Genomic DNA, 144,179 nt, shown 5'->3' with positions numbered 1-144,179 from the left:
TACATTTTGGTGGAAAAAGGAAGTACAACTATTTCCAGTGGCTGAAAGATCTATGGTCAGGCGACGCGTGGGGTGAGCAGATTGGGAAAAGAGCCAGAGGTGACATGGGGAAAATCTTTTTCACACAATGAATGGTGAAGATTTGGAATGCACTCTCTGATGGGCTGGTGGTGACGGTTTCAATAGCTTTCTGTCAAAAGCGAATTGGGTGAACAAAAAAAATCTTAAATGAGATAACGCTAGGCTTATGGGGAATGCACAGGCAGTGGGATTAACTGGATGTACCAGTTACCAAGATGTAATGCAGCACAGGAAGTGTTCGCAGATTCATTTTAGGATTGTGAGCGCTCGCATTCTGCAGGTATTGTGATGTTTATAGAATCATAGAATCCCTACTGTGCAGAAGGAGGCCATTCAGCCCATCAGGTCAGCACAGACTCTCTGAAAAAACACACTACCTGGGCCATGCCCCCACCCTATCCCCGTAACCCAGTGACCACCTCACCTTTCTGGACACTAAGGGGCAATTTAGCATGGCCGATCCACCTAACCTGCACATCTTTGGACTGTGGGAGGAACCCGGAGCACCCGGAGGAAACCCACGTGACACGGGGAGAACGTGCAAACTCCACACAGGCAGTCACCCGAGGCCAGAATTGAACTCGGGACCCTGGCGCGGTGAGACAGCAGTGCTAACCACTGTGCCGCCGTGACGCCCATTCTTATTTAACCTCTTCGGATGTTTTGCAGCATCTGCTATCATGAATAAAAGAGGGTGAACATTGAAAGTTTAAGGAGCATTTGTTCAGCTCTCTCCATCTTCGGTTGCCTGGTACAGCAGCACAGAACAAACCCATTGTCCAATTTATGCATAATTCGATAAATTGTTCAGGAAATGTCTCCAAACTACTCCTTAAACTAGGGCATTTATTGTAATTAAGCACCACAGATGCATAAAGTACTCAGACGCTATCAATCGGGCATTATTTGTATGACGCAAGTTGGAAATGTTCCTTTTTATTAATTCATAGCATTGTTAAGACTTCATAAAAGCCAGCTTTTCAATGAAGAATTGGGTCTTTGGTTGTCAGGCCTGTGAATGCAAAAGACCAGTTTAATTATCTCCTGTTTGCTGATAGCAATGTGGTTGTTAGGGAATTCTTTCCGATGTCGCACATCATCTTCTGTTAGATGTGGTTGAACACACCAACTACGTCATTACAGGTGACCATTCCGATGGGAGCATCTTCTTAAACTTGCCAAGGAGAACATGCGCACGCTCAATTATTTTAGGAGAGCTATTATTTTAAATAGCACGTTTGGTAGTGCAGAGCTTGAGTGTTGCTGAAAAGGAGAGACGTGCCTTTGAAGCTTTTTTCCGTTGTTACGGCATCCTGGGCAAGTGCGTGGTCAACTCCAGCCCCACTGGTCCCGGCGTCACAACACAAGTGAATCAATACATGATTCTTGTAAAAATAGCCAAAGTCTTTGGCTACCTAATAATTACAGTCACCAGGTTTGTAAGTTTGAACACAATTCTCGTTTTATTTATACGAAGAACTATCATGAAATGTGCAGTGAATAAGACTGGGTAACAACAAACTAATATCTACTTCCAACTTTAACTGTCCTACCCTCTACCCACACACACCAGACAGACAAACACAGAGGGGGAAAGGGGGAAAAATAATAAAGATGGTAGTTCTTTCGCACACTTCCTTCACAGCAGAGATTAAAGTCTCTGGTTTACATCTGGTGATGCTGTTTTGTGCAGAGTCATTCATTCAGGGTCACCGTAGGTTATTAAATGCAGTACTCACTGGCAGCAGGCATTCTGGAGAGACACCGGGCGGGATTCTCCATCGGTGGTCCCCTCCGCTTCGGCAGCAGCGCACTCACGCCCACGGATTTCCCGGCAGCGTGAGGGTGGCCACAATGAGACACCCCATTGGCTGGCAGCCGGGTCAGAGGATCCCGCTGCCGGCAAGGGTGCACCTCCCATGGTTCTGGCGGGACGGAGAATCCCGACCACTTTACTTGTCGTGAAATGGGGCCTTCAGCTTGAAGTCCGCATTCAGGCCTTTAATCTTCTCTAGATCTTCACTATTTCACACTAAACCTTGCTTTCAGCTCGTGGTTTGACTTCAGACCTCGACAGTCTCAAGGGAATAGCACCCAGACTTGCTGGAGAGAGAGTCAGCCCTCACAGTGGCCTTCTGCAGTGAATTAGTTGGATCTTCTTTGGAGCGAGTTAGTTAGATCCCTCCGTCAGGCTGTCAGAAATGGAACCTTGGGTCTCTGAAAAGTTTCCCAGTGGAATAATATCTAATCACCACCTTTTAAGGGGCAGAGCACAGCCTTTTGGGCAAATTCATTGGTCAGCAGCCAAATCAATCAAACCGTGTCCCAGCCAAACTTTGTCATTGGTGCCAGTCAGTCCACAGCTCCGGTTTGAACCAGCACAGACCAGCACAGTGATTTACATTAGATTTGTTGTCACATGTACCGAGGTATAGTGAAAAGTATTGTTCTGCGTACAGTCCAGGCAGATCGTTCCATACATGACCAACATAGACCATCTGATAAATACATGAGAATTCATAATGAAAATACATTGATTAGACAGCAGGTGAAGTATACGATATATAGTGCTGCAACTGTAGAGAAGATGCGTAGAAAGATCAGTTCAGTCCATAAGATCAGTTCAGACCCTAAGAGTCTGGTAACAACGGGGAAGAAGCTGTTTTTGAATCTGTTTGTGTGTGTTCTCAAACATTTCTATCTTCTGCCCGATGGAAGAGGTGGAAGAGAGACTATCCCGGGTGGGAGGGGTCTTTGATTATGCTGCTCGTTTTCCCAAGGCCGCGGAAGGTGTAGACAGAGTCAATGGATGGGAGGCGGGCTCGCATAATGGGCTCCCTGGAGTTTCTTACGGTCTTGGGCCAAGCAGTTGGCATACCAAGTTGTGATGCAGCCCGATAGTATGCTTCCTATCGTGCATCGATGTAAATTGGTAAGAGTTGTTGTGGACATGCCAAGTTTCCTTAGTTTCCTGAGGCAGCAAAGGCGCTGTTGTGCTTTCTTAGTTGCAGCATCAACATGGGTGGATCAGGACAGATTGTGCAAGCTTTCAAGGGAGAAGGCATTTTAAGAGCATTTTCTGTGCCCTTCTTACCATGACTCTGGTACTCTATGTCCTTCACGGTGGCATAGTATCCCCCAGGCCCCAGATAGGACTACTCATGCTCTGCCCCCTTCTGGGCCACCTTTTATTCTGGAGTCCATTATTCCACTTATGGGCTCCCACCCTCAGCGGGGAACCCCGTATTCCACAATGCTCTTGGGGAAAGAATGTTAACATACGTCATGGAATTTACAGTGCAGAAGGAGGCCATTTGGCCCATTGAGTCTGCACCGGCTCTTGGAAAGAGCGCTCTATTTAATCCCACACCTCCACCTGATCCCCAGAACCCAATCCGGGTTATCCTGGCCAATCCACCTAACCTGCACATCTTTGGACTGTGGGAGGAAATGGGAGCACCCGGAGGAAACCCACGCAGACACGGGGAGAACGTGCAAACTGCGCACAGACAGTGACCCAAGCCGGGAATCGAACCTGGGACCCTGGAGCTGTGAAGCAACCGTGCTAACCACTGTGCTACCGTGCTGCCCATCCCTGTAGGTCACGTGCGGGTTATAGCATTCTCGGTGTTCTTCTATTGAGTCAACATCCGGGAGCTCCCTTCCTCGGAGTACCCTGGGCGTGTCCACACCACTTGGGAGTGCAGCGGCTCAAGAAGCCAACACGGCATCGCCTTCTCAAGACCCGTTAGAGTTTGGCGATGCTCAAATCCATGAACAAAGAAGAACCAATGTAGCCCCATGACAGGAAGGAAGGGAAAAATCTGTCTGGGAACAAAAATAAAGAGCAGCTGGAGAAACATCTGCTCAGGAGTTGGATCGAAAGCTGTGCAGGTATGAAAAGACACGGATGATCAAAGACAATTGATCCATGCGCTGCTGGAACATAGGCTGATCTCTAGAAAGCAATTTGCTGAGTTGTAAGCCTGGGTTATAAGGTTACATTGATATGTACATATTTCGGCTTGTTTACCCTAGTGAGCTGGAGCTTGGCACTTCTTGAAGCCACAACTGTGATTGACGCCCCCCCCCCCCGAATTCAGCAAGTTGAGTGGAATCAGTGTGAGACTAAAGACTGCAACTCATGGAGAAGGTCAGAGGGTGGGATATTCCCAATCCTCCCATTTGGATTTCTTGCTGGTGGCAAAACATCACAGAATATATCGTGTATGATCTGGGAAGTAGTGGATTTCATGGATTGACAGGCATTTTTCAAGTAACAGTCATGAACATATCATGTAGCGTTTTTACATTGGTCTTGTACTCAACTTATTTTACTCCACTGCGACAGCGGATGAACGGACATCGTGTGACAATCGCCAGGCGGGAATGTTCCCTTCCAGTCGGGGAACACTTCAGCAGTCGAGGGCATTCAGCCTCTGATCTTCGGGTAAGCGTTCAAGATGCGCGACAACGCAGAATTGCCGAACAGAAACTGATCGCCAAGATCCACACGCATGAGTACGGCCTCAATCGGGATCTTGGATTCATGTTTCATCACATTCACCCCTCACCATCTGGCCTGGGCTTGCAAAATCCTACCAACTTAGGAAAGCTAGGAGGGGGCATGAGAAGTCCTTGGCGGGGTGGATCAAGGAAAACCCCAAGGCTTTTTACTCTTATGTGAGAAATAAAAGAATGACCAGGGTGAGGGTAAGGCCGGTCAAGGGCAGTAATGGGAACTTGTGCATGGAGTCAGAAGAAATAGGAGAGGCGTTGAATGAATACTTTTCTTCAGTGTTCACAAAGGAGAGGGGCCATGTTTTTGAGGATGAGAGCGTGATTCAGGCGGGTAGGCTGGAGGAAGTAGATGTTCTGAGGAAGGATGTATTAGCAATTTTGAAAAACCTGAGGATCGACAAGTCTCCTGGGCCAGATGGGATTATCATAGAATTTACAGTGCAGAAGGAGGCCATTCGGCCCATCGAGTCTGCACCGGCTCTTGGAAAGAGCACCCTACCCAAGGTCAACACCGCCACCCTATCCCCATAACCCAGTAACCCCACCCAACACTAAGGGCAATTTATCATGGCCAATCCACCTAACCCGCACATCTTTGGACTGTGGGAGGAAACCAGAGCACCCGGAGGAAACCCACGCACACACGGGGAGGATGTGCAGACTCCGCACAGACAGTGACCCAAGCTGGAATCGAACCTGGGACCCTGGAGCTGTGAAGCAATTGTGCTATCCACAAGGCTACCGTGCTGCCCCTGATGTATATGGCAAATGTAAATGTCGCCACGGTTCCAGAGGACCATAGGCTGCTCTCCCCTTTGAAATCTGAGTGGTGGTGATTTAACCTGAGGGTCACCACGCCTCAGGCGAGGGGCAAGGTTGAGAAGGCGAGGCCTTCATGAATAACCTCAGCTGATACGGGAAATGAACCCATGCCGTTGGCGTTGTTCCGCATCACAAACCAGCCGTCCAGCTAACTGAGCTAACCGACCCCTGCATTGGGATATACCCAAGGATTCTTTGGGAGGCAAGGGATGAGATTGCAGAGCCTTTGGCTTTGATCTTTGGGTCCTCGCTGTCCACGGGGATAGTGCCAGAGGACTGGAGAGTGGCGAATGTTGTTCCTCTGTTCAAGAAAGAGAATAGGAATGACCCTGGTAATTATAGGCCAGTTAGTCTTACTTCGGTGGTCGGGAAGATAATGGAAAAGGTCCTGAAGGATAGGATTTATGACCATTTGGAAAGATGCAGCTTAATCCGGGATAGTCAACACGGATTTGTGAAGGGTAGGTCTTGCCTCACAAATTGGATTGAATTATTAGAGGAGGTAACTAAGTGTGTCGATGAAGGTAGAGCAGTTGATGTCGTATACATGGATTGTAGTGAGGCGTTTGATAAGGTTCCCCATGGTCGGCTCATGAAGAAAGTAAGGAGGTGTGGGATCGAGGGAAATTTGGTCAATTGGATAAGTAACTGGCTATCACATAGAAGACAGAGGGTGGTGGTGGATGGAAGATTTTCAGACTGGAGACTAGTTACCAGCGATGTACCACAGGGATCAGTGCTGGGTCCTCTGCTATTTGTGATTTTTATCAATGACTTGGAGGAGGGGTCTGAAGGGTGGGTCAGTAAATTTGCTGATGACACCAAGATTGGTGGAGTAGTGGATGATGTGGAGGGCTGTTGTAGGCTGCAAAGAGTCATTGATAGGATGTAGAGCTGGGCTGAAAAATGGCAGATGGAGTTTAACCCTGATAAGTGCGAGGTGATTCATTTTGGTGGAAAAAATTTGAATGCGAATTACAGGGTCAACGGCAGGGTTCTGAGGAATGTGGAGGAACAGAGAGATCTTGGGGTTCATGTCCACAGATCTCTGAAGGTTGCCACTCAAGTGGACAAAGCCGTGAAGAAGGCCTATAGTGTGTTAGCGTTTATTAACAGGGGGCTTGAGTTTAAGAGTCCCGGGGTTATGCTGCAACTTTACATGACCCTGGTGAGACCACATTTGGAGTATTGTGTGCAGTTCTGGTCACCTCATTATCGGTAGGATGTGGAAGCATTGGAAAGGGTGCAAAGGAGATTTACCAGGATGCTGCCTGGTTTGCAGGATAGGTCTTATGAGGAAAGGTTGAGGGAGCTAGGGCTATTTTCTTTGGAGTGGAGGAGGATGAGAGGCGACTTAATCGAGGTTTATAAGATAATGAGGTGGATAGATAGAGTGGACGTTCAGAGACTATTTCCTCGGGTGGATGTAGCTGTTACAAGGGAGCATAACTATAAGGTTCAGGGTGGGAGATATAGGAGGGATGTCCGAGGTAGGTTCTTTACTCAGAGAGTGGTTAGGGTGTGGAATAGACTGCCTGCTGTGATAGTGGAGTCGGACACTTTAGGAACTTTCAAGCGGTTATTGGATAGGCACATGGAGCACACCAGAATGACAGGGAGTGGGATAGCTTGACCTTGGTTTTGGACAATGCTCGGCACAACATCAAGGGCCGAAGGGCCTGTTCTGCGCTGTACTGTTCTATGTTCTAACTATCCTGGCTTGAGACAATTCACACCTCTTTGACCTGTGATTATCCCTCTCCCCAGTCACACGTCTGGACCTGTAAAGACTTAATTACCTGCAAAGACTCGCATTCAAAGTATTGCCTTGCATCATTGACTTTGTCTCTATATGTGTTTGTGGAACCCACCACTTCACTCACCTGATGAAGGAGCTGCGCTCCAAAAGCTAGTGATTCAAAACAACCTGTTGGACTTTAACCTGGTGTTGTCAGACTTACTATCTTACTATTTTACCTCAAGCAACTTACGATGTCACTGCATCATAAGGGTTTGTTCACTGAAATCTTTTCTTCGGATATGGTCATCAATGGCTGGATGAGCATTTATTGGGGGAGGGGGTGACGCAGCGATATTGACACTGGACGAGTAATCAGTAACCCAGGATCATGCTCTGGAGACCTGGGTTTGAATCCCACCATGGCAGATGGTGAAATTCAATTTCAAAAATGTGGAATCAAAAGTCAATTGCTGTAGAAACCCTTGCCTGGCCATGTGACTCCAGATCCACAGCAATGTGGTTGACACTTCCAATGCCCTTTGAAGTTAGGCCATTTAGTTCAAGGGCAGTTAGGGATGGTCAATGGTAACCCCCAGGATGTTGATAGTGGGGGATTCAGTGATGGTAATCCATTGAATGTCAAGAGGCGATGGGTATATTCCCTCTTGTTGCAGTTGGTCGTTGCCTGTGTGGCAAGGCTGTTACTTGCCACTTCTCTGCCCAAGCCTGGATATCGTCCAGGTCTTACTGCATTTGGACATGGACTGTTTCCATATCTGAGGAGTCAGAAATGACACAACTTTGTGCAATCATCAGTGAACATCCCCATTCTGTCTTTACGATGGAAGGAAGGTCATTGATGACGCATCTGAAGCTAGTTGGGCCAAGGACACTACTCTGTGGAACACTTATTAAGGTACTCATAGTCTTAGGCGGTTCAACAGTAAGTACTTATTAACTACTAGAAGGTACACACATGGGCTCAGTAAAGGTCCAAGCTAGGAGCTGGCTCCATGCTTGCTTCCATACACCGCTCTGTCCAATACTTTACTGGCCCCTAAACACAGGTGCTGTGTTCTTTTACATCACTGTGTGGATGGTACTGAATTCAGTCCCCTGTTAACTCTTTATGTGCCAGCCCCTTGGACTACAAGTACCATAAAACGTTTATTTCTTCCTTCGAAATGAGAACGTGTGTAATGAAATATAAACAGAAAATGCTGGAAACCCTCAGCGGGTCTGGCAAGATGTGCAGAAAGAGAAACCGAGTCAACATTGCCGGTTAATGACCTTTCATCAAGTCGACCTTTCAGGTGAATGACCTTTCACCTGACCAAAGATCACCAACTTGAAACGGTAACTCTCCGTTTCTTCTCTGCACCGGAGCTGCCAGATTTGCGAAGTGCTTCCATTTTTTCCTGTTTTTGTTTTGTTGTTGTTGCAAATTTCTGGTATCTCTGATCGGTAATCAGGAATGGACGAGTCCCTTGAGCATCCCCACAGTCCTTTTCGAGCGAGAGGACCAATTTGTGTTAATTGATGACCAGTTTCAGTCACCCGCAAGATCGCTGCAACGCGTTTCACACAGGACTTTGAAGCGAGCAGAGGAAGGACCTGATCGTACCTTCAGACAGAACTTCAAACTCAAGCCCCTGTTAAGGAGAATGTGCTAATCTGTAGCATTAGACAGAGTTCCAGCTTTTAATGTTACTTCATGCAGTGATTATTTCCAGTGCTAAAGCCTGAGTTAGGCATAAGTCGTATTTTCTAAGACTGTCAGCCATTGAACATAGCCTCACAAAACTCAAAATCGGTTAGGCAGCAACATGTTCAAATTAGATTCCCTCTCGGAGATTCGCGTTTCGAGCCACTCTATCGAACCAAAGGTCACTCTGAACTCATTACTATGAAAACGATCGGATGATTACAGATTCATTACGCATCTATTACGAGGCATTGTGCAAGGCGATAAGAACTGGCCTTTCGTGAATCCACTCTGAAACCCCGAGCTGAGACAGAAGTGAAGGAAGATTTAACATCTATTATCCTACAGCTTATTTTACAACAATAACCAGAAGGAACCATGACAGAATCTTATTAGTGAGAGTAATAAATATCTGGGAGTGGTAATGACAACAATCAATTGTCTCAGTGTAAGTTGTAAAACAGGAAAATGAAGATCAAAGCTTTTATAGCTGTTTTCGAAACTCTACCATTAGATGATTGCCTTAACCTCCCGCAATGATAGTTCATTGTTTCTAATGTCTAGGATTTTAATTGTGTGGAGTGGCTATTACTTATGTGACAGTGCAATGACTTATTGTTATGCCAAAGGGCCTACCTTCAATGGGATAAGCTTCTCTATATAATTCCCCGTGTGTCAGGCTCCAGTTCTATTAAGGAGAGGACAAAAAAAAGGAGGAACATTTGGAAATCTCTTCTCAGGTCTTTGTGGGATGGCTTTTACAGAACTACCCTCGTCCCACATCAGGTTTGAAGGTGGAGGGCACACAATCAATGGCCTCGGTCAGCCCCTGCCAGTATCTTAGCTGTGGCGGGGGGGAGTTCCACACCATGGGGGGAAACCTGGTTGCTTTAGCTGCACGGGGTGGGGGCGGTGATGGGTAAGGGGAGAACTTCTTTGCGGATGTGCTGGGCCCATTTTGAGCTAACTCCCCCCCCCCCCCCCCTACCCACCCCCGCTGACTCTCAAGGTCATGCCTCCCTTCTCCCGGCCTCTTATCCCTGTCACCCACCCCCTGCCCCATCTCCCGCGGTGAGAGCCCCCCAACACCGCGCTGATCTGAGCAATCCCAGCAGTGTCCACTAGAGCTGGTGCTGCTGGTCCTTCAGAGGTGCTTGGCCATCTCTAAAGTGGGGCTTCGACCCAAGTTGGGGTGGGGGGGATGCTGAAGCCTTGCCTTAATGCAATTCATGTTCCCGCCAGTGTTTTTTTTTTTTTAACTTTTTTTTTTATTCTCCTTTTTCACATTTTCTCCCACATTTACACCCATCAACAATAAACAATAATCAACAAAATATGTCAATCCCCATAATAACAACGATCCCATCCGCCCACCAACCCCCAAACCTCAACCCACATGTTTACATAAACAAATGACAAAAAGGAATCAGGGATTACCCGTAGTCACCCTTAACCTACACGGCTCTCCACCCACCCACCCCCCCAACCAACGCCATCCAGCCTCTAAGAGAGTACCGTACATGATACCCCAAAGTTGTACCCCCCCCCCCAAGTCTCCAGCTCCTCCCGTCCACTGCCTCTTGTAAAACTCCTCCTCCCAACCTCGGTTCCCTCCCCCAACCTCGGTTCCCTCCCCCCAACTTTCCACCCCGGCTAGACCACTCGGACCCTGTTCTGTCAGGCTCCGATGGCCGCAGCCCCTCACCCCCCAACTCGCTCCCGTTCACAGGCTGGCTTAAACTGGCCAGCATGAAGGCCCCCGCCCGGGTCCCTTTCCCCCTTGCAAGGCCCTAGGAAAGCCCAAAGATCCCCTTTTAGCACGCAAACCCCGCCTATCCACCTACACCCCGAAGAGCCCTCCTTTCGAGTGAAAGTCCCGTCCCTTCCCTTGTCCAAATATATGCAACATTGACTCCTTTAGCCCATACACCCGCATGCAGTGATACAAAAAAAGGAAGTAAATACAGTCATGAGGTTACATCGGCACATGACCATTCCTCAATTTGTCAGTTCTGCCACAGTCCTTCTGCTTTCGCAAACTCCTCCGCTGCTTCCGCCGTTCCAAAATAAAAGTCCCTGAGCTTGTAAGTCACCCTCAGCTTCGCTGGATATACAATGCCGCACTGCACCTTGCTAATGTACAGTGCCCTCTCCACCCGGTTGAAGGCAGCCCGCCTCCTCGCCAGCTCCAGCGTAAAGTCCTGGTATACACGTATACCAGCTCCAGCCCACTGCACCACCCGCTTCTGTTTGGCCCAGCTCAGGACCTTCTCCTTCACACTGTACCTACGGAAGCACAGAGTCACTGCCCTTGGCGGCTCACTCGCCTTTGGTACAGGCCTCCACGACCGATGAGCCCGTTCCAGTTCATATCGGGAGGGGTCCTCCCCCTCCCCCAGTAGTTTTGCCAGCATCGCGGCAAAATGCTCAGTCGACTTTAGTCCTTCAACTCCTTCGGGCAGCCCCACGACCCTCAAATTCTGTCGCCTGGATCTGTTTTCCAGATCTTCCATTTTTCCTCGCAGATTCTTGTTCGTGTCCATCACCTTCTGCATCTCCTTCCCCATCGAGGCAAGTTGATCACCGTGCTGCAATAACGTCTCCTCCACTTCCTTCAGCGCCTCCCCTTGCTCTCGCACCTCCGCCACTGCGCTCGCCACCGCCGTCTTCACCGGGGAAACCGCCTCCTCCACCAGCACATTCAAAACCTCCCTCATCTCCTTCCTCACCGTCTCCATACATTTCTCAATCTGCGCCAACTGCTTTTGGAATTCCGCAGCCATCACCTTAGTTAGTTCTTCAGCCGTAAGCACTGCGGCCTCCCCGGGTGCTCCAGCCTCCATTTTCTTTGTTGACCCCGCGGTGACCTTTCCCCTCTCCAACGGACTTTCAGCCGCTTTTTTCCCCGGCCGTTTTTTTGGTGTTTTTCAACATCCTTCTACTCCTTGCGCTATCTACCGACTTTTACTGCCATCGCTGGCCCTAGGACCGGGCGTTACTCCCCGAAAATGCCGTTCCCGAACGGGAGCCCTCCAACGTGCGGCTGCCTCCCGCCCGCCGTCACCGGAAGTCCCTGTTCCCGCCAGTGTTAATGTGCTGTGGGGGAAGTCATCGTGATCATGGTGGGTTCTTGCCCAGGAGTTAACTCCATCACTCTTCTTCAGAATGGTGCCACACCTCCTGAGAGGACAGTTTGTAATGCCTCATCTGAAAAATGGTACCACCGACAGTGCAGCACTTACTCAGCACTGCATCTGAGCATTTTCTTTCACACAAATCACTGGAGGGGGCTCGTGAACATACAACCGTCTGGCATCAGAGTGCTACCAGTTGATCCACTGGTGACACGAACAATTCCCCAGAAATAGAAACACGGAACAGCCCCAATGGGTGTGTGACCAACAGAAGGTGCATCACTTGCCTTGAGTTCTGGAAGTTTTCTTCCACTTGCTTCACAGGAAATAAAGCAGAGCCGCATTCAACGAATTTGCCCTCCAGTTAAGAAAAATAAAATGTTCAATAATTCATAACTTGTTTATTGCAATACGTATGATTAGCTTTATTCCCTGGGGGCAAACATATTAGGCATCTCGAGATTTATAATATGTTGCACACATTTATTTTGTATTCCAAAATTTATTAAAGCAAATCGAAAATAGCCTGAGAGCTGCAGATTATATTGGTAAATGAGCAAACTGTTGTCTACAAGGCCACATTTACCAACACTTGTACTACAGTTTGATAAAATAGTTTACCCAAAAGACAGCAATAAATCTAACAATTGGCCTTTAATGCCAATACTTCAATTAGTTGTCTCGCTTCCCATTGCTGGTTCATAGTTGCACGACTGATGGAGGCAAAACACAAGACCCAATCTAGCTCAAACTAAATTAGGGAATCGTCAAGCAACACATCGGCGTGATGGCACAAGCAGCTTATTATTAATGAGCTATTAGAATTGAACAACAGTGAGCCTAGTCCCAACATCATCAGAGTCAGGAATGATACATATATATAATATAAGCACATTACATGCATATATATGCAGTATAAATTATTGTTCCCGTTGAAATTTGGCAATCTTGTATCTGTTCTGATGAGTTCAAGATGAAAAGCTTTGACAGCATGTCTCTTTTTTCTGCAATACTCAAGTTCTGCAGTACCTGGCAACTATTACGTGCTAAATGGTCTACACACAGCAAGGTGTATAAAAAATAGAAATCTTGAATGAGAAGGTGATCAGTTTGGTGTGTTCTGCGACAGGGGTTTAGAGAACACCAAAGTATATCATGGAGATCACCTGACCTACAACTTTTAATAGATTTTGGTTATGAGGAGCACAGGGCCCACTTTCCAGGTGTTATGCAACAAAGCTCTTAAATATTTTTAAATAAAACAATGTTTATTCTATGAATCCAGTTAACATTTTGTAAACACACAGTAAACATCTTATCTACTACCAACACAAATACCCCCCCCCCCCCAAAGATACAGTACTCTATAGATAACCCATAATAACTTTCCGAACAACATCCATACGCCAAACACCCTTTTTCTAAAAACAGCAGGTTTGAATTCCTTACAGAAAACAGGTATTACTTTGAAGTTATCAAGTGGTCTGGAAACATTCTTTTGCATGCAGAGGGAGAGACCAAAAATATACCTTCTTTGTTTGAATGCAGCTCCCCAACTGAAAACGAAACCAACAAACTCAGAGCCACAAAGCAGCTTCCAACTCAAAACTAAAGTAAAAGATAGAATCACAGCCCAGCTCCACCCACACAATGACATCACTGCAGCCATTTGATAAAACACGCTTTTCTTAAAGGGACCCTCAGATGACAGTTGGTACTGGATGAGGGCTGGCCGTTGTCAGCACAGTGGGGACAACATTCTCCGTCTCACCCTTCTTGAATTGATGGTGTAGATTCTTAGGTGTACATCCAAACCACGAGAAGAGTCAGGCAGGATTTCCCTGTCGCTTCAATATGACATGCAAAGGACGCGGTTTTGGACAGTGCAGCACTCCCTCAGCGCTGCAATGTCAGCTCAGTTCATGGGCTCCGATTCGAGAGCAGGACTCACATCCACAATATTTTGATTCCAGGTTGGAGTGCGACCAACTGAGTCAAGGTCACGTATGTCATGGAAAAACCACCACTAACTGCATTTGCTTCCTGGTCATAAAAAAGGGCATCTGCTGCTTTCCAGGCCTCACCAAAATATGATGCCATTAATCATCATTGTACAATGAGCCTGAACTCTACAGTCAATTCCGAAAGAATCAGAACCATATGGCTGGATTTTATGCTACCCCTCCCATACGTTTGAAGGTGGTGGGAAGTTTATCAAATAGAGGGTAGACTTTGTAATGTTCTTGTTGGATGGCCTGATTTATATTACAAGAACACTGGTAGCTAAAGCTACAAATGATTTATTAACATTAACTGTGGGTAACTTTCCTAACAACATCCATAAGCCAAACACCCTTTTTCTACAGAACAGTAGGTTTGAATTCCTTACAGAAAACAGGTATTACTTTGAAGTTATCAAGTGGTCTGGAAACATTCTTTAGCATGCAGAGAGAGAGAAAGAAACTAAAAATATACATTCTTTGTTTGAATGCAGCTCCCCAACTGAAAACGAAACCAACAAACTCAGAGCCACAAAGCAGCTTCCAACTCAATATAAAACAACAGATGGATAACAGTAAGATCAGGCACAAGCAACCTCTCTCCAGCTTCCTCCAGCCAGTCTGAAGGGTCACCGGACTCTAACATTCAGTTATATACTAGTGAGACTCCTAGTGGTCAGTCAGTGAATTACAACACAACCATGATATCACCACAGACTTCCCACTACCTTACCACCATCCCCGATCTGTCTCCAAAAATACAATGGCCATCAGGAGGCCCTCTGTCCAGAAGCATATCGACGCTCAAGTTCCGGCTCCACCACTATTTTAACTGCGATAGGGTAAGGCTGAGACAGGGCGTGCAGCCCGTAGCTTTCACTTTTCCAAGATCATGCCCTCCCTTTGACCGTCCCTTCTTAGCCTCTCAAACCTGCACCTCCCCCCCCCCCCCCACCCCCTCAACCTCTGACCCACTTACCCCACCCCCCACCCCAACTTGCTGTGGTCTGCCAGTCAAAACTTTGGACTTACCTCTCAATCCAGGCTCCATCTCTTCTTTACCCCCAACCCCCTACGATGGCCAGTAGCCCAAGCAGTGACCACGTGCCGAACCTGCTGCATGCTGGGATTACAGGGCAGCCGGCCAATCAGAATCGCTGACAGCGATCCAGAGTGGGGACTTCCTCCCAGGCGAGGACACAAGTCTCACTCTAAACCAACTGAGGCTGGTCTCCCAGCATAATAACACTGCAGGTCACCCAGGTAGGCTTCATTTAAGTGTGACTGTGGGGGGGGGGGGGGTTGGTTAGGCAGAGGGGCGGGAGGTGGCACGGAGGAGAGATCACGGTGCCCGCTAAAATCCAGCTCATGGGCGGATTCTTTGTGGGCTGACGGCGAGATCGCGAAACGCGATTGGGTGGAGAACAGCTCCGAAGCCAAAATTGCGGCGGGTGCCGATTTGAAATCACAATCCTCCATCACCTTGACAGCGGCGACAACGCGGTCTGGAACGCACGTACAGTAGACACCGTTTCCATGCCATTAGCGGGCCCGACCCGGTATTCTCAGAGGCCTCTGCGATTCTCCGCCTCCGATAGGCCGAGTTCCCGACGGCGCGATTCACTTGTACTTTTAAAAATCGTGAAACCAGCGCCGTGGCTACTGAGGTAGAGAGGGGAATAAGGAAAGTGTCCAACATCGCCATAATTCCCTGACAGTTGTGTCGCTGGCCGGGGGGGGGGGGGGGGGGGGGGGGGGGGGGGCTTCTGCCAGGGCTGTGGGGAATAGCGGGGTCAGAAGATGGACGGGCACAGAACACCATTGCCGCAGCTGGCAAGTCAGCCATGCCACTGTGAACTTCGGGCCACGGGCCAAATAGATGTCACCCAGGCCACCTCCCAGGCTGCCGTCTGGCCCCGGTGACCCTTCAGCTTACCGGGCACGCTCCAGCACAACCAGTGCCACCTTGTTGACTGGGATAAGTGTGTGCGGGGAGTGAAGTGTGTGCACGCAGCTGCGGCCTGTCAGCCTCCCGAGTGGAAATCATGACCCCGGCGAATCAGGCACCTTTTTTCATTGGAATCGATTGTGTCCCACGTCCGCTGCTGGCCCGTCACTGAATCGATCCAGGTTCGGCGCCAGTTTTGCTGACGTTGAAAGTCCACGAGTTTTGCCCCGGCGTCAACGCAGGAACGGAGAAACCCGCCCCATGGACCTGATTGTACGATCATCCCACAGGTGTTAGCATTACCTTTGGCAGTTCCTACCACACTGTAAAGAAAAAATATTCATCCTATTCCAGGCTTGGAGTGAATATTGATCCACAGCAAATCTGAATTTACAACTGGGCTGTATACAGGATTACAGAATTAGCTTCCTTCAGGCATGTCATCTGGCATTTCATTTTATTACTGAATCAAGGACATAATCCTTTTTTCTGTACTGGCAGAAGAAGCTCGTTAAACATTGCTACATACTTGAATCCACCTGGTTAAATCCCAGGCGAGTTGACCTGTAGCCATCTGGGATGGCCACTTCCCGATTACAAAGTGGACACTTTGCAAAGATTGCAGGGAAAATGGACAATGCTGAGAAAACAAGCAGGTTCAGAGCTTGTCCGTATATTGGAGACGCAGCTCCCAGACAAGACCAAAACTGTAGGCCCATTAGCATAAGAACATAAGAACTAGGAACAGGAGTAGGCCCTCTGGCCCCTCGAGCCTGCTCCGCCATTTAATGAGATCATGGCTGATCTTTGTGGACTCAGCTCCACTCTCCGGCCCGTACACCATATCCCCGAATCCCTTTATTCTTTAGAAAGGTATCTATCTTTTTCTTAAAAAGGTTTAAAGAAGGAGCCTCAACTGCTTCACTGGGCAAGGAATTCCAGAGATTCACAACCCTTTGGGTGAAGAAGTTCCTCTTACACTCCGTCCTAAATCTACTTCCCCTTATTTTGAGGCTATGCCCCCTAGTTCTGCTTTCCCCGACCAGTGGAAACAACCTGCCCGCATCTATCCTATCGATTCACGTCATAATTTTATATGTTTCAATAAGATCCCCCCACATCCTTCTAAACTCCAATGAGTACAGTCCCAGTCTACTCAACCTCTCGTCATAATCTAATCCCCTCAACTCTGGGATCAACCTAGTGAATCTCCTCTGCACTCCCTCCAGTGCCAACATGTCCTTTCTCAGGTAAGGAGACCAAAACTGAACACAATACTCCAGATGCGGCCTCACCAACACCCTATACAATTGCAGCATAACCTCACTAGTCTTGAACTCCATCCCTCTAGCAACGAAAGACAAAACTCGATTAGCCTTCTTAATCACCTATTGCACCTGCACACCAACTTTTTGCGACTCGTGCACCAGCACACCCAGGTCCCTCTGCACAGCATGTTTTAACATCTTACCGTTTAAATAATCCATTCTGCTGTTATTCCTCCCAAAATGGATAGCCTCACACTTGGCAACATTGAATTCCATCTGCCAGACCCTAGCCCATTCACCTAACCTATCCAAATCCTTCTGCAGACTTCCGGTATCCTCTGCACTTTTTGCTTTACCACTCATCTTAGTGTCGTCTGCAAACTTTGCCACATTGCACTTGGTCCCCAACTCCAAATCGTCTATGTAAATTGTGAACAACTGCGGAACCAACACTGATCCTTGAGGGACCCCACTAGTTACAGGTTGCCAACCAGAGAAACACCCATTTATCCCCACTCTCTGCTTTCTGTTAGTTAACCAATCCTCTACCCATGCTACCACTTTACCCTCAATGCAATGCATCTTTAGTTTATGCAGCAACCTTTTGTGTGGCACCTTGTCAAAAGCTTTCTGGAAATCCAGATATACCACATCCATTGGCTCCCCGTTATCTACTGCACTAGTAACGTCCTCAAAAAATTCTACCAAATTAGTCAGACACGACCTACCCTTTGTGAACCCATGCTACGTCTGCCCAATGGGACAATTTCCCTCCAGGTGCCCCGCTATTTCCTCCTTAATGATAGATTCCAGCATTTTCCCTACAACCGAAGTTAAGCTTACCGGCCTATAGTTACCCGCTTTCTGCCGACCTCCTTTTTTAAACAGTGGTGTCACGTTTGCTACTTTCCAATCCTCTGGGACCACCCCAGAGTCTAGTGAATTTTGATAAATTATCACTAGTGAGTTTACAATTTCCCTAGCCATCTCTTTTAACACATTAGCATACTAATGGCCCATCTCCGGGAACAAAAGAGTAACATTTGAGTAACCGATACTAAGGCAGACACCCTGGCACCAGAGGAGACCGAAACAAAGCAGGCCAACGGCCACCTAGGACACGCCCAGCCATCAGGGCACCCACCCCTTTATTGGATGAAATCAATAGGAATGATCAAGAAATGGCCCAATTGATTGGGGCCAAGTTCAAGGCCCCGCCCAAAAGAGCGCGAAGCCCCTTTGGGTATAAGGAGGAGCCCCCAAGAGAGAATCGCTCTCTTGGACTCAGCTCTCACAGCGGAGAAACCCGTCCACCAGCTATACCAGATGCAAGTAAGTCCAAGGTCAACGCTCGTTACCAGATGGACGACCTTAGCTGTTCCCCTTCACCACTTCGACCCCAACTGCCTCAGAACCGAACAACGGCCATTGTTCCTCTGACTGAGTGGGCGCCCGAAGCTAAGTATAGGCTTTAGTAGTAGTGATAGTTTAGTCTGTAGAGTTTCATGCATGAGTAGATATTAACTGTGTGTGTAAATAAATAAGCATTGACTTTGAACTAGGTGTACCGAGTCTTTGATCAGTATTCGGGTTTGAACCTTGTGGCGGTATCGAAAGATACCTGGCGACTCTAGAGCAAACGTAATTAGAATTAAGGAAGGCGACCATATTGACCGCCATATTCAGAGCCAACCAAAGAGAGCAACAGACCTTACTGGTGGAATTATATTAAAAAGGGTCGAGTTGAGTATTCACACCACTGTGTTAGCCTTTGAATCGAAGGCGGGAAAATACTTTTGGCCTGACCCATGTCTATATCCTCAGCAAACAACAGGCTCTACTTAAGCTGAATCTAACTAAATGGTAAGTTTAATCGCAAAACCGAGCCTGTTTAAAATAAGCCAACAGAACTTGTGGCCAAAACTACAGCAAAGTTCAATCGCCGTCACTGGGTCAAAATCCCCCCTGACAGCACTGTGGGTGTTCCCACAACACAGGGACTGCAGCGGTGCCAGATGGCAGCTTACCACCACCTTCTCAAGGTCAGTTCGGGATGGTCAATAAACGCTGGGCCTCGCTAGGGGAACAGAGGAGGCCTTTGGCCTTCAATCAATGCAGTTAGTAAACAAGAGGAAGGTGTCTGATCGTGCGACAAAACGTGTCTAAAATCCATCAAATTCCCCCAACTTGTCACAATCACACAGTGGTTAAATGTTATGACAGCATTCTGAAATGTTTGCAAGAGATATCACAGCTGCGTGGTGGGATACTCAAGGATATGTGACACTTACCTCAGCTTCTATCTCTCAACTGGCAACCACTGTGTCACCCTGGCTTGTTGCATTATTTTTTTAAATATAAATGTAGAGTACCCAAATAATATTTTCCAATTAAGGGGCAATTTCGCGTGGCCAATCCACCTACTCTGCACATCTTTGGGTTGTGGGGGCGAAACCCACGCAAACACGGGGAGAATGTGCAAACTCCACACGGACAGTGATTCAGAGCTGGGATTGAACCTGGGACCTCGGCGCCATGAGGCAGCAGTGCTAACCACTGTGCCACCGTGCTGCCCTGTTGTTATATCATTAAGGACAACGCTGCGCGGAGTTTTGAGGCAATCGCCTCGACAGGCCTACCATAATCCAGCTTCAGCTGGTCCACAGAAAGGAGCTCTTAATTTTGGAATTGAAACAATGGGCTAGATTCTCCAATTCTGAGGCTATGTCCCCACACCGGCATGAGAACGGTGGCGTTTTATGACAGGAAAACTGGTGCAAAATGGCCACCGATACCCTGCTTTGCTGGGGTCCAGCAGGACGGCAGCGTTGAGTACCCGGCTCTAGCTGCCAATCCGGCCCGGGTCTGTCGCCTGCAGCGGCCGCGCCGTGCTTCATGGCAGAGACTGCTCGTAGACCCGGCTTGCGAAATAGTGCCCCCTTCAGCCATCTCGCGCGCCCCAGATCACCCCCGGCAGAGCCCTCAGGCCCCCCCGCGCCCGCGGATCGGCCCTCCCCCGACTGCGGCGGCGCTGGACTGAGCCCACAGCCGCCACGCCGAGTTCCCGACGGGTGAGACCACACGTGCCCCGCGCCGTCGGGAACTCGGCCGGAGAGGGGGCGGAGCATCGGGGGATGAGGCCGTGGATATGTGGCGCGGCATACATGTGGGGGCGGAGCATCACGAAAGCAGCGCCGCCCCCGATTTCGTCGGGAATTTGGATTCTCCGGGCGTTCGCATAACGCGATTTCGGCGTCGGCGACCGGAGAATCCAGCCCAATGACTTTGCAACGTACGATAAAGCCAGCGAGATGACTGCAATTGTAGCCCAGCTTATATACCTCCAGCAAGTCTCACAGATCCGTGACATGCATCTGAAGAATGAGGCAAATGTTTTCAATTAAGCTCCCACTTGGCATTAGAACGACTAATCCGACACGCAGTGGAATGGTTACTTGAGACGGGTCTTGAGCTTTATGCATTGTGTGCAGCCCTAACGGGCTTTCATCAGCTGCGAGACCTTTTACCCTAAATGGTATAAACTTACAGCACGGGAGGAGGCTAGTAGACCTCTAGTAGCTCTTTGAAAGAACCATCCGATTAGTCCCAGCACCGACTCTTTCTCCGCTGCATTGGTGTTCCTCTTCAAGCATATTTCTTGATCAGGACATCTGTTGAATCTATGATATTGTATCTTGTGAACTCAAGAAAACAGGCAGAATATAAAGTCAATCGACCTATCAAGTCATGACAATTGTAAAGTGGGAGGATGAGTTGGGGGAGGGTATGGAGGAGAGGTTCTGGTGTGAGGTGCTCCGGAGGGTGAACGCCTCCACCTCGTGTGCGAGGTTGGGGCTGATACAGCTGAAGGTGGTGTATAGAGCGCACCTTACAAGGGCGAGGATGAGCCCGGCTCTTTGAGGGGGTAGACGATGTATGTGAACGTTGCCGGGGGGCCCCGCAAACCACGTTCATATGTTTTGGTCCTGTCCAAAGCTGGAGGATTACTGGAAGGAGGTTTTTAGGGTAATCTCTAAAGTGGGGCACGTGAAACTGGGCCCAGGTCCTCGGGAGGCCATATTCGGGGTGTCGGACCAGCCGGGGTTGGAAACGGGTGCAGAAGCAGATGCTGTAGCCTTCGCCTCGTTGATCACCCGAAGGCGGATCCTGTTAGGGCGGAGATCAACCTCTCCACCCTGTGCCCTGGCGTGGCGGGGGGACCTGCTGGAATTGTTGACTCTTGAGAAGGTCGAATTTGAACTGAGGGAAGGATGGAGGGGTTCTACAATTCATGGGCGTTATTCATTATGCACTTTCGAGAATTGGATTTCATCTAGCATTGGGGGGGGCTGCTGGGAGGGTTGGGGGAAGGGGGCTGTATGTGTTAATGGTGACTGTGGGTGATTCCTGATTCCCTTTTGACATTTGTTTCTGTGAACATGCGGGCTAATGTTTAGGGGTTTGGTGGGAGGATGGGATCGTTGTTATGGGAATCAACATTGCATTCGTTACTGATTATTATTTATTGTTGGGTGTAAATTTGGGAGAAAATGTGAAAAAGGAGAATAAAAATATATTTTTCCAAAAAAGTCATGACAATTGTGCACCAGTAATACAAGATTGGCGCCGGATACTGGTCCCTACTGTATTAAATGAAAGATGGTACACAAAAAGCGGGCAGCACAATCAAAGACCCCTCCGACCCGGCTTCTTCACTTTTCCAATATCTTCCATCGGGCAGGGGATACAAAAGTTTGAGAACACGCACGATCAGACTCAAAAACAGCTTCTTCCCCGCTGTTACCAGACTCCTAAACGACCCTCTTATGGACTGAACTGATCTCTCCACACATCTTCTCTTCTGAGTTGTAACGCACTCCTGTATCCTTCACCCGATGCCTGTGTCTATGTATTTACATTGTGTATTCATGTATGCCCTATGTTTTTTTCCATGTATGTAATGATCTGTCTGGACTATACGCAGAACAATACTTTTCACTGCGCCTGGGAACACGTGACAATAAACAAATTCAATTCAATCTAATCCAAATGATTGTAGGCATTAATATTTACCCAGTTCATTCTTTTCTATACAACCAATTGGAATTTAGGAAGTTCTTCCAATATACTTGTCCGTGCATTGTGTCAGAAATGATAGCTATCAGCAAGGCAACTCCTGATCAGGAATAGGAGATGTTTTCAGGCGATCGATCTGTATGGAGAAAGGAAAAGGGATTTGCATTGGGGAGGCTCTGGCTACGATATTGCCGCTGTCTCGGGCGAGATCTTCCGGCTGTTCATGCTGGCGGGTTCTTCCAGTCCTCTGCTGCGGGATTATCCCGGCAGCATGGGCGGGGGGGGGGGGGGGGGATTCAATGAAAATTCCCATCGACAGCAACGGGACCAGAAGATCCCGCCACTGGCCAATGACAGGCCACTTCCCGCCACCGAGAGCACAAGACAGAGTGGCCAGAGAACCTTGCCCGTAATCCAGGGACCCGGAGTAATTATCTGGTGACCCAGGATGGAATCCCACCAGGGCAGACGTTGGAATTTAAATTCAAGAAAAAAAAAACACCATAGATTGAACGACTAACATTTGATGTGTCGATTGTCATAAAAATCCGTCTGGGTCACTATTGTCCTACAGGGAAGGAAATCTGCCAACCTTACCTGGTCTGGCCTATACGTGACTCCAGATCCACAGCAATGTAGTGGCTAAAATGCCTTCTGAAATGGCCTTGCACACCGCCGAGTTGAATCAAACCGCTAAACACTGTACCCACACCTCACTGACTGCAGCGGTTCAAGAAGGCAGCTCACCACCACCTTCTCAAGGGCAACTAGGGATGGGCAATAAATGTTGGCCTACCCAGCGCCCATCCACATCCCATAAATAAATAATTTAAAAAAATTATATTGCACGTTTCAAAACTTCAGAATATCCCAAAGTGACTTACTGCCAAGTAAGTTCTTTTGAAATGTAGTGACTGTGATTTTGCCGGCAAATGTGGCGGGGAATATAAGAAAAGCAAGATCCTGCAACGAAATGGATAAGCAGATCATGTTTTTGTCTTGCGATGTTGCTTGAAGGGTGAATGTTGACCAGGACGCTGCGAATAACTTCCTGCACTTTTATGAAATATTGCCAAGGCAATTCTGCTCAAATGAGAGGGGAGACAAGGCCTCGGTTTAAGGGCTGGTCTGAAAGTCAGCCCCTCTGGCAGTGCAGCCTCCCATTAGTACTACCCTGGAGTATTAGCTTAGATTTTGGAGTTGAATTCCTCGGGCATAATTCTCCAGTTTTGAGACCAAGTGCAGTGGCGGGCCATTACGGCAGTGCCTTTCCCGCTGGCCGGAAATGCAGCTTCCGTGTTTGGAATCTCGCGAATTATGCGCAGGTGAGTTCATAACAGCATAAGAACATAAGAACTAGGAGCAGGAGTAGGCCATCTGGCCCCTCGAGCCTGCTCCGCCATTCAATGAGATCATGGCTGATCTTTTGTGGACTCAGCTCCACTTTCCGCCCCGAACACCATAACCCTTAATCCCTTTATTCTTCAAAAACGATCTATCTTTATCTTAAAAACATTTAATGAAGGAGCCTCTACTGCTTCACTGGGCAAGGAATTCCATAGATTCACAACCCTTTGGGTGAAGAAGTTCCTCCTAAACTCTGTCCTAAATCTACTTCCCCTTATTTTGAGGCTATGCCCCCTAGTTCTGCTTTCACCCGCCAGTGGAAACAACCTGCCTGCATCTATCCTATCTATTCCCTTCATAATTTTATATGTTTCTATAAGAACCCCCCTCATCCTTCTAAATTCCAACGAGTACAGTCCCAGTCTACTCAATCTCTCCTCGTAATCCAACCCTTCAGCCCTGGGATTAACCTAGTGAATCTCCTCTGCACACCCTCCAGTGCCAGTACGTCCTTTCTCAAGTAAGGAGACAAAAACTGAACACAATATTCCAGGTGTGGCCTCACTAACACCTCACTAATTGCAGCAGAACCTCCCTAGTCTTAAACTCCATCCCTCTAGCAATGAAGGACAAAATTCCATTTGCCTTCTTAATCACCTGTTGCACCTGTAAACCAACTTTTTGTGACTCATGCACTAGCACACCCAGTCTCTCTGCACAGCAGCATGTTTTAATATTTTATCATTTAAATAATAATCCCTTTTGCTGTTATTCCTACCAAAATGGATAACCTCACATTCATCAACATTGTATTCCATCTGCCAGACCCTAGCCCATTCACTTAGCCTATCCAAATCCCTCTGCAGACTTCCAGTATCCTCTGCACTTTTTGCTTTACCACTCATCTTAGTGTCGTCTGCAAACGTGGACACATTGCCCTTGGTCCCCAGCTCCAAATCATCTATGTAAATTGTTAACAGTTGTGGGCCCAACACTGATCCCTGAGGGACACCACTAGCTACTGATTGCCAACCAGAGAAACACCCATTAATCCCCACTCTTTGCTTTCTATTAATTAACCAATCCTCGATCCATGCTATTACTTTCCCCTTAATTCCATGCATCTTTATCTTATGCAGCAATCTTTTGTGCGGCACCTTGTCAAAGGATTTCTGGAAATCCAGATATACCACACCCATTGGCTCCCCGTTATCTACCGCACTGGTAATGTCCTCAAAAAATTCCACTAAATTAGTTAGGCACGACCTGCCCTTTATGAACCCATGCTGCGTCTGCCCAATGGGACAATTTCCATCCAGATGCCTCGCTATTTCTTCCTTGATGTTAGATTCCAGCATCTTCCCTACTACCGAAGTTAAGCTCACTGGCCTATAATTACCTGCTTTCTGCCTACCTCCTTTTTTCAAACAGTGGTGTCACATTTGCTAATTTCCAGTCCTCCGGGACCACCCCAGAGTCTAGTGAATTTTGGTAAATTATCACCAGTGCATTTGCAATTTCCCTAACCATCTCTTTTAGCACTCTGGGATGCATTCCATCAGGGCCAGAAGACTTGTCTACCTTTAGCCCCATTAGCTTGTCCATCACTACCCCCTTAGTGATAACAATCCTCTCAAGGTCCTCACCTGTCATAGCCTCATTTCCATCAGTCGCTGGCATGTTACTTGCGTCTTCCACTGTGAAGACCGACCCAAAAAACCTGTTCAGTTCCTCAGCCATTTCCTCATCTCCCATTATTAAATCTCTCTTCTCATCCTCTAAAGGACCAATATTTACCTGAGCCACTCTTTTTTGTTTTATATATTTGTAGAAACTTTTACTCTCTGTTTTTATATTCTGAGCAAGTTTACTCTCATAATCTATCTTACTCTTCTTTATAGCTTTTTTAGTAGCTTTCTGTTGCCCCCTAAAGATTTCCCAGTCCTCTAGTCTCCCACTAATCTTTGCTACTTTGTATGCTTTTTCCTTCAATTTGATACTCTCCCTTATTTCCTTAGATATCCACGGTCGATTTTCCCTCCTTCTCCCGTTCTTCCTTTTTGTTGGTATAAACCTTTGCTGAGCACTGTGGAAAAATCGCTTGGAAGGTTCTCCACTGTTCTTCAACTGTTTCACCATAAAGTCTTTGCTCCCAGTCTACCTTAGCTAGTTCTTCTCTCATCCCATTGTAATCTCCTTTGTTTAAGCACAAAACATGAGTGTTTGATTTTACCTTCTCACCCTCCATCTGTATTTTAAATTCCACCATATTGTGATCGCTCCTTCCGAGAGGATCCCTAACTATGAGATCCTGAATCAATCCTGCCTCATTACACAGGACCAGATCTAGGACCGCTTGTTCCCTCGTAGGTTCCATTACATACTGTTCTAGGAAACTATCACGGATACATTCTATAAACTCCTCCTCAAGGCTGCCTTGACCGACCTGGTTAAACCAATCGACATGTAGATTAAAATCCCCCATAACTGCTGTACCATTTCTACATGCATCAGTTATTTATTTGTTTATTGCCTGCCCTTCCATAATGTTACTATTTGGTGGCCTATAGACTACTCCAATCAGTGACTTTTTCGCCTTACTATTCCTGATTCCCTCCCCTCCGAATCACCTGATTCATCTGGCTGCCGTCAGCCAGCAGATTCAAAGATCCAACCGCCCTATGTAAGCGCCAGTCAAGCACACTCGTATCACTCTCGCCAGCCTATCTGTCCTCATCAGACAATGCAGGATACCCAGAACCCAGGCGCAAAAGGATAGCAGCCTCAAGAAGATGTCTGTGCCTCGATTCAATGAACCTCCCCTCAAGCTCATCACCTGTGAAGCACCCATGCCCCACTTGGACCTCTACCCACCGTATCTGGAGTCTTTGTCCATCCCCTTCCAGTAAATGATATGGTGTCCCTTTGCCCGCCCCCCTTAGTTTGTGAGCTTTTTATGCAGTTTTTGTGGGGTCCAGCTTCCCTCTCCTCGGACTTTCCTCTGCCTTCCATTGTTGGTCATCCTCATCCACCTCCTTGCCATCTTCAGCACACGCCCTTTCATCATCTGCCCTTGCACAACCCTTCTTCCACATTGCCCTCTGGCCTTCATCAGCCCACCTCTCACTGGTCTGCCCCAGCAGCGTGGAGTTTAGCACAGTGGAACCGGCGCAGCGCCGGGCTCTGGATGTTGCACTCACCTCGGACTCTCAAGGGGAACTCTGGTTCGCCTTGTGCATGTCACTCCTTCTCAAACGGGTTTGACGCTGAAGTGGTTTTACGAGACCCACAATTGGCAGGCCTGATGCGATGTCGGCGAACGTCTGTTTTCATGAGCATTCATGAGATGCAAATGGGATCCATGCCAGCAGGCCACAGAACTGACCCGCCATTGGGAGAATTGCCAACTGCTTTTCCGCTGGTGGGTTTCCGACTCCTGTTGGATCCTCCACTTCCGTACAACCCCCCCCCCCCCCCCCACACACACACACACACACACACACACACCCAGACAAGGGCAGGATGAGAAGATCCCTACCCTGGAGTGCGACCTGTCCCCACAACCTTCTGGCTCAGAGTACAAGCTGAGCTGCCAAGCCACATGTTAGGTGATAAGGTGATGGGCCTACCCAACGGCCCCTGTCTTCTCTACATGCCCCCCCCCCCGCCATGCCCCTCCGCCACCCCCCACCCCACCCCACCCCCTACCCCTACCCCTACCCACACAACTCCCGGCATCGGTTATCCACGCTTTTCCATCTCATCCAGCTGAAATCGGCAGCAGAAGGTAAGGGTTACGTACTGACTTGGGCAGAACGTAAGGAAAGTTCCCCTGCTCGGACCGAATCTGATGCATGCTCCTGATTTTCTTTTGAAAAGCGGAATTCGAACAGGATGGAAGTAGGCTTGGGTACGGGGACAACACACGTTAATCGTTCAGCGTATATTGGTTGACCGACATGAGTGGAATTGAACATTGCGCCTGTCCTGTCAAAGTTTTAACTTTGACGGCTCTGCCCATGCAAACATTTCACTCTCCATTCAGTGTTGGAAATGCAATTATGAAATCGTACAGAAACTATACAGAACAGAAAAGCCATCACGGACCATCAACTCCGTGCAAGCTCTTTGGAAAAGTGGCCCAGTTCGTCCAATTGTTTCCACTATTTCTCCCATATCCTAGCAATTGTTTCCTCCTTCGAGCATTTATCCAATGTCCTTCTGAAGGCTAATATTTAGTCTATTTGGTAAAGTCGCCAGAGTCCCAGACAACCATAGCCTTTGAGGTGGGGAGAGCTGACTGGTGGTGATTTAACCTGAGGATCACCACAGCTCAGGCAGGGTTGAGAAGGCAGGGCCTCTATGGAGAACCTCAGCCAGTGCGGGAACTGAACCCACGCTGTTCACCTCGCTCCGCATCACAAACCGGCTGTCCAGCCAACTGAGCTAAAGAGGACTGGAGAATTATGAATGTTCCAGTGTTGAATATATTTAAGGCCGAGATGGACAGATTTCTGTCTCTCAAGGAATCCAAGGGCTGTACGGGGAGTGGCCGGGAAAGTGGATTGAATCCAAACGTCAGTCATTTAAATAAAAACAACATTTAAAGTACCCAATTCATTTTCTTTTTCCAATTAAGGGTCAATTTAGCGTGGCCTACCCTACACATCTTTGGGTAGTGGGGGTGAGACCCACGCAGACACAGGGAGAATGTGCAAACTCCACACAGTGACCCGGGGTCAGGATCGTTCCCGGGCCCTCGGCGCCGTGAGGCAGCAGTGCTAACCACTGCGCCACCAAAGGTCAGCCGTGATCGTACCAAAGGGTGTCGCAGGCACAACAGGTTGTATGATCTACTCCTGCTCATGTTTTATCTGTCCCTCTGCTCTGACCGTGAACGTTAACCACTGGTTGCACGAAAACAACTTTTTTCCCATCATACCTCTGTCTCTTTTGCCAATCGCTTCACGTCCGCGCCCTCCGCCTACCAAGCTTTCAGCCGCCGGGGACATTTTCTCTTTATTTACCCAATCCTTTCACGGTTTTGAATCCATGCTTCGAATCCCTTTTTGTCCTTGGCTGCCCGTGGGAGGACAACCCTGGCTTCTCTAACCTGTCCACTAAACGGGAATCCCTCAGGGGAATGTGGAAGCTCAATCGCGTGCGAGACAGTTTTTTGGAGGCTAATGGCCTCAAGGGTTATGGAGAGAGATTGGGAAAGTGGTGCTGAGAGGTGAAAGGTCAGGCATGATCTAATTGAATGGCAGGCCGAATGGCAGGCCGAATGGCCTGCTCCTATGCGTTCATTCACACATTCCTCATCCTTGGTTGAGGATACGCATTGATTGCAAAGAAAATATTTGATCTCAGACTTTGATCATAAAATTTTACAGTGCAGAAGGACGCCATTCGGCCCATCGAGTCTGCATCGAGCCTTGGAAAGAGCACCCTACTTAAGCCCACACGTCCACCCGATCCCCGTAACCCAGTCACCCCAGCTATCCTTTTTGGACACTATGGCCAATCCACCTAACACGCACGTCTTTGGACTGTGGAAGGAAACCGGAGCACCCGGAGGAAACCCCACGCATACATGTGGAATAGAAACTGGACCGGGACCAGTGAAGCAACAGTGCTAACCACCATGCTGCCCAAAAAGCCTTTTTTAAATTATTCATGGGACATGGTAATCACAGGCTGTGCCAGCATTTATTACCCATCCCTAATTGCCCTGAAGGGGGCAGTTAAGGGTCAACAACATTGCTATGGGTCTGGAGTCACATATCGGCCAGACCAGATAAGGGCATGGTCCTTCCCTAAAGGACGTTAGTCCTTTACAACAATCGACAATGGCTTCATGGTTATCATCAGATTTTTAATTCCAGGTTTAATTCACATTTCACCATCTGCTCTGGAGGGATTTGAACCTGGGTCCCCAGACTCTGGGGACGGGTTTCTCCGACCCCCCGCCGGGCTGGAGAATGGGCGGGGGGGGGGGCGGGGTGAATCCCGCCCCCGCCGACTACCGGATTCTCCGGCGCCGGAGATTTGGCGGAGCGGGAATCGAGCTGCGCCGGTCAGCGGGCCCCCTCCGGCGATTCTCCGGCCCGCGATGGGCCGAAGTCCTGCCCGTTCTATGCAGGTCCCGCCGGCGTAAATTAGAGTTGGTCCCTTACCGGCGGGACCTGGCGGCGTGGGCGGGCTCTGGGGTCCTCGGGGGGGCGCGGGGCGATCTGGCCCCGGGGGATGCCCCCACGGTGGCCTGGCATGCGATGGGGGCCCACTGTTCCGCGGGCGGGCCTGTGCCGTGGGGGCACTCTATTCCTACGCGCATGCGCGGGGATGACGTCAGCAGCCGTTGACACTCCCAGCGCATGCGCGGACCGCGCCAGCCGGCGGAGTCCCTTCGGCCCCGGCTGGCGGGGCGCAAACCACTCCGGCACCGGCCTAGCCCCGGAAGGTGCAGAGGGTTCCGCACCTTTGGGGTGGCCCGACGCCGGAGTTAGTCCCGCCACTCCACTGCGCCGTTTCTGCCCGCACCGCCGATTCCTGGAGAATCTCGCCCTGGGTCTCTGGTTTACTAGTCCAGTGACAACACCACTATGCAACTGCCTCCTTGGATGATGACAGCTTTGCACAAAACAATCCAGTCTTTATTTATACCAGATATCCTATTGCTGTTGAAGGGACTGATCTTGTATTTGGATTTAAAATGGTCTTTGTGTCAACAAGACTGATGGTTACTTGCTTTTAATCTGAAGAAACTATTTGAGTAGAACAGGGCCCAAGTACCAATATGATCGCGAGATGCATCTTGTTGATTGGAGGACTGAGCATGATTCTGGAGTCAGTACACTATCAGTGCAAAAGCGACTGATGTTATCAAGGGCAAGGAGCAGAAGCTGTTAAACGCTCTGTCATGATATTCAAACACACACATCATGATAGACACACCAACAGACAAATCAGAACACACAACACCACAACCAATGACAGAAAGATATAAAAGCACAGACACGACCCCCGGTGGTCAGTATTAGCTGCAGAGGAGGACCAGGACACATCTGCCACCAAACACACTCAGGGAGACAGCACGTGCAGAGTATCCAGAACGAACTGTATTATAAGAGTTAAAATAAAATAGAGTTGTACCACATACAACTGTGTTGGCTCATCTGTGCACCAGAGCACCCAACACCACATGGTACAGGAGTGGATCGATACCTGCCGGCATACCTCAGTGTACACAGACAACCAGCAGTGCCCAGGCAAAATGATAGAGCTCCCGGTTCCGCAGCCGCTCCAGTGCTACGGCGATCTACGCGAAAACTGGCGGCGATTCCGGCAATGGTTCGAATTGTTCCTGGTGGCAGCTGAACTCCAAGACCTGGATGATAGCGAAAAAATTGAATTTCTCCTCACCATCGCCGGTGCAAGGGCAAGAGAAATATTCACAAGGTTCAGGTTCTTCAGGAGGCAGCAAAGGTACGATTACCAGGCAGTCCTGGACAAATTCTCCAAGTACTGTGAAGAAAACGCAATCCAATCGACAAGTAAAGGTAAGAAAAGCTGCAGTACTCACCTCGTGGCTGGGATCCCGGAGCCCGAATTCCCAGAGGCCGAAATCCCGGGCCTGAGAGAGGGCTGGGTCGAGGTCGGCGGCCATCTTGCTAAAGGTATCACGCTAGCACAGTTGCGCGAGCAGTGCGCAGAACCGGAAGTTTCGTTTGCGCATGCGCGAGATGCTGCGCATGCGCAGTCAAGAAAACGGCCATCAGTAAAGGAACAGCGATCTGAGCATGCGCAGTCGCTTCCTACGTGCTGCATACCGAGCGTCAGGATGTCAGAGGCCCCAGACTGCACCAATTTAAAGGGGAAACGTCCCAAATCCAATTTAAAAGGGAAACGTCCCAAATCAAAAAAACAAAAATCTGTTAAAGCTGTAAAACAACCTTCCCTCACCTGGAATGACAGCACAGTGCCGCAAATTGACCCAGGAGATGAATTTGACCTCCGAAGAACCCTCCGACAAGCAGTTACCTACGCACAAGCCGATGATTCCGACCTCGAATACTTCGATGACGATCTTTACAGTGTTTCCGGACCTCGCGAGCCCAATGATAGCTCCGTGGTCCTATACGACTATGACTCGGACGAACCTTTCGTGTTGCACATTGGCAGCCCCCACATTGAATCCGACGCAGATGCGGATTCATTTTTCGGATTTGAGGATCTTCAATCCAGCAGATATGACGTTCCAACTTATCAGTACCGGATGATGCTGCAGCCTGACATTAACAGACAGGGAGCGGTGCAAGCACACGGAGAGCGCCCTGCTGCCACACAGAGCGTGGTCCACGTCCCGCTCAACGTTCCCGACTCTATGAAAGAAGACATGCAAGACTCCAGAGCGCAGTCCTCGCATGAACCAGAAGTGACTCCAGTGTCACAAGCCTCCACAGCAAGCTCGTGGACAGACTCCACAATTGCAGAAATGCAAGACTCCAGAGCGCAGTCCTTGCACGGACAAGAAGTGACTCCAGTGTCACAAGCCTCCACAGAGAGCTCGTGGACAGCCTCCACGATAGAAGCAACACAAGACTCCAGAGCGCAGTCCTTGCACGAACAAGAAGTGACTCCAGTGTCACAAGCCTCCACAGAGAGCTCGTGGACAGCCTCCACGATAGAAGCAACGCAAGACTCCAGAGCGCAGTCCTTGCACGAACAAGAAGTGACTCCAGTGTCACAAGCCTCCACAGAGAGCTCGTGGACAGCCTCCACGATAGAAGCAACGCAAGACTCCAATGTGCAGTCCTTGCAGGAACAAGACCATGAGGGTCTAGCAACCTCTCCTGACCAACCAGCGGCAGATGATGCAAGTCTGCCATGCTCACGTGAACAGCAAGAAGGCTATAACAGCCTACCATGCTCCACTACACAGCAGCATGACCATGAAGGTCTCTCATGCTACAATGAAGGGCACAGCGCTGATGACTGTTCAAGCCCAACTGAAGACAAGCCAAAGGAATCGCCTCGTCCAAGCCCGAAGAAAAAAGGTTTATGCGCTGACCTTCAGGATCATTATAGCCGAACAGAGATTACTAATGCTGCACGGCCACAGAAGGATGCTGAGGATTTGCTAAAGAAATTTATTGAATGTTTAACTTGCAAGGAGCAGACTGAGAATTGCCAGTGTTTTAGTACGGATCGAAAAAATGGACAAGACATTGATCCTCAGGTAATGGAAATAACACAACCTGAATCATATCTACAGCAGGGACAAATGTCTCCCTTCAACACAACGCCGCAAAATCCCAACTTCGGAGACCAGCAGTTAGTCAGTAATGACTCTTCAAACCTTGAGGGGAACATTAATTGCATTAAACCTATACACACTCCACTGATAAATGAGCAGAACATTGGAGCAAGAATCCTGAGGACACCGACATCGAGTAGCCAGATAACAAATTTAAAACCCACAGCAGTTTCAAGTGAACCAAGTGTGCTTTCCACTAATGGTGAAGATGCAGATAAGGTCGACCCGATTATCCATTGTACCACACTAACCCCAGTGATTAAGCAGTTATGTATGGGGAGTATAATGTGGGCAATTGAGAACAGTAAAAGAGAGACTGTGACCATGCCAGTCCCAGCAAAATCAGACCCAGAGACCATGAAGGCATGTACATTAGACAAAGATACATATGAGGCACCTGAGAAGAAAAGTGAAACGGAATGTTCTTTGGAAAATGGTACAATGTCGATAGAAACATTGGATCCTATATTCGAGACCATACATATGGGAGAATTTGGGGGTAATAAACAAGGTTCTGCAATGTCTGGGGGAAGATTTAAAATTCCAAAGAAGAAAAGCCCAAATGAAGGACAACGGCAAGACAATGACAGTCCACCGACATGGTGTGCACCACCAGATGAAAACTCTGACAATTTATCCAACCCTAGTGAACAGCAAGCTGCTAATGAGGATCTATCCACGGGATGTGAGACGAGTGACGACAGCATCCCACTTCCCATGCAAAAGGTGCAAGGTGACAGACCTCGCCTAGTGCGTACCGAGGCACTCGACGATCACGGTGGGACCACTGACGACTGCGGTGGCGGCGCACCGCTTCCACCCTCGATGGCTCGAGCCTCTCCACTGGTTGGTGCATTCCTGCATGTTCCGACTCCAGAAGTGCAGCTTCAGGGAATCTCGGCTGCCTCCAGTGAACCTGTTGGGACTCCGGACGGGGGGCATCGACGGAAGGCAGACCGGACTCCAGATGGGGAGCAGCCAAGCGCCGACTCTGATTTGCGCACGCCAGACCTTGCTCCGGACGGGCGGTGTCGCGGCCTCGGTAATGGCACGCTCAGGGTGACGGCGGATGCCACGGCGACAGGGAATGGATCGCGTGGCAGTCCCACTGGGTCGGCAGTGGCAACCAGCACTGGCGGTCCAAGATGGACACACCAATTCGCGCCATCGCCAGACGTTGATGCGAGCAACAATTCTCTCTCCAAGGCGACATGCTTCGACGTTTCTCTGCGGAGTCGCCCTTCCGGCACAGCAGGTGGCCGGAACCAGCGTGCACGGTCTCGGCCAACTTCCACATCTGGCACAGTCATCGCCTTGCATGATATTAGTGATGGTGCTACTTCGATGGCAACGACCCATCGGCTACAAGATGCCGTCCACCACAAACATAAAAAGAAAAAAGACTCCACCTTGTTCCTGGCATGCAGGGCGGATGGATTGGTGCGTAGGCGCAATCAGCGAGCTTTGCGCCGCCTTCCACGCTCGCAACTGAACCGTACGCACACGCCGGATCCTCCACTGGTTCCCAAGGATGACTTCGTGGAGATGCCACGGATCATGCCCCTTCCATCGCCACCAGAACCAAACCACAGCCAAGGCACCACTAACAAAGATGTTGAATGTTATATTTGCACGAATGAAAAAACCAAGCACTGCACGAAGTACAACAAATGGTAAAGTAGAGACTTCGGCAACAGCATCACCTCCAACAGTCCAAGGTGAACCAGTGTGACCTCAAATCTCCACAGCTGAACCGGCTTGAGGACCAGCCCATTCTTGAGGCGGTCACCCATTAGACTGGACTTATAACGCTGTTCATACGTTCAAAAAGTCAAACACTTCTGTATTATAACCTGTTGTTGTTTATTGTTCCAGATATCGTCTGACCGGACCAATGTTCAAGTTTTTTTTTTCTCTCGCATCCAAGTTTTGTTATGGTACAACCTTGTTAGTGTGACGCACCCGACATCGCCCCATGTAAATAGTTACGTCATATACACACGCTGTACACAACACACACACACACTCTTAGATGCACTCACGACACAATTATATTTATAACCACGTAGGCACATATCTTTGTAAAAAGGGGGGATGTCATGATATTCAAACACACACATCATGATAGACACACCAACAGACAAATCAGAACACACAACACCACAACCAATGACAGAAAGATATAAAAGCACAGACACGACCCCCGGTGGTCAGTATTAGCTGCAGAGGAGGACCAGGACACATCTGCCACCAAACACACTCAGGGAGACAGCACGTGCAGAGTATCCAGAACGAACTGTATTATAAGAGTTAAAATAAAATAGAGTTGTACCACATACAACTGTGTTGGCTCATCTGTGCACCAGAGCACCCAACACCACACGCTCCACAAACACTCCACTCGGATTCATTCAATAAAGCCTCTCGTTGAATGATCAGATTTGGCTCCAAATTGAATTGAGCCATTATCCAACCTTCACCCAAGACTTCAGGTTAGCCCACACCTTTTTTTCCCCCCCCTTTTCGCTCTCAAGACGGAGCTTGCAGTTTATCTGTTGGATTCCGCTCACTGACGTGACACGCTGAAGGTCGCCAGCCGAGGATCGCATTCCCAAAGAAAATGAGTAAATACCGCAAAATGAATGGCTCGCTTTCGTGCGGAATAATAGGCTGATCTGTTGCTTAACCTCTACCCTCTGCAGTGTGCTCAAAATGATTGGTAATAGATGGGTACCAGTTATGCAGCTGCTGTGTGCAGCCAAACTCTCCTCTCCCTGTAGAATATATTGCGGTTTTACAGTGGTGCTACCTTCATTTCATTTCATTCTTAATGTGCTGTTGGTGTACTTTGTTTGGAGTTGATAGGTGTTTTGAACGTCTTGAGCTAAGTGATTGTTGCAACGGATTTTCCCAGGTAATTCCCAGGCATTCTTCCCCATTCGAGGATATGCCAAAGTAGTTTACATGAAATGAAGTGTAGAACGAGGGGAGATAGTTGCGTGGTGGTATTGGCAGGGGGCTAATAATTCGGAGGCCCAGGCTAATGCTCAGGGAACATGGGTTCAAATCCCACCACGGCAACTGGTGGAATATAATATCAAATGATAAACTCTGAAAAATAAAGCTCGTTCCATCACTGACCATGAATATCATCTAGTGAACTGCCGTGGTTCACGGTGGCAGCTCCGCACCACCTTCTCAAGGGCAATTAGGGATGGGCCACAAATACCGGCCTAGCCAGTGAAGCCCACATCCCCTAGAAATGTTCAAAAAAAATTCCCTTCAGGGAAGGAAATCTGCCATTCGTACTTTACCCCGTCTGGCCTTCATGTGCCCATGGCAACCTGGTTGATTCTGACTGCCCTTTGAAATGGCCACCCTGTTCAAGGGCAAGTCGAGATTTTCAACAAATGCTGGCCTTGCCCGTGACGGCCACATCTCATGAAGGAATGCATTTTAAAAGAAGTCACTGTCGTGATTTAGCACAGTGGGCTAAACAGCTGGCTTGTAATGCAGAACAAGGCCAGCAGCGTGGGGTTCAATTCCCGTACCGGCCTCCCCGAACAGACGCCGGAATGTGGCGACTAGGGGGCTTTTCACAGTAGCTTCATTGAAGCCTACTTGCGATAAAAAGCGATCATTATTATTATTATGCGGGAACCAGTTTCTGCACAGTACGATCCCACAAACAGCAAGGTAATAATGACCTCATCTTCTGTTTTAGTGAAGTTGGGCAAAATTCTCCGTTTGGGAGATTAAGCGTTGAGGCCAGGCTTGAGTTGCGTGCAGTTTGCATTTCCGTTGGCCGGGGGCGGGCTCTATTGGGGGGGGGGCTCTGTTTCTGGACCAGGTCAAGACATGCTAATGGGGCAGCGCTCTGCTGGCGCGAATACCGAGCTATTCCCTAACCGCTGGGGCCAGAGTTAGCGCCGGAGCGGATTTTAAGCGCTCCACTTACAACACACTCACTGCAGCCACCAAGATGGCTCACAGGAGACCTGCCCCCCCCCCCGGGGTCGGGATTCCGAGGTGGACCCGCCAGTGAGGTGCGGTGGGGCACCCTCTTTCCGGTGTGGGCCGCAGACTGGGAGGTGGTGGCAGAGGCAGTCAGCACTGCCAGTCTCACCAGGAGGAGACAGCTGGAGATCCGGAGGAGTGGGGGGGGGGGGTCACTGGTGAGTCCTCTGTCTCGCACTAGGGGGCACTGTATTAAAATTCGGGGTCGGACAGCCTACATCAGCCTATTTCTGTTCAAATGTTCATCTCCACCAGCAGTAGTTGCTCCTACCAGTGCTGTCATGGACAGACGTGTCTGTGACAGGTAGACTATTGAGGTTATTTCCTCTTGTTGGTTCCCCCAGCACTTGACATAGACCGATGTCTAGCAATTATGTCCTTTAGGATGTGGTCTGCGCTTGGCCAGTTGTGGTGCGACTGAGCCACTCTTGGTGATGGACAATGAAGTCCCCACCCAGAGTATATTCTGTGTCCTTCCCACCCTCAGTGCTTCCTCCAAGTGGTGTTCAACATGGAGCAGTAACTGATTCAGTAGCTGAGGCAAGATGTGGTGTGTTGAGAGATGATATTATATTTAATATTTGGGGGTCTATTGCATTATTCTGTGAAGTAGGCTTTTGAGTCTGTGTGTGAGCATAATTTAATTAAGCTGGGATGGTAGCACAGTGGCTAGCACTGTTGCTTCAAAGCTCCAGGGTCCCAGGTTCGGTTCCCGGCTTGGGTCACTGTCTGTGTGGAGACTGCACATTCTCCCCGTGTCAGCGTGGGTTTCCTCCGGGTGCTTCCTCCCGCAGCCCAGGTTAGGTGGGGCTACTGGGTTACGAGGATAGGGTGGAGGTGTGGGCTTAAGTAGGGCGCTCTTTTCAAGAGCCGGTGCAGATTTGATGGGCCGATTGGCCTCCTTCTGCACTGTAAATTCTATGACCTATGAATGTAGTTTTTAAAGGCATGCTTTTGAAGGCGGTATGGCAGTGGGTAAAAATTTGCATTAGGAGATAGCTGAGGGTCGAGATTGTCAGCTGTTACATTTCAAAGGGGAGGAAAAGGGTTTACAACTTGGAAAAGGCAATTAATGAATAAGGAAGAGTTATTAAATTATATTTGATCCAAAAGTGGGGACAATAGGGAGAACGTGAAAGAATTGTATTACCTGGGAAAATTAAGTATCAAAGAGAACTAAGGACAATAGAATCAAAGAGGAAAGAGGAAAAAGAGTACATAAGGAGAGATGTTGAGAGCTGTGCTTTGGGCTAACCCTGTGAGAGCTCCTGGGGTGCCACTCTGTGTTCAGAATAGAGCTGAAGCAACCATACTAGTCAAGTCAGAAAGATGTCTGTTTTTCAGAAAGCAGGGCTTTGTTTTGAAGTTTCTTGAACTTCCACAGCAGAGTGGGAGCGGGTGAGAAATCTTGTGATATATCTTTCCTACAGCAACAGCGGGTTTGCCTTGAGGTGATATTCCTGGAATTCTTACGGTGAAACATTTTTGAATGATTGCTGCTTAAAGGGTCTTCGTAGAATTTACAGTGCAGAAGGAGGCCATTCGGCCCATCGAGTCTGCACCGGCCCTTGGAAAGAGCACCCTACCCAAGCCCACACCTCCACCCTATCCCCATAACCCAGTAACCACACCCAACACTAAGGGTAATTTTCGACACTAAGGGCAATTTAGCATGGCCAATCCACCTAACCTGCACACCTTTGGACTGTGGGAGGAAACCGGAGTACCCGGAGGAAACCCACGCACACATGGGGAGAACATGCAGACTCCGCACAGACAGTGACCCATGCCGGGAATGGAATCTGGGACCCCGGAGCTGTGAAGCAATTGTGCTATCCACTATGCTACCGTGCTGCCCTCTTAACTCCAGAACAAATAGGATGTCTTTTGGGGCAATGTTTTGTAAGACTAATTTTCACTGAGTAAATATAATCTTGTTGTCCTTTGCTAATAAATGTTTTAATTTGATGTTTAAAATCCCAAAAGTGGTACTGAAATTTGTGACTTCAAAACTCAGTAAATGCATTTCCTTTTTATGAGACAAAAAAAGGGTTGTGATATGTGGGCAATGTTTCCCTTTGGGGTTTGTTCCTGTGTGGCAATTAACATCTGCCGGATGATAAAAGTGGTAAATGAGCAGAAGGTTCTCTTGTCCATGTTTGACCTGATGCCGTAAGACTTTATGGGAGTCCCGCGTTGATGTTGAGAACTCCCAGGACAACCCCCTCCCAACTGTACACCCCTGTGCCGCTGCCACCTCTTGTGGGTCTGTCCTGTCGGTGGGACTGGGACTTTGCGTGGCCCGTCTGCCTTTGCAGTTGGCGGACGGGCCGGTTGGTCAGCCAGCCTTTATGTTTAAGTTGCCACCTCGATCCAGGGCAAGATGAGCCCGGGCCTCAAATAAAATCGACAAACGTACCTCGGCGCTGAGGTCTGTGTGCGATTGTGCTGCCTGGACACACGTGGCATATTTTTAACATCGATATTCATTTGGCACGGGCCTGCGGGCTCCCTGAGGCAAAAACCCCAACGGCTGTTCCCCCCCCCCCCCCCCCCCCCCCCCGAGGGGGCACATTGTGAATCCCAGTCCATACCCTCCCTTATCCTGGCATCCGCCCTCTTCCTACCAGCGGTCAGCCTTTCACAGAGCACGATTCACACTGGTTGCTCGATTATTGACCAGCCGGCGTGAAATTGCTCTCCGGGCGCTAACCGCGGCCAGGGACACGTTGCGGATCCACTTCCAGGCCTGGCGGGTGAAAAATGCAGGCCTATTTCTATCCCGACGTATACATATGAATACAAAATAGAACTGTCATCATGGAAATGTATTGTAGAGCGCTGGCCAAGAAGGCTGGTGTATATATTTTCCAGCTTGTAAAAGCAAATAGAAGCTATTTTTAAATTAAGATGCGAGGCATGAGACCAGCTTCCAACTAAGTTGCTTTCTGTATCTGACAGATTTGGTCCTGTTGAGTTATGTGCTCCAGAGCTTCCTCACCCACATAGATACTTTTGTTTCCCAGCTGTGTTGCTGCCTCTTGGCCGGATCAGCTGCAGCTCATGGCTCACCCCGGATAATAGGTGGTCATCCAGTTTCTGTCAACTTTGCACTCACTTGCCCTAATGCATGCAGAGCGGGCCCTGCTCACTCACTTATCGATGCTATTCTTAGCCTCTCTCCAGTCGCAGCATTTCAGAGACCAGATCGTTTTTTTTTAAACGAGATCAGCATAGGCGTTGTCAATAGCTTTTCTACTCGAACGGTGGAATTCAATCAATTCAATCATTTAGAGCAGTTCTCTCCAATTTAACACAGCCCAGATGAGAATCAGACCATTTGAAGACTTTTTCACAGCATTTATTATAATTAGCGATTTAGGGCAGCACAGTAGCATAGTGGTTAGCACAATGCTTCACAGCTCCAGGGTCCCAGGTTCGATTCCCGACTTGGGTCGCTGTCTGTGCGGAGTCGGCACGTTCTCCCCGTGTCTGCATGGGTTTCCTCCGGGTGCTCCGGTTTCCTCCCACAGTCCAAAGATGTGCAGGTTAGGTGGATTGGCCATGAGAAATTGCCCTTAGCGTCCAAAATTGTCCTCAGTGTTGGTTGAGTGGGGTTACTGGGTTATGGGGATAGGGTGGTGCGGGCTTGGGTGGGGTGCTCTTTCCAAGAGCCGGTGCGAACCCAATAGCTGAATGGCCTCCTTCTGCACTGTTAATTCTATGATGCATAGAATATATGTGGGCAACACAGTCCAAGGTTCGATTCCCGGCTTGGGTCACTGTCTGTGCGGAGTCTGCACTTTCTCCCCGTGTCTGCGTGGGTTTCCTCCGGGTGCTCCGGTTTCCTCCCACAAGTCCCGAAAGACTATAAGGTAATTTGGACAATCTGAGTTCTCCCTCTGTGAACCCGTACAGGCGCCGGAGTGTGGCGACTGGGGGATTTTCACAGTTACTTCAGCAATGTAAGCCTACTTGTGACGATAAAGATTATAAAGAATGTAATGCACAGAACACCAGAATGTTTTGGGGTCAAGACGGGATGGTTACAGATTATGGCCGAAATTCCCCGGCCGTTCGTTGGCGGTGGGATTCTCTGCTCCTGCTGACATTTCCTGGTGGCATGTGATGGATTCAGTGGGAATTCTCGTCGACGGTGGCAGCAGCAGAGAATCCCGCCGCTGACGAGCGACACACTGCCTCCCACCCCCAGGAAACACTCGGCCGGGAGGCCGGAGAATCCCGCCGTGGATCTCTCGAATTTTACTGCGGCGGTCTTGTGGTGCAGTGAGTTAGCGGCCCTACCCCTCAGCCAGAAGCTTTGGGTTGAAGTCCCACCCCAGGGCTTGATGGCCAAGGAAAGTGCGTTCATAACACGGCCAAACAGTTTGACTGTGCCAACCTTAAAATCCTGCCAAACATGCCAATGGGTGACGGTAAGAGCAGGAGAGACCCCTGGTCAACCACGCTTGATGTGGAGTGGCCCCTCCACAAGCTATAAACTCCTGGGGACAGACTAGCGACCTGTTTTGGGAATTACGAGCGATATAAACAGATGAAAGTCTGCTTTAGTGCACCAATAGGTGCGGGAAGAGAATTGGAATTGGACATTTAACGCGAAAGCCGTCACTTACTATATAGACTTGTAAGACTATAAGACCGTAAGACATAGGAGGAGAATTAGGCCATTCAATCATGGCTGATAGTTTTCTCATCCCCATTGTCCTGCCTTCTCCCCATAACCCCTGACCCCTTATTAATCAAGAGCCCATCCATCTCTGTCTTAAAGACACTCAGTGATTTTGCCTCCTCAGCCTTCAGCAGCAAAGAGTTTCACAGATTCTCCACCCTCTGGCTGAAGAAATTCCTCTTCATCTCTGTTTCAATGGATTGTCCCTTCAGTCTGAGGCTGTGCCCTTGGGTTCTAGCGTTTCCTATTAGTGGAAACATCCTCTCCACGTCCACTCTATCTGGGCGTCTCAGTCCTGCAAGTTTCAATAAGATCCCCCCTCATCCTTCTAAACTCCAATGAGCATAGACCCAGAGTCCTCAACCACTCCTCATATGACAAGCACTACATTCCGGGGATCATTCTTGTGAACCTCCTCTGGACCCAGCACATCCTTCCTGAGATACGGGGTCCAAAACTGCTCATGGAAAGGCTAATGAGTCTGGAGAGAGAAAAATGTACAGCCTCAAGCCAGGGTTCCCTCCAAGATTAATTCCATCACAATTAGGATAAGACACACAGGTTGGTTTCTCAATGGCTTCAATTATCATTTGCACAACAGTACGGGCGAACTCAGTCTCTGACGAGCAAAGCCCATCGCAGGAATGGTGTACTTTCCAATTTCAAAAAGTTTTAATCCGTTTCGACAAGAAAAATGATTCAAAGAGGTTTCCCTTATTGATCCATTTATTTAAAAAAAGACATTATTCCAACTTTACGAAGAAAAAAAATCCCCTGTGACCACATCAAAGGATGAAATGTTGACCCAGTTTATAAAAGTATAATTGAGTTGTGACACTTTACTTGTGTTACTCGGCTAGTAATTCCGAAGCCGAGATGCATGGGGGAATGTGTAGTTCAAATCTCAGCGTGATATTTTGAGAGCTTTAATTCAGTTTTAAAGGGCGGAATCTTATGGCACTGACGTGGTGGGAACTGTGTGTTCTTTGTGTTGCTTATTTCAGGATGTTTGGCGTAGTGTTGACAAAGACCACAACAGAGCCCGAACTTGAATAAAGCTATACATTTATTAACACGACTAACTTGGATTTGACACGTACTCCTAAATAATGCACAATTGATTAATAACATTTAAACTACACTCATCTATAGCTGATCTCACTACTGATATAAACTATGATCTGCTCTCACTTACACTAACTGTACTTCTGACTCTCTCTAGCTAACTCCTGCACACACTCTCTCCCCAAGGCTCAGCATCACTGCCTTATATAGTTGTATCTGTAGCTCTCTCCAGGAGCTACTCTCGACACTTCATTAACCTTTGCAGTTCTTACAGTTATGATAATAACACAGGAACGAGTCTGTAAAATATAGTGAACCACTCGAGAGTCAATTGACCTCAGCGGGACCTTAAAATCCTGCCCTCGTAGAATTTGCTCATTCTCCCCGAGTCTGCGTGGGTTTCCTCCGGGTGCTCCGGTTTCCTCCCACAGTCCAAAGATGTGCAGTTTGATTGGCCATGCTAAAATTGCCCCTTGGTGTCCAAAGGCTGGGTGGGGTTACGGGCATAGGGCCGGGAATTGGGAATTGGGTGGTCGTTTGAAGGGTTTGATGGGCCGAATGGCCTTCTTCTGCGCTTTAGGGATTCTATGACGATATTTACTCTGCACAGACCCCTCCGGTTTGACCTTAAGGCCAAGGAGAAGGCAAAGAAGAGATTAGCCTGGATGAACCCAGTGATCGGAGGCTTCAGTTATGGGGAGAGATTCCAGGAACCGAGGCCTTTTCTCCAGAGTAAGCAGAGAACTGATGGTGACGTTCAAGATTATGAAGAGTTTTCATGAAGGAAGAGAAGCTATTTCCCCTGGCCGGTGCGGCAATAGCTATACGGTAACAATTGAAAATCTTCGTGGATTTCTTGCTCAATTTTTGATACAAAAAAGGTTGCTGACTCATGGGACACTCAACCAGAAACGTGCAGGGCCCAGGATGGCATTTAGGAGCAAAGTGGACCAGTGTTCGGAAAAATAATAATTTAAAGGGATGTAAAGGAAAACCAAGGGAGCGGGTCGATAAAGGTAACATTCGCAAAGAATCAACAAATTACTTCCTGGGTTGAAACAACCTTTAAGTTCAAAATTAGTTGCGCAAAAGTGCAAGCCTAACATTTAAAAAACTGAATTATTTAGAATTTAACCCCTTTTACCATCTTAACTTTGCAACTAAAAAATTAGCAAATTTAGGGGGGAGGTGGTGGGATAGCGCTAACGTCACTGGATTAGTTTCCCCTGTGACTTGAAAGGTCAGAGGATTAAAGGTTAACTGAGTTATCATAGAAATTTACAGCACAGAAAGAGGCCATTTGGTCTATCATGTCTGTGTCGGCCATCAAGCACCTGTTGGGATCCCAGATGAGGACCCCAATTTTGTTCGCACCCCAGATGAGAAGTCAAATATTCGTAATTTGTAAAACTGAGGGAAAGTGATTGTATGCACCAACTAATAGCTATCTTTTGTCCTCTAGTTTCTGGACTAGGATTTAAATTCTCAACTTCCAGAGTCAGAGGTGAGTCACTCCCAAACAACAAAGCAATTGTTTGGCAAATGATCTGAGACTAAGCTGGGGCTCATTGGCAGGTTCACTAACCAGTGTGCTTGACCAGTGCGTGCTTAATGCTGACTCCAAATAGTCAAAATGAGAAACGCTCCTCCCCTCACCCTCGAGAATATATATCTTGCCCACAGCAACTAAAACGGAGCACAAGTAGAATTAGAGAGGCTGTGAAGTTCTTGGGACAGAATCAGTATGGACTGCATTCAGAAACATTTAAAATCAGAACTGTATGGGCTGTTAAACATGGATCCAATATTATCTCTTCTGAGCAGACTCCCTATGCTGGTACATGTGTGTGTGATTGCCTCAAGTGGACAAAATGCACAATGTAATTTTCAATACATTACAGAGGTTGTAATCGTTCTTGGATTCAACAGTCCAAGAACAGCTTGGAAATACAAATCCTTACATAACAATGGGTGAGGTAATTATATTCCGAGAAGGGTGTCTGAATCAAATGCCATGACAACAGTTTGTGAACATATGGATGTGCAAAATTTCCAGGTGTCAAGGACCAGTCGGTCCATGAAACCTGCCCTGTACTCCATGATCGATGGAGCATTGCAACAAGGCACATTTGTAGCCCCTTCCCCCAAGAGCTATATTCCACAGCCTTATAATCACCAGATAGAGGGAAAAGGGGGGAAAAGGGAGAGGGAACAAAAGATCTGGAAAATTCTTCTTCCACCCCCACATGGGCCAAGTATTATTTATAAAAACATTGGCCTTCTGTAGAATGTGGTCTCCTCGCATTTGCAAGACGAATCTAGCTGATTCTGGGTGACATGGAGATCACCGACATTCACACCCGAGCAGTTCGCAATATATTCCGAATGCTCCATACACTCTGGGAAGAGAAGAAAAGTGTAGTATCATTGAGGATACATTGAACTCCCAAGGACTGCCTCAGTAATCTCCAACAGCCATCAACAAATAGGTAAATAGCAGTCTCCCCAGGTGGACTGTCACCGATTCATGGGGAGCCATATTGGCAAATGTTAGGCTGTAGAATTTCTGTTTCTATTGCCTTAGCACTGGATTAATCAGCAATTTAGGCAGTTCCAATATCTGTCATCCACATGTGAATTTTGACTTTTTTTGTCACCCAACTATGTCCCAGCTACTCAGGTTTACTCTCTGCAATATTGGTTGAAGTTGTGCAAATTCCACTCCAGATTATGCAAAAATAAATTCTCTTGCAATATTGCGAACAGGAAGTTGCGTTAACGAATGGATTAAAAATATCAAAGTAAGTAAAATCCTTTGGGCTGGATTCTCCGATTCTGAGGCTATGTCCCCATGCCGGCTTGGCAACGGTGGCATTTTACGACTGAAAATTTGGTGTAAAACAGCCACCATTCCGCCGTGTAGCTGGGGGCCTAGCTGATGAGCAGCATAGCACACCCGGCTATCGCTGCTGATGCGGCCCGGAGAATTGCCGGGTCCGTGGCCACGCGTGTGCACGGCGGCGGCCTACAGCGGTCGTGCCGTGCAACACGCTGCCGGCCAATGGCGGACCCGGCCTGTAAAATACTGTCCTCATCTTTGGCCGGCTCGGGCTGTCCTGACCACCCCCCTGACAAAGTCCCACCTGCCCCGCGGACCGGCCCCCCCCCCCGACTTGTGGCGGTGCTGGACTGAGTCCGCAGTCGCCACGCCGAGTTCCCGACGGATGATACCACACGCGATGGATGCCGTCAGGAAGTCGGCTGGTCTGGAGGGGCGGAGTATTGGGGGGGGGGGCGGGGGGGGGGGCCTCAGGCAACGTCTGCGAGTACGCAGCTTTGGAGGGGGCGGAGCACCGCGAAAGCAGCGATTTGGTCGGAAACGGGTATTCTCCGGCCGACCACCGAATGTGATTTTGGCGTCGGCGACCTGAGAATCCCTCCCCAATGTCAGAACACCCCACGTTAGTGAAGTGAGACGCACTAAGGGAGACAGCTTTATCTTTGACTGAGCTGTCTACAGGATGGAGAGAGGCACCCACCTCCCCAGTGGTTTTGACACTAAGACTCTCAACATATTTTCTGCGGTTATTTGAATGCTTTTCCAATGATCCTGCATTGTGTCTGTAAATCCATGGAAGTAGCTGGCATTCACTGCATGGCCAATAAGGGCTTCCTCGATCCTCCCTCTTCAAACAGCTCTTCAAGTTGAAGTGCCCACATTGATGATACACGCGAGTCCTTGTGATTATGTGGTTTTGCTCAACATAATGCAATGCATTCAGATGCAGTGGGAATCCTTCAAAGTTGCCGCGCTTCCCAATTTCTCCTGAATTATGAGCACAGTGAAAATATTGGTGAAAAAGTGTCAGGCTCGCAACGGACTAATGAAGGCTGGATAGCCAATGCCTGGCATGTTGACTAATGCATAGCGTTGGCAACAGTCTGCGACCAGGTTATTGTTGCATTGAATTACATGGCTGTGTAGCCCATAATTGGGCTATTCAACCTTGACTATTACCTTCAAAAACTGAAATTTATGCTCCATCTGAGCCACATCACATTCTACTTTATCTTCCTTTTTAAAAAATAAATTTAGAGTACCCAATTCATTGTTTCCAATTAAGGGGCAATTTAGCGTGTTCAATCCACCTACCCTGCACATCTTTGGGTTGTGGGAGCGAAACCCACGCAGACACGGGGAGAATGTGCAAACTCCACACGGACAGTGACCCAGAGCCGGGATCAAACCTGGGACCTTGGCGCCGTGAGACTGCAGGGCTAACCACTGCGCCACCGTGCTGCCCTCTTTCTACTTTCTCTCATAGCATTAGTATGACACTCTAACCCTCGTTTTATATGAAGCTCCCCCCCTTAAAAGTATCAATATATTCCCCTCCATGTGGTTTCATGTCCCACCTTCCAATTGGTTCCCATCGAACGTTTATGGCCCAAGATGTGTTCACCTAACGTTTGGCTATCCATACGCAAATACGTCAGACCAGCGGTGCCAAGAAATACGTGCACAGGTGTTCCTCGGACGTGCGACACAATTGGTTTCGGAAAACTGTGTCGTAAGTTGAAACGTCGTAAGTCGGAACTGGTTTTCCCATAGATACAGGGGGTGGATTTTCAGCTCTCGTTTTCATGGGCGGGAGGGCGGAACGGGAAAGCCGGCAAGAGCTGGAAATCCTGCGGGAGCCCCAAAACAGACAGAGCGATTAGTCCTAATCCAACCAGATAATGTGTAAATCCCACCCACTGTGTCATAAATGGGGGAATTGAAGGTGGCACAGTGGTTAGCACTGCTGCCTCACGGCGCCGAGGACCCGGTTTCGATCCTGGCCCCGAGTCACTGTCCGTGTGGAGTTTGCACATTCTCCCCCGTGTCTGCGTGGGTTTCACCCCCACAACCGAAAGATGTGCAGGGTAGGTGGATTGGCCACGCTAAATTGCCCCTGTCATCATAGATTATCAAAGAACAAAGAACAAAGAACAAAGAAATGTACAGCACAGGAACAGGCCCTTCGGCCCTCCAAGCCCGTGCCGACCATACTGCCCGACTAAACTACAATCTTCTACACTTCCTGGGTCCATATCCTTCTATTCCCATCCTATTCATATATTTGTCAAGATGCCCCTTAAATGTCCCTATCGTCCCTGCTTCCACTACCTCCTCCGGTAGCGAGTTCCAGGTACCCACTACCCTCTGCGTAAAAAACTTGCCTCGTACATCTACTCTAAACCTTGCCCCTCTCACCTTAAACCTATGCCCCCTAGTAATTGACCCCTCTACCCTGGGGAAAAGCCTCTGACTATCCACTCTGTCTATGCCCCTCATAATTTTGTATACCTCTATCAGGTCGCCCCTCAACCTCCTTCGTTCCAGTGAGAACAAACCGAGTTTATTCAACCGCTCCTCATAGCTTATGCCCTCCATACCAGGCAACATTCTGGTAAATCTCTTCTGCACCCTCTCTAAAGCCTCCACATCCTTCTGGTAGTGTGGCGACCAGAATTGAACACTATACTCCAAGTGTGGCCTAACTAAGGTTCTATACAGCTGCAACATGACTTGCCAATTCTTATACTCAATGCCCCGGCCAATGAAGGCAAGCATGCCGTATGCCTTCTTGACTACCTTCTCCACCTGTGTTGCTCCTTTCAATGACCTGTGGACCTGTACTCCTAGATCTCTTTGACTTTCAATACTCTTGAGGGTTCTACCATTCACTGTATATTCCCTACCTGCATTAGACCTTCCAAAATGCATTACCTCACATTTGTCCGGATTAAATTCCATCTGCCATCTCTCCGCCCAAGTCTCCAGACAATCTAAATCCTGCTGTATCCTCAGACAGTCCTCATCACTATCCGCAATTCCACCAACCTTTGTGTCGTCTGCAAACTTACTAATCAGACCAGTTACATTTTCCTCCAAATCATTTATATATACTACAAAGAGCAAAGGTCCCAGCACTGATCCCTGTGGAACACCACTGGTCACAGCCCTCCAATTAGAAAAGCATCCCTCCATTGCTACCCTCTGCCTTCTATGGCCTAGCCAGTTCTGTATCCACCTTGCCAGTTCACCCCTGATCCCGTGTGACTTCACCTTTTGTACTAGTCTACCATGAGGGACCTTGTCAAAGGCCTTACTGAAGTCCATATAGACAACATCTACTGCCCTACCTGCATCAATCATCTTAGTGACCTCCTCGAAAAACTCTATCAAGTTAGTGAGACACGACCTCCCCTTCACAAAACCGTGCTGCCTCTCACTAATACGTCCATTTGCTTCCAAATGGGAGTAGATCCTGTCTCTAAGAATTCTCTCCAGTAATTTCCCTACCACTGACGTAAGGCTCACCGGCCTGTAGTTCCCGGGATTATCCTTGCTACCCTTCTTAAACAGAGGAACAACATTGGCTATTCTCCAGTCCTCCGGGACATCCCCTGAAGACAGCGAGGATCCAAAGATTTCTGTCAAGGCCTCAGCAATTTCCTCTCCAGCCTCCTTCAGTATTTTGGGGTAGATCCCATCAGGCCCTGGGGACTTATCTACCTTAATATTTTTTAAGAATTTATCATAGAATTTACTGTGCAGAAGGAGGCCATTCGGCCCATCGAGTCTGCGCCGGCTCTTGGAAAGAGCACCCTACCCAAGGTCACCACCTCCACCCTATCCCCATAACCCAGTAACCCCACCCAACACTAAGGGCAATTTTGGACACTAATGGCAATTTATCATGGCCAATCCACCTAACCTGCACGTCTTTGGACTGTGGGAGGAAACCGGAGCACCCGGAGGAAACCCACGCACACACGGGGAGGATGTGCCGACTCCGCACAGACAGTGACCCAAGCCGGAATCGAACCTGGGACCCTGGAGCTGTGAAGCAATTGTGCTATCCACAAGGCTACCGTGCTGCCCAATGTCTGTCATGATATGCAGACACACACATAATGATATACAAACAAGCAGCTAATGGACACAGAGAACAGGACATGCCCAATAGGCAGGCAGGACACTCAGGGGTGGGATCTGACTATAAAAGACACAAGGTACTCACACTCCGCCTCTTTCCACTGACAAACATCTAGAGAGTCAGTCAAGGGTGTTGTTACAACCTCACACCTCCACCACGTGGCTAAGAGGTAGTCTGGTTCAGTCAGACAGAGTAACCACACTTAAGTTAGCAGAGAGTCAAATTCACAGAGAACTGTGCTAACTGTGCTATTAGTTCAATAAACCTGACTGAACTAACTTCAAGGTCTGGAGTGTCTTCCTGATCTAAGCTGCATCCAGTTGCAGCCAGTGTTAGACCAGTGTACCTAACACGACAGCTTCTTAATTGGAAAAAAAGAATCGGGTACTCTAAATTTTTTTTTTAAATGAGGATTTGGTTTGCGAACACCGTATTCTCATTGAGTAGTGAAAGGTGTGGCAGATCTTGCTTCAGTGGGGCATTTCCTGTGATAAAGTAATGGCCACACTTTCAAAGACACTTCTATATTGCGTCTGAGAAGCAATTTGCCCTCCTGAAGTTCTGTAATGCGGAATATAAATGATCATAACAGTTAGTGTAGACCATTGTCGCTGGTGCGGTATTGCAAAGTCGAAACGGGAGGGGGGTGTGCGGTGGTGGGGGGCAGGGGGTAGCAAATCTTCCAGCCCCACCCACCACGGGAATTGTCGCAGGCGCGGTGGAATATTTGACACGTCATTTAAAGGTACGGTGGCCATGGGCGGGAATTTCTGATCTCGGAGTGAGTGTGACAGGAACATCCTCCCCAGGGTGTCAATTTATATCATAAGTGCCGTTGGTTGCAACCCGAATGTTGTAAAGTCGAGGACTGCCTGTATTGAGAATTAAGCTCTTGACAAATCCTGTTGACTTCCAAAAGAAAAAGCATTTTCAGAAATTGTGTGGAGGTTTGCAACCCGTAATAGTGGGTGACCTGTGAATCATCGTTCTGCGTCAAATTGCCAGACCAATTTTCACCTGATTGCACTGCTTGTGTTCGTGCCTAACTTCTGACTTCAAAACAGAACTTCCAAAACAGAGAAGGCTTCCAGTCTGAGAATTCCAAAGCCAGTCGGCAGGCCATTCGGCCCCTTTTTGCTCGACTGACTGTTTGAAGGAGCTATCCAATTGGTCTCATATCTGTGAGGAATTCAGTCACCGCTGAATTTTGGGAGAGATATGAATCATAGAATCCCTACAGTACAGAAAGAGGCCACTCGGCCCATCGAGTGTGCACCGACCCAACCTCGGCCAACTCGCCAGCTTACCCCGCCCTAACCTGCACATCTTTGGACACTAAGGGACGATTTATCATGGCCAATCCACCTAACCGGCACATTACTGGGTTACAGGGATAGGGTGGAGGTGTGGGCTTAGGTACGATGCTCTTTCCAAGGGCCGCTGCAGACTCGATGGGCTGAATGGCCTCCTTCTGCACTGTAAATTCTATGACTCTATCTTTGGATTGTGGGAGGAAACCGGAGCACCCGGAGGAAACCCACGCAGACACGGGAAGAAAGTGCAAACTCCACACAGACAGTCATCCAAAGCCGGAATCGAACCCAGTTCCCTGGCACTGTGAGGTAGCGGTGCTAACCACTGTGCCGCCATGCCGCCATAGAGAGAACCCCAGTGAGACCCCTGCTACAGAGGTGTGTAGAATGGTCATTTAGGGCCAAAAAGTTAACTGTTTCTCTCACCACAGATGCTGCTCGACCTGCTGAGTTCATCCAGCATTTTCTATTTTTATATCGCATTTCCATGTGCAGTATTTCGCTTTAATGCTGTTGCTGGAAGTATTGTTGGAGACTACTGAAACCTACAAGAAAGTATGAGGTAAACAAGATGCTAAAGAGCAGTGATATATGATGTGCTGGGTGTTCTGGATCACATACAGGTCACCAACACTTGAAGTAGTGCAACACTATTTTATTAAAAAATTAACTATTTAAACATACTTGAACTGTGGGTAAATACGATACTAGCTTTAATTAAAGACCTTTGCCTTGTCCTAACCAGTTGACGCACTCAGCACATGGTGAATGTCTGTGCTGCAGGCTGTGAGCTCTGTGCTCCTAGCTAGCTGCTACTCGAATGAGCGGGAACTCTCCTGTCCCCTGTCTTTATAGTGCCTGTGCTCTCACTGGCGATTGGCTGCGGTGTTGTGTATGTTGATTGGTCCCACTGTGCGTCCATCAGTGTGTGTCTGCACCATGATATACTGGTGTATATTATGACAATACAAGGCCCATTCATTACTTGATGCCATTTGTGATAAGGAAGGCGAGCGGAATTGTTCTCATTGGATTGTATCTTTTTAGAAGCTGGCAGAACAGGTGCAAAAAAGAGCCAGATTTTCACCAGGTGCCTCGAGTTGGGAAATTTCCTGACTTGGGCTGGTCTTGCCCGGCAAGAAAGACGGGGACGGGGATGGAGTTGGAGCCACCGACCTTGGTATGCTGGGCAAGGCGCCCACTGGGGCAGCCTAGTACCAGGGTGGGTAGGTTAGAGTGTGTCCCGTTTCGTATTGAAAGCTGTTATCATAGATTATCATAGATTTTACAGTGCAGAAGGAGGCCATTCGGCCCATCGAGTCTGCACCAGCTCTTGGAAAGAGCACCCCACCCAAGGTCAACACCTCCACCCTATCCCCATAACCCAGTAACCCCACCCAATACTTAGGGCAATTTTGCACACGAAGGGGCAATTTATCACGGCCAATCCACCTAACCTGCACATCTTTGGACTGTGGGAGGAAACCGGAGCACCCGGAGGAAACCCACGCAGACACGGGGAGAACGTGCAGACTCCGCACAGACAGTGACCCAAGCCGGAATCGAACCTGGCACCCTGGAGCTGTGAAGCAATTGTGCTAACCACCATGCTAACGTGCTGCCCTTATGCACCCGAGCCCTCACCCCTCGCACTCCCTTGCCCCTTCACCCATTCTTCAATGCCACCTCCATACCAGCTCATGCCCACATCCCAAACCATGACCCCCTTATAGCCCGCATGCCAACTCGTAGCAGCTTATGCGCACCCGCCAAGGGCGATTAAACTTGGCGAATTTCAGGGCCAAAAAATACAAGTTGGGCTCTCCATTGAAATGAGCTCAATTTGATTTGTATCTTGGCAGAGGTAACTGCCTGACACCCACAACAGTTACTCTGAAGATGTAGTATAGTGATTTATGATGGGCTCTCTTTGCGCCAGGTACAGTAGTAATGTAATTTTCTATATTCAAAAATATGCACTTCGCAATGTGCCACTTTATCAATTCCTCACACATTATTAGCTTGTAGTAGGGCAAGATTTACCCACTGATTTGCAACTAGAATCAAACAACAGCAACTTCAAATTATATGGCACCATTAACATGATAAAATATCCCAAGGCACTCCACGGGAGCATTCTAAAATAAAGCATAACAGGGACAAATCATAGAATTTACAGTGCAGAAGGAGGCCATTCGGCCCATCGAGTCTGCACCGGCTCTTTGAAAGAGCACCCTACCCAAGCCCACACCTCCACCCTATCCCCATAACCCAGTAACCCCACCCAACACTAAGGGCAATTTTGGACACTAAGGGGCAATTTAGCATGGCCAATCCACCTAACCTGCACATCTTTGGACTGTGGGAGGAAACCGGAGCACCCGGAGGAAACCCACGCAGACACGGGGCGAACGTGCAAACTCCGCACAGACAGTGACCCAAGCCGGGAATCGAACCTGGGACCCTGGAGCTGTGAAGCAAATGAAAATGAAAAATGAAATGAAAATCGCTAATTGTCACAAGTAGGCTTCAATGAAGTTACTGTGAAAAGCCCCTAGTCGCCACATGCCGGTGCCTGTTCGGGGAGGCTGTTCCAGGAATTGAACCGTGCTGCTGGCCTGCCTACAAAGTGAGCGATTTAGCCCTGTGCTAAACAGCCCCTGATGTTTGACCTGGGTTGCTGGCTATTGTGCTAATCACTATGCTACCGTGCTGCCCGTACTTACAAATAAGGTTCTAATAAATCGGACGACCGAAGGCTTTGTCGAAGGGGCACAAGGTGTGTGTTAAGGGATGTAAGGGAGGTTCAAGGAGGGTATTTCAGAGCTTGGGACCTAAGGAACTGAAGGCACAGATACCCGGGGTGGAGAGATTAAAATCGGAGATGCACAAGAGGCCAGAATTAAAGCTCAACCGATCCCTCAGAGAGTTGTGGAGCTGGAGGAGATCTCAGAGGTAGGGATGGTTGAGGACATGAAGGGATTTGAAAACAAGGATGAAAATTTTAAAGTTCCTCCGTAGCCCGATGCTGAAATCGTGATCGGCGATCGGGTGGAGAATGGATTCCAACGCCGAAATTGGGGCCCACTCCAGTTTGACGCCAGTCCACCATGCTCCACCCCCTCCAAAATGGCATCATCGTGACGGTCGGCGCTCGCCGTTTCAGTGCCATTGATGCGTCATCGGCCAGCCCACCCACGATGCCCCGCCCCCGATGGGCTGCGTTCCCGTTGGCGCGGGACATGTGTTATCTCAGACAGCGCGCCAGCTGCGGACTGTGTCCAGCGCTGCCACACTCAGCCCGGATCTGTGCCGCTGGCCGTGCGGGGGGCTTCTGCTCGGGCTGGGGGGACTGGTGGGGGTGGGCAGGGGGTGGGCTGGGGCGTCACATTTGGCAGGTGAGGATTCGCGCACGGCAGCGCCATGTTGTACGGCGCGCCCGGTGCAGGTCGTCAGCCATGTGCAAGCGTGACCCGGCCATTCTCCAAGGAACTTTCACTTGGCGCCGGTGCTAGCCCCTCACCGATACCGGAACAGTCAGGGGTCGCCGCCGAATTTCTTGTCGTGAAAGTCCACACATGCTCCGCTGGCATCAACACTTAGTCTCCCGAATGGACAATCCAGCCCAAGGTGTTTCTTGACCGGGAGATAATGTAGGTCAGCGAGCACAGGGGTGATAGGGAAATTGGATTTGGTTAATACACGGGCAACCACGTGTTCGATGACCTCAAGTTTACGGAGGTTAGTATGTGGAAGACCAGACGGGAGTGTGCTGGAATGGTCGGGTTGGTTAGCTCAGTTGACTAACAGCTGGCTTGTGATGCGGAGCGAGACCAGCAACCCAGGCTAAATTCCTGTCGTCCATGAAGGCCCCGGCCTTCTCAACCTTGCCCCTCACCTGAGGTGTGGTGACCTTCAGGTTAAACCACCGCCAGTCTGCTCTCCCCCCTCAGAGGGGAAAGCAGCCCATGGTCATCGGGGACTCTGGCAACTTTCATGAGTCTTGAGGTAACAAAGGCGAGAATGAGATCTACAGCAGCAAGTAAGCTGAGACAACAAGTCTTCAATGTCACAAGTTTCTTCACAATTAACAGTGTTATCAAACAAAATTTAACAACCAGTCACACAGGAGATATTGTTAAAGCTGTTGGGTTTTAACTGTCTTCAAAGATGGTGCGAGAGAGAGAGAGGGAGAAAGAGAGAGAGAGAAAGAGAGAGAGAGAGGTAATCTAACACTGTAGATGTTTTCAAAGTAATTTCCAGAATAATTGATGGCAACAGGTATCTGCGGTGTTAGTTTTCCTTGAGCCTGGGAGTAAATCAATATTTACAGGCAATTACTTTTCAAGATTGGCTGAAAAATGAAATGAAAATCGCTTATTGTCACAAGTAGGCTTCAAATGCAGTTACTGTGAAAAGCCCCTAGTCGCCACATTCTGGCACCTGTTCGGGGAGGCTGGGACGGGAATTGAACCATGCTGCTGGCCTGCCGTGGTCTGCTTTCAAAGCCAGCGGTTTAGCCCAGTGTGCTAAACAATGCCTTGACATGAATTTGTCAGCTTTCCTGGTGGCTCAGTGGCCAGATGTGCTGCCTGATGTGGTAGTTGCCAATAATGCACCCACCTGATGCCCAGAATCAATCAGTGATGCACGGTCAATGACCACTAAAGCGAGGTTGTAGTCCAACTGAAGGCTTTAATAAGCTAGATGTTTCCCCCAGCAGCTCAGGTACAGAAAGAAGGCTGCTGGGGCGGCACGGGCTCTTATACCCTGCCTTGCAGGGCGGAGCTACCATACAGCCTGACCAATAGGAAACATACAATATCTACCAATGGTGTTCCAGCAGTACTGTAATACCTCTACACAGACTACCACAATCAGGATCTCAGGTCAAAGGTAAGAGAGGATGGGATGCATGTCATGGAGATGGGGGGGTGGAAGGGGGACTGTGGAGGAGGGGGGGGGGGATTGGGGAGGGCAGGAGCAAGGGCAACAGGGTGGCTTTCACCAGCTGTTCCACCCCCCACCCCCACCCCCACCCCCACCCTCCTCCATCCCCCAGTCACCAGTTCCTGATGCCGAGTCCCTTGATCAGGCCCTGAGTGCCTATGAATGAGGGATTCCCAGGAGCTGCAAGCAAACACGAGAGATCTTGTTTCTTTGGGAGCCCCCATCTCCATCCTCCCGGCCCCCCACCCAGTGTGCCCCAAAACCACCCCCGCCACCTGACTCCCACACCCACCGTTGAGTGAATACGTGGCGGCAGGATGGGAATTAATTGCCTTAGTTTATGTTAAAATTGTATATGCAGTTGATGTATTTGCCGACTTTGATCACATTTTAAAGCAACTTCGAGAAGTCTTTAAACTGAAAGCCTTTAGAAACTGCTCTTAAACTTGCGGCCCCGCCCCCTCACCCACATTGGCCTACTTCCTCAGCTCTCCCAACTGTTAGATATCCTTCCAAAAGGTGGCTTTTTTTACACCTTTGGAATTAAACGTCAACAGTCAATCGCTCAACACATGGTTGGGTTAAATTAGCATTGGTTCAGCTTTTTGATCCTTTAAAGGCAACATGCCCGCTCTCTGTGCATTACAGCTTTTAGATTTCTGCCTTTGATCTGTGTCGTGAGAAAACCCTGAATTGGCAAAAGACAAGATTGGCACAAGAAAAAGCGAAGAATCATTTTCATCAACAGAGTGGAGTCGGGTCTGTTTCCAATGTTCGGTTCTGCATTTCAGAGGGATGTGGTCATGAGGCATATGAAAAGAAATGTCCAATGATTAGCTTTCAGCAGCTTTGTGAGACTTGGTTACAGTATTCTTTGGCCTGTGCAATCACCAGGGATTAGCGTCCCTGCCTCTGAGCCAGAAGCTATGGGTTCGAATCCCACCCCAGGACTTGACGGCCAAGGGTGTTAAGTAATGGGTTAAGAGACATTGCAATTAGTTGTCTCATTGATGTTAAGTATCCATTAATTGACACTGATATGTAAAGGGGCTTCAGGTGGCCTCTGTCAGGTGATGTATAGTTAGAGTTTTGTGCAAAGGCTGTTGGAATGAAATAAATGTGTGTTTGTGAACAAGGAGCAGAACTTTAGACTCTTCATATCACAGCAACTAAAACGTCCAACAAAGGGAAGTGGGTTCATTACGCGGCCAAACAGGGCGAGTGTGTCAACCTGCAAACTCCTTCCAAACACGCCAATGGCTGGCGGTAAGAGTGGGAGAGACCCCTGGCCAGCTGAATTGATGTGGCGTGGCGCCCCTCAAGCTATTAGCCCCTGGTGACAGACTAGCGACCTGGGGTTGAATCTTCGGATCTCCAGCTGTGTGTTACTCAGCGGCGCGCCATTCACTGGAGACGGGATTCTCTCTTCCCGCCACTCGACAATGGGATTTCCCATTGAAACCACCCCGTGCTGCCGGCGGGAGAAATGAATCGCAACGGTCGGCGAATCCCGGCCCTGTTATTACTAGCTATGGAAATGGACAAAAGTCTGCCTTAGGTGCGGGAAGAGAATTGCAATTGCAATCGAATGACTTAAGGGAGGTCACTAAAGCAGCAAAAGAATAATAATGATCCCAAAAGACTTCAATTTCTTCTGGGTTTAAATCAGAATCATGTGCTCCTATCCAGCACAGAATGAAACCCACCATGTGGTCCTGCTAGATAACCAAAATCATTCAGCTCACGGTTTTCTGTATCACCCACCACCATGAGGTGTCAGTTAAAGATCCTCCTCTGTCATTGCCACCTTCCTCTGTGCAGTTTCTAACAGGATGATGCAGGAGGATGAATGGGCCTTTCGATTCAGTGTCCAACCCTTCAATCCGAAAGAAACAAAGTTATACTCATAACGAGGCTTTATGATGTTGTAAAATTGATGGCAAATGAATGGAACTGAAAATGGAGTAATCTGCTGTCAGATTAACTCAGGCCAATTGCTATGTCACAAACAAGCGCATGTTTGTAGAAAGCTTCAAATCTTTTCACAGGGAGAAGAGAAACCAATTGCGTGCCTGGGGATTGACATTGTTTATTTGAAGCTGGGGTTTTTTTGATTGCGAAATCTCGAACTCCTGCCGATGAGTAACAGTTCAGTCAGCCCTCGATTGTTGGTGTCATGATATGCACTCATGCACATAATGAGATACAGACAGGCAGTGACAGACATCCAGTACAGCCAATCAACACACAGGACAGAACACAACCAATCACCAGGCAGAACACTAGAGGGGGTTTCCCACTATAAAACACACGAGGCATCAACACTCCGCCTCTTTCCACTGGTGACAACTGTAGTGACAGTCAGGGTGCACATATCAGTTCGCACCATCTACACGTGGCTCAGCGCTAGTCTGGTCTAGTTAGTTATAGTAAGCACGCTTAGATTAGTAGAGTGTCAAACCCACAGCGAACTGTGTGCGCTGCTTAACAAGTTCAATAAAGCGTATTGAACTAACATCAAAGTTTGGAGTCTACTTTCAAGTACAACTGCATCCAGTTGCAGTCCGTGTTGCCCCAGGATGAATAACACGACGGTTGGGATGCAAAATCAAACTTTGAGGGAGTTATGCTTTGTCCACATTCAGGAGAACACTTTCAAATGATGACACTTGAACCATCTAACAAAAGTGTAGATCAAACTATCTGTGTGTGGTTGGCCTTGCTTGATGGATTGTACTTGATAAATAATGCTTCACATATTTATCAGGCAGGATTCTCCATGGGCTGACCCCGAAATCGGGAAAGGTGATTGGGCGGAGAATCGGTTGTGAAGCCAGAATTGTCGGGGGGCCGGGTGCACATCAAATGGCAATGCTCCGGCGCCTCGACAGCAGCGTCAATGCGTTCTACTCCGCACCTAGAGTAAACACCATTTGCATATCATTCGTGGGCCTGGCCGGGTATTCTCCGGGGCCTCCGCGATGCTGCGCCTCAGCCAGGGGGGAATTCCGGATGACGAGTGTCACTTGTGGTTTTAAAATTTGGGAAACGGGCGCCGGGGCTGGTGAGGGAAAGAGGGGAGGTAGGACACGCAGAGACTGCCGATCCTGCCGCTGGCAGCGCTGGCGGGGGACGGGGGCATCCGGCCAGCCCCGGGGGAGGAAGCACAGGGGTGACCAGCAGATGGGTTGTGGGGTCGGGGTGGACCCGCACGTGACCTTGTGTCCAGACATGGACCGCCATTGTCAAGGCCCGCAAGGCAGCCACCTTGCTGCGCATCCCACTGACTGCCCACTGCGGCCTCTGGTCGTGCAGAGTGACACTGGCCGTATGGGTTCCCCTAACCCAGCAACCCCCCCACCGTGCCCCACCAACACCGCCCCCACCCCAACCGGCTGCCACCCGCCCACGTGACCCAGCCAAGGGCAACACCCACAGTAGATCATCCAGCAGAGGGCAGTAGAGCGAAGCTTCTGATTGGCTGTTGCAAGGGAAATTTGCATACCTCCGTTGTGGTCACCCTAACTTGAAGGTGTACCTGAGCTAGAGACCCTAGCTGTTCGAGTGAAGACAAGCATCCAGCAGAGGGCAGTAGAGCGGAGCTGCTGATTGGCTGTTGCAAGGGAAATTTGCATACCTCCGTTGTGGTCACCCTAACTTGAAGGTGTACCTGAGCTAGAGACCCTAGCTGTTCGAGTGAAGACAAGCACCCTGCAGAGGGCAGTAGAGCGGAGCTGCTGATTGGCTGTTGCAAGGGAAATTTGCATACCTCCGTTGTGGTCACCCTAACTTGAAGGTGGTTTGTGGAGGAGCTGTTTTCAAGTGACACTTAAACCCGAAACACTTCTTCAGTATTTCCCTCCCTACCCCCTCCTCTAACCAAAAAAAAAAACCCAACAAACGCTGTAAAGATCAAGAGGAAGGCTCGAGGTCAGGTAGAAGTAGAAAGAAGTTGAACCGTGACGCCACAGCCTGCAGGTAAGGGATTGGATGGTGACTGGTAAGTAGTTTTTCTTTTATTTTCCCTCAGGTGTTATCGTGCGGGGCGCAGAGGTTGCTGAGTGAGTGCTTGCTGAGAAGGGGAGTGAATAACAGGTAAACTCTTTCTTTCTTTTTCTTTTTTTATCTAAAGGGGATGGCAGGGAAGGCAGTGCAATGTTCCTCCTGCAGAATGTTTGAGGTGAGGGACGCCGACAGTGTCCCTGCTGATTTCATCTGTGGGAAGTGCACCCATCTCCAGCTCCTCAGAAACCGTGTTAGGGAACTGGAGCTGGATGAACTTCGGATCATTCGGGAGGCAGTGGTGGTCATAGATAGAAGCTTCAGGGATGTAGTTACTCCGAAGGTTAAAGATAGATGGGTGACGGTGAGAGGGGCTGGGAGGAAGCAGTCAGTACAGGGATCCCCTGTGGTCGTTCCCCTTAGTAACAAGTATACCGCTTTGGATACTGTTGGGGGGGGGGGGACTTACCAGGGGTAAGCCATGGGGTGCAGGTCTCTGGCACAGAGTCTGTCCCTGTTGCTCAGAAGGGAAGGGGGGAGAGGAGTAGAGCATTAGTCATTGTAGACTCCATAGTTAGGGGGATAGTAGGAGATTCTGTGGGAACGAGAGAGACTCGCGGTTGGTGTGTTGTCTCCCAGGTGCCAGGGTGCGTGACGTCTCGGATCGTGTTTTCGGGATCCTTAAGGGGGAGGGGGAGCAGCCCCAAGTCGTGGTCCACATAGGTACCAATGACATAGGTAGGAAAAGGGATAGGGATGTAAGGCAGGAATTCAGGGAGCTAAGGTGGAAACTTAGATCTAGGACAAACAGAGTTACTATCTCTGGGTTGATACCCGTGTCACGTGATAGCGAGACGAGGACTAGGGAAAGAGAGGAGTTGAACGTGTGGCTACAGGGATTTTTGCAGGGGGGAGGGTTTCAGATTTCTGGATAATTGGGGCTCATTCTGGGGTCGGTGGGACTTCTACAAACGGGATGGTCTACACCTGGACCAGAGGGGTACCAATATCCTGGGGGGGAAATTTGCTAATGCTCTTCGGAAGGGTTTAAACTAGTTCATCAGGGGCTTGGGAACCTGAATTGTAGCTCCAGTATACAGGAGGTTGAGAGTAGTGAGGTCATGAGTAAGGTTTTAAAGTTGCAGGAGTGTACCGGCAGGCAGGAAGGTGGTTTAAAGTGTGTCTTCTTCAATGCCAGGAGCATCTGGAAGAAGGTGGGTGAACTTGTGGCATGGGTTGGTACCTGGGACTTTGATGTTGTGGCCATTTCGGAGACATGGATAGAGCAGGGACAGGAATGGTTGTTGCAGGTGCCGGGGTTTAGATATTTCAGGAAGCTCAGGGAAGGTGGTAAAAGAGGGGGAGGGGTGGCATTGCTAGTCAAGGACAGTATTACGGTGGCAGAAAGGATGTTTGATGAGGACTCGTCGATTGAGGTAGTATGGGCTGAGGTTAGAAACAGGAAAGGAGAGGTCACCCTGTTAGGGGTTTTCTATAGGCCTCCGAAAAGTTCCAGAGATGTAGAGGAAAGGATTGCAAAGATGATTCTGGATAGGACCGAAAGCAACAGGGTAGTTGTTATGGGGGACTTTAACTTTCCAAATATTGACTGGAAACGCTATAGTTCGAGTACTTTAGATGGGTCCGTTTTTGTCCAATGTGTGCAGGAGGGTTTCCTGACACAGTATGTAGATAGGCCAACGAGAGGCGAGGCCGTATTGGATTTGGTACTGGGTAATGAACCAGGACAGGTGTTAGATTTGGAGGTAGGTGAGCACTTTGGTGATAGTGACCAAATTCGATTACGTTTACTTTAGTGATGGAAAGGGATAGGTATATACCGCAGGGCAAGAGTTATATCTGGGGGAAAGGCAATTATGATGCGATGAGGCAAGACTTAGGATGCATCAGATGGAGAGGAAAACTGCAGGGGATGGGCACAGTGGAAATGTGGAGCTTGTTCAAGGAACAGCTACTGCGTGTCCCTGATAAGTATGTACCTGTCAGGCAGGGAGGAAGTGGTCGAGCAAGGGAACCGTGGTTTACTAAGGCAGTCGAAACACTTGTCAAGAGGAAGAAGGAGGCTTATGTAAAGATGAGACATGAAGGTTCAGTAAGGGCACTCGAGAGTTACAAGTTAGCTAGGAAGGACCTAGAGAGAGAGCTAAGAAGAGCCAGGAGGGGACATGAAAAGTCTTTGGCAGGTAGGATCAAGGATAACCCTAAAGCTTTCTATAGATATGTCAGGAATAAAAGAATGACTAGGGTAAGAGTAGGGCCAGTCAAGGACAGTAGTGGGAAGTTGTGCTTGGAGTCCGAGGAGATAGGAGAGGTGCTAAATGAATATTTTTCATCAGTATTCACACAGGAAAAAGACAATGTTGTCGAGGAGAATACTGAGATTCAGGCTACTAGACTAGAAGGGCTTGAGGTTCATAAGGAGGAGGTGTTAACAATTCTGGAAAGGGTGAAAATAGATAAGTCCCCTGGGCCGGATGGGATTTATCCTATGATTCTCTGGGAAGCTAGGGAGGAGATTGCTGAGCCTTTGGCTTTGATCTTTAAGTCATCTTTGTCAACAGGAATAGTGCCAGAAGACTGGAGGATAGCAAATGTTGTCTCCTTGTTCAAGAAGGGGAGTAGAGACAACCCCGGTAACTATAGACCAGTGAGCCTTACTTCTGTTGTGGGCAAAACCTTGGAAAGGTTTATAAGAGATAGGGTGTATAATCATCTGGAAAGGAATAATTTGATTAGACATAGTCGACACGGTTTCATGAAGGGTAGGTCGTGCCTCACAAACCTTATTGAGTTCTTTGAGAAGGTGACCAAACAGGTGGATGAGGGTAAAGCAGTTGATGTGGTGTATATGGATTTCAGTAAAGCGTTTGATAAGGTTCCCCACGGTAGGCTACTGCAGAAAATACAGAAGCATGGGATTCAGGGAGATTTAGCAGTTTGGATCAGAAATTGGCTAGCTGGAAGAAGACAAAGGGTGGTGGTTGATGGGAAGTGTTCAGACTGGAGTCCAGTTACTAGTCGTGTACCACAACGATCTGTTTTGGGGCCACTGCTGTTTGTCATTTTTATAAATGACCTGGAGGAGGGCGTAGAATAATGGGTGAGTAAATTTGCAGATGACGGTGGAGTTGTGGACAGTGCGGAAGGATGTTACAAGTTACAGAGGGACATAGATAAGCTGCAGCGCTGGGCTGAGAGGTGGCAAATGGAGTTTAATGCAGAAAAGTGGGAGGTGATTCATTTTGGAAGGAATAACAGGAAGACAGAGTACGAAAATGAAATGAAATGAAATGAACTGAAATGAAAATCGCTTATTGTCACAAGTAGGCTTCAATTAAGTTACTGTGAAAAGCCCCTAGTCGCCACATTCCAGCGTCTGTTCGGGGAGGCTGGTACGGGAATTGAACCTGCTTGGTCTGCTTTAAAAGCCAGCGATTTAGCCCAGTGTGCTAAACCAGCCCCAGTACTGGGCTAATGGTAAGATTCTTGGCAGTGTGGATGAGCAGAGAGATCTCGGTGTCCATGTACAAAAAATCCCTGAAAGTTGCCACCAAGGTTGAGAGGGTTGTTAAGAAGGCGTACGGTGTGTTAGCTTTTATTGGTAGAGGGATTGAGTTTCGGAGCCATGAGGTCATGTTGCAGCTGTACAAAACTCTGATGCGGCCGCATTTGGAGTATTGCGTGCAATTCTGGTCACCGCATTATAGGAAGAATATGGAAGCATTGGAAAGGGTGCAGAGGAGATTTACCAGAATGTTGCCTGGTATGGAGGGAAGATCTTATGAGGAAAGGCTGAGGGGCTTGAGGCTGTTTTCATTAGAGAGAAGAAGGTTAAGAGGTGACTTAATTGAGGCATACAAGATGATCAGAGGATTGGATAGGGCGGACAGTGAGATCCTTTTTCCTCGGATGGTGATGTCTAGCACGAGGGGACACAGCTTTAAATTGAGGGGAGATAGATATAAGACAGATGTCAGAGGTAGGTTCTTTACTCAGAGAGTAGTAAGGGTGTGGAATGCCCTGCCTGCAACAGCAGTGGACTCGCCAACACTAAGGGTATTCAAATGGTCATTGGATAGACATATGGACGATAAGGGAATAGTGTAGATGGGCTTTAGATTGGTTTCACAGGTCGGCGCAACATCGAGGGCCGAAGGGCCTGTACTGCACTGTAATGTTCTATGTTCTATGTTCTAGCCCCTGCAGGAGGGCGCTGGAGAGGGGCCTCGGAGTGTACTGCTGGCACGGGTAGTGCCAGCCCCCAGTAACCCTGGTAGCAGGGATGGGTGCCTCGGCTAGAGGCCCTTATGGTGCCAGGCACCAACGAGGCCATGAGTGTGGAGGGCAGAGTGCATGGGGAACAGCCGGGGGTGAGGATGGGGCGGGGGGGGGGGGGGGGGGGGGGGGGGGAGGCGGTACATGTGGGGGAAGAGCAGCAGTGTAGACCGGGGTCAAGGTGGTCAAGCCCAGTGGTCCTGGTTGGGCAACGGGGTATGCACCATCAGAACATGCAGGCAGTGGAATTCAACCAGGAATGGTGGCCTTCATCCTCATCGCCGTAGCCCTGGGGGATGCACTGAGGCTGTACGAGCTGGAACTGCACGAGGAGGGGGAAGCTGCAGCAGCCCCAGAGGAACAGGAGCCAGCCGGTGAGGATGGGGAGCCTGCCACCCAACTGTGTGCGTGTGTGCGTGTGTGCGTGTTTGCATGGGTGTGTGCGTGCGTGTGTGCGTGCGTGTGTGCGTGCGTGTGTGCATGTGTGCATGCATGTGTGTGTGTGCAAGTGTGCGTGCGTGTGTGCGTGCGTGTGTGCGTGCATGTGTGTGCGTGCGTGTGTGTAGAGGGTGGGGAGCAAGTTAAAGTGGGGGACTAGGAATTAAATAACAGTTAATCGGTTATATTTTCTGCATATTTCATTATAGTTCTTGTCACAACTAAACAGTAGATGTGCTTAAATTTACAAATCTGGTGAGTGTAATTGTTGGACAGCCAAGGTGCAAAGACTTCGAGGGCGGGACTCTCTCAGCCCACGCCGGGTCGGAGAATCGCCGGGCGCGAATCGCGCGACGCCGCCCCGACGCCGGTCCGCCGATTCTCCGGTCAGCGTGGCACCAGTGGGGGCCGCTCTGCATGGCCCCCCCCCCCCCCCCCCCCCCGGCGATTCTCCGCCTGGGATGGGCCGAGTGGCCGCAAAAGAATTCCGAGTCCCGCGGCGTCATCCATGTGTGGTCTTACCTGCCGGGACCTCGGTGTGCATCCTTGCAGGGGTGGCCTGGTGGGGGGGGGGAGGGGGGAACCGACCCCGGGAGGTGGGTCGGGGGGGGGGGGGCACCTCCGTTGTGGCCTGGCCCGCAATTGGGGCCGACCGATTGGTGGGCCGGCCTCTCGGGCTGGGGGCCTCTTTTGCTCCGCGCCAGCCCCTGTAGGCCTACGCCATGTTGCGTCGGGGCCGCCGTTGAGAAGAATGTCACCGCGCATGCGCGCATGTGCTCAATCGCACCGGGTGCAGCACGCATGCGCAGACCCGCGGCACCCATTTGAGGCCGCTATCAACACGTGGAGCTCAGAATCGCTGCTCCTGGGGGCCTGGTGACACCGTCGCAAAACGCGACGGCGTTTATGACGGCGTCAACATTTGGGGCTGGATTTTCCGTCCAGCCGTGCCAGGTTCCTGTTTCGGCTCGTCGGCGGGATGCTCCGTTTTGCCAGCTGGTCAATGGGGTTTCCTATTGTGGGGCAGACCCACACCGTCGGCAAACCCCCCCCGGGCTGCCAGCAAAACGGAGCACCCCGACAGTGGAGAATTCAGCCCTTCGCCTCAGGATCAGAGAATCCCCTCCCCGAGTATTTTCTAAGAATTATTGGTTCATTCAATTGTGTTGTGACTCCGGGTCAAGGGTGGAGAGGGTGGGGCTGGAAATGAGCGTGCCCTTGCCCAGGTTGTAACACTCCCCTGATGCCTGGGCGCACTGCGGGTGTACCTACACCTTGCTGACTACAGTGATTGAAGACGGAAGCTCACTACCACCTTCTCACTGGAAACTGGGGCTGTAAATGCTGAGCCTCAAGAGTGCTGATTACCTCCCCTGAATGAATAAAACATAAATATGGCCCAGAGGAGCGGTTGAATAAACTCGGTTTGTTCTCACTGGAACGACGGAGGTTGAGGGGCAACCTGGTAGAGGTCTACAAAATTATGAGGGGCATAGACAGAGTGGATAGTCAGAGGCTTTTCCCCAGGGTAGAGGGGTCAATTACTAGGGGGCATAGGTTTAAGGTGAGAGGGGCAAGGTTTAGAGGAGATGTACGAGGCAAGGTTTTTTACACAGAGGGTAGTGGGTGCCTGGAACACGCTGCCGGAGGAGGTGGTGGAAGCAGGGACGATAGTGACATTTAAGGGGCATCTTGACAAATACATGAATAAGATGGGAATAGAGGGATACGGACCCAGGAAGTGTAGAAGATTGTAGTTTAGACGAGCAGCATGGTCGGTACGGGCTTGGAGGGCCGAAGGGCCTGTTCCTGTGCTGTACTTTTCTTTGTTCTTAGTTTAAAGTTGTGATGTGAAAATAAGCCGGGATAGATTCAGGAAGAATTAATTTTTCCGGACGGTGATTCAGAATTGGAGTGCATTGCCAGAAAGTGTGGGTTTCATCCCACAGTCTAAAGATGCACAGGTTAGGTGGATTGGCCAGGCTAAATTGCCCCTTAGTGTCCAAAGATGTGCAGGTTAGGAGGGGTTACAGGGTTAGAGGGAAAGGGCGGGAGAGTGGGCCTAGGTAGGTGTTGTGTTATGTACTCTGGGATAACACAGGCTGCAACTCGATGCAGCTTTGACCAAAAGATACTCCAGTAAGTTCAATGTGATTTGAAGTAAGTTAAATGTGATTTTTGAACCATTAGCACAGTTCTCTATGAGTTCGACTCTTCTGCTAATCTTGCTATAATAACTCAGTATAGCTAACCAGTCTGCTCTAAGCCACGTGGTGGGTGTGATGCTTCCGATCTGCCTCTGTCCTACTCTCTAAGTGTCACCTGTGGAAAGAGACAGAGCATGTGTGCCCTGTCCTTATATATGGGTTGTGTAATGCCCCCTTGTGGTAGTGTCGCCTCTGGGTGTCTTGAATGCCCAGTGTTTACTTCGTCGTAGTGTATTTGCATTAACCCCTTGTGTATTTACAGTGATGCATATCACCACAGTAGTGTGCTCTTTCAGAGGGTCGGCTCAGGCTGGATGGGCCAAATGGCCTCGTTCTGCACTATAGGACTTCTATGATTCTCTGCGGTCGAAAATTTTGAAACTGAGGTTGACAGACAAAGGCAAAGAAGATTTACCAGGATGTTGCCTGGAATGGAGAGTAGGTCTTACGAGGAAAGGTTGAGGGTGCTGGGCCTTTTCTCATTAGAACGGAGAAGGATGAGGGGCGACTTGATAGAGGTTTATAAGATGATCAGGGGAATAGATAGAGTAGACAGTCAGAGACTTTTTCCCCGGGTGGAACAAACCATTACAAGGGGACATAAATTTAAGGTGAAAGGTGGAAGATATAGGAGGGATATCAGAGGTAGGTTCTTTACCCAGAGAGTAGTGAGGGCATGGAATGCACTGCCTGTGGAAGTAGTTGAGTCGGAAACATTAGGGACCTTCAAGCAGCTATTGGATAGGTACATGGATTACAGTAAAATGATATAGTGTAGATTTATTTGTTCTTAAGGGCAGCATGGTAGCATTGTGGATAGCACAATTGCTTCACAGCTCCAGGGTCCCAGGTTCGATTCCGGCTTGGGTCACTGTCTGCACGTCCTCCCCGTGTCTGCGTGGGTTTCCTCCGGGTGCTCCGGTTTCCTCCCACAGTCCAAAGATGTGCGGGTTAGGTGAATTGGCCAATGATAAATTGCCCTTAATGTCCAAATTGCCCTTGGTGTTGGGTGGAGGTGTTGAGTTTGGGTAGGGTGCTCTTTCCAAGAGCCGGTGCAGACTCAAAGGGCCGAATGGCCTCCTTCTGCACTGTAAATTCAATGATAATCTATGATTAATCTAGGACAAAGGTTCGGCACAACATCATGGGCCGAAGGGCCTGTTCTGTGCTGTATTTTCTATGTTCTATGTTACAGCACCCGAGATGAAGTAAAGATACTGATTACTGGGATTGGAAACCTGTGACTCAGCAGGGAGGCTGTCACCACTAACCAGGAAGAAATAAAAATGGAGGGGGGTGCAAAACAGGCTGCGTGACGTGATCGAACAATTCAATACCTTAACCTCCGCTGTTTGAAAGCCTGCTAATATAGTTCTAGTTAGCTTCAGATGCGGCATTGGAAAGCTCATTCCTCCTATTTCTTTTTGTTCCTGAACTTCTTATTGAAGCTTCCCTTTTGTCGCTCTGCCAAGTTTCTTAATTTGACTTGCATCAGTACCTCATTCTGCTTCCAATGTCCCTTCTCTTCTGTTCCCTCGATTAGCGGGCCATTTAACTTTGTAATGTTTATCCAGCCTTGTCCTTGCTGCTGTGTCTAATTGAACATATTTCTGCTACTTTATATTCAGCTCAGCCAATCGGATCCAGAGATTGTTACATCTTCTGCAGCAGAACAAGCTTTTCCTTCCAAAGGGCTCTATTCTAGTTGGATAAATGATACTCTCTGCGATACGTTCCTTAATTGATTAAGGGCCTCCCGCTATTTTGAAGGTACAGTGACACATGCTGTGCGAACATATATAAAGATTGGTTCATTTCAGCACATGAACGAAAAGAAAGACTTGCATTTCTGTAGCACCTTTCTCGTCCCCAGAGTGCCCTGACGCTCCTTACGGCCCATGAGCTTCCCTTCGAAGGGTTGCAAGAGATGGGCGGCACGGTGGCACAGTGGTTAGCATCGCTGCCTCACAGCCCCAGCGATCCTGGTTCGATGCCAGCCTCGGGTTACTGTCTGTGTGGAGTTTGCACGTTCTCCCCGTGTGTGCATGGGTTTCCTCCGGGTGCTCCGGTTTCCTCCCACAGTCCATAGATGTGTAGGTTAGGGGGATTGGCCATGATAAAGTGCCTTGAGTGTCCAAAATTGTTAGGTGGGGTTACGGGTGGAGGTATGTGTTTAGGTGGAATGCTTTTTCCAAGGGCTGGTGCAGACTCGATGGGCTGAATGGTCGCCTTCCGCACTGTAAATTCTATGATTCTAAGAGATGTGGCAGCCAAGTTAGGTCCAGCAGGATCCCACGCAAAGCAAAATGATAATAGTCAGCTTTAGGCGTTCGGTTGAGGAATAGGTTTTGGCCAGAATTCGTATCCGATCTGCCTCCCAATTTTCCTTCGAATGGCGCCGTGGAGTCACTTCCATCCCGTGAGAACGCAGGCCGGGCCTCATCTGAAAGACGTGCACCTTCGATAACGCAACAGTCCCTCAGCACTGCACTGGAGTCACGGTCCAGATTCGGTGCTTAGGTCTCCGGATGGATGGATGAAAAACCCAACCCATTCACACCACCCTCACAATAAGTTTTGCAGATCTCACCACTAGTGTTGCAGTTAGTTCCCCTGTAGGTTTCTGGGTTCCCTTACGATCAGTTCACTCGTGGGAAAGTTCTATGCTAAGTGAGAACGTGATTGATGCAGACATAATGACCTTCATGGTTGACGGACTGACCCCACCAAGGTTCACATTAGAAGTACGGCCTTTGCTGCCTAAGCAGTTGCTCCTCCGTTCTGAAGTGATTTTCTCTGTGTAGAGTGCTGTGAGATATTCGCAACAATTTCCAAGACGTTAAACAAATCACAGAATCCCTACAGTGCAGAAAGAGGCCATTCGGTCCATCGTGTCTGCACCAGCCCTCTGAAAGAGCACCCTACCTCGTCCACTCCCCCCGTCGTATCCCGGCAACCCTGCACACTATGGAGAGATTTAGCGTGGCCAATCAACCTTACCTGCAGTTCTTTGGACTGTGGGAGGAACCCGGAGCACCCGAAGGAAACCCACGCAGTCAAAGTGCAAACTTCACACAGAGAGTCACCCCAGGCCGGAATTGAACCCTGGCCCCTGGCGCTGTGAAGCAGCAGTGCTAACCACCGTGTCACCCTAATCCAAGCTTACCTTTCCTCTCATGTGAGGTGTGAGGGAGTCCAGATCGGAGCCAGAGTTTGCGCTCATCATGTATGTGCGTTGGCCAGCCCGGAAGCGGCGCCACATGCACCCCTGACACGCAACGGACACGCGATATCACGCCGGCTGGTCAATTAGCTGGCAGCCAGCGAGAAACACATGTTGAGAGTGACTCAGCTCTGTTGGGGGTGGGGGTGTTGGCATGGGATAGAGGGCACTGTGGCACAGTGATTAGCACTGCTGCCTCACAGCGCCAGTGGCCCGGGTTCAGCCTCAGGTGACTGTGCGGAGTCTGTACGGTCTCTCCCCGTGTGTGCATGGGTTTCCTCCGGGTGCTCCGGTTTCCTCCCACAGTCCAAAGAGGTGCGGGTTAGCTGGATTGGCCGTGCTAAATTACCCCGTAGTGTCCAAAAAGGTTAGGTGGGGTTACTGGATTATGGGGATAGTGTGGGGGGCCTGACCCTAGGTAGGATGCTCTTTCTGAGGGTTGGTGCAGACTCGATGGGCCGAATGGCCTCCTTCTGTACTGTAGGGATTCTATGATAGAAATGAGGGTTATGTTATTCTCTAAGTCTGAATAAAGATTGTAGACTTCCAGTTAACACAAATACTTTATTCAATGGGTTCGTTCTGTTTCCAGAGCTTAACTAGATATAATACAGTCAAGAGGTATGACCAGTGAAGCTAAGGTAAACTGCCTATGCTGAGCTGTCTCTGTCTGCTGCTGCTCACTAGCCCTGTGCTTCTGAAAGAGGCGGATCCTCCCTTGGGCTGGACCCTTTATACCCGTCTCTGATGCTGCCCTCTAGTGATGCTGTGGCTGTTACATCTGTCTGTAGGCCCTGGTGTATGTGCAGGTGTATGTACAGATGTACAGATCACTAAATCCCCCCCCCCTTTTTTTGACATGTTTTCTAGACTGACCTCAAGAAAACTGTACATAACAAGTGGTGAGAATATGCAAATCTGCACACTGTGAAAATGATAATTGTAATACAGCAACAATTAACTGTGTTGTGAGTCCATCGTAAGAAATGTCCATATTCGTCTTGTGCGGGTGTTGAAGTGTTGTTACAAATCTAGCTGGTCGGGTGCCTTACGGCTTCTGCTGGAGCGTCTTAACGGTGGCAGTGGGGATGATGGTTTGATGTCATCAAGAGTGCTGTCTGGTGTTGTGTGGCGAGGAACGTCCTGTGGACAAATGGACTCGGTCAAGTCCAGTGTGGGAAATACTGGTGTTGTAGGTCGAATCTCTAACACATCCTGGCGGTTACGGCGAAAAAGTCCTCCCGCAGACGATTTGACAATGTAGGACCGCGGTGCCTCCTGCCTGATCACCGTGGCTGACTCAGACCACCCGCCTTCTGGGTCCCTGATTCTGATGGTGTCACCTATTGTCAGTGGCTTGAGTGGGATCGCATGTTGATCGTAGTATAGCTTTTGTTTGGAGCATAGTGCCCGCATGTCATGGAGAACCGGTGCGTTGCCAGGGTCTCGGAATTGCTTTGCCGGTAGGGTTGTCCGGATGTCCCTGCCGAAGAGCATTTGCGCTAGCGATGGCCCTGAGCTCAATGGGGTTGCTCGGTACGATAACAGAGCTCGGTTGATGTCGGAACGTGAACGAAACTGCCTATGCTGAGCTGTCTCTGTCTGCTGCTGCTCACTAGCTCTGTGCTTCTGAAAGAGGTGGATCCTCTCTTGGATCCTCTCTTTATACCCGTCTCTGATGCTGCCCTCTAGAGATGCTGTGGCTGTTACAGCTGTCTGTAGTCCCTGGTGTATGTGCAGATGTATGTACAGATCATTACAAGGGTAGGGGCAGACGTATCCAGCGACCTCCCTGAAGGCTGACAGCTGCTGCCTCAGGGGGCTGCTGTATTGTTCAAATGATACTTGCGCATAGGAATGCCGCAAACTCCCTCTGTCATGCAACTGGGCCGAATGGCCTCCTTCTGCACTGTAAATTCTATGAAATCTATGAAACTGACAGCGAATTTCACAACATTTCAGCCCTCTAACACATTTATTTTATTTTATTTCATCCTGGAAATTTTATCCCGCCCTCGATCGAGTATGAAGCAAAAACGTGAAGGCCGTCTAGCCACATGGTCTGTTCGCCACTGTAAAAGCGCTCACGCTGTGTAAAATTTCTATTAATTGCCTCCTTAATGGGTTTAATTGTCCACTTAAATGACGGTAGATGGGTTTACGAGTGCCGCGCTCGCTCACTGACTGTAACGTTGCCCGCAGCCCCCTGCACAGGTGCAGGGCCACCCCCCTCAATACCGACTCCAGTTTAGCTGGGGCTCTTTGATGCCACACTGAGTCAAATGCTGCCTTGATGTCCAAGGCAGCCACTCTCCCTCATCTCTTGAATTCAACTCTTGTCCAGAAATCAGATGAACAGTGCTTAAACAGTGCTGATTGATGGATGGATGCTAGCTGTGGGACACTGAGGAATGAAACCCTGCTGTTCTTTAATTGACAACGTAAGTTCACCCCAGCGAGATCTTACCCAAAAGTCGCACCTCCACCAATGTGGGGCTCAGTCAGTACTGCGCCAATGCATCAGCCTAGACCTTAAATCCTGGAATCAGGGACCTCCTGACGGCGGCACAGCGGCTGGCACTGCTGCCTCACACTGCCCGGGACCCGGGTTCGATTCCCGGCTGGGTCACTGCCTGTGCGGAGTCTGCGTGGGTTTCCTCCGGGTGCTCCGGTTTCCTCCCACAGTCCAAAGATGTGCAGGGTAGGTGGATTGGCCATGATAAATTGCCCCTTAGTGACGAAAAAGATTAGGTGGGGTTACAGGCGTAGGGTGGGGACATGGGCCGAGGTAAGGAGCTCTTTCAGAGGGTCGGCACAGATTTATTGGTCCGAATGGCCTCCTTCTGCACTGTAGGCATTCTATGATACTATGGCTCAGAGATGAAACAAGATTGACACTGGACTACCCAACCCCTTTAACCTCCCAAGAAAGTTTTATGTCACAAGACAAATCATAATTAAAATCTGGAATATTCAGCTGACTGATATGTCCGACACCTGATGCTTTTTAAAATATTCTTTGATGGGATGTGGCAAGGCCAGCATTTGTTGCCTATCCTAATTGCCCTTGAACTAAATGGCTTGCTACACCATTTCAGGAAGTAGTTAATTGGCAGCCACATTTCTGTGGGTTGTAGTCACATGTAGGCCAGACCAGGTAAAGGTGGCAGATTTCCTTCTCGAAAACACATCAGTGATGCAGGAGGGTTTTTCAATGACAAAATATGAGTGCTTCATGATCACCATTTCTGGCTTTCCAATGACATTACCCTTGTACCATTGTCTCCTCTCTTAGTCTTGCTTGGAATGATCCCAGCAGATCAGAAGTGATGTGGATCACTGTCCGTGTTTGATTCGCACAAAAGCAAAAGCCATAAAGTGTGGATACTTGGAATCTGAAATGAAAACAGAATATGGCATAAATACTCATAGGGACTGGGATTCTCTGAAATCGTGGCTAAGTGTTGACGCCGGCGTAAACACCAGAGTGCTTCACACCAGTGTCAACGGGCCCCCTGGCCCAGCGATTCCGTGGCCCACAGGGGGCCAGCACCGCGCCGGAGTGCTGCACACAGCGCCAGCACCGATACGCGGCCGTGCACTGCCGGCCGTGGGTCCGTTCATGCGCGCGACGGCTTCTTCTGCGCCAGGCCCACACGACATGGCGGAGCCACACAGCGAGCCAGCGCGGAAGAAGGTAGCCCCCCCCCCCCCCACGGATCGCCCGCGCCCGCTGAACGGTGGCTCCCGATCGCGGGCCTGGCCGTCGTGGAGGCCCCCCCCCCCCCCGGAGCCTGATCCCCCGCCACAACGGCCACTGCGGCCGCGGGTCCGAGCTCCCGCCGGGTGGAACCCTCTGGGAACCACGCCGGCGGGGACTCGGCCAGTCAACCGCGGAGAATCGCCGCGGTGGCCTCTGTCAACGGCCCCCGGGGTTAACGGCGCTGCGTCGATCCCACGCGACTGGCAGCGATTCTCCTGTCGCCGAAGAATCGCGTCCCGGCGACGGACCGGCGGCGCGGGCCGTCCCGACGTCAACCCCGATTCTCCGAGCCGGCGCGGGCCTTCCCGACGTCAACCCCGATTCTCCGAGCCGGCGCGGGCCGTCCCGACATCAACCCCGGAGAATCCCGCCCCTGAAGGGAGAAACAGAATTAACAGCTCCGTGAACTGGAAAATATTAGAAATTATATTATCTCAATCCAATTCTCATTGAAATAATCATCCAACCTTATTTGTGTTGAAGGAAACATGTTAACTAACACAGTATAAATGGTTTTGACTGGGAGTCTATTAAACAAAGCAATTCTCCTCTCTGCCCCATGCTTATGAATTCTCGGCTTCCATTCTGTAATTCTACACTTGCAGTTCCAGCCTGCGTTACTCACTCCCCTCAGCCTTTTAAAATAAAGACCTCCAATTGGACGTCCGCTGTTTCTACATCGGATACATTCTTTACCCAGTGTCAGGGCAGCATTTCAAGACTGGTGCATGCTCCAGAGAGGGAGAATTCTCCTCGAGCGAAGAAGATGTTCGCAAACATGAAGAATCGTACCATTACGGAATGGATTCTACGCCGCAAGAGGCCATTCGGCCCACACGTTCGTGCTGGCTCTCCGCAGTGGCAACTCCCGCTCGTCCCTCTCGCTGGCCGTTTCCCCCACAGCCCTGCAAGTTTATTTCTCTTTAGGTTCTCATGTGCTGCCCTCTTGAAAGCCCCAGTTGAACCTGCCTCGGGCGCCATTCTCAGGCAGTGCAACCACTCTCTGCGCGCAACGCAAAGGGTGATTCTCGGGCTGTTGTCAATTTTTTCTTCCTTCATGTTAGAGCAGTGTCCTCTGTTTCTCCACCCTTCTGCCAGTGGACCATATTCTCTCCATCGATCCTGTGCAGATCCTTTGATCCAAGGCGTGATTTGACAGAGAAAAGTCCCGTTTTGGGTGTGTATGGAGGGGTGTTTCTCGCCACCTGCTGTGCTGAGAACGACCCCACTATCAAACGGGACTCTGTTCCTTCTGTCTGCCCTCGGCCAGGAATGCACTCACCTTCATTTGCTGATGAGTTCAGCTCGTCAGTACAAGAAGAGATTGGGGCGCCATTTTTAAATGCCGCCCCGATCTCTCAACCCCCCACCGTGGCCTCTGGACCCACAAAGCCCCAACTTACTTGAGCCCCCCCCCTCACCCTATCTCATAAGGGTAGGGCCCGATCTCCAGCATCTCCTTCCTTGATAAAGACAGATGGTAAATACCCACTTAGTCTTTCATTCATATCCTTGGCCATTCTTTTCTCGCTCTGATGAGCTCCATTCCTATTCTCCCTGTTTTCTATTTATATACCTTCAGAAACTGTTTTCATTCCCTTTTATGTTAGTTGCCAGTCTCTACTCACACTCCCTTTTTGCCTTTCTCATTCCTCATTTCACTCTGAACATTCTATCTTCACAGAACATGGAACGGTGCAGCACAGTACAGGCCTTCGGACCGCGATGTTCCTAATCCTAAACCACTTATCCAAATCCAAGACCAGCCTAACCTACACCCCTTCAATTTACTGCTGTCCATGTGCCTGTCCAAGAGTCGCTTAAATGTCCCTAATGACTCTGACTCCACCACCTCCGCTGGCAGTGCATTCCACACACCCACCACTCTCTGTGTAAAGAACCTACCTCTGACATCTCCCCTATACCTTCCTCCAATCACCTTGAAATTATGTCCCCTCGTGACAGCCATTTCCACCCTGGGGAAACGTTTCTGGCTATCCACTCTATCCATGCCTCTCATCACCTTGTACACCTCTATCAAGTCACCTCTCTGCCTTCTTAACTCCAGTGAGAAAAGCCCTAGCTCCCTCAACCTTTCTTCATAAGACATGCCCTCCAGTCCAGGCAGCATCCTGATAAATCTCCTCTGCATCCTCTCCAAAGCATCCACACCCTTCGTATAATGAGGCGACCAGAACTGGACACAATATTACAAGTGTGGTCTAACCAGAGTCTTATAAAGCTGCAGCAAAACCTTGTGGCTCTTAAACGCAATCCCCCTGTTAATGAAAGCCAACACACCATACACCTTCCTAACAACCCTATCAACCTGGGTGGCAACTTTTAGGGATCTATGTACGTGGACCCCAAGATCCATCGATTCCTCCACACTTCCAAGAATCCTGCCTTTTACCCTGTATTCAGCATTCAAATTCGACCTTCCAAAATGAACCACTTCACATTTATTTAGGTTGAACTCCATCTGCCACTTCTCAGCCCAGCTCTGCATCCTGTCAATGTCCTGCTGTAACCTGCAACAGCCCTCGGCACTATCTACAACTCTACAACAGTAATCTGGAATGCACTGTTGTGAAAGGTTCATGGACGTGGATTTCAGAAAGTAATTCATAGAATCCTAGCAGAAGGAGGCCATTCGGCCCATCGTCAAGCCTGGAATCGAACCCAGGTCCCTGGCGCTGTGAGGCAGCAGCTGTGTGCCACCGTGACACCCTGAATAAATACTAGAAGGGGAAACATTTGCCGGGCTATGGAGAAAGAGCAGGGGAGTGGGACTAATTGGGTATCTCTTTCTAAGAGCGGGCACAAAAAGATGTGCCAATTGGTCTCCTCCTGTTCAGCATGTTTTTCTGATCATTAGCAAGCTGAAAAGATTGAATTACAGAGAGCAGCTCTCCGTGCTCGTGTTGCATTAAGCTTCATTTCATTTCATGCTCACTTTGTTCAATTTGTTCATCAAATGCTATTAATGTTAAACAGTCCATTAGCCTTCAACCCTTGAGAATCACTTGAAATATGGTTCTGCTGTTTATCCCCTGTCTCCTCTTTCTGTTCCTCCAGTCTGTGCGGTGCCCTTGATTATAATATTCCAGGAACAATCTGTACTCTCTTTCTGAGAAACTTTCTCTGTTATTTCCTTTCTGCTGTTTCCGACCTGGAGTCTGGTCCATTAGAGCAGGGTTTCCCAAACCTTTCCAGTCACGGATAGCTTTTGATCGCCCTTCCAAGGGCCGGTGCGGACCAGATGGGCCGAATGGCTTCCTGCACTGTAAATTCTATGATATCTATGATGCCTCAGAGCAATTACTGGACGTCCTGGAGGTGGAGGGTGAACAGCCAGTGGTCGTGGTACACGGTACAAAAGACATATGTGAGAGGTCCTTAAAGCAGAATATAGGGAGTTAGGAAGAAATTTGAGAAGTTGGACCGCCAAGGTACTGATCTCAGGATTACTGCAGGTGCCACGTGCTGAAGAGATACTGTGAGGGGGGAGGGTTTCAGATTTCTGTGGCATTGAGACCGGCTCTGGGGGAGGTGGGACCTGTATAAATTGGACGGGTTGTACTTGGGCAGGGCTGGGACTGATGTCCTAGGGGGAGTATATGCTCGAGTGGCTGGGGTGGGTTTAAATTAAAATAGCAGGGGGTGGGAACCTATACAAAGAGTCATAAGGGGAAATCGAGGGGTGGGGGGGGGGGGGTGGGGGGGGTGGGGGAGGCAGAAAGGAAATAAGAAAAGTGATGGGTAGAGAAACCAAGGGTCAGATTCAAACAGGGCGACAGTGAAAAATAGAGAGAATGGGACGATGTCTTAGCGAGCAGAGCATTCGCAATAAAGCGGATGAATTAATCGCACAAATAGATGTAATCGAATATGATATAGTCAGGATTACGGAGACATGTCTGCAGGGTGACCAGGGGTGGGAGTTGGACATTCTGGGCTTTTCAGGAAGCACAGACAAAAAGGTAAAAGTGGTGGAGTTGCATTGTTGGTTAAAGAGGAAATTAATGTAATATTGAGGAAGGATAGTGGCTCTGACAATGTGGAATCGGTATGGGTAGAACGGAGATACAACATTATTAGTGTGGTTGCATATAGACCCCCAAACTGTAGTGGTGATGTTGGGAATGGCATTATACAGGAAATTAGAGCCTTAGTATCCAGATATGTGCAGGTTAGTTTCTGGAGTTATGGGGGTAGGACAGAGTGGACATGGGTGGAGTGCTCATTCGAGGGGTTGGTGCAGACTCAATGGGTTGAATGCCCTCTCACACTATAGGCCTTCTATGATTCTATTCAATCAAATTGGTAACAATACCATAGAGGAGGATTTCCTGGAGTGTGCACGGGATGGTTTTCTGGACCAATATGTTGTGGAACCAACTGGAGAACAGGCCATCGTAGACTGCGTACTGTGCGATGAGAAAGGAATCATTGGCAATCTAGTTGGGATAAACGACCATAATAATATGATGGAACTTTTCATCAAGTTGGAGAGTGACGTAGTTGATTTTGAGACTAGGGTGCTGAATCTCAAACTCCGGTGATCTGAGGCTCGAGTTGGCTCCCTGGAAAGTAGAGGCTTGGCGGTGACCTTCTAGGTCTATAAAATAATAAGGTGCGTAGATATGATAGATAGTCGACATCTTTTCCCAAAGGTAGAGGAGTCTCGAACTAGAGGGCATAGGTTTAAAGTGAGAGGGGAGAGAGACAAAAGACCAGACGGGAAATTTCTTCACACAGAGGGTGGTGAGCATCTGGAACGGGCTGTCAGAGGCAGTGGTAGAGGCGGGTAAAATTTTGTCTTTTAAAAAGCAGTTAAGACAGTTACATGGGCAGGGTGGGTATAGAGGGCTATGGGCCAAATGCTGGCAAGTTGGACTAACTTTGTGATAGAAACTGGGCGGCATGGAGAAGCTGGGCCGAAGGGCCTGTTTCCATGCTGTAAACATCTCTGACTCTATGAAGAGTACTGACGGAACCCCTGAGAAACATTCTTACTAGGTTGAAGACCACCAAAATTGATTGTTTTCGCGCAATAGGTCCAAATCTACAAAACATACAAAAACACATTTCTAGAAGTCTGTTATGATGATTCAAAGTTTTCTAATTCAACAAATACTTAGTTCTGACCTCTTTTTCACATTTTTAATACGGGGAGTGAAGCTGATATTTTTGGCCAGAAATATTCGAAGTGTTTAATATTAGAAATGTTTAATATTAGAAGTGTCTTTGGAGTTGGATTCTCATATCAGATGCAGCGCACACACTCACACTTTCACCTCGCTCACACACACATGCACCCTCCTCTCTCTCTCACACACACTCCTGCCTCTCTCTCACACACACTCTCCCATCTCTCTCTCACGTACACACTCACACTTTCACCTTACTCTCCCACATTCTCATCTCTCTCTCCCACCCAGACTCACACTCTCATCTCGGCCTCACACATATGCTCACACCCACACCTCTCTCTCTCTCTCTCTCACATGCTCACACTCACGCTCTCACCTTTCTCTCTCTCACACACACTTACACTCTAACATCTCTCTCCCATACACACACTCACATCTCTCACACATGCTCACACTCTCACCTCTCACTCACACACACTCATACACTGACCTCATGGCTGACATGTTCCTCATCTGCCACCTGCAGTGTTGCAGACCAAGAGCTGGATTGCAAAATCAGCCAGAGTTCTCCACGTTCACTCTATCTGGACCTCTCAATTTCCTGTAAGTTTCAATAAGATCCCTTCCTCATCCGTCTAACCTCCAACGCAACCAGGCCCTGAGTCCTCAACCGCTCCTCCTACGACAAGTCGTTCATTCCAAAGTTCATTCTTGTGAACCTCCTCTGGACTCTCTACAAGGTCAGCACATCCTTCCTTAGACACGAGGCCCAAAACTGCTCGCAACACTCCAAATGGGTTCTGCTCAGAGCATGGAAACAATTGTTTACGATGGCTGTTGCTTGGGGCAGGAATTTACGTTTTAGGCTGGGCATTGATGTTGGTGCGAAATGCAGCATCAGACCCGCACTTAGTTGGAAACAGGCTCAATTTTGTTGTCAGAGGTTGCACTCACCACGCAATCAAGGACAGCAGGCAGGAACAATGCAACACAGAAAGAACTGTAGCCTCTCGTTTGACACACAAATCCATTTCAGATAAAACTCCCATTAAAATGGTGATGCACGGAACAATCATGCACTGATTTCCAATTTATGGGGAGATTTTCTAAGCTCTCGGGACTGTCACAGAACATAGAACATACAGTGCAGAAGTAGGCCATTTGGCCCATCGAGTCTGCACCAGCCCACTGAAAGAGCACCTGGCTTAGGCCCACCCTTCCATCCTCTCCACGTAGCCCCGTAAGCTTTAGGCACTAAGGGGTAATTTTGCATGGCCAACTCACCTAACCTGCCCACCTTTTGGACTGTGGTAGGGAACCGGAGCACCCGGAGGAAACCCGTGCGGATGCGGGGTGACGGTGTAAACTCCACACAGTCACCAAGGCAGGAATTGAACCCGGGTCCCTGGTGCTGTGAGGCCGCAGTGCTAACCACTGTGTGGGAACTGAAGCTGAAAACAGGAACAAACAGGCGTAAAAATGACTACTTGAGGTATGGGTTATTAATTGTGCCGTTGCAAATCAGGATTCCAAGTCCACATGTGTTATGTGCAGGGAAGCAAATGAAAGATTCAGACCCTCAAAACTTTAAAGACATTTGAAGAGCGAGATCGAGGCCAAACCTCTCGATTTTTTTTCAGCGGAGTCATCATCACCCCACCCAACGGGAAAACCGCACAAAAGAACCAGAGACGGCTGGAGGAAACTTAGTTTTTCGCACAGTGAGATGCAATCTGGAATACGTCATCTGAAATTCTGGTGGATGCAGTCCTGTGATAAAGGAATAAATATTCAAGCGGAAACAATTTCCGTGCTCTGGGCAAGGAGCAGGGGAGTGGGATTCATCATAGAATTTACAATGCAGAAGGAGGCCATTCGGCCCATCGAGTCTGCACCAGCTCTTGGAAAGAGCACCCTACTCAAGGTCCACACCTCCACCCTATCCCCATAACCCAGGAACCCCACCCAACACTAAGGGCAGTTTTGGACACGAAGGGCAATTTAGCACGGCCAATCCACCTAACCTGCACATCTTTGGACTGTGGGAGGAAACCGGAGCACCCGGAGGAAACCCACGCAGACACGGGGAGGATGTGCAGGCTCCGCACAGACAGTGACCCAAGCTGGGAATTGAACCTGGGACCCTGGAGCTGTGAAGCAATCGTGCTAGCAACAATGCTACCGTGCTGCCAATTGATTGGATAGCTCTGGCTGCAGAGCTAATGGAACGTTATTGTTTATTGGGAGGAGAATTGAATACAAGATTAGGGGAAGTTATGCTTCAGTTGTACAGGGCATTGGTGAGACCACATCTGGAGTGCAACATTGGCCTTCTTATTTAAGGAAGGGTGCAAATGCTTTGGAAGATGTTCAGAGAAGGTTTACCAGACCAACACCTGGTTGTTTTCTGAGGAAAGGTTGGTCAAGCTCGACCTGTATCTGCTGGAGTTTAGAAGAGTAATAGTGGTTGACGCATCAGAGTCCCTGAGGGGTATTGTCACGGCGGATGTGGACAAGATGTTTCCTCTTGTGGGAGAATCTAGAACGAGCGGTCATTATTTAACCATGAGGGGTCGCCCATTTTGGACAGGGGGGCGGCAAAAGAAAATTCTCTCAGAGGGCTGCCAAACCTTGTAATTCTTTTCCTGAAAAAGGGATTGAGGCAGATTCCTTGAATATCTTTGAGGCAGACGTAGATAAGCAAGGGGGTGAAAGGTGATCGTGGGTTAAGGCAGGAATGTGAAATTGAGGTTAAATCAGATCAGCCATGATCTTATTGAATGCTAGGATAGGTGCGAGGGGCCGAGTGGTCTACTCCTGCTCCTAATTCATATGTTTGTATGTTCGTATAATGCAATATTTGTGCCTGTAACCCATTCCTTCCCTAAGCTTCGGAAACTGCGAGTGTGTTTTGTAACATTTCCCTGAATACAATTCTATCTCTTCTGTTGTGTTATGCTTCTTCATGTAGCATAAGCTGCTTCCTTGATGTATGCTCTGACAAAGGAAGGTTCAGACTTGGAGATAGGTTTAACACATTTATTGAACAGTTAACAATTCTCCTACTTGGATTCGACTCTCCTGCTAATCTTGCTATAGTAACTCAGTCTAACTAACCAGTCTGCTCTAAGCCATGCGGTGGGTGTGATGCTTCCGATCTGCCCCTGTCTCTCGGAGTGTCGCCTGTGGAAAAGAGAAAGAGCATGTGTGCCCTGTCCTTATATATGAGTTGCCCCCTTGTGGTAGTGTCACCTCTGGGTGTCTTGACTGCCCATTGGTCGTGTCCTATTCTATGTGTTCATTAGCTGTATGTCTGCATGTCATGATGTCTCTGATGCTCCCTCTAGTGTTTACTTAGTCTTAGTGTATTTACATTAACCCCTTGTGCATTGACAGGGCTGTTTAGCACAGGGGTAAATTGCTGGCTTTAAAAGCAGACCAAGGCAGGCCAGCAGCACCCTTCAATTCCCGTAACAGGCTCCCCGAACAGGCGCCGGAATGTGGCGACTAGGGGCTTTTCACAGTAACTTCATTGAAGCCTACTTGTGACAATAAGCGATTTTCATTTTATTTCATTTTCATGCAAATCACCACATCTTCCATCATCCCCCATCAGGAGGAGGGGGTCTGCCCCGCTGGGCTCTCGGCCTGCGCACTGCTAAGGGGGCACACATGCACCGAATGGCCATCATTCCGAAAGCCGGTGGCAGCCGGCATTTTAAAAAAGCCGGTTTGGCAATTGGGAGCTACCTTCCGCGATCAGGAACACAGCGACACATGGCCCCGCGATCGGGAACGCCGCAACGCATGGTCCCGCGATCGGGAACGGACCCTCCCGACACCACCCCCCCCCCCCCCCCCCACCCCCACCTGTGGGTCCCAACCCTGGGTTTGAAGGTGACTGAATTACAGAGAGCTGGCACAGACACAACGGCCCAGATAGCCTCCTGCAGGGCCCAGGTCTCCATGCTGCCTTTGTGCCATTTAGCCAACATCGCCTTTCCTCAGTCTCCCTATCCAACGTAGCACATCTCACACAGAGACAAGAACTGTGGGAGAGAACTATAACCAGGGGGCAGAATTTAAAACAAAGGGGGTCGCCCATTTAAGATGGAGTTGAGGAGAAATTATTTTCTCCCAGAGGGCCTGTGGAATTCACTTCCCCGGAGACCTTTGAATATTTTTCGAGGCAGAAGTAGAAAGCTTCCTGACAAACAAGCGAGTCAAAGGGTGTCGGGTTAGGCTAGAAAACTACCACATTCAAGAAGCCATGATCTTAATCACATGGCGGGCCTGGCTCAGGGGGTCGAATGGCCCACTCCGGCTCTTGACTTGTGAGTTCATGGGCTGGATTCTCCATTTTCTGGACTACGTCCCCATGCCATCGTGAAAACTGTGGTCTTTCACGCCAGGAAAACTGGCGTTAAAAGGCTACAGATTCACAGTCCTTCAGGGGGCTAGCAGGCAGCTGTCGTGGAGCTCGCAGCTCCAGCTGCCAATATGGCCCCTGCACTTCCAGGTCAGAGGCCGCGCGTGAGCAAGGCGGCGGCCGCGCCATGCTCCATGGCGGACTCAGGCCGAGGACCTGGACTGCGGAAATAGTGCTCCCGATCGGCCGCTCGCCCGACTCGGACCACAAAAAAACCCGAATGAGGCCCCCCCCCCCCCCCCCCCCCCCCCCTCCCGCCACCCTCCGATTGGCCCGCCCCGGACTGAGACCGTAACCACCTCGCGGGTTCCCCGAACGGTCGGACCACATTAGAAATTTGCTGTTAGAAAACGCGATGTCGTCGTTGGGGTGCGGAGAATCCAGCCCCCTGTGTTCTCTGCATCAAATTCCACCTGCCAAGTATCTGCTCAGTTTGCCGGCGGGTTCAGGTCCTTTCAATGCCTTTCCCAATCCTCTCACTGCGCTTCTGAATTGAGTGTGGCTGTCTCGACTGGTTTGGTGCATTGGCAGCCACCTTTGCAAGTCAATCAAATGGTAACCGTCAGTGCCTGAGAAACACTAATTAGCAGGACACAAAAGAACATTGAAATAAAAATATCGGAAAGCTGAACTAAAATCGGAAAATGCCGGGAACACACAAAGAGCTCAGTCAGATTGGGTAAAGAGAAAAGGCAGTTTATTGATGCATTGTGTATGCACACCCTGACAGAACTGTTGTCAGTGGTGAGGTTTCAATGAAGAATAGAGTCAGAGAAACCTGACTCAATCTATTATTAAAAGACATAATCCAGGGTGTGCTTTGATGAGAAAAAGACTGGTTATGGCGAGATTTCAGATGCATAGATCTTCATAATAATAATAGTAATCTATATTATCATCACAAGTAGGCTTGCATTAACACTGCAATGACGTTACTGTGAAAATCCCCTTGTCGCCACATTCCAGCGCCTGTTCAGATACACTGAGGGAGAATTCAGAATGTCCAATCCACCTAACATGCACGTCTTTCGGGACTTGTGGGAGGAAACCGGAGCACCCGGAGGAAACCCACGCACACACGGGGAGAACGCGCAGACTCCACGCAGACAGTGACCCAAGCCGGGAATCGAACTCGGGACCCTGGCGCTGTGAAGTAACAGTGCTAACCGCTGTGCAGCCGAGCTGCCCCTATAATGCTGTTGTACTATTGAAATAAATTACTTGGCCGGTACTGGCAAGGTGATACAATGACAATGACACAAGTTCACACACTGCTTGAAAAAGCTATGAGAAATGGTGGGTTGAAGTCTCCATCGGCGGGAACCACCGCTTCACTGGCAGCGCACTCGCCCCGGCGGATTACCCAACGGCGTGGGGGGGGGGTACCCGCAATGGGAAACCCCATTGGCCGGCTCCCGGGATGGAGGGTCCGCTGGCAGTGGGGCCAGCCGCACCAGAAATCAGGTGCAGCGGGACAGAGATTCCCGCCCCTTGGTTTGAATATGATCTGAGAAATTGTTTTGCTACCAGACTGTAAATATCATCCAGCATTACTCCATCGTTGTTTGGTACTCGGGTGTGGAGAGAATCATCGAATTATCAACGCCCTCAAAACATGCCTGAAGCGGTCGAATAGCTGAACTGTTTCATGGGGTTTTCTGGCTGATTAAATTGGAGAAGGTTCATTGGGGACGGATTTGAGAAACGGAGGGCGGGGCAGGGGGGGTTGGACGGTGGTGGACCGGTGATGTTACTGGGCTGGCATTTCCAGAGGCGCATTTATCCCTTGAAAAAAATGTGTGGTCAGGCAGGGACCATGGATACAAATCCCACAATAGCAAAGAACAGCACAGGAAAAGGCCCTTTGGTCCTCCAAAACTTGTGCCAAACATGATGTCTGTCTAAACTAAAACTTCTGCCCTACTGGGATCCGTACCCTTCTATTCCCATCCTATTCATGTGTTCGTCAAGATGCCTTTTAAACGCCGCTATCATACCTGCCTCCACCGCCTCCCCCGAGGGACGGGTTCCAAGCACTCACCGCCCTCTGTGCAAAAGAAATTGCCTCGCACATCTCCTCTAAACTTTGCCCCTTGCACCTTAAACCTATGCCTGCTAGTGATTGACTTTTGGCATGAGAATGTCACTTTAAGAAATGTTTGGCTGCTAATGTTACTGCAGTGATGTCAGAGTGTGGGTGGAGCTGAGCTCTGGCTCTGCTTTTTAGTTTTACCTTGAGGAAAGCTTGGGTGTGTCTGTTTTTTAAAAACAATTGTTTCAGTGTTGGAGCTCAAGCCAGACAAAGCAAGTGTACTGTTGTTCTCTCGGCCATGAAAAGACTATCTCTTGATCATTTGGTGAATTCAGAATTATAAATGTTCTCAGTAGTGAATGTAAACCTGATGTGCTTCTGTTAAAAGGTTTTTCTTTTGTCTTCTGGATGATGTTTGGGAATTTATGAAGGATTACTTAGTGTTGTATCCTTTGGGGGTTGTATTTGAATTGATGGTTGCTAAGGTGTTCACTGTATGTTTTAAAAAGGTTAACTTGAGTTCATAGAATAAACATTGTTTTGCTTTAAAAAATACTTTTCCATTTCTGCTGTACCACACCTGCAGAGTGGGCCGTGTGCTCCCCATTCCACAATCTATTAAAAGTTGTGGGTCACGTGAACTCCATGATACACTTTGGGGTTCTCTAAACCCTGGCCCATAACAAGCCTCTGACTATCCACTCTGTCTATGCCCCTCACAATTTTGTAAACCTCAATTAGGTCGCCCCTCAACCTCCGTCGTTCCAGTGAAAACAATTGGAGTGTATCCAACTTCTCTTCTTAGCTAATACCCTGCAATTTAAATTTAAATTAAATTATTTTAAAAAATCTTTAATTAAAAGCTGCTGAGTAATGTTAATGATAAAATGATCATCACAAAATCACAGACTTGTTACGTCGCACAAAGAGGCCCCGGCTCTCCAAACGGGTATCATGACTTAGTGCCATCCCCTGCCTTTTCCCCGTACACCCTGCCCATTGTTTATATTCAAATAATCATCTAACACCCTCTTGAATGCCTCGATTGAACCTGCCTCCGCCGCAGTTCCAGGCCATGCATTCCAGACCTGAACCACTCTTGGTGTGGAAACTCTTTCCCTCACGTCACGTTTGCTTCTTTTGCAAATCACTTTAAATTCATAGAATTTACAGTGCAGATAGAGGCCATTCGGTCCATCGAGTCTGCACCGGCTCTTTGAAAGAGCTCCCCACCCAAGCCCACACCTCCACCCTGTCCCCATAACCCAGTAACCCCATCCAACACTAAGGGCAATTTTGGACATGAAGGGCAATTTATCATGGCCAATCCACCTAACCTGCACATCTTTGGACTGTGGGAGGAAACCGGAGCACCCGAAGGAAACCCACACACACACGGGGAGGATGTGCAGACTCCACACAGACAATGAACCGAGCCGGGAATCGAACCTGGGACCCTGCTGCTGTGAAGCAATTGTGCTATCCACTATGCTACCATGCTACCCGAATCTGCGCCCTTCTATTCTTGATCCTTTTGTGAGCAGGGGCATTTTCTGTCTAATATGTCCTCAGAAAGAATCCATTATCCTGTGGTATTCTGCATTTGAGAAACCACGTGCAGTGAATCGGCTAATGTTGGAGCTGTGATTGTACAAAAATAACTAAAACAAAGGAAAAACAGCGTTGCCATTTGGAAGCTGCTGGCAGCGTACAAGCCGATGATCCAGCCGGAGAACTCAGCTGGCAAGTATGTGAGTCAAGCCTGGCTCTGAGGGTTCACAATGTCGTCTGAACCCTTCAGGTGGATTACTGCCTTGTAATAATAGTATCGTACAGTGCAAAAGGAGGCCATTCGTCCCATCATGTCTGTCCCGGCCCTTGGAAAGAGCACCCCATCTCCACCCTACCCCCATAACCCAGTAACCCCACCTACCCTTTTTTGGACACTAAGGACCAATTTATCACGGCCGATCCACCTAACCTGCACATCTTTGGGCTGTGGGAGGAAACCGGAGCACCCGGAGGAAACCCACGCAGACACGGGGAGAGCGTGCAGACTCCGCACAGACGGTGACCCAGCTAGGTAACCACTGTGCTACCGGGCTACCTGCAGAAGTGCATTCCGTCCCTCAGGTCGGTTTGCCTTGCAGTTTTAACTGCTGATCCTGGCCCGTAACGCAGGAACGCGGCTTTCCCCGCATTAAAAAGTAAATCTTCATCCTGCACGCCTGCCCAGATGCCGTGGCGTGACTGACTGAGGGTGTAAGCCGGGACTCAGTGGACAGCACCCTCTCGTCGCTGAGTCAGACGGCCGTGGGTTCAATTTCCACGATCAGGATTTGAGCTCCCAATCTGGGCTGACAATCCCCGTGATGTTCGGAAGGAGTGCTGCACTGTCAGAGGCGGCATTGAGTTGGAAGTAAAATCTCTCCTGGTGCTTTTTCAAAGGTGCGCAAGGGAACTCCTAAATGCCCTGGTTAATGTTTAACCCTCAAGCAACATTACTGAAATGGATCTTCCAATCATTATATTGCTGTTTGGTGGAGCTTTTTGTGTGCAAATTGGACGTAAGATCTCCTACATCAGCAATTGTGCTGGAAAACCTTCTCACTTTCGATTCTCCCGCAAACGGCTGGCCGGTCGTACCGGCGCCAAAGAGCGGCATGAACCACTCCGGCGTCGGGCCGGCCGGAAGTTGCGGAATCATCCGCACTTCCGGGGGCTAGGCCGGCGCTGGAGGGGTTGGCACGGCGCCGAAGGGCCTCCGCCGGCCTGCGCGAGGTGGCGCATGCGCGGGAGTGCCAGCGTGTTCTGGCGCATGCGCAGAACCGCTGGCGTGATCTCTAGTCATGCGCAGGGGGTTTCCTCTCCGCAACGGCCGTGGCAGAGCTTTGCAGAGACTGGCTCGGAGGGAAAGAGTGCCCCCACGGCACAGGGCCGCCCGCGGATTGGTGGGCCCTGATCACAAGCCAGGCCACTATGGGAGCCCCCCCCCCCGGGGGCCAGATCCCCCCGCGCCCCCCTGAGGACTCCGCAAGCTATCCTCAGAGCCAGGTCCCGCCGGTATGGATCTTGTCTAATCCACTCCGGCGGGACTGGCCGAAAACGGGCGGCCGCTCGGCCCATTGGGGCCCAGAGAATCGCCGGTGGGGGGGCCACTGCCAACGGCCCCCGACCGGCGCGACGCGATCCCCGCACCCGCCAAAAAACCGGCGCCGGAGAATTCGGCAGCCGCCGTCGGAGCGGCGGGGCGGGATTCACACCGCCCCCCGGCGATTCTCCAACCCGGCAGCGGGTCGGAGAATACCGCCCCTGTTCTTTTTGAACATCAATGTATATGTATTCACCAGTCTGTTCTACATTATACATATACCATTTACCTCAAAGCATTGCAGAGTTGATGCGGGTTTTAAGACTGCAACAGGTTTGTTTACAGTGCGTTAAAATATCTCCAGTACAAGTTGTCTGCATGCATGTTCACAGCTGCAGTTTTTCAGCACTTCTTCTGAAATCTTCTATTCACTTTTGCTCTCAAAGTTAACATCAAGACTTACTGAAGCAATTGCAGTGAGCATCGCTCAGTGAACAGACTAACGCGACCAAGCACAGATCAATCAAACCATTGAACAGGACAAATGTCATTCCAATGCTGTAACTCGAGCCATTTCCATCCTCTCAAGAACTCCTCTCATCACTCGGGTAGGTTCGCAGTCACTGGGCTGCTACAATGGATGTTGCTGTTTACTCAAATTGTTGAAAAGCACACACACCAGTGCTCCCCCTCCCACAGCCACCTATGTGCTTGAACGGAGGGTCAATCGCTGTGGGACAAACTTAATTGTCAACAAGGAAAATGCATTTGCTTGAAACCACTCTTCTGCCCCCTCAAAGCATTAAACCCAGATACAAAAAAAAAGTACACCCTCATTAATGTGTGATAATCTCATCCGGAGATGTAACGCAGTCATTATACTTTCCAGGTAAAGCAAAGGGATCTGCGGACATACAGGAGGAGATAAATGGCACAAAGATTCATCCTCAGATAAAGCTGCAAACCTGCGTTCCCTGAGAGGAATCACAGGGAAAAAGCGAGACAGCAGTCAGTGCCAGAGAGAGAGGTGTGGATAAGATTCCCTCTGACACACACACTGAGACGCAATCCAGTTCTGTCTTTGGATAATAAGTGCAGAGGGTAAAACAGAAGTTAATTACGAGGAAGGAGGCACGAGGGACTATTTCAAGGGCATCTCGGGTAGCTGCTTTGTGCAATGCCGTATTTAGTATTCTGAATTTACAGGCACAGTATGGTACATTTTATGCTTAATTAAGTGTAGAATTTTTTCTTTGTGTTATCTAGACAAAAACTGCGGTTGCAAGCGGTGAATCCAGCTCATTTCCAATTAGCATATGAAACCAAAATTCTAGAACCGACCATTTTAGCCATGAGGCGCCTTTCGAGATTTTTGATTTAAACGTGGCGCAGTGTTATATTTCATCCATTAAATGAAGAGGTGGATATACAAAGTGTAAATGCTGCTTGCTAGACCTGTGGAATTACCACTAAATCACATTTGTTTTTAAATTAATTTTCTCCCTCATTCTCTCCTCCGTCACCCTGCCCTCGAACACAGTGACCCTGTCTGGACAATGTTCCTGGGAGACCGGCAGCTCCCCAGCATTCTGACACAATGGCTATTCTCTTTATGTGGACCAAGGCTGGAATTCCCACTCTCAGAGAAGGAATACCCCCCTGGCTTCAGGACCACTGCGGTGCGTCCTGAGTCTGCGTCTGCTGCCGCAGTGACAGCTCAGCAATCTCCCCAGAGGCGGCCTCTAGATTCACTGTCTGTTTCAAGGAGATGGTAGCCCAATCGGAGGGCCCGCAACTCTGAATTCACGGCAACCCAAGCGAGAGAAGTCAGGCAGGTCAGGGGTTGAAAGGGCGTCTCCGTGTTGACCCCTTGAGACAGGACAAGTGAAAAATTAAAAACCCGAAGGACCGGGCAGGTAGACCCCTCCTGATGGCCCAATGTGGTCACAGGAAGTGACTTACCTGCTCACGGCCTAATCTCAGGACCAAGGAGCCTACAGGCCCAATGGCCGACTGTGAGACCACCTCCATAGATTTGGTGGTCTCCACACACGGAGAGGGGACAGCAGCTCGGGCCAATTGTCCTAAATAGAGCCTTTAATTATTTTCACTTCCTGCCTCCAATCTACATCTCTTCCCACTGCTTGGAAACGTTCCTGTTGACAGGAATGTGTCAGGGAGTTCGCTGTTATTTTTGCAGCATTCCCACCACCCCAGGGCTGGGAAAATCCTTTCCTTAATTTCTCCATCTCCTTGTCCTCATTCTAGACATTCCTTGCAACTCACTTTCATTGAACGAGCTTGTGGTCACCACCAACCCCACCCCAACCCAACACCACCCCCCCCCACACCCCACCCGGCCACCACCCCCAACCTCCCGAAGGCACAAGTCAGGAATGTGACGGAATGCTTTTCACTTGCCTGGATGTTTGCAGCCCCAACAATACTCAAGAAGTCCAGCACCAACAAGGGCAACGTAACTTGCTCGATTTGGACACCATCCACCACCTTAACATTCACTGCCTCCACCACTAGACGCAGCCGTGTGCACCATCTACAAGATGCACTGCAGCAACTCACCAAGCTTCCTTTCACAGTATCTTCCAAACTGGTGGACTCTACCACCTCGAAAGACAAGAGCAGATTCCTGGGAAACACCACCACCTGCAAATTCCCCTCCAAACTACCCACTCACGCTGTTCCTTCACTGTCGCTGGGTCAACATATGGGAACTCGCTTGCTAACAGTGCTGTGGGTGTACCTACATCACAGGGGAATCAGTGGATTGGGAAGGTAAATCACCACTGTTATGGGCCAGGGTTTAGAGAACCCCAAAGTGTATCATGGAGTTCACCTGACCCACAACTTTCGATAGATTGTGGTATGGGGAGCACACGGCCCACTCTACAGATGTGGTACAGCAGAAATGGAAAAGTATTTTTTTAAACAAAACAATGTTTATTCTATGAACTCAAGTTAAGCTTTTTAAAACGTACAGTGAACATCTTAGCAACCATCAATTCAAATACAACCCCCAAAAAATACAACACTAAGTAATCCTTTAAGCTTTCCTTTTAACATCCATAAGACTTAAAACACCTTTTACCAGAAGCAGATCAGGTTAAGTCACTACTGTTATTAGTTTTAAATCACCAGGATTGATTTACAGTCTTTAGATTACAGAGAGAGACTCTAATACACCTTCTGGCTGTGACTGCAGCTATCCAGTTCTGAAAACGAAACTAAGACACAACCTGCAGCAAACAGCCTAAAACGAAAGTAAAAAGCTGACAGACAACCCAGCTCCACCCACCTCTGACATCACTGCAGTAATAAACACCCATTTCTTAAAGGTACTCGCACTACAGATACTTATATACACACCCATTTATAAACGCCCATTTCTTAAAGGTGCTCTCACATGACACCATCACCTTCTCAAAGGGAAATTAGCAATTAGCAACAAATGCTGTCCTTGCTAGAGAGTGCTGGATATAAAATGCACGTTGCTATGGTAGGTATTGATTGTTAACAACCCTTTTGATTTTGCTCTACCTTGCTGAACCCAAATCTTATCGCACAGCATCAATGCACATATGGCTTAGGGTAGAGGTCACTCTAGCGAACGATCAGGAGGAGCAGCTCTCCTGCATTTGATTGTAAGAACACTGACTTGTGTCTGGGTCAGAGGTCAAGCTTGGTCAGTCATTGAGAAACTGGTCCTGCCGTCTTTCACTCTGCACATTTCAGTCAAACCTACCTTTGCTCTATTGAGTACAACACAATGTACATCAGCGACACATCAGAGCTCTAGAGAAGCTCATCAGCAATGCCTCCACCACATTCCCCAGATTCATTGAGAGGACCTTTGAACAAACACAAGTGTTCTTCTTGAAGCCAACTCCATCAGCATTCAGGCAGATTTTCTGTAAGACCAACCCATGTCCGGATGGTTGAAAAGTGTCTCCCCTGCCAGCTCCTGATTTCTCAATTCTCATTGGCCGGGTGTTCCAGAGGGCATCAGAGAAAATGCCCCAAAGACATCCTCAAGCCCTCATTAAGCCTGGCAGCTTTGACAATAATGACTGGGAGGAGCTTTCTACCGTTCATGCAAAAGAGCGACCACGCGTCCGTCAAGCTGCGTCGCGCTTCGAGGCCAAATGAGGAGGTAGAACGGCGACAGAGCTGGAAAGAAATGGAAGCAAATCCTGCTCTCCCACTACCCCATAGAATGTCCTGCCCCCAATGTTCTCCAAAGATATGTGGGCCGAGAATCGACCTGTCAGTGACACGCCGACCCATGACGAAAACTCAATGACCCTGAGTAGACGTCATCCTCGAATTGACGGACAACTGTTGACAATGATATGATCGATATCAATATTTGGGCGCTACACAGCCGATCCTTGCAACCCTCCCTCTCTGGATGATGCATTTTGGTATGAAGAAGATGGAGAGGCAATACAAATTAAGGGGCAAAATTCTTAACGGGGTGCAAGAGCAGAGGGACCTGGGTGTATATGTGCATAGATCAATGAAGGTGGCAGGACAGGCGGAATGAGCAGTTAATAAAGCATATAGTATTCTGGGCTTTACCAATAGGGGCATTGAGTACAAGAGCAAAGAGATTATGCTGAACTTAGTCAAGATACTAGTTAGACCTCAGCTGGAATATTGTGTACAGTTCTGGGGGCAACACTACGGGAAGGATATGAACACATTGGAGAGAGCGCAGAAGAGGTTTACAAGATTGGTTCCAGGGATGAGAAACCTTCGTTAGGAGGATGGATGGGAGAGGTTGGGACTGTTCTCCTTGGAGAGTAGAAGGCTGAGAGGAGATTTGATAGAGATGTTCAAAATCATGAGGGGGCTGGACGGAGAAGACAGGGGAAAAACCGTTCCCGCCCGTAAAAGGATCAAGAATGGAGAGAGCACAGATTGAAAGTGATTTGCAAAAGCAGCAAAATGTGCAGTGAGAAAAAGTATTTTCACACAGCGAGTGGTTGGGGTATGGAACGCACGGCCTGGAAGTGAATATCTGTACAGATACATGACACACTATCGAGGTGCAGCTGTCTGTTTTATTTTCCCACTCTGGACCCATCTACGAGTCGAGAACCCTTCAATCATGCAACACTCATTATTCTGTAGCTGTGGTGGATTTGTTTTCTTTCAAATCCACATTGTTTGGCTATTGCAAATGGAACCTGAGATCAATTGGATTGTCATTCCTTTTAGCAGGGTCCTCAGGCCAATTGGAGGGTGTTTGATTGATTGCCTCTTTTGCAATTGACAGCCGGCAAATCCCTCGTTCTGCCCCAAGGTCAAGAAAAGCAAATATCCATCAGGAATATCCAAGAGTGAGGATTTGATGCTTCAGACCCATCCGGGACACCCAGTTCGATTTGGGGTTGGCATTTCACCAGATGGCACCAGAGTTAAAGGGTTAAATTATTATTACTTTTCAATAAACTTAGAGTACCCAATTCATTTTTTCCAATTAAGGGGCAATTTAGCGTGGTCAATCCACCTACCCGGCACATCTTTGGGATGTGGGGGCTAAACCCACGTAAACACGGGGAGAATGTGCAAACTCCACACGGACAGTGACCCAGGGCCGGGATCGAACCCGGGACCTCAGCGCCGTGAGGCAGCAATCTAACCACTGCTCCATCGTGCTGCCCTTAAAGGGTTAAATTACGAGGACAGTTTGCAGAAACCTGGCTTGTAGTCACATGAGCTGAAAGCACTTGAGGTATGATCCAATCGATTAGATAGGGTAGATACAGAGGAACGATTTACTCTTAACGAGGATCTCGAGACAAGGGAGCATAATTTGGAAATTAGAGTGAGGACAAAAAAAAAGTGAAAAGCTGAAGCATTCCCCCCCCCCCCCCCCCCCCCCCCAAAACTGTGCATTCAGGGACAATGGAAAATATCAAGACAAAAATACATAAATTTATATTTGGTAAGGTCGCCAAGGCAAATGGAACAGGGATTTGAGGTACAGACTGCTCTGTTGGATGGCACGGCTGCACAATGGTTAGCAGTGTTGCTTCACAGCGTCAGGGTCCCGGGTTCGATTCCCAGCTTGGGTCACTGTCTGTGCGGTGTCTGCACGTTCTCCTCGTGTCTGCGTGGGTTTCCTCTGGGTGCTCCGGTTTCCTCCCTCAAGTTCTGAAACTTGATTGGACATTCTCAATTCTCCCTCTGTGTACCTGAACAGGCGCCGGAGTGTAGCGACTAGCGGCTTTTCACAGTAACTTTATTGCAGCGTTAATGTAAGCCTACTTGTGACACTAATAAAGATTATTATTATGTACCTTTAGGAGATAACAGCATGACACACTTCACTTCAGAGCGAGTGGTGCCTTTTATATCATTATAACACACATGACATTGGTGAAGGTATCATTTTAAATCGCGCTACATGGCAAGAGACAACGCTTTTTGGTCAGACTGCAACAGAGTCGCAGCATCAGAGAGTGTTGGAACCACAGCGCGGTCACTGCACAGAATGTTTAAGGATATGAGGGCTGCAGAGCTGTGCGTGGTGTGTTCTGCTACAGGCCAAAGTGAAACCAAGACTGGATCACATGATACTTCACTTAAAGTGATAGCATGCTGCAATCCCTCACAACACAGATCAGACATGATCTAATTTAACTTTTCCCAACCTGGGTTCCGAGCAGCCCTGGGGATCCAGAGATGTCCAGGGATTCGGCGGTGATTCTGGCCATTTTAAATTTGATAAATCTGTCGTTACAGCAAGTCCAACCAGAAGTGGTTTTCACACAGCATTGCCTACTGATAAACGCTACTGATAAATCTTGCCCCCCCCCCCCCCCCCCCGCGAGTCGGGGCATCCTACACGCCACCATGAGATTTCATGGGTCAACCTCCACAGGACACACGCATGAGGGTGACAAAAATAAATTATTTAAAAATACCTCTGTTTCCTGACTTTGATTTTTGTTCTTTCATTGTGAAGTCAGATAACCTCATGGTGGCACAGTGGTTAACACTGCTGCCTCACAGCAGCAGGGACCTGGGTTCAATTTCGCCTTTGGGTAACTGTGTGGAGTCTGCACGTTCTCCCCGTCTCTGCGCGGGTTCCCTCCGGGTGCTCCCGGTTTCCTCCCAAAGTCCAAAGATGTGCAGGTGAGGTGGATTGGCCACGCTAAGTAGCCCCTTAGTGTCCAGGGATATACAGGTTAGGTGCGGTTACGGGAATAGGGCAGAGGGAATGGGCCTAGATAGGGTGCTCGTTCAGAGGGTCGGTGCAGACTCGATGGGCCGAATGGCCTCCTTCTGCACTGTAGAGATTTTATTATTCAATGATTCACATCTGATGTTCTTTGGCTCTGAATATTGCACAACGCCAGATTTCTCTTTCAAGGTTTTGGATAATGTAAATAGCTTTAAAAGTACATTGCATGATGATTAGCAGATGAGGGCTTAACACTTCTCTGGGCAAGCCCTTTGAAATTTTAACAAAGGCTTTATTAGTGCATCTAATGCATTCAGATCTCAGATGAATGACTGGCACGCAGGTGTATTGAGCATTTTAGAGCCAATCGTTGCAGAAGGGGGCCTGTGACTTGTAGTTTGGATATTTAACTGTCAATTGTGCGATCCTAAATTCTGAGTGAAGAAGGGAACTCAGGTTACAGATACTCTACAGAACTCTGAACTATGATGCCTCCGAGCTCCCAACTGAGGAGGTTTCCTTCACAGAATTAGCCCTGTGGTTCATTCGCTCACTTTTCTAATCCTTTGAAAGGATATTTCAACAGCAAATCTAGTTTAAATATTTTGATAGACACGCACCATTAATTCTGAAGGTTGTGAAGCACACAGAGCGTCTCATCCATACTCAGCCATGATTGGGAGACATCAAACAATGCGGTATTGACATTGAACATTGCAAGAGTTATGTCATTATCTGCCACATTTAACGCGCACAATTCCTTCAGCGTAGCTGGATCATAACCAAGGAACGTCGCCCCCTAACAACAATGCTTTCACCACCCAGGCTGCAGTCATTCATGAAGATATCTCACCACCATCGCCCTGATAACAGGTGAGAACGGACAATAAATTGTTTGCAACACCCACACCCCAAAAATATATTAAAAAGAAACGAACCGCAGGCTCGGAACTTGAATATTTCAAATAGTAATAATTTTTAAAAGGGCTGAGAAAATGTATAAGTATGCGGCACGGTAGCACAGTGGTTAGCACTGTTGCTGCACAGCGGCAGTGACCCGGGTTCGATTCCCGCTTGGATCACTGCCTGTGCGGAGTCTGCACATTCTCCCCGTGTCTGCGTGGGTTTCCTCCGGGTGCTCCGGTTTCCTCCCACAAGTCCCGAAAGACGTGCTTGTTAGGTGAATTGGATATTCTGGATTCTCCCTCAGTGTAGCCGAACAGGCGCCGGAGTGTGGCGACTAGAGGCTTTTCACAGTAACTTCATTGCAGTGTTGATGTAAGCCTACTTGTGATAATAATAAAGATTATTGTCTATGTTCCTACGTTTTTGTGTTTACCCCAGACTAGGACTTAGGCGGCATGGTAGCACAATGGTTAGCACTGTTGCTTCGCAGCGCCAGGGTCCCGGGTTCGATTCCCGGCTTGGGTCACTGTCTGTGTGGAGTCTGCACGTTTTCCCCGTGTCTGCATTGGTTTCCTCCCACAGTCCAATGATGTGCAGGCTAGGTGGATTGGCCAAGCTAAATTGCATGGGGTTACTGGGTTACGGGGATAGGGTGGAGGTGTGGGTTTAAGTCGGGTGCTCTTTCCAAGGCCCGGTTCAGACTCGATGGCCCAGAATCAGCAGCATCAGCGACTCTGAAATTGACCCGACACTGACAGACCAGCTTCAAAAAATAATTCTCAGACTGACGGACCCGTTTTTTATTCTTTTAAAGCCGCTCTTTCAGGCCTATCGCTCTGGCTGTTCAGTCTGGGCGACGGGTAACTACGTTCAAAACAATGAGCCCAGCCTCCTCTGAGTTGTCCTATGTTGACAGGCCCAGCAAATTAGGCCAATGCTCTCAGGAGTGCAGGGGAAGGAGAGTTGATCCCGTTGAGATGTATGAGATTCTGAAGGGGCTTGAGAGGATAGACAGGCATGTTTCCTATCGCTGGGGGGATCCAGCACACAGAGACACCTACCAAATCAACCTCGATCCTGATTCGCGGCTGAGGTTTTCCAGCGCTGATGAAAGCGAATGGAGTTTTGGCCGGAACGCCGCATTTTACATTCCTGCTCGCAACGGGTCCCGTCGCCGCTGAGACCGGAGAATCCCGCCCGCCATCCCAAGACTAGAGCCTGGACCTTCCGACATGTTTTCCCGCAGCGGAAATGGCTCACCTCTGGAAAGTCCCGCCGACGTCTAGGGCATTTATTTTGCCTGCCCCGCCACCATGGACCCTGCCACGAGAGGGTTGCCTTCAACAGCACAGGAAGATCCCACTGATGGGAAGAGCTGGAAAATCCCACCCTTGGAGTTTAATTGGTTTAATTTTTAAAAGGTGAAAATGCCTAATGATTGTCCCAACATTTATTTTTTGTTAACGAGGTGAATAGAGATGTTCTCACTTAGAGAGCTGGGTATCATTAGAATTGTCTGTCGTAGTCTGAAGCTCTGGATAGTGATGGTAGAGGCTCCAACTTTCTTCCCATTACAAGAATCTCTCCCACTCTTAGCACCATTGGCGTGTGTGGGAAAGATTTTGCAGGTTGATACTCAACCTGTTTTACCGCATTATGAACACACTTTCCATGGTCATCAAGTCCTGGGGTGGGACTCGCACCCAGAGCTGCTGACTCAGAGGCAAGGACCCACTGCCAGAAGACATTTTGCATCTCATTCGCAAACATAGCATTGGTGATTTGTTTTTTAAATTCATTTACGGGGTATGGGCGTCGCTGGTTAGGCCGGCATTTATTGCCCATCCCTAGTTGCCCTTCAGAAGATGGTGGTGAGCTGCCTTCTTGAACCGCTGCAGTCCTTGAGGTGTAGGTACACCCACTATGCTGTTAGAGAGGGAGTTCCAGGATGTTGCCCCAGCGACAATGAAGGAACGGCGATATATTTCCAAGTCAGGGCGGTGAGTGACTTGGAGGGGAACCTTCAGGTGGTGGGGTTCCCAGGATATCTGCTGCTCTTGTCCTTCTAGATGGTGGTGGTCGTGGGTTTGGAAGGTGCTGTCTGAGGAACCTTGGTGAGTGACTGCAGTGCATCTTGTAGATGGTACACACGGCTGCCACTGTTCGACGGTGGTGGAGGATTTGAATGTTTTGTGGAAGGGGAGCAATCAAGCGGGGCTGCTTGGTCCTGGTTGGTGTCGAGCAATTGTATCTGATACTGATCTGAGCTTTGACAAAGGGTCACTTGGACTCGAAACGTTAGCTTTTTCTCTCCCTACAGATGCTGCCAGACCTGTTGAGATTTTCCAGCATTTTCTCTTTGGTATCTGATACTTACCCTGCCTCAGACATTATTGGCAGGATTTTCTCCCCCGCCCCACTCCTCTGCCCCCTGGCATGTATTGCGGTGGTGGAGATGGCCTACCATCGGCTAGCGCCGGGTTCGTCTAGTCCTGCCGCTGATCCAGCAGAAGGATCTTCCAGCCCCTCCGATGTCAATGGTGTTTCCAGTTGTCTGTACCCTCTTCTGCCGGTGAACTAGTGGCAAGGGGTCACTGTCGGCGGGATTGGAAGGTTCCGCTGGGGAGAATGGCTGGAAAATTCAGCCGCGTACCTGTGACTGAATACCTATAATGCAGCCGAGTCTGGTTAGCAGAAATTAATTTCCAACGAATCAAACCAATTTACAAACTTCTGAAGATTCACAGGTCCCATAAAAAAGTCATAAGCACATTTCTCACTCACTGGACAGAAACCCCCCGCAATATTTTATTTTCATTTTGTAAGACTGTGCGAAAATGATACTTCGCTCCAGGAGTGATTGCACAAAGAAATAGGAATACGGTATATTGAAACAAACTTTATTACTAACACTGTATTAAAATCTTTAACATCAGCCCAGAAAATAGCTTACAATTACCCCTAAATCAATACTACTCAATACAGTGAATACAAAACCCTTAATTGCTATCTTTATTCCCACTTAACCAACAGGAAAACAACCATCTCAGCTCTCAATCCACCTTAAATACCAATGGCATAGAGGAATACTTGCTGCACAGAATTATTCTTTAAGAAAGATCTCTTGACTGCTTTACAGGAAAGATTTAACTCAGGTCAAACTTATACAGAAACTCTGACTGCATGTCTTCAAAAGTTGTTTCAGCTGGCGTGTTTCAGCTCTCCCTTGCCCTCAGAGAAGTCTGCATTGCTTTACAGACTGTCAATCTCTTTTTAACTAAACTGTAGAGAGCAAAACCCGACTTGCGGTCCCAGCTTAATCCGGAACAGAACTGAACTGAAAATGCTTTCTGAAAAGGCATGATGCGTTAGCTCCATCCAGCAATGACATCAACTCACTAAGCTGAAAACTAAATAACTCCCAGGAGAATCCCCTGAATCAAAACAAAATTGCATTAGCCCAAGCTTTTAATGATGGTTAATTGAACCTCCAGCTCCCAAAACGCTGTGTTGTCTTTCAACCGAAGAATCTATTAAAACATGATCTCAGCAGTCAAACACATGCGACACAGGATTTTAAAAAATATAAATTTAGAGTACCCGATTCATTTATTCCAATTAAGGGGCAATTTAGCGTGGCCAATCCACCTATCCTGCACATCTTTGGGTTGTGGGGGCGAAACCCACGCAAACACGGGGAGAATGTGCAAACTCCACACATACAGTGACCCAGAGCACGGGACCACGGCGCCGTGAGGCAGCAGGGCTACTAACACAGGCTTTTAAACCTTACTTCACCAAATACTTAGAATATAATACATCTGAATTTCATCACACACTTACTGCACAATAGGATGCAAATGTAAAATAATTGGTTCATCACATCCATATGTTTTGGGCATTGCCGAAGCTTAGGGGATTTTGGCAGGGATTTGCCGATGTCAAGTCAAAGGTATTGAAGGTATGGGTGATTCCGAGGCCAGAGGTTGCGATTTTTGGCGTGTCGGAAGACCCGGGAGTCCAGGGGGCGAGATAGCCTGATGTTTTGGCCTTTGCCTCCCTGGTAGCCCGGAGACAAATCTTATTAGCGTGGAGGGACTCAGAACCCCCAAAATCGGGGGTATGGGTTAATTTAGTAATCTTTATTGTCACAAGTAGGCTTACATTTACACTGCAATGAAGTTACTGTGAAAAGCCCCCAGTCGCCACATTCCGGCGTCTGCTTTAAAAGGAAAGAGGGAGGCATGGGAGATTGGTTGAGGTGGGAAATAGTTAGTAGCAAAGGGGAATTGTGTATGTTAGCCATGTTGGCTGGGTTTGGTTGTTGGTTGGGTGGGTGTTATGTAATTTGTTGACTTCACCCAGGAAAATTGTTAAAATTATATATGCCTTCATAAAAATATATTTTTTTAAAAAGAGAAAGAGGAGAAATTTTATGTGTAGCGAGTTATTATGATCTGAACTGCATTGCTCAACAGGGTGATTCAATACCCAAACAGGATTTCAATAAACACTTGAGAAGGGAATATTTACAAGAGTAGGGGACCAATACTTAATTGGATAGCCCTTTCAAAGAACAGGGATTGTGGGCTGAATGACCTTCTCTTGTGAATTCCATCACTCTATGAGCCCACAGGTGAGCTTACGAATGTCCAGATGGACTTAAAAACAAAACAAGAGAATGCTGGAAAATCCCGGCCAGTCTGGCGGCATCTGTAAGTAGAGAGAAACAGGGTTAACATTTCGAGCCGGTCTGGCTCTTCATCAGAAAGGTGTAACGGCTGTTAAGCGTCCTGTGCACTCCAATGTTGCAAAGTACAAGCGCCGACGTTTCGGATCTGTTGGCACACATTAAATCACCACTCAAACTCCCACTAGTTTGAATTGTAAGAAAGGAGAGATGATTTAAATGCAGTGCATGAAGTAGTTATTGTTTCTGTTCCGCGAATGCTCCATTTATTATAGAATTCTAGAGTGGCACCAATTCAATAATTCTTCTTTATCTTATTTTGCTCTACCTCCATAAACCAAGGAATAAATTGCCTCTTTTGCTTCCTACTGTGCAACACTGAAGCTGTTGCCCCTGAATTATCAAAACTCGGCTTTGTTAAAATACATTTCTTTTTTTTTTTTTTGCATTTGATTTTCTAATTTAAAAGGTTGACAGGAGATGTTTGCTTTGTGCACTGTTCCACAATTCCGTCTCATTCTTCTCGTACGCCTGTGAATGTTGGTCTTCCGACTGGTGAAGGTGACACACCAAAGCATCGAAATACTGCAGTGTTTGCCAATGACAATTCTCCCCACAGCCGGAGGAATTACTTTGCGAAAATAAATTAAATTAGGGATGTGAGGAAAATGAAATAACTTAAGATGGGAGGCTGGGAGATTCTATTTTAGATAATGTGATTCATATAGGCCTACGACTACGCATCCTTAATGATACTCTCAGCTATCTGATAAATGTCTTGTTTTTTGATATTTTTTCTTTAATATCAGCTAGTTATTGTCATTCGTCATGGATGCAGTGTGGAAGTTAATTGACCTAAATATTCTAATTATCGTTCACAGAGGCCTTAGATGCTCCAGTATGTCATCAAATGCACACGCTCGACCTGACAATTATTCAGTCGTCTGGCCTGACAACGAATGAATTCTTTCGCTGTTAATTAAAAACAAAACACAATCTCCTGTTTCCCACCTTGCGCCTTTTTTAATTCTCTTGCCATTAAATGCTCTCAGCTCCACAGCTACTCCTGTAGTTTATGATAAGCATGTTCTAATAGGCATCGTCCCTGCTCTGTGCTTCTGGTAGGGAACAATGGAAGCTCTGCAAAAAATCAACGTGAGTTTGTCTCATGTGCCCTCCGGACCATTGTGGGAGCAGAGACGCGTTTGATAAATCCTTGGAACACAGTACGCTGAGCGGGCCCATGACAATAGGTGGGAGCACATGCACTGCATTGTTTTAACAACAACCCTGGCCATGGGTCATTGTGCCAATTTGTTTTGATTTGAAACTAATTTACCATTTATCATTTTAAATCCCATTTCCTCCTCCTCCAGAAAAAACAGCTGTAAAAGGTGTAGGGACAGAAGGGCAGGATTTCAGTGCAGGGAGAATGCTCACCATCCAGAGACTGAATGCGATCCCTCCAGGTCAGCATTGTTTCTTTATTTCACATTCCCCCAGAGGTGTGCCAACATAGTACAAATTTAGCATGAAGTAGTGTTATGGGCCAGGGTTTAGAGAACCCCAAAGTGTATCATGGAGTTCACCTGACCCATAACTTTAATAGATTGTGGTATGGGGAGCACACGGCCCACTCTACAGGTGTGGTACAGCAGAAATGGAAAAGTATTTTTTAAAGCAAAACAATGTTTATTCTATGAACTCAAGTTAACCTTTTTAAAACATACAGTGAACATCTTAGCAACCATCAATTCAAATACAACCCCCAAAAAATACAACACTAAGTAATCCTTAATAACTTCCCAAACAATATCCTGAAGACAAAAGAAACACCTTTTAACAGAAGCACATCAGGTTTACATTCGCTACTGAAAACACTTATAATTCCGAATTCACCAAATGATCAAGAGATAGTTTTTTCATTCAGGGAGATCAACAGTACACCTGCTCTGTCTGTCTTCAGCTCCAACACTGAAAATGAAACTAAAACACACCCTGCAGCAAACAGCCTAAAACGTAAGTAAAAAGTTGACAGACAGCCCAGCTCCACCCACACTCTGACATCACTGCAGTAATATGAGCAGCCAAACATTTCTTAAAGTGACATTCTCATGACACCTCCCCGCAAGAAAAAATATAAACCATCAACTTCAAGATGGTTTCATTTTTCACCTTTTCACTATCCTTTAACAAATGCCCACAGTAAATATACTTTTTGTTTCAAAAAACAACACACGCAAACAGGCCTCATAATATAGTCCATTTTTTTTTATTCTTCCTCCAACTGGAATCCCTCTTGATTGACAGTCTCTTTGAACAAGAAGATCTCTGCACGATCCGTCCATTTCTCTACGCCGCGGCATTTCTCTTTAAAGTCAGATACTTTAGTTCAATCTGATCACAGAGTCCCTTGTAATTCTCCATCACAGGAGCATTGGTTATCACAGCTTTCAGGCAGTCAAATGCCTGTTGAAACTCTGCTGTCCACTGGAATTTGTTACGTTTCTTCAGCAAGTCCATCAGTGGAGCAGCCACGCTACAGAACTTTTGCACAAATGTTCGATCAAATGCACTCATGCCAAGAAATCACATTATTTCCCTTCGTCTTGAGGGTATTGAAAACTCCTCAATAACTGTTGGTTTCACATCCCGTGTGACCATTCGACCATGTCCGATTGTATGGCCAAGGAAAGTGACTTGGGCTTTTCCAAATTCACTTTTGGCTAGGATTATCACCGAACCCGCCTCCTGAAGTCGATCGAATAACTCCATCAGATATTTTAAATGTTCTGTCCAAGTCTGGCTGAAAAATACCAGATTGTCGATGTATACCGCACAATTGGGTAATCCTGAAACAACTTTGTTAGTTAACCGTTGAAATGTGGCTGGTACGTTTTTCATGCCAAATGGCATAACTTTGAATTGGTATATACCATCTGGAGTCACAAAAGCTGAAATATCCTTCACCCTTTCGGATAAAGGTACTTGCCAGTAACCTTTAAGTAAATCCAGTTTGGAAATAAAAGCTGATTGTTCCACTTTCTCAATGCAATCCTCCAAACGTGGGATAGGATAAGAGTCCGTTCTTGTAACTGCATTAACCTTTCTATAGACCACACACAACCATTGGGTACCATCTGGTTTCGGTACCATCACTATGGGTGAGCTCCATTGGCTGCAACCCATTTCAAATATGCCATTTTTAAGCATACTCTCAATCTCTTTGTCAACCAGTGCCAATTTTAAAGGGTTAAGTCTGTATGAATGTTGTTTGATTGGAACAGCATTTCCCACATCTACATCATGTATAGCCATTTTAGTACTTCCCAATTTATCTCCACAAACTTGCACATGTGATATCAATAACTCCTTCAGGTCAGTCCGTTTTTCCTCTGGAAGGTAACTCAACAATTTATCCCATTTTTTAAGAACATCCTCATTTTCTAATTTAATTTGAGCTATGTTAAATTCAGTCATCTGGATTTGGTTCGTCACTTTGAGTTAGAATCATTAAAACCTCCACCTTTTCCTCTCCTTCCCTTTCAAAGTACCTCTTAGGCATATTCGCATGACACACTCGGTGAGTCTTCCTTCTATCTGGTGTTTTTACCACATGATTCACCTCACTTAATTTCCTTTCAATCTGATAAGATCCACAAATCCCAGCTTTTAAAGGCTCACCTACCATTGGTAACAACACTAAAACTTTATCTCCACTAGCAAAGCTACGAACTTTGGATTTCTTGTCCGCTACCCGTTTCATCACATTTTGTGCAACTTTTAAATGTTGTCTAGCCAATTCGCCTGTTCTATTTAATCTAAAATTTGACACGTAATCCAATAATGTAATTTCCAATTTCTCACTCACCAATTTTTCCTTAATCAATTTAAGTGGTCCTCTTACCTCATGACCAAAAATTAGTTCAAAGGACTAAATTTGGTTGACTCATTAGGTGCATCCCTAATTGCAAACAATACAAATGGAATTCCTTTATCCCAATCCTCTGGATAATCGTGACAATAAGCCCTCAACATTGTCTTTAATGTCTGATGCCACCTTTCTAACACTCCCTGCGATTCTGGATGGTACGCAGTTGATTTAAATTGTTTTATTCCTAAGCTATCCATAACTTCTTTGAATAACCTTAAGGTAAACTTTGATCCTTGATCCGATTGAATTTCTGTGGGTAGTCCATATCTAGTAAAGAATTTAAGTAACTCCTTCACAATCTTTTTAGCTGTAATATGATGTACTGGAATGGCCTCTGAAAACCTAGTAGACACATCCATTATATTCAGAAGATATTGATTCCCACTTTTCATTTTAGGAAGCGTTCCTACGCATCCAATTCGGACCCGTGTAAAAGGTTCCTCAAATGCTGGAATGGGTATTAAGGGCGCTGGTTTTATCACTGCTTGAGGTTTCCCTATCACTTGACATGTGTGACCACATTTTTATGTAGTCCAGGCCAATATAAATGTTTTTGTATTTTAGCTTGAGTTTTCCTTATTCCCAAATGACCTCCCACTGGTACCTCATGTGCAACTCGCAACACCTCCTTTCTATACCCTACCGGCAATACTACTTGATGAACATTTGCCCACTTTTCATCCGCCTGCATATGGACAGGTCTCCATTTTCTCATCAAGACATCACTTTTACGGTAATAACACGCTGGTATACACTCACATTCCTCTTCCGTATATGCTTTCTGATGCATCCGTTTTATTTCTATGTCTTTCTGTTGTAACTCCGCCAATTTTCCTGAACTAAAAATATCCGCCTCATCCTCCATCTGTTCTTGTTCTTTTTCAGCCATCTGACCAAAAATCGTTCCTGATAATTGCACTTGAAATGAAATGAATGAAATGAAAATCGCTTATTGTCACAAGTAGGCTTCAAATGAAGTTACTGTGAAAAGCCTCTAGTCGCCACATTCCGGCGCCTGTTCGGGGAGGCTGTTACGGGAATTGAACCGTGCTGCTGGCCTGCCTTGGTCTGCTTTCAAAGCCAGCGATTTAGCCCTGTGCTAAACAACCCCTACAACTTCATCTTCACTCTTTGATTCCTCCTCTTGTCTTAACCTGTGACTTTGCGACCTTGTTGCAACCACAATCCGGAAAAATCCCCGGCTATTTGTCCTTAAACACGTCAGTTGTCTGATTTTCCACTGGCTTATCAACCACAGTAGGCATCACTCCCACCTGCGATCCAGCTATATCATTATCCAAGATAAATCTGTATTCCTGGACAAGTTAGTTTCTCTGTTACTCCGACTACCACTTCAACACTCTTCACTAGACTTTCCAACCTTACCTTATATAATGGAACACTACTCCTCTCACCCTGGCTTCCACATATCACCAACTTTTCTGGCAACATTTTTCCCAAACTACATAACTCCTCATCTCTTACCATTAAAGATTGTCTAGCCCCTGTATCTCTTAAAATTGTGACTTCTTTACCTGTTCTCCTGATACACAGGAGTAAACTTTACCCACACAAATAAATTCTTCAAAGAGATCTGGCACCTTCTTATCAATCACCTCTTGATCAGGTTGTACAACCTTTTGCACCTCCTTTGCTTCACTTGGGCTTTCCTTTACGACTTTAACAAACCCCACTGTCTTATCCTGTTTTACCACATCAGCCCTCCCAGTGCTTTTCTTCAACCACCAACACTGACTTTACATGGCCTAGTTTATTACAGTGAATACATTTGAAACATTTCATTTCTTTTCCACCCTCCTGTATTTCCTTTTTAATCTGAGATACACTCTCCTTATTATCTCCCATCAGATCACCTTTACCTTTACCACTTGAGTATTTCTCATGTCCAGAGTTTCTATCCCTCACAGGCTGAAACTGATGTTGGAAACAAAGCTTTGATTTATGAACGAATCCATAATCATCTGCCATTTCTGCTGCTAACCTTGCAGTTTGAACCCTCTGCTCTTCCACATGAGTTCTCATTACATCAGGAATTGAATTTTTAAACTCCTCCAAAAGTATAATTTCTCTGAGAGCTTCATACGTTTGGTTATTTTCAAAGCCCTTATCCACCTATCAAAATTACTCTGTTTGAGCCTTTCAAACTCCATGTATGTTTGACCAAATTTTCATTAAATTTCTAAACCTTTGTCTGTAAGCTTCAGGCACTAGTTCATATGCACCTAAGATGGCTTTTGTCAGCTCCTCATACGTCCCAGACACCTTCTCCGGTAGTGATGCAAACACTTCACTAGCCCAACCTACCAGCTTTGTTTGAATCAGTAATACCCACATGCCCTGTGGCCATTTCATTTGTTTAGCTACCTTCTCAAATGAAATGAAAAAGGCTTCTACCTCCTTCTTGTCAAACATTGGCAATGCTTGTACATATTTAAATAGATTCCCACCAAGCCTTCAACTATGACACTCTTTCTCACTATCCTCATCACTATCATCCAACTGTACATTTCCCTTTATGTCTGCCAATTTTAACTGACTATCATGTTTCACGGCCATTTTCCAAAGTTCAAACTCTCTCTATTTGTCTTTTTCCCTGATCTGTATCTCCCTTTCTCTTTCTTTTTGTTCTGCTAGGGCTATTCATTCTTTTCTCCTTTCTTCTCTCTCCTTTTCTTTTTCCTCTCTCTCTCTTTCTTTTTCCTCCCTATCTCTTTCTCTCTCTCTTTCGTTTTCCTCTCTATCTCTTTTGTATTCAAGCTGCTTTAATTCTTTCTCATGTTCCATTTGTTTAATTTGCAACTGAATTTTTGTCATTTCCAATGAGTCAAACTGTACCTCAGGCAACTTTAAATGCTCAGCCACCGCCATAATTACCTCATCTTTTCACATTTTGTCAGGTCATGTTAACTGCAATGTTTTTGCCAAATCTAACAGTCTGCTTTTAGTCTCTGTCCGTAAGGTACTGCATGTGACCGTCTCCACCCCCAAAAACTTCAGAGCCTCTGAAAGAGCCATTGTCCACAACACACTCCCTACCTAACTGAAGTACCACACCTGAAAAGCAACCACAATATGCTCACACCTCACCGTCTTGAAGTTCACAAAGCCAATCCAATAGATAGACGTTTATCCCCCTCGAGCCCCCAATTTATTATGGGCCAGGGTTTAGAGAACCCCAAAGTGTATCATAGAGTTCACCTGACCCACAACCTTTACTAGATTGTGGTATGGGGAGCACACGGCTCACTCTACAGGTGTGGTACAGCAGAAATGGAAAAGTGTTTTTTAAAGTAAAACAATGTTTATTCTATGAACTCAATTTAACCTTTTAAAAACATACAGTGAACATCTTAGCAACCATCAATTCAAATACAATCCCCAAAGAATACAACACTAAGTAATCCTTAATAACTTCCCAAACAACATCCAGAAGACAAAGAAACACCTTTTAACAGGAGCACATCAGGTTTACATTCACTACTGAAAACATTTATAATTCCGAATGCACCAAATGATCAAGAGATAGTTTTTTCATGGCAGAGAGATCGACAGTACACCTGCTCTGTCTGGCTTCAGCTCCAACACTGAAAGCGAAACTAAAACACACCCTGCAGCAAACAGCCTAAAACGAAAGTAAAAAGCTGACAGACAACTCAGCTCCACCCACACTCTGACATCACTGCAGTAATATGAGAAGCCAAATATTTCTTAAAGCGACATTCTCATGACAGTAACCATAGCGAAAGCTATCTGAATCAATTCATTAAAGGTATTATCTTGTGCTACAGCTCAACATAGGCAACAATAGTTAGTAATTGGGTCCTTTATGCAGTGACCTTTGTAGTGATCTGTGTATGTGCTTGTACATAAGAGGTTAATGTGTAATCAGTAGCACCACATGATCACTAGAGGGCCGGACCAACAGGGGTATAAAAAGCAACCACATTGTGTCTCTCCCTCTCTCTTGGGTCCACTGTGACCAGGGCAGTATCAGATTAGTTCAGATGGCTAGTGGAGTTATGTATAGTTACTGTAGTTAGATCTTGTTAACCTTATCACTAGTATCAAAGTTAAAGTAAAGAACTCATGCAATTATTGTTATAGTTACTCAATAAACCTTTTGTTACTACTGGACGAGTTTGAATCTTCTTCAGCGAGATTCAGAAGACCTCATCATTAACCAAGGATTGAGTAGCACATTTTACCTACCACACAGGTAATAAAACATGGTACCAGGCGTGTTGGCTTTAACAGAACTAGTTAGATTAGGTTAGACAAAAAGAGAAGAAAATTCAGACCGGATATTCGACTGTGGAAGACTCCGCAGCAGATGGATCCTCGACAACTAAAAGATTCAATGGACCACATTCAAGTATCAATGCAGCTGAAAACTGACGTTAACTTAAGTAATAACTGGAAAATGTTTATACAAAAGTTCCAAGTATATATGGCATCTAATAATTTAAACACGGTCTCTGAAGAAAGGAAAATAGCAATACTACGCGGAAGAGCAGGACATGAAGCTATAGAGATCGATAACTCCTTTAATTTCTTGGAAGATAAAGACAAAACTAAATTTAAATTGATTATCGCAAAATTTGAAGAACACTGTAAAAGTCAGTCTGGTGAGATGCTGGAAAGATTTATCTTTTGTCATAGATGCCAGAGAAATGGTGAGCCCATCACTGATTTTATTACCTCCAGGTACTAGCACAAGGCTGTAATTATGCTGATTTCAGTGATGCTAAGATATTGGATCAATTAATTTATGGACTATCTGTAAAAGATTTGAGGGAAGAACTTTCACAAAAAAAGTATTTAACATTAGAAATCGCTAGACAAAAATGCCTTGCTTATGAACAAAAACAAAATCAATACTTTGAGTCTTTACAAACACAGAATCATTATCTTGAAAACAAAATTCGTAAAAATGGCGCGAATACTGGCAGAGGCAACAGCACATTTTGATTGGCAGCCATCTTGAGCGAGAGCGTTCCGGCCAGTACGCACATGCGGACTGCCCTAAAAGATGCAAACCGGCGAAACAGTGTTCTGCCCGCGCATGCGCAGTTGCGAAAAGAGCGCGCAGTAAAGGGAACTTGGGTTGCGCGTGCGCAATCGAGCCCTGGGCATGACGTCATGAGTGGCATGACGTCAGAGGACCCGGACCACGCCCACTTAAAAAGGAAATGCACGAAAATTGAAAAAAAGAAATTTAAAGCTGCAAAACCCAATTTTCTTATCTCAAAAGACAGAACAATGCCTGAAATTACACCAGCAGTTGAACATAACTTTCACAACACCCTGGCACAAGCAGTCTGCACCACCTAAAGTGAAGAGCACAATGACAACTCTGAAACAAAAAGAGATGATTTGTCTATCGAACAATACACATAATACTACTCAGACATGGCTGAGTTATTCGGATTTGCTGAATCACAGCATCAGCAATACGGTTGCACAGCTCAACACGACTCTACTCATGGTAGATGAATCCAATACCATGATGCCATGGCAGATCGTCGATACATTGGATGACAGCAACCTGTCAAATACCCAAGAAGAAGACGACGCCACACAGAGAGCGATGAAAGACTCCACAGCGAGACCACTGCCCGACTCCACACAGAGAGCAATGAAAGACTCCACAGCGAGACCACTGCCCGACTCCACACAGAGAGCGATGAAAGACTCCACAGCGAGACCACTGCCCGACTCCACACAGAGAGCGATGAAAGACTCCACAGCGAGACCACTGCCCGACTCCACACAGAGAGCGATGAAAGACTCCACAGCGAGACCACTGCACGACTCCACACACAGAGCGATGAAAAAATCCAGAGAGAGAGCGATACAAGCCTCCACAGAGAGCTCGTTGACAGACTCCAAAATGGAAGCAACTCAAGGCTCCATAGCGAAGTCCATGCATGGACAAGACCATGAAGGTCTATCAAGCCTATTTGAGCCACCAGAAGAAGACGATGACAGTCTACCCAGCTCATTTAACCAACAAGAAGACACTGAATGTCTACCCACTGTTTGTGAGACAAGTGACAAAGAAAGCACAATTCCCATACAGGATGTGCAGGATCACAGCGAGACTGACAGATCTCAGCTCGTCTGCACAGAAGCACTCAACAATCAGAGGAGGGCTACTCATGAGTCCAGAGAGACCACGCCAAATGAAATTGTGAAGATTTTGACTCCAGAAGAGGAGCACCACGACCCACAACAAAATGAAATCGTGAAGATTTTGACTCGAGAAGAGGAGCACCAAGACCCACAAGAGAGTGAAATTGTGAGGATGTAGATTCCAGAAGAGGAGCACCAAGAAACCACAGGTAATTCAAATGAACCAGAAATTTCTCCAGAAGAGGAGCACAAAGAAATCAATGATGATTTAAGTGAACCAGAAATGACTCTAGAAGAGGAGTACCAAGGAAGCAAAGAAGAGGAATCAAATCCACCACAAATGACTGATGTCACCAACATCAATGCAACATCAGATCATTCTCACAATTCTCAAGAAGAAACGCTCAATGTAACAGAGACCACAACGGACACTGACACAAATAACTGTGAAAATTACTCAAATCATCCACACGGAACACTCATTGATCGCAACAAGAACAACAAACACCGCAAGATGCACAGCAGAAACAAGAACAACAGCAACAACAAAGACAACAAGAAGCATAACAGAAACAACAAGCACGACAAGAAAAACGACAAGAACAGCGAAAACAACAAAAACAGAAACAACACGCACAACAAGAAAAACAACAAGAACAGCGAAGAAAACAACAAAAACAGAAACAACAAGCACAACAAGAAAAACGACAAGAACAGCGAAGAAAACAACAAAAACAGAAACAACACGCACGACAAGAAAAACAACAAGAACAACAGCGAAAACAACAAAAACAGAAACAACAAGCATGACAAAAGCAACAACAAGAACGACAACAACAAGAACAACAACAAAGACAGAAACGACAGAAACAACAACAATGAAACAACAACCTGTACAACATGGTACAACTCTGCACATGAAGGACAATGCCACAGCACACTGCAAAACAATGACAAGACTACAAACATGCCATGGCATGACAAAAAAATCTCACAAATTCATATCTGCTCCAGAACAAGCAAGCTCCAGAACAAGCACCAGCTTTCAAGGCAAATGACACACTAGATCAATACTGCAAGTACAGGAAAAAGTCCAGGTCAGACAACAAAGATGACATATAGAATCAATACCACAAGCACAGGAGAAAGTCCTGGTCAGACAACGGTGTAACATAGAATCGCTACCACAAGCATAGAGAAAAAAAAAGAAAGTCTAAATCCGACAACAAAGTGATTCGACCATTCGAACACCTTATGATGCCTTGTTGGTCACTCAAACACTAGAACACTAGCAACGCTTACAAAGAAATGACGACATCAACATCACCACTTCGACAATAGAAGAAGAAAGCAACTCAACCGAACAAATTCATAAAGTTTGGACTCATAGATTTTTTTATTAAGATTGGACTCATAAATATTAATTGGCTTTATATAATCATCAATCTCATCACAACTTGTACATAACATCATTTGTCTACCTGTTTCAAGCAAAGGAGAAGAAAAACCTAAGAGACTAAATGTATTAACATTTGATTGATTAACTCATTGATTTTACGTAATGCAGTTGCAAACTGCATCAATTATTTTGTTCAATTTTCTTTACCACATCGAGAAAATATGTAACACAAGAATAAAAAGGGGGATACAGTGATCTCTGTATGCGCATGTACATAAGGGGTGAATGTGTAATCAGTAGCACCACATGATCACTAGAGGGCCGGACCAACAGGGATATAAAAGGCAACCACACTGTGTCTCTCCGTCTCTCTTGGGTGCACTGTGACCAGGGCAATATCCGATTAGTTCAGATGGCTAGTGGAGTTACGTATGTGTTATAACCTGCCTGCTTACCATTGGCTGGGGACTAATGACAATCCCACAATCCTGTGGGAGTATGAGCTTCCCCAATGAGGGGGGCAGAGAAACCATTAGTAAACTCCAAGTATAAATAAAGCTGTCCAGTTTGGAACCAGCAGGAAGGAGTATACAGCAAGGGAAGTTGCTGCTGCTGTAATATATATATACGTTATTGTAAATAAATGTTATTACTTTGTATCCTTAAAAACACATGCTGGATTCTTCGTGGCCCTCACAAAACTGGCGACGAGGGTTAAAGTGAATAGCTGTCTACACTGCTGAAGCCACCTCCCTGGATTTTTGTTGGATACAGGTTGGAAGTAGTTTTCTATTATATCATGCCTCTGTACGGACGTTTGGATGTTTTTGATGCTGCGCTGGAAAGCTGGAACCAGTACACACAACGGATGCGTTACTATTTCCGGGCAAACAATATCACCGAAAACGAGCGCTAGGTGGTCATATTGCTCACCGTCTGCGGCCCGCATACGTTTGGGGTGATGAGGAGCCTTACGTACCCAGCTGCGCCGGTCACCAAAACGTTTGATGAACTTGTGAATATAGTGGGGCAACATTTTAACCCAACCCCGTCCACGATAGTCCAGCGTTACCGGTTTAATACCGCTGAGAGGACCCCTGGAGAATCCCTTGCCGATTTTCTATCCAGGCTACGCAGGATTGCAGAGTACTGTGACTATGGTGAGACCTTGTCAGAAATGTTACGCGACCGTTTGGTTTGCAGTATTAACAATGCGGCCACCCAGAGAAAGTTGTTAGCTGAGCCAACATTGACTTTTCAACAGGCCATTCAAATAGTATTGTCCTGCGAGAGCGCAGAACGAGGAGTGCAGGAGCTACAGGGAATGGGAGTGCATGCCTTCGGGCGCAACCCCTTCCATCCGAAAACGTCCCCCCGTACCCCTGCGGTACCTTGAGCGAGGCGACATCCGGACCGACGACAGTGGCCGTCGGACATTCCTCCCTGAAGGGAGCCTTCTCCAGAACCAATGGATGAGGAGCCATGTCCGTGTCAGACTTGTAGGCGCCGACCCCGTCGCAGACGCCGGCCTTGGGGGCACCAACGGCGCTGTCGTTCCGACCGAAACTGGGACCAGCCCAGGGGCCGTACCTTCCATGTGGATGAACCTGCGGCGACTACTCCTGAGGACGTGGAGATGGAGGACGACTGCCTGCAGCTGCATTGTGTGGCAGCTCCCCGTGTGGCCCCCATTAAGGTGACAGTACGGGTCAATGGTCACCCGCTTGAGATGGAGTTGGACACTGGCGCAGCGGTCTCCGTGATCGCTCAGAGGACATTCGACCGCATCAAGCAGGGTTGGCCACCTACACGGGGGAACCACTGGACATTGCAGGAACTACAATGACCCCTGTTGTTTATGGACGCCAGGAGGGGCATTTCCCACTTATCGTGGTGCTGGACTGGTTGCGCCATTTGCGGTTGCAATGGCAGCACATCCTCCAGTTTCTGAAGGGTTGACTGAGGGGCTAGGATGATACCCAGATGTATTGCAGCCTGGTTTGGGGAAAATAAAATGAAATGAAAATGAAAATCGCTTATTGTCACAATTAGGCGTCAAATGAAGTTACTGTGAAAAGGCCCTAGTCGCCACATTCCGGCGCCTGTTCGGGGAGGCTGTTACGGGTATTGAACTGTGCTGCTGGCCTGCCTTGGTCTGCTTTCAAAGCCAGCGATTTAGCCCTGTGCTAAACAGCCCCTAGGGGCCGTAAAGGGGCCGTAGCCCATATCCAAGTCGAACCAGGAGCCACGCCGCGCTATTTCCGGGCGCGCCCGTTGCCTTACGCCTTGCTCGAGAAGGTATAAGGGGAGCTCACTCATTTGGAGAGTTTGGGTATTATCAAGCCCGTCTGTTTTGCTGACTGGGCAGCACCAATTGTACCTGTAATGAAGCCAGATGCCACAGTTCACTTATGTGGCGACTATAAACGTACAGTGAATATGGCTTCCCGACTCGACCGATATCCAATGCCTCGCATAGAGGATCTCTACGCGAAGCTTGCAGGCGGACTCTCCTTCACAAAACTAGATATGAGTCACGCCTACCTACAGTTGGAGCTGGACCTTGCCTCCTGACCATATGTAATGATTAATACCCACCGGGGCCTGTATGAATATACACGGTTGCCCTTTGGAGTATCCTCTGCCTGCGTTATTTTTCAACGTGTTATAGAGGGCATTTTTAGTGGTTTACCACGTGTTGCTGTCTACTTAGATGACGTTTTGATTACAGGGACGTCGGAGCAGGAACATTTGGAAAATCTGGAGGCTGTCCTTAGACGCCTTTCGGAGGCTGGAGTCCGTTTACGTCGAACAAAGTGCGTATTTCAGGCAAAGGAAGTAGTCTACCTAGGTTATCGGGTGGACGCAAAGTTTTGCACCCCGTCCCAGAGTGCGATTCAACAGGCCCCCGCCCCGACTGACACTTCGCATCTTCGTTCTTTTCTCGGTCTCGTAAACTATTACGGGAAGTTCCTCCCCAATCTGGCAACTACGCTGGCCCCTTTGCACCTTCTGCTAAATAAAAATCACACCTGGGTTTGGGGTCAGCCGCAAGAAACCGCTTTCCGGCAGGTAAAGCAACAATTGTCGTCGTCTGGGTTACTAACCCACTATGATCCTGGAAAGCCTTTGCTCGTCACATGTGATGCATCCCCATATGGTATTGGGGCCGTCCTGTCCCACAAGATGGAGAACAGGGCCGAGCGACCGATAGCTTTCGCCTCCCGCACATTGACTGCAGCGGAGAAAATGTACGCGCAGATCGGGAAGGAGGGCCTGGCAGTGGTTTTTGCGGTGAAACGCTTCCATCAGTACGTGTATGGCCGCCATTTCACTATCGTGACTGATCATAAGCCTCTGCTAGGACTTTTCAGAGAGGATAAGCCAATACCGCCCATTGCTTCCGCACGGATCCAGCGCTGGGCATTGTTGCTCGCTGCATACGAGTATTCTCTGGAGCACAAACCAGGAACGCAGATAGCAAATGCCGACGCACTGAGCTGATTGCCTTTATCGACCGGCCCCATGTCGACCCCCATGACCGGTGAGGTGGTTGCAACCCTAAATTTTATGGACACCTTGCCTGTCACGGCATCACAGATCCGTGAGTGGACCCAGACGGAGCCAGTCCTGTCAAAGGTTCGGCACATAGTACTGTATGGTGGGCAGCATAGACAGCTCCCAGGCGAGTTGCGGGCATTTTCCTCCAAGCTGTCAGAATTCAGCGTGGAAGACGGCATCCTCTTGTGGGGGACGCGTGTGATTGTCCCGGAAAAAGGCCAGGAGCTGATACTAAGAGACTTGCACAATGGGCATCCAGGTGTGACCAAAATGAAAATGTTGGCCCGGAGTTATGTTTGGTGGCCAGGCCTCGACGCCGACATTTGCCAGGAGCATCAGAAGCTTCCACCAGCCGCGCCCCTACATCACTGGGAATGGCCAGGGCGGCCTTGGGCACGCTTGCATGCAGATTTCGCAGGCCTTTTTCAAGGATCCATGTTCCTTCTACTAATCGACGCCCAGTCTAAATGGCTAGAGGTGCATAAGATGCTAGCCACAATGTCCTGCGCAACAATTGAGAAGATGCTTTTGTCGTTTAGTACGCATGGCCTCCCCGAGGTGCTGGTCACGGATAACTGCACTCCATTCACGAGTGAGGAGTTTGCGAGGTTCATGAAGATGAACGGCATACGCCATATCCGCACTGCCCCGTACCACCCGGCTTCAAATGGGTTGGCAGAGCGCGCAGTGCAGACATTCAAAGGAGGCCTAAAGAAGCAGTCTTCTGGATCAATGGACACGAGACTGGCTCGCTTTTTGTTTACGTATAGGACCACCCCCCCCATGCGGTGACTGGGGTAGCTCCCGCAGAACTCCTAATGGGCCGGAGACTTCGCACCCGCCTTAGTATGGTTTTCCCAGACATTGGCGGAAAAGTACGCCGCACACAAGATCGGCATGGACAGGGATTTTCTCGGCATCGGCCGATTCGGCAGTTTGCGCCCGCTGTCCCAGTGTTCGTTCGGATTCTTGCTGGTGGTGCCCAGTGGGTTCCTGGCGTAATCTTTCGTCAAATGGGCCCTATATCTTACCAGGTGCAAGCCCAGGGTCGTCTCCAGCGCAAACATGTAGACCACGTTCGGTCGAGAAGACTAGCCCCTCCAAAGATTCCCCGCCCCCGGAGCTCATTTCTACAGCCGCAGAGACCAGAGACAAGGGAAGGTAGTCCTCACAATCTTCCACTGGTGCCTCACTCAAAGCCTGCGCAGGTCGTTACTGAACCGAATGGAGATAGAGACGCTGACAAGACGGAGGCAGCAGACTCTGACTCCGAGATGGAGACACAGGATACATCAGAGGGGGAATCCTCGGGTCCACGGACCGTGGATGTACAACCGTTACGCCGTTCATCACGGAAGCGCTGGTCTCCGTCTCGTTACACGCCGCCTAATCCAGCGCCGCGTGCAAATGGTGTCCGGCCTGCGGCAAAACGAGTCCGACGCCCTCCTTCGCCAGGGTCTTCGGTGGATTCCTTGGACTTTGTGGGGGAGGGATGTTATAACCTGCCTGCTTACCTTTGGCTGGGGACTAATGACAATCCCACAATCCTGTGGGAGTATGAGCTTCCCCAATGAGGGGGGCGGAGAAACCATTAGTAAACTCCAAGTATAAATAAAGCTGGCCAGTTTGGAACCAGCAGGAAGGAGTGTGCAGCAAGGGAAGTTGCTGCTGCAGTTATATATATATGTTATTGTGAATAAATGTTATTACTTTGTATCCTTAAAACTCGTGCTGGATTCTTCGTGGCCCTCACAAGAGTATGGTTACTGTAGTTAGATCTTGTTAACCTTATCACTGGTATCAAAGTTAAAGTAAAGAGCAATTTTTGTTGTAGTTACTCAATTCACCTTTTGCTACTATTGGACGAGTTTGAGTCTTCTTCATCGAGATTCAGAAGACCTCATCATTAACCAAGGATTGAGTAGCACGAGTTACCTACCACACAGGTAACAAAACAACCTGATGTAAGCTGTATTAATTGAGAGCTGGTAAACACATGCTCAGCAAGGGCCCAAGGTTTGAATTACCCTCAAACTAAAATGACAGTCGTGTAGGTACACTGAACAATCAACCTAACTATTCATTCAACTTTCCACACACTATAAACATAAATGTCCAACTACAATCTCAACCATAGATGTAACCACTTAACTGTGAACTCAACCAACCATACACTCCATCCCTTTTAACCACCCATCGTAAGAGCACGGATAAGTTATATATTACATGTTGAAGTTATTGAGGTAAATAGTCTCTCTCTCTCTCAACCTTTCCACACCCTGACGGTGCATTGGTCAGGCTTTTGTCTGTCCCTGTCGCTGATTATTCCCGGAACCGGTCGCTAGTCTGTCACCAGAGGCTTATAGTGTGAGGAGCGTAACACCACAAGTAGAGACACACACACAGACAAAGTAAGGGACAATTTAGCAAGGCCAATTCGCCTAACATGCGCGTCTTTGGACTGTGGGAGGAAACCGGAGCACCCGAAGGAAACCCACGCAGACATGGTTGAGAACATGCAAACTCTACAGGGACAGACCCCAGGCCGGAATCGAACCCGGGTCTCTGGAGGCAGCAGTTGTTTTTGAAAACTCACCTCTATTCTTAGAAGTCCCCCTATACCAAAAAGGGCCGACATTCTAAATGGTGATCAGGGATTCTCACTCCCCGACTCCGATACAGGCTTCAGTGGGTGCTATTCTGGTCAAACTATGTTTTCAAGTTATCCCCCGGTATAACCCATACCTTCACCGAAGATTTCATCTACTTACCACTTAGTAGCATCGATCCTGAGTCCCGCATTGCCAAGTAAGTAAAGTAGACTAATAACCACTGTTTCAGGTTAAAACTTTTAAGTTATTTTATTGTTATTTTTTTTTTCTCTTTTTAAAAGATGCAATCACTGTCTTTACAGAAAAGTAAAAAGATCTTGCTTCTGGATCCTTCTGGTTGTTTGAAGGGACCTTCAGGCCCAACTTGACAATCAATCTTCTTTTTAAAATCTGGTCTTCTTTAAATGTATTCGCTGATGAGCTTGGTTGCTGTGTCCTATCTTTCCCATGTACCGAGATATGAGAACTGGCTCTGCTGGCTATCTCTGAGCTGACTCTGAGCTGAATCTGCCTACTCTTTAAATTCTAGTTTTCCTTAGATGTATTAGCTATTTTAGCTCGGCCCTGTCTCTTTCCCATGTCCGAGCTGACTGCAATCTGTCTCTGCTTCTCCCCTCTCTCTCTCTCTCTCTCTGAGTTCTGCTTCTGATTCTGGTTCTCGTTGCTCTGGTCTCGAGGTTTATATTCTCTTTCTAACAGTTAAGTTTTTATGACGTTATTGTAAAGTAACTCTTATTTTCTTTGATTGTAAAAAGTATCTTTGATCTAAACCTTTTAATCCAACTAAGTATTCTTTTTGACATGACTTCATCTCATAGATCTAATTACATTGTTTTCTTTGTGATGTTCAAAATGCTTTGACTTCAAGAGGTGTTACTTTTAATTCCTGTCATTTCTATAGTTTTATTTTCCAATTGTGTCCACAGCTCAATTTTGACTTTGATTTTGGCTTTGAATTATGTTTCTCGTAGACTGATAGTCTCCAGTTTTCTATAATTTACCTGGTTTAGCAAATGTTCACAACTAGAATTCTCACCAAATTCAACGGAACCTCATCCATTCTTTTCCAGATCCTTACTAAGATAGTTACTTTCAATGAAGGTGTGAGCCATTGTTTTTGGCTTCATTCAAATCCTGTTTGTCTTGTTTGCTAAGCCTGCTTGACCAAGGATATCAGTGGACCACAGGGATCAGTGCTGGGACCTTTGCTCTTTGTAGTATATATAAATGATTTGGAGGAAAATGTAACTGGTCTGATTAGCAAGTTTGCAGATGACACAAAGGTTGGTGGAATTGCGGATAGCGATGAGGACTGTCGGAGGATACAGCAGGATTTAGATTGTCTGGAGACTTGGGCGGAGAGATGGCAGATGGAGTTTAATCCGGACAAATGTGAGGTAATGCATTTTGGAAGGTCTAATGCAGGTAGGGAATATACAGTGAATGGTAGAACCCTCAAGAGTATTGAAAGTCAAAGAGATCTAGGAGTACAGGTCCACAGGTCATTGAAAGGGGCAACACAGGTGGAGAAGGTAGTCAAGAAGGCATACGGCATGCTTGCCTTCATTGGCCGGGGCATTGAGTATAAGAATTGGCAAGTCAAGTTGCAGCTGTATAGAACCTTAGTTAGGCCACACTTGGAGTATAGTGTTCAATTCTGGTCGCCACACTACCAGAAGGATGTGGAGGCTTTAGAGAGGGTGCAGAAGAGATTTACCAGGATGTTGCCTGGTATGGAGGGCATTAGCTATGAGAAGCGATTGAATAAACTCGGCTTGTTCTCACTGGAACGAAGGAGGTTGAGGGGAGACCTGATAGAGGTATACAAAATTATGAGGGGCATAGACAGAGTGGATAGTCAGAGGCTTTTCCCCAGGGTAGAGGGGTCAATTACTAGGGGGCATAGGTTTAAGGTGAGAGGGGCAAGGTTTAGAGTAGATGTACGAGGCAAGTTTTTTACGCAGAGGGTAGTGGGTGCCTGGAACTCGCTGCCGGAGGAGGTAGTGGAAGCAGGGATGATAGGGACATTTAAGGGGCATCTTGACAAATATATGAATAGGATGGGAATAGAAGGATACGGACCCAGGAAGTGTAGAAGATTGTAGTTTAGTCGGGCAGCATGGTCGGCACGGGCTTGGAGGGCCGAAGGGCCTGTTCCTGTGCTGTACATTTCTTTGTTCTTTGTTCTTTGATATCTGCATTTTACAATCCTTCCCTGACAGCTGCTGTTAACCCTTTGTGGGATCTTGTCCTGTATCCTCTCATGTTTCTCTCAGACCAGATATTGCCAGACTTCCATGTTTCAAATGACACATCTTTCCATATTTTCAATAACACAGCGCTAAGCACTGCACCAACGTGCTGGAGTTACATGGTAAGGATGCATTTTATTGCTGGAAATATTGAAAACACTGGCACGTATCTGACAATGTGGGAAATTGCCAAGGTATGTCCTGTTCACAAAAGGAAGAGCAAAGACAATCTGGTCAACTATCGCTTCATCAATCTATTCTCTACCATCAGCTAAGTGATGGATGGTGTCATGGGGAGTGTTATCCTGGCCACATTTACTCAGCAACAATCTGCTTCCTGATGTTCAGTTTGGGTCTGGCCAAGGACAATTGGCTCTCGATGTGATCAGCCTTGGTGCAAAAAAGAGCCAAGTTCAAGAGGTGAAGCGAGTTAGGGTTAACATGCTGGATATCAAGGCAGCATTTGACTTTTTTTTATTCGTTCATGTGCCAGCATTTATTGCCCATTCCGAATTGCCCATAAGGGGGCGGTTAAGAGCCAACCACATTGCTGTGGGTCTGGAGTCACATGCAGGCCAGACCAGGTAAGCACAGCAGATTTCCTTCCCTCAAGGAAGTGAACCAGATGGGTTTTTACAACAGTTTAATTAAAGAATCTGGAAATAAAAGCCCAAAGGTGACCATGAAACAATTGTCGTGTGTCGTAAATATCCAAGCCAGCAATGCTCATATCACAAGAGCAACAAAAAAAATCTTACCAAGCATGCACATTTGCATCTGTAACATCATTTATTCCCACATTGTGCAAAGCCAGTGGTTCATGCACTGTTTCAGCAGTTCCTTTGATTTCCAAAGAAACTTTTTTTACTCCTTTGGGGCAATTTTAACTCTGGGGGATAGTTGTAGTGTAATGTGCAGATGTGTTAATGATGTGCGAATTATTTAGACTATGGTTTACCTGTGAGATCAGGAATCCTGTGCTAGAGACTCTGTAGAGCAGATGGCCAGCATTCAGAGGTGATGTGCCCACCCAGGAACCCACCTTGTACATATTGTACATTATGTAATTAGGCCAATTGGTGTAATTAGCCAATTGTGTAATTAGGCCCGAATCTGGCTGCATTTCCTCATGACAAGGTGCAAGCCCAGCACATCCGTCAAACGAATGTGTCAACTGGATGGTAACATCTCTGCTCATTGGCTTCAATGGAAATACAGGCAGCACGGTAGCACAGTGGTTAGCACTGTTGCTTCACAGCGCCAGGGACCCGGGTTCGATTCCCGACTTGGGTCACAGTCTGCACGTTCTCCCCATGCCTGCGTGAGTTTCCTCCGGATGCTCCAGTTTCCTCCCAAGTCCTGAAAGATGTGCTTGTTAGGTAATTTGGACATTCTGAATTCTCCCTCCGTGTACCCGAACAGGCGCCTGGGGGATTTTCACAGTAACTTCATTGCAGTGTTAATATAGGCCTACTTGTGACACGAATAAAGATAATTGTTATAATAAAAATCAGGAGAGGTGTAAAATGGGCTGGTGCTACATTATTTCACAAAGTGAAAATCACTGTCCTTGTGTTAGACCTTTCAATAGCAGAGTGTGGGCCAGAGTTTCCAACATTTCTACAGCTTGCATGTTAAATTAGTCAGATTTTACAGCATCCAATATTCTGTTAATCGATCAGCTCATCTGGCAACATTGTTCTCTCTCTTGCTTGTTTGCCAAGAGCCTGAGATTTGGCACTGGGTAGAAACTCCAGAATATATCGTACTGCACCTGTCCTTTGGCAACGAAGAAAGGGCTAGAAACCTGGTTTATTTGGCAGTCCAGTTTTACACTCCAAATAAAGATGTAAATGAAGCAGATGTAGCAAAGCTCTTTAGTCAGAGAGTAGTTCGAGTGTGGAACTCACCACCACACAAAGCGGTTGAAGTGAAGAGTTTGGATTTAGTTAAGGGGACGTTGGTTGAAGCCATGAGGGAGAAAGGAATAGAAGGTCATCAGTGCGGTGGGGAATGCAATGATTGAGCACAATCACTGTCCACTAGTGCCAGGGATGTACTTCTGAGGTTGTGTAAGGCTCTGGTTATTTGGAATATTGTGAGCAGTTTTGGGCCCCGTATCTAAGGAAGGATGTGCTGGCCTTGCAAAGGGTCCAGAGGAGGTTCACAAGAATGATCCCTGGAATGAAGAACTTGTCGTATGAGGAACGGTTGAGGACTCTGGGTCTGTACTCGTTGGAGTTTAGAGGGATGAGGGGGTATCTTATTGAAACTTACAAGATACTGCGAGGCCTGGATAGAGTGGACGTGGAGAGGATGATTCCACTTGTAGGAAAAACTAGAACCAGAGGGCACAATCTCAGGCTAAAGGGTCGATCTTTTAAAACAGAGATGAGGAGGAATTTCTTCAGCCAGAGGGTGGTAAATCTGTGGAACTCTTTGCCGCAGAAGGCTGTGGAGGTCAAATCACTAAGTGTCTTTAAGACTGAGATAGATAGGTTCATGATTAATAAGGGGATCAGGGGTTGTGGGGAGAAGGCAGGAGAATGGGGATGAGAAAATATCAGCCAGGATTGAATGGCGGAGTAGACTCGATGGGCCCAGTGGCCTAATTCTGCTCCTATGCCTTCTGGTCTTATGTTCTAAAAGGTCTGTATCTGGCTTTAAATTCATCACGAATGCATGTAATAAATAATCTTGAATTCAATATACAAGCGACTGAGGTACAGATTGGAATTTTACCCTTATTGCAGGATTGTGCTCTAATTGTTCAATGCTTGTATGAAGTTATTCATGAAGGCCCCGCCTTCTCAACCTTGCCCCCTCGCAAGGTTGTGGTGATGACCCTCAGGTTAAACCACCACCAGTCAGCTCTCCGCACACCCCCCCTCCCCCCTCTCAAAGGGGAAAGCAGCCTAAGGTCATCTGGGACTATGGCGACTTTACCTTACCTGCTTGGGTGGCACGGTAGCACAGTGGTTAGCACTGTGGCTTCACAGCAGCAGGATCCCAGGTTCGATTCCCGGCTTGGGTCACTGACTGTGCGGAGTCTGCACGTTCTCCCCGTGTCTGCGTGCGTTTCCTCCGGGTGCTCCGGTTTCCTCCCACAGTCCAAAGACGTGCTTATTAGGTGATTGGGCATTCTGAATTCTCCCTTAGTGTACCCGAACAGGCGCCGTAATGTGGCAACTAGGGGATTTTCACAGTAACTTCACTGCAGTGTTAATGTAAGCCTACTTGTGACACTAATAAAGATTATTATTATTGCATGATTTAACCCATTGACATTAACTTAGTGAACGCAGTGGGTGGGATTTTCCGCTGGCTCACCCCCCCCCCCCATGGTGTGTTCAGGCGGAGCTCGCCAGCCAATGGCTGGTGGCCGGATATCCCACCGATGTCAGTGCGATTTCCTGTCGATCGCGCCCTCTGCTGCCCGAGGACCCGCAGCGCGGTGTTGCTGTCGGAGGGACACGGACATCCTGCCAGCAGGGAAGGCCTGAAGATTTTGGCCATTGGGTAGAATTGTCCGGTCTTCCGGTAGGCGGGATTTTCAGGGAGGGGTTGAAGGCCACTCCCTGGACGGGTTCTCCGGCAATGGGACCGACAAGCCATGCAGAATGGCTTAGACATCGGCGGGACTGGAAGATGCTGCCGACGGGCATCTCCACTGTTGGAAAGGTGGCGCTGTGGGGTGCGGGGTGGGTGGAGGAGGAAACATGTGTGATATTCATTCTAGTTGAATGTACATTATGCACCGCAGTCTGATACTGGTATTTAATACTGTGCAGCATTGCCACATGTGCCTGTACCTGGGCAATTCTGGAGACCTGAATCATGCCACCAAGCCAAAAGACAGGTTCTGCAGTCAATTCGGGGAAATGATGAATTGGGGACAGTAATCCCAGTGGTATTATTTTGGACAATGCAGCATAAGGTTCCTCTGTATCCAGCCACTCGATGACCCGTTTAGAGAATGGATGTGAATCCCAGAGGCCGACTATTCACCAAGATGAGGTCAATGGCAATAGTTCCCAAAGTTATGTTTCCACCACTTGAGCAGGGAGCAGGTGATACGACTGTGGTGGGTTGTACCTCAAGTCAGACTACAGAAGGGAGATCGATCACTTGGTTGCACGGTGTACCGACAACAACCTCTCTCTAAATGTCAGCAAAACCAAGGAATTGATCATTGACTTCAGGAAGTGTAGCATGACACATACTCCTGTCTGCATCAATGGCTCTGAAGTGGAGATGGTCAATAGCTTTAAGTTCCTGGGGGTCACTCATATTGATACAACAGTCAAGAAAGCCCAACAGCGTCCCGACTTCCTATGGAAGCAAAGGAAATTCAGCATGTCTGCATTAACTCTCACAAACGTCTATAGATGTGCCATAGGGAGCATCTTATCCGGCTGCATCATGGCTTGGTATGGCAACCGCCTAGCCCAAGATTGCAAGAAACTGCAGAGTGTGGTGAACTCAGCCCAACGCATCACACAAGCTTGCCACCCTCCCATTGATTCTGCCTACACCTCCCGCTGCCTCAGGAAGGCAGACAGCATTGTCAGAAACCCCTCATGCCCAGGCATTGCCTTCTTCCAGACCCTTCCATCAGGCAGAAGATACAGAAGTCTGAAGACCTGCACATCCAGACATAGGAACAGCTTCTTCCCCACAGCTACCAGACTCCTCAACAACTCCCCCTCGGACTGATCTGTTCCCTGTAAGAACACTATTCACGGTGCCCTATGCTGCTCTTGCTCATGTATTTGCTTTGTTTGGCTCTTGTTCTGCACAGTAACCTAGAACATAGAACAGTACAGCACAGAACAGGCGCTTCGGCCCTCAATGTTGTGCCGAGCATTGTCCGAAACCAAGATCAAGCTATCCCACTCCCTATCATTCTGGTGTGCTCCATGTGCCGATCCAATAACCACTTGAAAGTCCTACTCCACTATCACAGCACCAATCACTATTTGTTTGATATACCTTGTTGATTATTTTTTTTCTCTACTATGTATGTACTAAGTTGGCCGCAGAAAAATACTTTTCACTATACTTCGGTACATGTGACAATAAATCAAATCAATGAGGTCACACATGATCACGTTAAGAGTTTGGCAATAGGACGACAACTCCTAGTCCTGTTGATCATGCCTTGGGTAGGTTCCATAGTTTACAACACAAAATGAGATGGCGGGGCGGGGGGGGGGGGGGGGGGGCGGGGGGGGGGGGTGATGTTGCAGGGAAATAGTTTGTGTAATCATGTTCGAGTAAATTGGTTGGATTTTTTCGAGCGATATTCCACAAATTATCTCTGGCATCTGTTTGGCATAGATTTCAAAATTCTGGCTCCCTTCGTCTTCACGTTGCTCCTATCTTAATCCTCTGTGGTTCATTTTCATGCAAGCTATTAGTTGATCAATCTGGTGCACTGTTTCATGAAAGCTTGTTGGAAGTTATGTCTCCTCACTGGCTCCCAATTGGGACACGAGTTTGGATTTTCACACGCGGATGGGCCCACCATTCAAGCCCCTTCCAAGTGTGGAACTCGGAGATTCTTTGATCAAAGGCTGCGCCATGGGGAGCATGAGTTTGATTCATGTGGAATGGATGAACTTCCAACCCTGTTTTCCTTTATAATTTTGCCAGGGATGATACTGTCCATTGTGCAGCTGCTCACAGACTGCGCACAACAATTGATAACCGCGGGTTTTCCACAGAGGACTAGCGCAAGGCAAACCGATGACTATCCGCCACTGTGGCCACCTCGACGGTTGTGTGCAACCATCTTGTGGAGAGGAAAACTCTGGGGGGGGGGGGGGGGGGGAGGGCAGGGGAATTTTTATTCTATCCACTTCGTGACTGATTGATTGGTCTCCATTCTGACTATTATAACGTTGAAGGCTACCAAATAGACCACCCCCCACACATATGTTAAATATTACTGGTTAGATGTAATTGCATAATACAGTGCCTTCAGCAGATGGATCTTGATTGCTGATGTTATGGAGCTGATTTTTCTCCCCCCCCCCCCCCCCTCCCCCCTCCCCGTGCCCTCAAAACAGAAGCATGGAAGCTGATTGTTGCTCAACGGAGGGGAACAATCATAATATTGGGCAGTAGTGGGAAGCCAATAGTGGGAAGGCTATTTTTCACCAAAGTTGGGGGGCAGCACAGTGGCTCAAGGGTTAGCACTGTTGCCTCACAGCGCCAGAGACCCAGGTTCAAATCCAGCCTCAGGTGACTGTATGGAGTTTGCACGTTCTCCCCCGTGTCTGCGTGGGTTTCCTCCGGGTGCTCTGGTTTCTTCCCACAGTCCAAAGATGTGCAGGTGAGGTGGATTGGCCGCGCTAAATTAACCCTTAGTGTCCAAAACTGTGCAGGTTAATTGGGGTTGCAGGGATAGGGCTGGGGAGTGGGTCTAGGTTCAGGTGCTCTTTCAGAGGCTTGGTGCAGACTTGATGGGTCGAATTGCCTCCTTCTGCACTGTAGGGATTCTATGATTCTAAGGCAGGAAGGAAGTGGCGTCCATCCTTTGGTGGTCTTGTGCACATCGGGGGCACTCTCGCCCGAAGATCCTGCCCTTCCTTTATGCCCAGCCTCTGAAACTTGGCACCCCCTACACCCTCCTGCCTCGGGTGCCAAATCTCTCCCCGCCACAAAAGGCTTCCTTGTCTCTGGGGTCCATGCTGTCTTCTTTCTGGGGCAGTGTGGACTCCCAGCAGCCCCACCACTGAGCCCTGGCACCACTCGACTGGCCGGCAATTCACGAAGATGTGTTATCGCCGTGGGGGCAGCTGTTTTCTTTACCTCGAGGCAAAATTCAGCCAATTGAAAGTCCAGGACTTTGGGCGGAATTCTCCCAGAATTGGCGGGATGGCTCGACTCCGGCGCCATGAACGGCGTGAACCACTCCGGCGCGGGCCAACCGGAAGTTGCGGAATCCTCCTCACTTCCGGGGCTAGGCCGCTGCCGGAGGGTTCGGCGTCGCGCCAACTGCAGCCGAAGGGCCAGTGCGGGTTGGCTCATGCGCAGAACCGCCGGCGTGGTTCCGCGCATGCGCAGACTGGCCAGCGTGTTCCTGCGCATGCGCAGGTGGGTTCTTCGCTGCGCCGGCCATGGCGGAGTCCTACAGAGGCCGGCGCGGAAGGAAGGAGTGCCCCCACGGTACAGGCCCGCCCGCAGATCGGTGGGCCCCGATCGCGGTCCAGGACACCGTGTGGGCCCCCGCCCCCCCCCCCCCGAGGATTCCACTAGACGGCCTACCAGCCAGGTCCCGCCGTGTGGGACCATGTCAATTTCACGCCAGCGGGACTGGCCAGGAACTGACGGCCGCTCGGCCCATCGGGGCCCGGAGAATTGCCGGGGGGAGCGCTGCCGACGGCCCCCGACCGGCGTGGCGTAAACCCCGCCGCCGCTCAAAAACCGCCACCAGAGAATACGGCAGTAGTCGGCGGCGGGGCGGGATTGCAGTAGTCGGCGGCGGGGCGGGATTCACCCCGCTCCCTGGGGATTCTATATCCCGGAGGGGGGGGGGGGGGGGTGTCTATTAATTTTTTTTTGAGGGGAGTGGAGTTTTACAGGATGTGCGCATCACTGGCAACATCTGTTCTGCATCCCTAATTGCTGTCACGAAGGTGAGCCGCCATCTTGAACCGCTGCCATCCATGTGGCGCAGGTGGACCCTCTGTGCTGTTAGGGAGGGGGTTCTAAGATATTGACCCAGCGAGAGTGAAGGCACAGCCAATATTTTCCAAGTCAGGATGGCGTGTGGCTTGGAGAGGAACTTGCAGGCGGTGGTGTTCCCATTCATCTGCTGCCCTTGTCTGTCTAGATGGTAGAGGTCATGGGTTTGGAAGCTGTTGTGGACGGAACGTTGGGGAGTTGTTGCAGTCCATCTTTCTACAATTGTGAGTGTTCCTAGACCATGTGGGGATGTGGGAGTAAATACGCATTTTCAGGCTTCAATTGATGTGCATTTTCCACACCAAACAATCCCACCTTCAATTTCTATAGACTCAGGGCTCCTGTAGCTCCTCCGCTTCAATTTAGTTCTGGGTCAGAATGAACCAGAGCAATGGTGCGGCACTCCAACCATTATTCTACCTGACTTCCCATCTTTAATATTGATTTGGCAAATGCACAAGGCAAAATGGTTCTTTATTAAAAATCAATCCCTCTATTAGAATGTCATTGCTTTCCAGTAAATTATCGTATTCCAATGCCATTAATTGAAGTCAGCATAATTTTCAAACCTAGTTAAACTCATTTGGCTAGTCCAAAATTAATCTTTACCCTTAGTTCAATTACATTTATTGTCTCAGCGTGGCTTAGTTAGTAACACTCTCAGCAGGCGACATGGGCCTACCTCTAATCTGAAAGGGCCCTTTCTGTTGACTCCTTTATTTCCCATTTCTTTCACTTTGTCGTCATTATTTTGGTTCCATGGATATTTAATGGACATAGAATCATAGAAACATAGAATTTACAGTGCAGAAGGAGGCCATTCGGCCCATTGAGTCTGCACCGGCTCTTTGAAAGAGCACCCTACCCAAGCCCACATCTCCACCCTATCCCCATAACCCAGTAACCCTACCCAACACTAAGGGTAATTTTGAACACTAAGGGCAATTTTAGCATGACAAATCCACCTAACCTGCACATCTTTGGACAGTGGGAGGAAACCGGAGCACCCGGAGGAAATCCATGCACACACGGGGAGAACGTGCAGACTCCGCACAGACAGTGATCCAAGCCGGGAATCGAACCTGGGACCCTGGAGCTGTGAAGCAATTGTACTAACCATCATGCTACCGTGCTGCCCTGACATAGACTCAAAGTCGAACAGAGGAAGGGAGGAGCTACATCGGCATCAGGTGCTCCTATTGTTAACCCATTAATACAGGGGTGCTGTATCTTCATTTTGTTTGGATGAAGGGCTGAACTGAAGACCCAGCCATTCACTGGAGTGGTCCAGATGGCTGTTAAAGATCCCACTGCACTGTTTTGACATACGGCAAGGAATTCTCCCAACGTTCTTCCCAACCTGTGTCCTTTAACCAGAATCCAGGTGAAGTGATTATTCATTCCACTGCTCACTGTTGTATCTTGCTATGCTAAGCATGTCTCAATGAAAAGTTGTTCTCATTTACACAGAATTTACAGTGCAGAAAGAGTCCATTCGGCCCATAAAGTCCGCATCAGCCCTTGGAAAGAGCACCCTACCCACACCTCCACCCTATCCCTATAGCCCCACCTAACCATTTTGGACATTAAGGTCAATTTAGCATGGCCAATCCACCTAACCTGCACACCTTTGGACTGTGGGAGGAAACCGGAGCACCCGGAGGAGATCCACACGGATACGGGGAGAACGTGCAGACTCCACACAGGGCGTCATTCTCCGCCGGCGGGAGTCTCCGTTTTGCCGGCGCCAGGGGGTTTCCCGACGGCGTGGGGCTGCCCCACAATAGGAAACCCCATTGACCGGCCGGTGTTACGGAGACTCCCGCCGGCCGGTCGGGGCAGAAATGTGGCGGGGCGGGTAGGAGAATTTCGCCCACAGAGAGTGGCCCAAGCCGGGAATCGAACTTGGGACCCTGGCACTGTGAAGCAACAGTGCTAACCACTGTGTTACCGTGTGCGTTCATTGTTGGGAACTTTCTCAAGACATCTTTTGTCTATGTCGGTTTTGTTCCTGGCAAAATCAGGTGTTCTGCATTGCTTTCATTTCTGGGAGTTAGAACTCTTTTTAATCTTTCTAATTTTACTTTGTTAACTATTTTGGTAAGTGAGTTGGAACTTTCCAAAGTCTCCAGCTTTAGGTAACCTTTTTGGAGGGTTCCACACCCAAGGGAACTTCCTATTGGACTTCCCTAGAAATTCCACCCGAGTCAGTGCACGGGGAATTCAAAAGGGTTCTCCAGCACATCTTCCCGGCTCCCTCCATGGTACGGCCACCCGGAGATCAGAGGGTCTGGGTCCATGGGACTTGAGGGGCAGGAATCTCCGTCCCCCTAGTTTCTCAGCAGTGGTCGGTGGCGCACCATTCGTTGGCAATTCTCTATTCTCACCACCGTCAATGGGAATTCCCACTGAAGCCACCCCACGCCACTGGAAAACCCGCGGACCAGAGAATCCCGCTGCCAGCGACCGGCCAGATCATTCCGACCAAGTGAGCAAATCGCTTTTGCTGTATTTGTGTTAATTAGGAATAAAGGACATGGATTTAAACAGCAGCTCTGCTGAATATCTTCTGAACATTCACAACGTGTTTTACATTCGATGAATTATTTTTGACAGTGCAGTCACTGTTGCTCTTCAGTAAACCGAGCACAGAAGGATGCACAAACCAAAAAGTGAGATGAGTGACTAGTTAATTTGGTCTGGTAATTTTGGTTGAGTGGTAGAATGTTGGCCAGGACAATGGGAAGAAACTCGTCGGGAAACCCCGGGCTGCTGGCAAAATGGAACATCCCGCCGGTGGAGAATCCAGCCCCACATTTTGTAGTATCCATGCTGAGGGAATAATCTTAAACGACAAGTCGGATGCAAAACGATACTCTTATATTACAATGCACAAATCTCCTCTGTCTGAAGGAGTATTACGCACAGCATTTTGCTAATCTTTTAAGGTCACTATGAATTGTAAATTGCTTCCACCTTCTTCATGGCCATGGCAGTGGAATCAAAACCTTTCTACAATTAAGAGTGAAATGCCCTTCCAGACTCTTCATTAATTCATTATAGGTTTTATCTCCCGGCTTTGCTAGATGACCTAAGTTTTGCAGTAGCGTTAAAGTTTTATGCCCTACCAACTGGGAACTGTAGCAACCTTTCGGTCTTCTGGTGTTTCGTTAGCTATGAGAGAAAGTTGAAGTCTCTCTTCATATGAGTTCCAAATCTCCCAGTCTTCATCAAGTGCATCTATGGCACCACATTTACCCGTCATTTCAGACACGGGCTCCCTGGGTCTGTACTTTCTTCAGCCTTCAGCCCTTCTGTTTTTTTTATAACATATGGAACAAGCCGTCTCCTAGCCCGTAAAGCAACATTAATCCCTTCCTTTGCGTGGTCCATCGTTTATTTTTACCCGAGCAGAAGCTTATGAAATAGGACAGACTTCTGAATCCCTTTCGTGCAACCCGTTTCGCTTCGCCATGTATGCAGCTTCTACCCACTTATAATGGGGAGCAAATAATTAAACTTATTTTTATATTCCAGCTTACTCACGGTTGTGCGATGAATTTCTTTCCTTCCAAACCCCTTGTTTGCACCGCCAGCTTTTTCTCAATCAGCCTTTTCACTTTTCGTCGATGCTTTTAAGTGCCTCAGTTGTTCTCTCTTGCCTCAATCCTCGTCACCAGTTACCGTTGGCCTCAATCCTCGTCGCCAGCATCCTCTGGTCGCAATCCTCATCGCCAGTTTCCTCTGGTCTCAATCCCCAGCACCAGTTTTCCCGGCCTCAATCCTCGCCGCCAGCATCCTCTGGCCTCAATCCTCGTCGCCAGTTTCTTCTGGCCTCAATCCCCGTCACCAGTTTCCTCTGGCCTCAATCCTCATCGCCAGATTTCTCTTTTGTTATATTTCCCTATTAGCCGCAAAGAGAAAACAATAAAGGTGTCACTCTTTAGCTTCTTCAAACAGATGGTGCAGGGCTAATTAGGAGATATTGCTCTTACCGTAATCAGATGGAGAAGTAAGGCTCTGCTGATTTCACTATAGATCACGTGACATTCCATCAGCAGGCTGTATTGTTCCAGAACATAACAATACCCCAATCATAACTTTGAATGTGATGGCTCATTGCTCTAAGCTTACAAAAAAGCATTTTTTCTTCCTACCAATCTCATTTTATTTGGTTTGGCTTGGCATAGCATCTTATTTTTTCTGACTACGCTTTTTCCGAAGTGCTTTCGGGCACTTTTTGACATTAAAGGCGCTATTTAATGTCAGCACGGTAGCATTGTGGTTAGCACAATTGCTTCACAGCTCCAGGGACCCAGGTTCGATTCCCGGCTTGGGTCACTGTCTGTGTAGAGGCTGCACATTCTCCCTGTGTGTGCGTGGGTTTCCTCCGGGTGCTCCGGTTTCCTCCCACAGTCCAAAGATGTGCAGGTTAGGTGGATTGGCCATGCTAAATTGCCCTTAGTGTCCAAAATTGCCCTTAGCGCTGGGTGGAGTACTGGGTTATGGGGTTAGGGTGGAGACTTGGAAAGAGCAGACTTTGGTAGGCTGCTCTTTCCAAGAGCTGGTGCAGACTTGATGGGCCGAATGGCCTCCTTCTGCACTGTAAATTCTATGATTCTACGATTTAAGTGCCGTAGGCATTGCAATCTCCATTTTCTTTTGTCAAACAAGACTTTCAGCTGTTTCTCAGGAATGTGAGTCGAATCAATGCCTGTCCTTTTTTTATTCACATTTGTGCACCTTACCTATCGCAATTTGGACTTAAGTTCAGATTCAAAACTAATTTCCATGAAGTTGAAAATAAATCTATCCCTGCTACTGTGTATCAAACACCCCCGTATTGGCAATTATATTAGCTTCAAACGGAGATGGTTCATCAATTCATCCTGACTTATCCTTCCAAAATACAGTTTGTTCTCATGTTTCGGGCATTATTGGTATGGCCCCCATTTATTGCCTATCTGTAATTGGCCTTGAGAAGGTCTGCTTCTTTTTTAATTGTCATGTGAGAGTACCTTTAAGACATGGATGTTTACGCAATGTACCTTTAAGAAAACAGTGATGTCAGAGAGTGGGTGGAGCTGAGGTTAAGTCAGCCATTTTGCAGTTTAGTTTCAGTTTGCAAAAGAGCTTGTGTGTGTCTGTGTGTTTCCAGAGAGCTGCAGTTTGGAGGAAAAGAGCTGGGTGTGTGTCTGTGTTTTGCAGTGAGCTGGATTTGCTGTGATATCTGCCATGAAAGACGATCTCTGGATCATTTGGGTGATTTAAACTCATAATAGTAAAGCCTTTAACCTGATGTGATTCTGTTTAAAGGTGTTAAGTCTCTTGGAAGATTGAAGGAACGTCTTAAGGAAGTATTTACTGTTGCAATATTTTCTGAGTTATCTTTGAAGTAAGGGGTGTTAAGAGATCCAATGTTTATTTAAGATGTTAAGTTGAGTTAATGGAATAAACATTGTTTTGTGTTTAAAAACCCACGTGTCCATAATTGTAATCCCACACCTAGGGAACAAGCCGTGTGCTAGGAAAAGCAACAAATACATTGAAGGGTGAGGTTGGTTGAACTCCATGATACATTTTGGGGTTCTGAAAACGCCTCGGCCATAACATAATGTAGAAGTACGAGACAACGTCAAAGACCTGGGGGGAATGTAGGTCAAACTGGGTAAGGATGTCAGATTTTCTTCTCCAAAGGACAATTGTAAACCAGGTGGTCGTTTACAACTATCTAACAACTTCATGGTCACTTTCTATTGGCTCCAACTATGGTGTTCAGATTTTCCCGTCGACCTGAATTGTCCAACTGGCCTGTTCTAGGATTCGAACTCACCTTCTGTGGATTAATAGTTCGGGCATCTATTTTACAAAACATGATGCTACGGTACATAATGGTTGGTGCAAGGCATTTAAGTTAATCTTTGCAAATGAATAGATGAACCAAACAGGGGCAAGCAAGTAAACTATCAAGTTCCCCCAAGGGTATTCTTCTTGCAGGCTGTACGTCAACACAAATTTTTACAATTTGCTTATTTGGCTTAGCGTAGCGTAGGGGATCTGGAGTCTCAACCCTGAGTCCTTCCTGTTATGGGCCAGGGTTTAGAGAACCCCAAAGTGTATCATGGAGTTCACCTGACCCACAAATTTTACTAAATTGTGGTATGGGGAGCACACAGCCCACTCTACAGGCGTGGTACTGCAGCAATGGAAAAGTATTTTTTAAAGCAAAACAATGTTTATTCTATGAACTCAAGTTAACCTTTTTAAAACATACAGTGAACATCTAAGCAACTATTACTTCAAATAAACCCCCAAAGAATACAACACTAAGTAATCCTTAATAACTTCCCAAACAACATCCAGAAGACAGAAGAAACACCTTTTAACAGAAGCACATTAGGTTTACATTCACTACTGAGAACATTTATAATTCCGAATTCACCAAATGATCTAGAGATAGTCTTTTCATGGCAGAGAGTTCAACAGTACACCTGCTCTGTCTGGCTTCAGCTCCAACACTGAAAATGAAACTAAAACACATCCTGCAGCAAACAGCCAAAAACGAAAGTAAAAAGCTGACAGACAGCCCAGCTCCACCCAGACTCTGACATCACTGCAGTAATATGAGCAGCCAAACATTTCTTAAAGCGACATTATCATGACACTCCACATACATGGCTTGAAGACTTGACGTAAGCTGACCTGTCAGTGCCATTGTGGATGAGTGCTGACTTGTCAAAGGTACTATCCTTCGTTGAAGACATTGAACGCTGTGCCTGCTCAGGTTAGTATAAATGAATCCACAACACTTTTTTTGAAGATGAGCAGGGAGTTTTCCCAATGCTCTGGCCAAGGTTGATCCCTCAATCAATGCCTAGAAGAGATTAACTGGTCATTTATCTCATGTCTCCGAGGAATCGCGCTTTGTGCAAATTAGCTGCCCCGCTTTCCCACAAAACAAATTGACTACACTTCAAAAGTAATTGATTGTGAAGTGCTTTGGGATCTCCTGAGGGTGCGAAAGGCGCAATACATCATTATTTTTACAGTCAGAATTTCTTCCTGCTTGCCTTGGAAGTTCAGTCCCATTGTTTTCCCGAAAATCAAAATGTCAGCCGTTCGCCCCTGGCTGTTTTTACTGTGAACTGGGCATTTCCTGAGGAATGAGTCAGAAGTGTGGCTGTTATAAAAGAGGGGGCTGCATTGATATAGTGTCTTGCACAGCTTCAGGACATTGCACAATGCTTTATAGCCAGCGTAGGTAGGAGGTGGCACAGCGGCCTTGTCGCTGGATTCAGAGACCCAGGGTGCTAACCTGGGGAACCGGGTTCGAATTCCAGCATGGCAGGTGATGGAATTTGAACTCAATAAAATATCTGGAATCAAAGAAGTCCAATGATGACCTCGAAATGATTGTTGTCAAAACCCATCTGGTTCACGAGTGTCCTTTAGAGAAGGAAATCTCTCATCCTTACCTGCTCTGGCCTACATGTGACTCCAGACTCACAGCAATGTGGTTGACTCTTAACTGGCCCATCAAGAGCAATTAGGGATGGGCAATAAATGCTGGCACAGCCTGCGACACCCACAACTCATGATCTAATTTTGAAAAAGTACTTTTGAAGTACAGTCAGTCACTCTGGTAATATAACTTGGCAGTCAATTTGGGCACAATTTCCCCCCACAGAAATCAACGCAATCTAATCTATTTTGGTGATGTTGGTTGAGGAATATATGTTGGCCAGTGTTCTGGGAAGAACATTCATGCTTTCCTTTGAAGTAGATCTGTGGGAGGGCAGATGAGAAGCCTCAGTTTAACCTTTTGTTATAACCTGCCTACTGACGATTGGCTGGGGACTAATGACTATCCCACAATCCTATGGGAGTATGAACTTCCCCAATGAGGGGGGCGGAGAAACTCCTACTATAAATAAGCTGGCCAGTCCAGGAACCAGGGGGAAGGAGAAGGTAGCAAGGGAAGTTACTGCTACTGCTATGTATATATTGTTATAGTAAATAAACTTTATTATTTTGTATCCTTAAAACTCGTGCTGGATTCTTCGGGGCCCTTACAAAACTGGCGACGAAGGTAAAAGTGAATAGCTGTCTACACTGCTGAAGCCACCTCCCTGGATTTTTGTTGGATACAGGTTGGAAGTTGTTTTCTATTATACCATGCCTCTGTACGGACGTTTGGATGTTTTTGATGCTGCGCTGGAAAGCTGGAACCAGTACACGCAACGGATGCGTTACTATTTCCGGGCAAACAATATCACTGAAAACGAGCGCCAGGTGGTCATATTGCTCACCGCCTGCGGACCGCATACGTTTGGGGTGATTAGGAGCCTTACGTACCCAGCTGCGCCGGACACCAAAACGTTTGACGAACTTGTGAATATAGTGGGGCAACACTTTAACCCAACCCCGTCCACGATAGTCCAGCGTTACCGGTTTAATACCGCTGAGAGGACCCCTGGAGAATCCCTTGCCGATTTTTTATCCAGGCTACGCGGGATTGCGGAATACTGTGACTATGGTGAGACCTTGTCAGAAATGTTACGCGACCGTTTGGTTTGCGGTATTAACAATGCGGCCACCCAGAGAAAGTTGTTAGCGGAGCCAACATTGACTTTTCAACAGGCAATACAAATAGTCTTGTCCCGAGAGAGCGCAGAGCGAGGAGTACAGGAGCTACAGGGAATGGAAGTGCATGCCTTGGGGCGAAACCCTTTCCGCCCAAAAACGTCCCCCCGCACTCCTGCGGTACCTTGGGCGAGGCACCGACCAGACCGACGCCAGTGGCCATCGGACATTCCTCCCCGAAGGGAGCCTTCTCCAGAGCCAATGGATGAGGAGCCATGTCCGTGTCAGACTTGTAGGCGCCGACCCCGTCGCGGACGGCGGTCCTGGGGACGCCAGAGGCGCCGTCGTTCCGACCGAAACTGGGACCAGCCCAGGGGCCGTAACTGGGACCAGCCCAGAGGCCGTACCTTCCATGTGGATGAACCTGCGACGACCACTCCTGAGGACGTGGAGACGGAGGACGACTGCCTGCAGCTGCATTGTGTGGCAGCTCCCCGTGTGGCCCCCATTAAGGTGACAGTACGGGTCAATGGCCACCCGCTGGAGATGGAGTTGGATACTGGCGCAGCAGTCTCCGTGATCGCCCAGAGGACATTCGACCGCATCAAGCAGGGTATACAGACCCTTACACTAACTGACTCACAGGCCAGGTTGGCCACCTACACGGGGGAACCACTGGACATTGCAGGAACTACAATGACCCCTGTTGTCTATGGACGCCAGGAGGGGTGTTTCCCACTTATCGTAGTGCGTGGCCATGGGCCCAGCCTGTTGGGTCGGGACTGGTTGCGCCATTTGCGGTTGCATTGGCAGCACATCCTCCAAACAGTTTCTGGAGGGTTGACTGAGGTGCTAGGACGATACCCAGAGGTATTCCAGCCTGGTCTGGGGAAAATAAAAGGGGCCGTAGCCCGTATCCAAGTTGAACCAGGAGCCACACCGCGCTATTTCCGGGCGCGCCCAGTGCCTTACGCTTTGCTCGAGAAGGTAGAAGGGGAGCTCACTCGTTTGGAGAGTTTGGGTATTATCAGGCCCGTCCGTTTTGCTGACTGGGCAGCACCAATTGTGCCAGTAATGAAGCCAGATGCCACAGTTCGCTTGTGTGGCGACTATAAACTTACAGTGAATACAGTTTCCCGACTCGACTGATACCCAATGCCTCGCATAGAAGATCTCTACGCGAAACTTGCAGGCGGACTCTCATTCGCAAAATTAGATATGAGTCACGCCTACCTGCAGTTGGAGCTGGACCTGCCTCCCGACCATATGTAACAATTAACACACACCGGGGCCTGTATGAATATACACGGTTGCCCTTTGGAGTATCCTCTGCCTGCGCAATTTTTCAACGTGTTATGGAAGGCATTTTGAGAGGTTTACCACGTGTGGCTGTCTACCTAGATGACGTGTTGATTACAGGGACGTCGGAGCAAGAGCATTTGGAAAATCTGGAGGCTGTCCTTAAACGCCTTTCGGAGGCTGAAGTCCGTTTACGTCACACAAAGTGCGTATTTCAGGCAAAAGAAGTAGTCTACCTAGGTTATCAGGTGGACCGCGAGCGTCTGCACCCCGTCGCAGAGAAGGTGCGTGCAATTCAACATGCCCCCACCCCGACTGACACTTCGCATCTTCGTTCTTTTCTCGGTCTCGTAAACTATTACGGGAAGTTCCTCCCCAATCTGGCAACTACGCTGGCCTCCTTACACCTGCTGCTAAAGAAAAATCACACCTGGGTTTGGGGTCAGCCGCAAGAAATCGCTTTCCGGCGGGTAAAGCAACAATTGTCGTCGTCTGGGTTACTAAACCACTATGATCCGGGAAAGCCTTTGCTCGTCACATGTGATGCATCCCCGTATGGTATTGGGGCTGTCCTGTCCCACAAGATGGAGAACGGGGCCGAGCGACCGATAGCTTTCGCCTCCCGCACATTGACTGCAGCGGAGAAGAAGTACGCGCAGATCGAGAAGGAGGGCCTGGCAGTGGTTTTCGCGGTGAAACGCTTCCACCAGTATGTGTACGGCCGCCATTTCACTATCGTGACTGATCATAAGCCCCTGCTGGGACTCTTCAGAGAGGATAAGCCGATACCGCCCATTACTTCTGCACGGATCCAGCGCTGGGCTTTGTTGCTTGCTGCATATGAGTATTCTCTGGAGCACAAACCAGGTACGCAGATAGCAAATGCCGACGCACTGAGCCGATTGCCTTTATCGACCGGCCCCATGTCGACCCCCACGACCGGTGAGGTGGTCGCAACCCTAAATTTTATGGACACCTTGCCTGTCACGGCATCACAGATCCGTGAGTGGACCCAGACGGAGCCAGTCCTGTCAAAGGTTCGGCACATAGTCCTGTATGGTGGGCAGCATAGACAGCTCCCAGGCGAGTTACGGGCATTTTCCTCCAAGCTGTCAGAATTCAGCGTGGAAGACGGCATCCTCTTGTGGGGGACGCGTGTAGTTGTCCCGGAAAAAGGCCAGGAGCTGATATTATCAGACTTGTGCAATGCGCATCCGGGCGTGACCAAGATGAAAATGTTGGCCCGGAGTTATGTCTGGTGGCCAGGCCTCGACACCGACATTGAGAAGGTGGCCCAAAACTGCTCCATTTTCCAGGAGCATCAAAAGCTTCCGCCGGCCGCGCCCCTACATCACTGGGAATGGCCAGGGCGGCCTTGGGCACGCTTACATGCAGATTTCGCAGGCCCTTTTCAGGGATCCATGTTCCTTCTACTAATTGACGCCCAGTCCAAATGGCTGGAGGTGCATAAGATGCAGGGGACAACGTCCTGCGCAACAATTGAAAAAATGCGTTTATCATTTAGCACGCATGGCCTCCCCGAGGTGCTGGTCACGGATAATGGCACTCCATTCACGAGTGAGGAGTTTGCTAGGTTTACAAAGATGAACGGCATCCGCCATATCCGCACTGCCCCTTACCACCCGGCTTCAAATGGGTTGGCAGAGCGTGCAGTGCAAACATTCAAAAGAGGCCTAAAGAAGCAGTCTTCCGGATCAATGGACACGAGACTGGCCCGGTTTTTGTTTACGTACAGGACCACCCCCCATACAGTGACTGGGGTAGCTCCCGCAGAACTCCTAATGGGCCGGAGACTTCGCACCCGCCTTAGTATGGTCTTCCCGGACATTGGCGCAAAAGTACGCCGCACACAAGAACGGCAGGGACCGGGATTGTCTCGGCATCGTCCGATTCGGCAGTTTGCGCCCGGTGACCCAGTATTCGTGCGGAATTTTGCTGGTGGTGCCCAATGGGTTCCTGGGGTAATCTTTCGCCAAACGGGCCCTATATCGTACCAAGTGCAATCCCAGGGTCGTCTCCAGCGAAAACATGTAGACCACGTCCGGTCCAGAAGATCATCCCCGCAAAAGATTCCCCGCCCCCGGAGCTCAGTTCAACAGCGACAAAGACCAAAAACAAGGGAAGGTAGTCCTCCAAATCTTCCACTGGTGCCTCACTCAAAGCCTGCGCAGGTCATGACGGGACCGAATGGGGACAGAGACGCTGACATGACGGAGGCAGCAGACTCTGACTCCGAGATGGAGACACAGGATGAATCAGAGGGGGAATCCTCGGGTCCACAGGCCGTGGATGTACAACCGCGCCGTTCATCACGGAAGCGCCGGTCTCCGTCTCGTTATACGCCGCCTGATCCAGTGCCGCGTGCAAATGGCGTCCGGCCTGCGGCCAAACGAGTTCGACGCCTTCCTTCGCCAGGGCCTACGGTGGATTCCTTGGACTTTGGGGGGGAGGGATGTTATAACTTGCCTACTGACGATTGGCTGGGGACTAATGACTATCCCACAATCCTATGGGAGTATGAACTTCCCCAATGAGGGGGGCGGAGAAACTCCTACTATAAATAAGCTGGCCAGTCCAGTAACCAGGGGGAAGGAGAAGGTAGCAAGGGAAGTTACTGCTACTGCTATGTATATATTGTTATAGTAAATAAACTTTATTATTTTGTATCCTTAAAACTCGTGCTGGATTCTTCGGGGCCCTTACAAAACCTTTCATCTGGAATCTTTTGACATTGCAGCGCTCCCCCAGTACTGCACCAAAATGTCAATCTAGATTTTGTGCTCAGGTCTCTGGAGTGGGGCTCCATACAATCCACAGAACCTCTACTGTGCAGAAGGAGGCCATTCAGCCCATCAAGTCTGCACCGACCTCCCGGAAGAGCAACCTACCCAGGCCCACTCCCCCATCCTATCCCTGTAACCCCGGGATATTGGGTACTCGGAGGCAATTTAGCATGGCCAATCCACCTAACCTGCACATCTTTGGACAGAACTCAAAGCTCTCCTGCATCAGAAGCAAGTGCCTATATTTAGTGAGGAAGAGGTGGAAATATATTGTGTCCTGTTTGGGAAAATTAGACAATTCTATTGCAAAGTGCTTTGGTCGGCAAAGCATTGGAGATTTATTTGACTCATTTGGATGAACCGTCTGCATGTTATGATACCTATGAGATTGATGTGCTCCATGGATAAGAGTTAATCCCAAGAAGATTCAAGGCAAAAGTTCAGAAGTCTGAAGAAGAGATGGAAACGGACTTCTGTGGAATTTGCTGGAGAGAAGGAAATGCTGCCGGATTCTCCATCGGTGGGGTCCCTCGGTCCGCCGGCGGCGCACCCATGCCCGCGCATTTCCCGACGGCGTAGGGTGGCCCACTTTCGGAAACCTATTGGCCGGCTGTGGGAACGGTGATTCCCGCAGCCGGCGGGGCCGTGCCGCGCAGAAAGCACGACTGGCGGACCGGAGAATCCGCCCATGTTGTTTAATCGTTGGTCTAGAGCTGCAAGGCTTGATTGACATTTTTTAAACCTTGGAGAAGTATTGTTAATCACCAAATTTTAAAGCAGTTACACTTCAGGAATCAGATCCCACCTCGAAGACCGTAAAGTTTATAATATAAGGGAGGTAGCCATTATGGATGATAGTTATGAACTATCATGTAGGTGGCAGAAAACCTTTGCAAAGCTACAGAGAAGCTGGAGAGTTAAGAATATAAGAACATAAGAACTAGGAGCAGGAGTAGGCCATCTGGCCCCTCGAGCCTGCTCTGCCATTCAATGAGATCATGGCTGATCTTTTGTGGACTCAGCTCCACTTTCCGGCCCGAACACCATAACCCTTAATCCCTTTATTCTTCAAAAAACTATCTATCTTTATCTTAAAGACATTTAATGAAGGAGTCTCTACTGCTTCACTGGGCAAGGAATTCCAGAGATTCACAACCCTTTGGGTGAAGAAGTTCCTCCTAAACTCAGTCCTAAATCTACTTCCCCTTATTTTGAGGCTATGCCCCCTAGTTCTGCTTTCACCCGCCAATGGAAACAACCTGCCCGCATCTATCCTATCTATTCCCTTCATAATCTTATATGTTTCTATAAGATCCCCCCTTATCCTTCTAAATTCCAACGAGTACAGTCCCAGTCTACTCAACCACTCCTCGTAATCCAACCCCTTCAGCTCTGGGATTAACCCAGTGAATCTCCTCTGCACATCCTCCAGTGCCAGTACGTCCTTTCTCAAATAAGGAGACCAAAACTGAACACCATACTCCAGGTGTGGCCTCACTAACACCTTATACAATTGCAGCATAACCTTCCTAGTCTTAAACTCCATCCCTCTAGCAATGAAGGACAAAATTCCATTTGCCTTCTTAATCACCTTAATTAAGAAATGTAACAGCAAGCAGAACATTAATTGAAATTGGGTTGGTAGCAGAACTGAAGAGGCAGATGCTTCTCAAGTTACTAAAATAAATACAGCCGTGGGAGACATATTATTGAAGGGGGCCAACATGTCACTTGCGCCTCAAGAGGGGCCACGTGAAATAGATTGCTGGAAATTGAAAGCTAAGCCTGTAGCTTTTGAAAAAAATGAAATGAAATGAAAATGAAAATCGCTTATTGTCACAAGTAGGCTTCAAATGAAGTTACTGTGAAAAGCCCCTAGTCGCCACATTCCGGCACCTGTTAGGGGAGGCTGTTACGAGACATGTTTTGAGGGCATGTCTAATGTTTCTCCAGAAAATGTTGAACCAATGAGTGAAGTAAGTGACAAACCAATACCATCTAATGTATTTGCTGTGGGTATAGATTGAGACATAAAACATTATGGGAGGTCTATATCTGAAGGTGAAGCAGCTCTATTTTTGATGCTAAAGTGGCCAAAAAGATAATTATTCTTTGGGATATGGCATCAAACCCTGATGGTTGCAAAAGATGTGAGTTTCCCTCCGGAAATGTTGCTGGATAAAATGGAATTGATTCAGGGTATTAATGCAATTCGTTGACCTGTTCGATGATGCACCTTGAATTCAGACTGCTTTAGTCAGAGGTTCTGTTAATGCGGGATTTGTAACGTTGACCCTGTCCCGGGAAAAAATTTCACAACAGACCCATGTGCTGGCTCCAGAGAATTCTACAAAGCCTCTTGACATTGTTAGGGAAAAGGATGTATTGACGGGATCAATTGACTTGGGAAAATATATGCCTGTCTCTAAAAGGGCCTGGTTTAGCACAGTGGGCTAAACAGCTGGTT

This window comes from Scyliorhinus torazame, chromosome 30, assembly GCF_047496885.1.
Source record: "Scyliorhinus torazame isolate Kashiwa2021f chromosome 30, sScyTor2.1, whole genome shotgun sequence".
Classification (NCBI taxonomy): Eukaryota; Metazoa; Chordata; class Chondrichthyes; order Carcharhiniformes; family Scyliorhinidae; genus Scyliorhinus; species Scyliorhinus torazame.
The sequence above is the reverse complement of the archived record's forward strand: the minus strand, read 5'-3'. Positions refer to the sequence as shown.